This window comes from Emydura macquarii, unplaced genomic scaffold (assembly GCF_026122565.2).
Source record: "Emydura macquarii macquarii isolate MOO-44397 ecotype Brisbane River unplaced genomic scaffold, CSIRO-AGI_Emac_v2 contig_318, whole genome shotgun sequence".
Classification (NCBI taxonomy): domain Eukaryota; kingdom Metazoa; phylum Chordata; order Testudines; family Chelidae; genus Emydura; species Emydura macquarii.
In genome coordinates, this window is record NW_027130455.1 from 6403866 (window position 1) to 6530051 (window position 126186).

General features: G+C 43.1%; 2 protein-coding genes across 4 annotated transcripts; both read left to right on the top strand.

Moving 5' to 3' along the window:
- The first annotated feature begins 23045 nt into the window (after positions 1 to 23045).
- On the top strand, positions 23046 to 38688 carry CCDC82 (coiled-coil domain containing 82). 2 transcript variants are annotated; one of them, XM_067567970.1, is made up of 8 exons: positions 23046 to 23175; positions 24289 to 24850; positions 25567 to 25783; positions 26614 to 26706; positions 29876 to 30000; positions 31060 to 31230; positions 36751 to 36936; positions 38255 to 38688. In XM_067567970.1, exons 2-8 carry the CDS (start codon positions 24299 to 24301, stop codon positions 38318 to 38320), a joined length of 1410 nt encoding a protein of 469 aa, XP_067424071.1. In that variant the 5' UTR covers positions 23046 to 23175; positions 24289 to 24298; the 3' UTR covers positions 38321 to 38688. The 2 variants fall into 2 exon arrangements, with proteins under 2 accessions (XP_067424071.1, XP_067424061.1); XM_067567960.1 differs by lacking the exon at positions 23046 to 23175 and adding an exon at positions 23711 to 23802.
- A 5765-nt stretch (positions 38689 to 44453) lies between these two features.
- LOC137166321 (mastermind-like protein 2) lies at positions 44454 to 109906 on the top strand. 2 transcript variants are annotated; one of them, XR_010923654.1, is made up of 3 exons: positions 44454 to 44986; positions 106741 to 106885; positions 109870 to 109906. XR_010923654.1 is itself a non-coding variant. In XM_067567992.1 (2 exons), exons 1-2 carry the CDS (start codon positions 44537 to 44539, stop codon positions 64644 to 64646), a joined length of 552 nt encoding a protein of 183 aa, XP_067424093.1. In that variant the 5' UTR covers positions 44454 to 44536; the 3' UTR covers positions 64647 to 65591. The 2 variants fall into 2 exon arrangements, 1 of the variants encoding a protein (XP_067424093.1); XM_067567992.1 differs by lacking the exons at positions 106741 to 106885; positions 109870 to 109906 and adding an exon at positions 64545 to 65591.
- The last annotated feature ends 16280 nt before the right edge of the window (positions 109907 to 126186 follow it).

Sequence of the window (126186 nt, forward strand, 5' to 3'; positions counted from 1 at the left end):
TTGAAGCAGCTAAATCCCCAAATTAGGCCTCAGTGGGATTCACAAAACTCCCACTTAGCTGCCACCAAACCCTGCAGGCACTAAAACTCATTTTTGCCTGTATACATGCAAATTGCAGCCTCACACTAGGTGCCAGATGCCAAAGCCAGGCACGAACTGGGGGAAGAGAGGTGTTCCTCCACCTAACTCGCAGGCTCAGAGCTTGCCTACTGGATCGGGCCCCCGTAGGCAAGCTCACGCAAAGTGGCAAACGGGGTGGGAGGAAAGGAGAAGTGGAATCATTGGTCCAGGGAGGAAGCAAGAAGACACAAGCATGAGAATGACCAGCCTGCTGGCTTGAGCATTCACGTGGGAGGTGGAGACCCAGGGTCCACTCCCTCTGCTACTAACGAATTTTTAAATGATTGATTAACAGTAGAACAGCTTCCACAGGAGGGTCTGCGGGAACCCCATGACAGAATATCCCAGAGGCTAGTGCACTCATCTGAGAGATGGCTGATCCTTGTTCAAATCCCTGTTCAGAAGGTGGAGGGGGGACTTGAACCAAGGGTCTTATATATCCCAGGACAGTACGCTAATCAGAGGACTATATGGTATGAGGTTAGGCTGCCTCTTCCTACCTCCCCTGGCTTCTTGCAAAAACAGCATGGGGCACCCACCACCAAGAGAGGGTTTGTACCTGAGCATCCCCAGCAAAGGGAGGTGCCTCCCTGTAGCCTGGACTTAGGTGCTGAACTCCATGAGAGGGCTTATGATGACACACCCCTCACCTTGGCGTCTCCCATTGGCTAGTTTAGGCAAGGAGACACTGTCACAGCTCCTAGTGAGCGCCTCCTCCTGGCCACCAAATAGGACTGATCTGAGGGGAATCCAAGCCTCTGTGCCCTGGGATGTACCATGCTTCTGGAGCCTGAAAAGAGTCCAGCCACTGCCCCATTCTCAGGGTCCCTAGGCACAGTCTCATAGCACTGACCTTCTATCCAACAATCCTCTTCAAGTGTTGGAACCCACTGTCCAGTCACCTAGCCTCTCTGGGCACAAGACTGACCCCTCAGACTCCCCGCTACTTAGACACAACCCTCTCCCGTAACTCCACCCCAAAGATGTGAAGATTCTGGTTTGCAGTTTAACTCTTTTAGGGGCATGCAGCAATTAACGTACAGAGAGACACTTGGCTCAGAGTCTAACACATTCATGTTCTTTCATACTTAACTATACAAAGCACAGGAGACTACAAATCATTCAAATCCATAAACATTAACTATATGTCCCTGCCTCAGTTTCCTCACTACTCCAGGGCATTCTTTGGGCTAGTTTCTGAGTCCCTTGGGTTGTCCAGAATCCTTGGGGCCATCTGAATTCAGGAAAGGGCCCCTCAGGTAGGGATCCACCACCCCATCCTCTGTGGCCTCTGTCTTTTGGAGACCCTTTTATCCAGCTTCTGTAATATAGCTCTCTCTTGCCCCACACTTCCTCTCCCAATCTGGCCCCTGTTCCTGTGTATTTCTTTATTTAAACCCCTTCTGATCATCTGGTCTGTTTTGTTCTTCTCCTGGTAAATTTTCACTGCTTCTACCTTCTTCTTCCCTTCAGTTAAACTGCATTTCCAAGGCCTGAGCTGCTTTTCTATTTTGTGAAGTTTAAGCTATCGCTTACCATCGCTAGGTTACCATCGCTAACCTTAAGTATTTCCCAGTGTATCTGTCTGGGGTGTACATACAGGACTTGTCAGCAGTGGTGGATCCACAGACATATAGGCACAGCAGATTTTCTAATATAACTTCACAACATCAACCACGATGTGTACATTGTACAGATATAGCCCCATTCCATCACAGCCACCGAGAACGCTGGCTTCTGTGAATCCCATTCTAAGGCACCTCTCACTCCCCATTCATTGTATAGGGAGCCTAGGAACCTAGCTCCAGGCTTTGTGAATCCCTGTGATTTTGTAGGCATCTAAAAGGCAGACATGGTGATACTCAGCATTGCCACACCTAGTTCCTTTGTGAAGCTATCCTTAAGTGACTTGCCCAAGGTCACTCAAGAAGTTTGTGGCAGAGCAGCAAATTGAAGCCAGTTTTCCTAAGGCCTAGGCTAGAATTCTAACCACTAAACTATCCTTCATCATTACTGGGCTTTATCCTGACTATACCCCTGTGAGGCAGTATCAGTCAAAAGATTGGCTTCGTTAGAAATAAAAGAAAAGTCAAAAGGCTGAAATAGTAACTTCTGTGAATGGAAGATGCTTATAATTACTTCAGGATTTCTATTTTATCTTTTCATAGTGCCTTCAACTTTGGGGTCCCAAATCACTTTACAAAAGTATCCTGCTCAGCTTTACACCCCGTGCAAGGCTGAAGAAAAAGAATTTGGCTCAAAAGCCAAAGGAATCCCTTCACACATCACTGAAACGACTTACGGAAGTAGAAAAGAGTAGCTGCTCAACAGAGCATAGCATGACATGAGTATAAAGGAAGAAGTGAGGTGGTGAAATTTTTTAAACCAAAATGTCTGGCTGGCAATGGGGAGAAGGACAGTTTATATAACAGTCGAAGATGGTATGCACTGCAAAAGGTGAAGTTAGACAATGCGGTGCCTGTAAATGCCTCAGGAGATGGATTTAGACAGTGAGGCTTTTGCTATTCTATTTAGTGGTTTCATATGCAGGTCAATACTTCTATAGAGATTATCCTTGCAAACCAGTGTTGATTGACTTATACTCAAATCAGCTTACACAAAAGTGTAATGGTAATTGAAACTGCAGGGGGAACATTTGTAGGCATATAATCCCACTACAATTTGGCCACAACTTTAGATCCACGCTTTAGCAAACAATTCTAAAGGCTCTCTAGTGACCACATGCGGTCAAGAAAGACCTTGGTATTACAACATACTGAGAAGACAGCACTTCTAGCAGTGCAATGTCTGTTAACCTCCTACTGGAACATTGATTTATTACTGATTCAGGCTCTGATCTCCTGCAGTAGGACTCTCTATCACCAATCCCTGTACCCAGTGGGACTCCACACAGCACAGGGGACTGTGCTAGCAGACCCCAATGCAAGATTAGGGTTTCAGACAAGGGTGTGTTGACTCATATTTATCAGCAGCACTTCCTGCAGTTCCCTGGCTTTTCTCTGGAAGTCTAAGTAATGACTGAAGCCCCAGTCCAGCAAAGCACTGACACATGCATTTGACTTTAAGCACTTGAATAGTACCATTGATTTCAACAGGATTACAGCACGTGCTTACCTTTAAAACCATGAGAAGTGCTTTGCTGGATTAGGGCATAACTATGCTTCACTTGTGTGCTTTCACAAGCCGATAGCCAGAGGTGATACAGTCACGGAAATATTTTAGGGTGCACATCCTGGAGCAATCAAAAGCTTATTTTTTAGGTGTACTGTTAAAAATGTATTTCTTGTCTGCAACATTCAGCTCAGCAAATATTTGACTTTTATGAAATACTGTGGAAGATTCAACACACAAAACAGAAAAACAATTAGCAAGTTATTAAGAAGTTAGGCTATTTCTTACACAGTAACTGAAATTATGCATTAAACTCACACAAAAAATGGGATATGGAGATTTTGAGAAACATGTAAGGAAAAAAAGGTCAGGGTTCAACCTCTTCCTTCATTGTGTACAATTAGAAAATTGAGGATTACCTAAAAGAGAGTAAATCTCCAAGCACATTTTATAATTCTTTCCCCAAAGAACAAGGAGGACTAAGTGGACCTTGTTCTCATAGACAGGTGCATAATAGGGAGAGTATGCTGTCCTACACTATAGGGCAGGGGTGTCAAACATACGGCCCGTGGGCCAGAAATGGCCCGCCAGCCTTTTTGGTCTGGCCCGCGAGGTCCGTGTGCGTGGCGGTGAGATGTTGCGGCGTTGTGCTGGGCAGGCAGCCGCGAGATCTCGCTGCGTTGTGCTGGGCCGGCAGCCGCCAGAGCACAACGCCGCGAGATCTCGCGAGATGTCGCTGTGCTGGGGCCGGCAGCCGCGACATCTCGCGGCGTTGTGTTGGGGCCGGCAGCCGCGATATCTCGCGGCCTTGTGCTAATGATATCTTTAGATAATTTGGAATGGAAACTTTGGACAGATTAGGTGATAACTGAGAAGTATGATAAATATATTGGATGCAAAGCTGTGAGTCTGTTAAAGACGGAAAAAGCTGGATTGCTGCAAAGTTAAAGGAAAAATTGCTGCTCTGCAATCCGCTGAGAGAAAATCAGTTTTGTAATTTACATTGCATTTTACACTTGCAATTTTCATTCGTGGTGTTGATAAAAAAGCATAACTGTGCAGTAAAACAACAGGTGATGATACTTTAATAATTTGGTGGATAATGTTTTGGATGTGGTTATAAAAAAGTTAAAGGAAAAATTTTATCCGCAAAATCAGTTTTGAGCATTTTACACCAAGAGGTAAAACACCTTAAAAACAGTTAATTTTATACGAGCACAGACAGTTCAACTGCCTTCTGGAAGCAACTGAGAGACCCCATGGGTTACCATACCACACTGATGTTCGTTGGCTAAGTCGGGGGCTGTACTGAAATGCTTTTACGAATTGCGTGGTGAAATACAATTGTTTTTGAATCAGAAATGAAAGGTTATGCCTGAACTGCAGGATAATGAATGGCTTCAAGATCTTGCTTTTATGGTGGACATCATGGAACACCTGAACTGTCTCAACACAAAGATGCAGGGACGCAACAAATTGGTGACAGATGTTTTTGACAGCATTACTGCTTTCAAGTTTAAACTTCAGCTTTGGGAAAAGCAACTTTCAGATAATAATCCCGCACACTTTCCAACTTTAAAATCTCAACGCAACACAGCTAAGTTTCATTGTGATGCTCTCACAAAAAAGTACAGCAGCAAAATTTCCAACTTAAGAAATGAATTCCAGGCAAGGTTTTCTGACTTCAAATACCTTCAGAAAGACTTTGCAATTTTCCGTAACCCATTTTCTGTCAATGCGCATGAGCTCTCAGAGGAGCTTCAGATGGAAATAATCGAACTGCAGTGTGATTCTGTTCTGAGGGATAAGTTTTCCAGTGTTGATGTTGGAACATTTTATCAGCATGTAGGACCAAATTACCCCAGGCTGAAGTCTTTTGCTTCAAAAATTCTGTCCATGTTTGGGACAACGTATGTCTGTGAACAGCTCTTTTCTGTAATGAACGTCAACAAGTCAGGATTTCGTTCTCAACTTACTGATTCACACCTGAATGCAATACTGAAGCTTGCCACAGCCCAGTGCCTTGCTCCAGACTTTGATGCAGTGGTCCAAAGTAAGAGGTGTCAGGCATCAGGAAGCAGCAGTAGCAGTAAATAAAGTACTATAATTCTTAATCATTGATCGATTCTTTTAATCGTAAAATAGTAGTTGTAGCAGTGAATTTACTGAAGTTTTATATAGCTGATATCTAGCAAATAAAATATAATACTACATAAAAATGGTTGTGCCTTGTATTTCGATTTATGGTATGTATGGCCCACTTGAAGTACATTTACTTCAAATCTGGCCCGCCATAGCAAATGAGTTTGACACCCCTGCTATAGGGTATGACATTATTATTCCTCCACTGTATCCTTTCATAAGATCATCAAATATTAAATAAAATATTTGGGCCCAGCTTCACTGCTGGTGTAAATTGGTACTGCTCCATTGCCTCCATGGAGTGGCACCACTGTACAACAGCAGAGAATTTAGTCATATTTCTACAGTACTGGAGTTGCTGGTCTGAACACGTCATGTAGAAGATGGCACAGTAAGCACTGCACTCTGGAGGCCTGCCAGAGCCATTGCGCTGTAAAAAAATGACTTCTCAACCTGGACCTTACTTTCTGAAAATTTAAACTGAGAAGGCAAAAAGTCTACAAACTTGCTTGGAAACCTGCCAAAGCAGAGTGTACACTACTGAAAGGCATTTGATTAATGCCACATTTTGTGACAGCAATAACTTTCAGTATATTTACATTATTTATTCTCCTTGAAAAGTAATAAGAAAGGGCAAATTTGGCTTATTTTCTCATATCTCTAATGACATTTACAAATCATTTTCAGAGAGTGTAAATCACAAAAAAATTAAAAAACATGCATTGGAATGGAGCCCACATGATTTGCAATTTAGATTTTGTTTTATTGATTACAGGGAAAAAATATCACCACTTGGCAGGTCTCTGATTTTAAATATTTCCAAAATTATTACACGTTTTATTAATCAAGGTCAAAGTGACCCCATCTGGCCAGTGCTGATGAAAACAGAGGTATGCATTAATTAACAATCACTTCAGCAATGAAAACTAAGAGACAGTAAAATCATGGACAGTGGTTTACAGTGTGGGTTTCAGATGCCATCTACTGGGCAAATTGGGCTATGCAAGTATCAAATATATATTGTTTTTCCTCTGGTTTTCCAATTACGGCCCCAGTTTAGCAAGTTAGCAAGTGTAAAAAAATAGTTGCATATATAAGACAAAGCCCCTAATATCAGGACAGTCCCAATAATATCGAGACATCTGGTCATCATACCCCAGTTTGACAAAGCACGACATGCTTACCTTTAGCGTACACTTGTGAAATCAACAATAGGTACTGTTTAAAGGCTTTGCTGGATTGGAGGGGTGTTGCCGAGAACAAGTTTTAAAATTTTAATGTATAATAGTCAGACAGGTCATTTCTTTGTTGGTAAAATATTGGAAGGGTGTAAAACCCAAGAAGTGAAAGGAATTATTTAGTATGGCACAAGGGATATAATTCAGAATAAACGGTTACAGTTAAGGAAAGGAAAATTTAGGATGAATATCAGGAAAGAAATCCTGACATTGAAATATGTTCAATTGTGGAATAAGGTCTCAAAGGCAGTGGTGGAAGCCCCATTACTTGGGAAATATTAAACAAGCCTGGATAAAATAGTAAGAAATATATTGTTAGGGGCATTCCTGCTCTGAACTTGAATCAAAAGCCCACTGTAGTCAAACCTTCTTCTTCTTCTTGTGTGTGGTGTAGAGTTCCATTCGAACATTCACTCAGCAGTTGTATGTGGCAGACCTCACCCATTCCAGTGCTTTGTCGGTCAGGAGGTTGAGGGAAACCCATCCTCCTTCAAGGCGGTGGATGGGGCATTCCTCCACAAGATGGTCCGCTGTTTGTATTTCTCCATACTCCTAGGCTGCGGTAGCACAAAGGTTCTGGCTGTGCATGCAGGAGTTAAAGCGCCCAACACCAATCCTTAGGCGTATAAGCGGGTCCACTCCTTTCATGGCAGACTGCAGTCCCTAGGTGTAGTGGAGATGGAAGGCAGTTGTTGCTGTCTGCCAGGGCGTCGTTCCTTTCTCCATTGGCTCATGACCCACTCACTCCGGCTTTGGCCATTATCTGCCTGTACGAAGGCCTGAGCGGCTCTTATGAAAGGCCTGAAGCTTCTGAGACATTGAGCTGGCAGAGGCTGGAAGGTCTTTTCATGAAGGAGGTGGAGTAGGCCATTAGCAGCTTTGAATGCTGCCTGTCTAGTTGCAGCCAGCCATCTCAGGTGGAGGGGTGGAACACCAGACAGAATGGGCAATTCATAAGGTGGCGTGGGGCGTAGGCATCCGCTGATAATGCGAAGGGCAGCATTGGGATGTGTGTCCAGCTTAGGTGTATGTGTGCTCCTGCCCCAAGCAGACACGCGGTATTCTGCTGGAGCGTACACAAGTGCCTAGGCAGCAGAGTGCACAGTTGTGAAATCTGCACTCCAGTCATAACTGCACAACTTCTGCAGCAGGTTGATCCGGGTTGCCACTTTCACTACCACTCCATTGATATGATGGTGAAAAGAAAGGGTTCCGTCCAGCTTTACCCCTAAATAGGTTGGGGTGCTCGAGAATGGCAGGGACGATCCATTGAGTTGGATGATGAGTTCTTTGTTTGCCTCCCTGTTTTTCAGGTGGAAGGTGAGCAGGTGGTTTTTTGAACGTTAAGGCGAAGCCAACACTGATGATAATAGGTATGCGTTGCTTCGGTGTCCCTGTCTAAGATCTGCTGTGTGTCCTCAAAGGACTTGCTGGAGTAGAAAATGACCATGTCGTCAGCATATGCGAGTTTCATGCCTGAGGTGTGTGGAAGATCAGCAGTACAGAGATTGAAGAGCGCAAGAGCCAAGACTGACCCTTGTGGGACACCATCTTTGAGAAGCCTTGTCCAGCTGGACTGTCCATTGATTGTACCACAGAAGCAATGGTTGGTGATGATTTCATGTGTTACACGTGTCATATGACTGTCCTGAAGACAACTATATAGCTTGAGGAGAAGGCCACTGAGCCAGACAGTGTCGTGGGCTGAGGAGAGGTCGATGAACATGGCACCACACTTTTGGTTGGACTCAAAAGCTGCTTCAGTGTAGTCTGCTACAAGGACTTGCTCTTCTGTATTCCTGTTCTTCCTAGAGCTGGCCTGCTCTTTAGGTAAGGCCTGCTCAGTCTGTGGCTTACGTTTAAATGGAACTGACAGGAGGGAAATGGGACGGTAGCTCTTTGAATCATTGTTTGGTTTGTGTGGTTTCAGAATGGCAACAATGTTGGCTCTTTCCCACAGGCGGAGAAATTTTGCTCTGTCTAGGCAATGTGACATGAAGTCCTTCAGTCAGTCTAAGAGTAGGGGACCTTCATGGATGAGCTTCTCGGGGTGTGTGTTGTCAGGGCTTGGTGCCTTCCCAGGCTGAAGGGTGTCCGATGCAGATTTGAATTCAAATGAGAGGAAAATTCTTGTGACAGGCCGAGGTCAGCAGATGGTGAGGTGTCTTGCCTCCTTAAGCTTGTTTTTGACCAGGCGTGAGAAAGCTCAATCTGGATGGGTGTATTTCCTATTATAAATAAGAGTGTGTGCAATATCGTCCACTGAGATAGGGCAGAGTTCTCATGTCACCAACTTCCCTATGAGGCAGTTGATTGTCTGCCACACTTTCCGGCTTGAACGGGTGAAGTTGATTCCTTCAACTGTCTCTTTCCATCTTGTTTCCCTTGCTTTGTCCAGGCTAGCTTTTAAGTGGTGTGTGGCTTTGGTTGCTTCCTCTTTCTGAATCAGGCCCTAAACGAGTTCCACTTCCAATGACTATGATTCAGTTATAAATCTTTTTTCATGGCTTTTGGAGGATGTTTGTTCATTGTTTGTTTGTTTCAGGGGTGGGTCTGAGCCATGAAATTTAGATCCAGATCCAGAGTATTATTTCTAATTTACATACTGCCCAAAATGAGCTGCCTCGGATAAGTAGAAAGAGAGACACATAAAGCTCACAAACCACGGTCTTGATTCAAGAGAGCATCCTCATTCAGGACAATGCTTATGCATTTCAAGTTCTTTCTTGCTTCAGGGTCTATAGGGAGTCATATGTTCCCCAAGGTCAGGGATCATTTGAGCATTGGTGAGGCCACATTTGGAGTATTGTGTTCAATTTTGGGCCCCCCACTACAGGAAGGATGTGGACAAATTGGAGAGGGTCCAGCGGATGCCACCGAAAACGGTTAGGGACATGACTTATGAGAAGAGGATACAGAAACTAGGCATGTTTAGTCTGCAGAAGAGAAGAGTGAGGGGGGATTTGATAGTGGCCTTCAACTACCTGAAGGGGGTTTCCAGAGAGAATGGAGCTAGGCTGTTCTCAGTGGTGGCAGATGACAGAACAAGGAGCAATGGTCTCAAGTTGCAGTGGCGGACGTCTAGGTTGGATATTAGGAAAATCTTTTTCACTAGTAGGGTGGTGAAGCACTGGAACAGGTTACCTAGGGAGGTGGTGAAATCTCCATCCTGAGAGGTTTTTAAGGGGCGGCTTGACAAAGCCCTGGCTGGGAAGATTTAGTTGGGGTTGCACTAGATGACCTCCTGAGGTCCCTTCCAACCGTAACATTCTATGATTCTATGAGAGTTGGAGTCCTCTAGTTTATTTGAACTGTTTGCTCACACTATTTTAATGGTCTGATTCAGCAAAGCACTTAAGCATTTGCCTTAACTTTTTTCTTCAGTGGGACTAAAGGTGTGCTTAAAGTTCCTGAATAGAGATGAAATTATTCACATGCCTAAACAAACCCAGCACAATTTCCTAAGGTCAGGAAAGCTTATTGTCTAACAAATCTACAAACCTCACTCCTTCCCAAAGTAAGAATAGTATTAAATCATCTACATAGGAATAGAAAATAAAGCTAAATCAGCACCTCCCCAACTAACAGAGGAATGGTTATTATTAAGTTATCCAGTAATCATTGTTCTCTTCCTGGCCTCTAATAGACACTTTAGAAAGCCTACTTGAAATGTCTATTTTAAAGTGTTCTGGTTAAAATATAACTTTCTATACTAAATATTTTTAGAATTCTTTCTCTTATAAATTCTGTGACCACAGAAATCCAGTGTGATTGCAGAATATTATTTATTTAAAATAGAGATGAAGATGTCTTATATATAAAGTGACTGCTAGTACTTATGAAGGGTCCTCTGACTAATCACAGAAGAGATACAGCCTGGGCAAAAACCAGGAAACCTTTTTCCACATTGTCCTGCCAATGTGCCTCAATCCTGACCTCAAGTGCTTGCTAACAGAGGTGACAGGGCACCTCCTTCTTAATAGCTCCTACTCCTGATCACTGAAATCCATTAAGTTTTGGGCTCATTCAATGGGTCCTATGTTTACTCAATCCTGGGATTATCGACTAGCTTCATAGCACTTAATTCTCAGGTTCACCTCAAATTCTTGTCCCCTCTCAAATAGGAGAAATATACAGTGGACCAAACTTTGCCTTTGCTTAATCACTAAAGCTAGTGTGAACGACCTTGGTTTTTCCCTGTCCTTCTCCATTCTGTTTATGTACTGCACCTCAGTGAGCTCTCCACTGTATATTTTTCAAGACAGTGGTTTATGATTAAGAACTTATATTCTCCGCAGCCTGATGGTACCAAATTCTGCCACAAGCAAGCCTGCATTCTGTGGCAATGTTAGTTTACGGTATCTTCATGTAATACTCTTCATTCCTATCCCCCCAACTGGAATACATAGTGGGGCCATGCTGATGATGGTCTGTTCCCTTAACTTCCTGTTTTCCTTAATGTGTACAGACCCCCAACTTATCCATAAGTTTCATTTGGGAGAGTTTCCTGAGATATGGTTTCTACCATTTGGTTCTGCTTCCTCTCACATGCAAGCAGAGATTTCCACCTTAGTGGAAATTCCAGCTGCAAATTTTCAGTTGGTTCCAGCTGACCATTTAGGTTTTAGGAAAGAGCAATGGATGTGTTTGTGTTCTGGTCCCAAGGCCATCCTGAAATACAGAGAGGTAAGTAGGAAATAGGAAAGACCAGTCAAACTGACAATCCAACTGAATCTAACAGAATTTCCATAAGGTGTTAGAGCTACCCTTTAGATTTAGCTAGTTTCAAAATGGAGTCCTGCTATTCATCTCTTCTTAAGTTGTTTTAAAAAATAAACTATGCTGGCAGTTCCTGGTTAACAGTGTCAGTCTTTATGTGTTATTTACGAGAAACATTTTCGTCCTGGTGGCAGCTCCATAACTAATTGCTAGATTTTAGCAGGGATGTGTGTTTGCAAGATAAGATGCTACCTTGTGACTAAACTTGAGAATCACTGTTTTAGAAAATCTGAATAGCATAATGATCATTCTAAAGGCTGCTGGTGTCTATGTAACAAAGACAAATATAGAAATAGAGCAGAAGTAGAGGAAGATGTCTTGCTGTTATATGGCTCCCATCACCATAGTAGTACCTAAGATATTGCTTAAATCAAGTGCAAGGTTAATATAACACACTCAGGTATGGTATTGACACCAGCTTCAAGGAAAGTACTTTTTAAAGTATTTCTATTGAATTTTACTGGGTTTTTTTTATCCCAGCAAATCATAGTATTGACTAGAACTAGTTTAATTGGTCCTACTATAGTAATAAATATATCGTATATCTTCATTCCTCAGACTTTGACCTTCTCAGAAACTTTCTAAGAAAGAAAATTGCATAAATCTTTCAGAATCCTCATAAACCAGACAGAAAAGCACTGGACTTTAGGAGAAGTAAGTTTTTTCCTTACCTTTATTTTTCTAACCTAAAGGGTTCTTTGTCAACCAAGCACCACTGACTCTCACTAGGCTACATTCTGATACCCCCCTAGCTGTCCAAACAAGGGCAGGGACTGTGGCCAATGTAGAGGATAAATCACTCCAGCTGCAGGAAATATCAATACTAATTAATTACTCATATTGAATTTGCCTGAAAGACCTGCTGAATGTATCTATGGAGCAAGTTTGTTCTGGACAAAGTCTCCCCCTGCTATGAATTTTGTTTGAATTTGGGAATAACTTCTTACAGCTTCCCAACTACTAGCTCTGGCACTGTAAAATGTAAGTAGGATGGAATTAGTAAAGATACACTTAATAACCTAATACTAGAGAGAGTTTTTTTGGCCAGAATCGCACTCAAATACCAAACTCCCCTCAGATTTGATCTGCAACATTTACAGATTTAAGACAGCTGTCTATCACACTAATTCATAGATTCTAAAGCCAGATTAGAGAAATGTGATCATCATCTGACCTGTGTAACACAGGCCACAGAATTTCCCTGGATTAATTCCTGTTTGGAGTTCAGCATATCTTTTAGCAAAATATCCAATTTTCGTTTAGAAATTGCCAGTGATGGAGAATCCATCACAACCCTCAGTAGGCTGTTCCGGTGGTTAATTCTTGTCACTGTTAAAAACTTCTGCTTTATTTCTAGTCCAAACTTGTCTAGCTTCACATTCCAGCCATTGGCTCTTGCTACAGTTTTGTCTGCTAGACTGAAGAGCCCACTATCAAAGGTTTGTTCCCCACATAGGTGTTTATAGACAGTCTCACGGTTTCCTTGCTTCCCCCACCAGTTACATCTACACAGTCTCTGAAACTGAAATACTGCTGCTTTACTTCCTTATATTGCAGTACTACTCCTCAGAGTCCCAGTTAAGATCAGGTTATCATTGTGCTGTATAAAAATGTGGGAAAGCTACCTGTGTTACAACCCATTTAGTATTGTTCGGTCCATGTTTTTTAGTTACTAAACTACACATAAGTAATGATAGGATTCTCGGAACTTACCAACATATAACTTACACCATCACTTAGGTCACCTCTGAATTTGGCCTGCCAACTTTATTGATGAAATTATTGATAACATAATACTCTGTAAACCAATCCTAAAGCAGGCACCTTATGTGAGGGCAAGAATCAGTGCTACTGTATGATATTCACATTGAAGAAACTGAAATTTATTAACTTTAAATGACCAGTACCTTGCTACGTGCACTCATAAAAGTAGCAAATTTTATATTGTGGCAGGTTTGATTAAGTTAGTTCTTACATATGCAGTTGCATTTTCAACTTTCTTTTAATTTGCCATTTATTTTTGTGGCATCGGATTTAAGTAGAAATTGGATTAAATAGTTTTCATTCAAAAGTTTTTCAACAGTTTCTTCTGTAAACGTCTGGTGATTCCTGTAATTAAATGTCTTCAGTTTCTGGTACATGATCATAGTTCTAAACAAAATGTTGGGTTTTATTCCCTGTTTGTGTTTACTGGCAACAATGGACAATTCATGTCAACTTCCAGAAAAAACAGGCAATACGGGAATTTAACTGATCAAAACTGTAGTTATTGCTTGACTTGGAATCAGGCTCCTGGCAAATGTCCATGTTTAAGGAAAGCAAAAAAAAATTCTCCTTACCCTCAAAATATCCTCGCACACTGGCTACAGCAATCAACAGGCCCATTGTGTGGCTTATATATTAGTAATTAATGAACTATGTACCCCAAGATTAGAATGGAAAAATACACCACATGCTTAGATAACGTCAGAGATGGAAAAGTCCTGGGAACTGAACTTGGACTCTACATTGTTAACCTAAGAAATCTGAGATAAAATCTGGGCCAGGCCTCTGAGGGGCTCCTTATCTGTCATCTTCACACAAACAACATATTTCATCCTTCACAATGTTATTTGGGACTCTGGGGAAATGTATATAGCGCATGGCTGGCCATTTTTGAGTGGCATTTTTCAGAGCACATTCCTCTTCAGCTCCATGTTCTGTGCTAGCTTCCATTTCATTTCTGGGTATGATGTAAGGTATTGGTCCTAACCTGGACATAAGTAATTTTAAGTTTGATAGACTATCTCAAAACTGCTGCTCTTCATGCAGTGTGTGGCTAAGGTCATTGGAGGCCCTCAAACTACTGTCCTCTGGTTTGTGAGAAATCTGGAGGTGGGGGTTTCACTGATGGGCTCCCAACTAAGTCATCTGCTTTCCCATTGGCTTATCAGAGCTCAAGTGTTAACCTTCAGGGTATACAGCAAGGTGTGACTGATCTCCCAGACCTCTTCTGGAGGGATGGAATGAGGGGTGGAAAGTTTTAATCTGGGGATAGAGGGGTAAAAATTGAAGGCTCTGAAATTTGGACACTAATTCTGTTCAATCTGGGCGACTTTAAAGTCTGAGAGGAGTGAGTGAGCTGTTTATTAAAATAACTTCTGTTAATTTAGGAGGTACCAGCACATACCTTTTTTTATTGTTCATGGCTTTTGGATTCAGATTGGAGACTGCAACTTCTATAAGAATAGAATTATTATATTTAAATAGCCCCTATCATACAGAAGGATCACAAACCTCTTTAAAGCCACATACATACAGTATCACTGAAGTGCAGCCATCTTTGGAATGTGATGACAGCAACCAGCTGGAAAAGAACATATAAGTGAGGTAAGGAGATTTTTAGCCTAAGACACCTGAGCAAGCCCCTGAATTCAAGGGGATGGGGCAGAAATCAGTAGGAACTTTACAGGCAGATCTTGAGCTCTGATCCACCCTTTTTGAACTACTCTGACAATTAAAAGCAGCTAGGTCTGCCCAGGTGGGGATTCCTACAGCATGGTGGGAGTTCCACCTGGTATAGAGCAGTCATAGCTGTCTTCTACACCATCCCTCGCTCCACAGTACCCTGCTGTATGGAATGAGACAGGGTAGCTGAAGTGTACTGCACTCCAGCAATGCCCAGCTGCTAGAAGACCCCTCAGCTACCATTTCTAGCTGGTTTACTTGACCAGGCCCTAGACTGCTCTTCTTCTTCTAGCATTTGCAGTGCTTGCTGAGCAACCCAACAGCAGCTTCACTGGCACAATGAAGGGCCCTAAGGCCACCATGAAATATAGTCAATTGACACTCATCGACACATGCGCCATTGACTGACAGGCCACAGTGACAAAGTGAGTTGTTGCGCAAACCCCACATGTAGTGGTTGGCTGCACATATTCCTTCGCCACTTCAGAACCTGTTCAGCTGATGTGGCAAGTCAAATCCAGGCAGTCGAACAGTTGGATCAACGTCAAGGAAACCATTCCAAACATCTTTAGCCAGTCACTCACCGCACCTTAGGGTTGCTGTTGATAGATTCAGATCTGGCAATTGAGACCACAATGGACACCTCAACGTACGTTGTGCTCTGCGGGGGCTGAAAATGTCTCTGTACAGTGGAAGACCTGGATGGTTACATACAGGTGGAAAAACTCTGCAATGAATGTGTGGAGGGACTATGTTGCTCAAAACTGGTAACCATGGGATAGGAGTAGGGTTCAGGGTGCCTGTGATATACATGGTTGAGTTCAATTCAATGTCAACCAATTTAGGATGAGGTAAATGACACCACACAGGAGCACAGTATTCCGTTGAGGAATAGCACAGTGCCAGATCCAATGTGTGAAGTATCTGTGTGCCCGCACCCCATGTCAAACCAACTAATTAGCTGATTAGATTATTCCTGGTCCTGAATTTGGCAGCAGTCTTTTTTAGATGGTTGTGGAAAGTCAAAGAGCAGTCCACTGTGACACCAAGATAGACTGATTTTGCCTCGTGTTTCAGTTGTTTTCCATTGAGGAAGACATCTAACTCACATTTAACACTTGCATTGTGGAGGTGGAAGACACTCATAATTATCTTAGTCATACTTGGTTGAAGGCACTAACTACTATAGTAGGCTGCCATCTTGGTCAGGTTGGCATTCAAGATATTCTCCAATGTGGTAAAAGAGCATGACTGGGTACCACAGCAGATGTGATCTGCATAGATAAACTTGCATAACTGAGTCAGTGGCAGGCCATTTGTGTACAGATTGAACATGGTGGATGCAAGCACCGAGCCTTGGAGTAAGCCCCTGGATCGTCTTCTCCAAGCACATGTTCTATCTTTCATACGTATCCGAAAACACCTGTCACAAAGAAGTTCAACAATGTCCATCATCCATGCTGGGAGAACTCTTGACAGTTTTACAAGAAGACCAGTGTGCCAGACTGTATCGTAGGCTGCTGTCAGATTCAAGAAAACAGCTGCTGTCTTCAAGTTCTGTTGAAACCTGTTTTCTATATATGTAGAGAGTGCTAGTACTTGGTCATCTGGGCTTCAGCCTTTCCGGAACCCAGCTTGGTCAACACTGAGTGTTGTCTCCACCTCTGGAGATATATGCTGGAGGATAAGATGCTCCAGGACTTTGAAGATGACAGATAGCAGAGAAATTGGTTGATAGCTTGCCACATTGTGGGGTCCTTTTCGGGTTTTAAAAGGGTGATCACTTTTGACAGCCTCCAGATTCTTGGCAGGATACCCTCATTAACTTCCCGCATCAGGAATTTGGATAGTCACTGACAGGCAATGGTTCCAAGGTGTTTCAGGAACTCTAGGCTGCTCTAAAATACAGTTTACCAGAGTCTGTCAGAAAAAATCCACTAAGAACAGGGAGTACCTCTCTCAGTTACACCCAGCATCTACCCTTAAAGTCCATGGAACAAAGACAAGATCTTAATCTATGAAATGTAATTCAAAATACACCCGTACAGCAAATAGATAAGGAAGTCATCTTATCTATCTCTGAAGGATTAAGGAATCATTCAGATCTGCTGGAGATTCAGTGAAACTGGATGTTACATACCTAAGGATTAATCTGTCAGCTAACAGACCAATCGCATGCTGATATATATAGTCCTACGATCTATGTTGATAAGTCTGTTGTTCTAACAGAAAATTTAGGGAAATAACCTGAAGAGAATAATTAATTTCTTAATTTGAGTCATAGCCTAATGAGTTGTGAGTAAATTACACTTCATAGCTTGCGTGGATTTAGAAATAAAATTTAATCCTTCTTCACTTATATGCAGGCTGTTACTAAACGTTTTTGCTCTTTCCATTCCAACACTTTAAAAAGCCCAACTCTTCCTTTCCATCCTGAGTGTTCAAATACTTGCCTATGCTCATGCCACTTCCCTCTCAATTGCTGTAATCACCTCTCCTCTCTGATTCCTTTGTACCCCCCATCTGCCCAATACTGTAGCCAGAATGATCATTTTTTACCTATCAGTCACAATATATCACTCCCCTCTTTGGATTATTCTATTGGCTTCCCCTTTTCCACTGTATCCAGTTTAAAGTTGTTATCCTTGCCTTCATGACCAGGCACAACTCAGCCCAGTCCAACAGCTCAGCTGTCATCTCCTACTGCATTCTAGCTTCACTCCCTTCCCTGCACCAATAATAGCCTCTACTTCTGTCATTTTCTGCCTCCCCCATCATAAACGGCCTCCCGCTGCCATTCTGCTGGGCCATCACCTGCACCTCATTTAAGTCCCTCCTAAAGACTCACTTCCATGAGACCTACATGCACAAAACTAGACTAGATTAATTAAAGAATTTTATATATATATATATGCCTTTCTCCTCTGGATCTCCCAGTGATCTCTTCTTTCTATGCTGGGCTTCTAGGCTCAATCCTGTGCCTTTAAAGCCAAAAGGAGTTTTGTCATTGACTTCCAGGGGAGTAGGATCAGATTCCAACCTGTCTTGGCCAGGGACTGTGTGCCTAGTGTCAGATGGGACTATAAACAGGCACATTGTTCTTGCATATCCCATGCATAAGAGTGTAACAAAGAATAAAACAGGATAAGCAAATGAGTGGATACTACTACATATTTATTATACTATATTATTTCTTTAACATTCATAAAGTCTTTTAATTGAAATGTAATTCTTTTTAAATGAAGCAAAGCAAAAAGAATGTGATGCTCAACAGCTGTTTCCAAACCAAGCCAAAGAGAATTAAACTGTGAAGGTCAGGTCTAAACTTGGAAGGCTTTGCTGGCATAACTATACCAGCATACTATATTGGCACTCCTAGCACAGACACAGCTTATACCAGCAAAACTGCACTCTTTTCCAGTAGAGCTTATTCCTCCATGGCATGCTCCCTCTTCCCCACCAGAGTGAAAAGCTATACTGCCAAAAGTGCAGTCTTGCCTATATAACTGCACCTACACTAGTGCTTCTTGCCAGCACGCAATGCTGGTCACAAATTATATCTTACCCCTGACCGACGTATCTATGCCAGCAAAAGTTTGTAGTGTAGACCTGGTTGAAAAAATGTTGCTCATCAATTAAACTTGAGTACGAGACCTGGAGAAAACTTGACCCAGGTAAAAGTTTGCTGTAAACTGTCTAATGAATGTTAAAATGCAAGAGAAACACGAAAATAAGTGAGGTTCCATGTTTTTGTTTTGTTTTTAGGTTGTGACTCTGAAGCTTTCTTGTGTAGTCTTTGGGGATGTTTGTGGGCTAGGCCTAGGGTTCATTGGTTCAAAACTCACCACATCACAATTAGCATGGTGTGCCCATTGCTGCCCAGAACTTGACATCATCCAAATAGAACCATTCCATTTATGGATACAGATGCTTGGTGAGATGGACATATGTGATGGATGCTAAATGTCAATTCTAACCTGGGAAGGAAACACTCTGCTTTTCTTGCTTTCTTTTTTAAATGGGGGCAGAGTACAATCCAAACCCTGAGTCTGATTCACCACTGTATTATTCCAGTTTTATGCGTATGACTACAGCAAAATCAATGTCCATAAACTGTTCTTTAAACAAAATGGTGCTCAACCTTACCTATAGCAGGACTTGTTTTCTACTATAATTACACCCTATCTATTTAGGCTTAGATAAAAGATTTTAACTTCCCCATGAAAATGGGGAGTTATCAGCGATCATGACCTATGTCACATGAACAAGAATTCTGATAGGCATGACAGATGACTTTTCTAGTAAGAATGATCAATCTCACTAAGCACACCGAACTCTCATCCAGGGAATAGGATTCCAGAAACCTATGAGGACAGAGCCTTTAGAGAGGCTAGATATGAATTCTATTAAGCCACCTTAGTTTACGGGTTGCTCTCTGTGAAATTCACTGCTGAACAGAGAGCAAGAATAAGGATTATGAACCTCATACATCCCATTTAAAGCTTCAAAACAGGCCTTGTGCTGGGTTGTTGTATTGTAGTGTATTTCATTTTCTGTGACGAGTTGATGTTGTTCTGTGTATTAATGAAGCTATGACAAATTCTTTGCACTGTAGATAAGTATCAACATTTTAAAAGAATAAAATCTGTCAAGATTTTTTCCTTAGCTAGCTGTGTTCTGTGTTCTAATTTCTTTATTATTAAAAATGTAAACATTTCACTTTGATTTATATTTCTTGCCACTAGATGGGGATGTTATCAATTGTCTTTTTTCTATTTATGGTTTTGTTTGTTTCCAGTAACATTGAGCAGGCAGCATAGGGAGAAGTATACATAGAATAGTACTCCTGAAATGTAAGATGCCTCATTCTTTGGAGAAAATACTAAACTTTGGGTCAATTTCTACACAGTTTATTTACACAAGTATTTTATTATGTAATTTATACTTAAAATAATTTAAAATGCCTACCCAAGACTCTAGGCACCCTCACACACCATTGCTAATACAATAAAATTCCAGCAGTATTAAAATAATCATTTCAACAGGAATGCAGCCAACCATCTACAGAAACTCCTTTCCACCCTTTCTTCATTGTGAGAAGCATATGAAATCAATGGCATTATAGTGCAAATAATATGGACAAGATTTGGCCCTTCAGTTCATATTATTTCCTATCATTGTGATTTTATTACCATTTTTCCAAGAGGTCTGCATGTGAATAAGATCTTGCTGCAATATTAATGTCCATAGGAATAGGCTGAGCTCTACAACCAGTGTCTGTTGTGCTACTGCAGAACAAGTAGAAAACAAATCTGGGATGGGTAACATTTTTTAAAATAAATATTCAACCTCAACCAGAATCACCTGCAACTTGTGGGTAGTAAAGATAGACATGTTATCTACCACGTTGGATATCTTTTGATTTGAACTGTTTATAAGCTTTCTCAAAAGAATAATCTATCCAGAAAAAAGGATATCTAATGTATACACAGAGCAATTACACCTACAAATAAAATGGAGAACAAGATTCAATATTTATCAACACATCTTAGACCAGTGCAACTGTAATATTTATTCCAGTTAAAGAATGTTTTGCAAAGGTTATGAAGTCTCAATTCCTACCCAACAAACTACATGATGGCTTTCATACTATACAATGCTAATCTTAGTTTAAAAATATATATTATTCTATGTATGTGTCTACATAGACTATTCATATATAGTGTATATCTAAATACTGCACAGTTGTATTGACTTTTGGAGCAGGACTAGCAATAAATTTATAGTATGGCATGCATTCAGAATAACCAATTACTTACCAGCAGCAAAGCCATTATTTATGGAGATTATCCCAAAAGGAACATTTTTGTGGGAGGTTACAACTATTTTGAATAAATCCCAAGAAGGATAGAATGCTCAGCAGAGTGCAGCTTAAGTGGTCAAAAGTGCATGAAAAATGTAATTTATCACATGGATATCACCACCAGATGTGCAATGTTATGGAGAGGCTATAGCTACTCCACAGTTAGGACTGCAACTACCTTCCCCTGTAAAGGCTATATAATTTTGGGTTGGAAAACTAGAATTGTCAGGTTTGCTCTGAAGGCAAAGGAGACTGTTTGATTTTGATTTGTTTGTACAAAGGTTCAAGAAAATTCGAACTGTATTTAAACTAGAGGGAGACAAAAACAATAGGAAAAAAGGCCATCTCAAATCAGGAGTTTTATTTAATGAGCTTTAATTCAAACAGCTTGCTTCCCCTTCAAATTCTTCATGTAATTAAATCTACTTAGAAATGCACACACCAAATTCAGTTAATGTATTGTAAAACTAAACAAAGTAATTAATAAAAGTTCTGTTCCCAGTAGTTTGGGACCAAGCCTGCTCCTACAGAGTCAATAAGGATTTTTTGCCATTAGTTCAATAGGAACAGAATCAGGCACTACAGATGTGACTTTTTTGGGGTGCTGACCTTTGACATCAATGGGCACTGTGCATGCTCAGCACTTCTGAACATCAAGTCCATAGCTGACAGTGGTAACAATTAGAACAAACCACTCAGACATGTCATGGATTTTTCCATCTCTTCGTGTTTTCCAATCAAGACTGGATGTCTTTCTGAAAGATATGCTTTAATAAAACACAAGATATTGGGTTCAGTACTGGGTTAACTAGGTGAAATTTAATGTCTTGTGATATACAGATCACACTAGGGGATCTACCAGTATATTCTGGCTTTATTGCTGTGAATTTATGAATAGTTGAGATATGAAAATGGGTGCATATCCTCAAAAGCATTGACTTCGATAGGAGTTAGGCTCCTAAATACCTTTGAGGAACAGAGCTGTGGTCCTTTTACAAGACTGATTTTGATCCATCTTGTGACACAAAACTAAATAGCAAAAAATGGTGTAAGTGGAAGTTCAGATTTTGAGAATTAAGCATCATTGATGTCAACTTATTCTGAAAATATTAATAGACTCTACTGCCTGATACAGATAACATCATAACTCTCTTTTGAAATATTTGTAAAACGTTTAGTGATTCTTTCCATCCCTCTGTTATCCACTGATTGCACTGCACCACAAAATGTGAAATTGCAGTAGATTTTTACAGTGGCAAGTGCCAGGAGCAGTTTTACAGGGCAGGAATAGCAAAATCTTTACTATTTGAAAAATAAACAGAATTCTGTCAGTTAAGCCGACCGGGGGCAGGGGGGAGAAGGGGGAGGGAAGGGGAGTGGACAGCATACATGACAATACAGAATACTTGTCACCAGCCTCCAAAATGCCCAAAATACACTTTAAAGGGAAAAATAAAGTCCTCAATCCATGAAAAAAGTTCCTGCATTCCCTTGTAACTCCATTGCCCTTTGTGGATGGTGTAAAGTGGTTGCAAAACATTCCCCAAATACAAGAGCAGCACTTCCACCCACTTAGCACTGGTGTAAACAACTATACACAGTGCAGGGTAATGGCAAATCAGGCCTACACTTTCAAAATGATTTGTCAAAGTCCAAAGAAGACGTTTGTGGTACAGTCAGGGAAAGAACCTCAGGAGGCTAGCCTGTGCTATTTACACAGAGCCCCCAGTGAGAGGCATGGGGCTCTGATGCAGGAAGAACTGGAAGAATGCCACTGTTCTACTTTTCCATCCAGTGAAGCATGTTCTGCCTGCCGTTCTCTCCATACCACAAGAGCTATGTAGAGGGCCAAATGAGGGCTCGGGCAGCCCCCTGCCCACCGTCTCCTTTACATCACTATGCCTCTGCCAGGTCAGGCCTGCTCACACCCAGGCTCGTTAGCCCCGTGCCTGGTCCAGTCAAAGCTGTGCTGATCCCATGCCACCACTGGGCCAGGCTGGCTCCCATGGCCTGTCCCCCAGCTAGAGGTTAAGGGGCTGCAAGCTCTGGTCCTGGTCCCTCCCAGGGGCTCTCTTCCCGCGCCCAGCCTTGCTCAGCTCAGCCCAGCCAGTCCAGGATCCCCCCAGGCCAATAACACCTCGTCCTTGGCACCCTGAGACAGACAGACAGACTGGGGAGGAGGGGGAGGGGCCTACGCCGGAAGTGACCTCATCCTAACCCGATCCCCTTCCCCCCTCCCTCCCCCGCCCTCCTGAGGCAACTGGCGCGGGCAGGCAGCGTCAGATGACAGGTCACGCGAGCCCGTTCCAGCTGTGTCCCTCCCTCACCCCAGCGCTCCTTCCGCCCGCCCCGCCCCGCCCCGCCGGACTGAGCGAGCGAGCGAGCGAGTGACAGGCGGGACGCGCAGCCCGCGCGGCGGTTGAACTGAAGGCGGGCGCGAGAGACCTTGGAAATGTGCGTAACGGGGGGGAGGGGGCGCAGCCGGCGGCGAGCCGGGCAGGGCTGTGTCTGGGCAGCCGGCTCTGGCCGAGGCGAAGCGCCCGCCCCGCCCCGGGGCGCGGGGCTCTGACGGGTGGAGCCCGTGGCGGCTCCCAGAGTCCCGGCCGCGCCTGGGGAGAGGCAGCCCGGGGCGGGGCGGGGCAGGTCTGGGACTAGCGCCCGCCCGCAGCCGCTGAGCTTCGACTGGTGCCGGGCCGCCGTCGGCCGGCCCTGGGACGGAGGGAGACGTCAGGTGTCGGGCCTGGGGCTGGCCTGGGGCTGGGGACGCGAAGGAGCATCCTGGAGGGCGGGAGAGTGCGACCCGTCTGTCTCCGGCCAGCCGTGGGTAGAGCCCGGCGGGTCCGCCGATAGCGGCTGTAGCCAGGGGCCCTGTTCGCGGGTCAGCCGCGGGTCCGCAGTGTCGATCTAGAGCCCCGCAAAACGGCGGGTTCGTAACATCCTCGCGGCAGCCGCGCCTCCGCCTTCCCCCCTGTCTGCGGGTCTGTGCAGCGCTCTGGAGGTTGGGCGGGAAAGGCAGAAGGGCTGCGTCCTGTTCACCGCCATGCACCCCGCGCTGGTGGGCTCAGGTGATCAGCGGAGCTGGTGAGGCCACCTTTGCAGAAGTTGCTGCCCGCATTTACGGTGCAGTTTGCTGCAATGGTCGTTGCAGCCTCAGAGGGCTCCCGTCTTCTGGGCTCAGGTGGTTAAGGTTGATCAGACACCTTTAACCGTGCGTTTGAAAAACTTTCAATGTTTGTTTGTTTGTTTTGTGTTATTTGTGGCTTTGACTTTCCTTCGTTTCTAATGCCTGCTGCGTGGGGTGTTTGGGAGGGAGGGTGTGTGTATAATTCTTGATAACAATAACATTAGCGGAAGGTGTGTTTTACCATGAAATTATCACTGGGCACTCTCCGCCGTAATTCTAGCTCAATGAAACTTCTTGTTTTGAGAATTTCTCTAAGCAATAGACCATAAATCATAGATATATTAGGTTAATAATGCATACTTTCATACTGTTTTGAATATCTTAGCATCATAGCTACTCTGGTTTTTTTGGGTAAATACCACTATGTTTTTTTATTATTATAGTAGCTTCTCAATGGAAGCAAAATCAGTCATCAGAAGATATGAAACAAGGAGGAGCACAAGAATAGAAGAACCAGCATCCAAATCTCGGGTTGATTGGAGACGGACTAAAAGAGAGACCATATTGCTTGACAGTGATGAAGAATCCACATCTGCTTCAGAAGATGAAAAGCTCTCATCTACATCAGCAGAAGAAGTGACTGAAAAACATGAAACAATTGTTAAGAGAAATAGCCTTTCAGATCATGAGGAGAAAGGCCATGATGATGCAATTGTAGAGGATGTGGAGGATGAACGCATCACTCCAGGGAAGCGCAAGAGGCATAGCACATCTGTAGTGTATGACAGTGATGAGAGTGATGACAGTGATATCCTTGTTAGAAAAGTATTTGCTAAACGTTATTGCATAATAGATGAAGATGAGTGTTCTCAAGGACAGGAACACTGTAAAACCCCTGCTGCAGAAGAAGACTTGACTAATAAGAAACAGAAGCGGCTAATGAAATTGAAAGAACTCTCAAGACAAAGATCTACCCGGGCATCCAGTAATAGTAAATATTGTGAGGTATGTTTTTACCTCTGCAATTCAGTTACAGGATACTTTGTTTTTTCATAGATATCATATCACAGAATTTTTACTCACAAGATACATTAGAAGCTCCCCAAAAGCTGTAAGAGCTATATCCCCCACACTTCAGCGGACGCACATTGCCACCATGCAGTAGTAAGGTCTCTGATGCCTTTAGCTTTCATTTCTTTTTGTATTGCCAAGTGTTGAGGAGCTCCTTTTATTTGTTCTCACAGTTAACCAGAAGACTGACTATATAGCGTTAGAGCTCTTCTATCCATCTTCTCTAGATAGTTAAGGATATTTCCCTTTTTTTCTCCTCCCCATAATGTTTTCTTTTAAAAAAATTTTAAAAGAAAAGGATCTGACAGAGATATTGGAGGGGACTGCCAAACCTCCTCAGTGGAGGAACATGCTACCTGTTGAGATAGCTTAGACTTCGGAAGCTAAGAAAATTGCTACAGATAGATCCAGGAATAGAGATCTATATGAATTACAGGTGAAAGTAAAATTCCTCTTATCTGGAATGCTAGTCAATCTATTGAAATCTCTTTTCTTATTAATTGAACATGCAATATTCAAAGGTTGAGAGAGTGTGTGCGTGTGTGTTACACAAAAAGTTGTATATTTTACTAAGCAGTGCAAATGTTCAAATTTTCATAGGGGAAGTATTCAAATGATTGTTTGTTTTAAGATGTTTTTAATTTACTTAGGATTCTGATGATGTGGAAGTAGAAGAATCATCCTATCATTTACCCCTCACACCAACAGAAAGCAGTGACATTGAGGATGATGATGATAGTATGAAAGACTTTGTAGTTGAGGAGGATGAGGAAGAAGGTGCAGAATCTGCTGAGGATGAAAACCAACGACAAGAGAAAGAACTGGATACATCAAAATGCCAATTACTGGAGTATTATGTTCCACACTGTAAGGTTAAAATAAGCAACACATTGATATACTTGCATGTAAACCCATGATTTGATGTTTATTAGAATTTGTCTGTATTAGCTCAAAATAGTGTGAAAGTGCATGATAGTTTGAAAGTAGAAAATTAAAATTTGAAGAAGCTATAACTTATTTTGGAGGCATCCTAGTTTCAGAACAGTGCACTATCATTTTATTCCTTTATCTTACTGTTTTTGGGGGAAGGGTGTTATACATATTTTTCTAGTTAGATTGTTAGGTGTGAAGTAAATTATTCAGCCCCTGATGTTGGAGTATCAAATTCCCATTGAGACATGAAATGGAGGTGCTTGCTTCTTGTGGTTACTAAAACTCTTGTGCCATTCTTCAAAACCAGCCATGTTAACCCTAATGTTCTGGCTGAATTCTGTTGTGGGTAATTACTGTTCTTGGGTAGCTACCTAAGTTCCCCCTGCAATTTCTCATGGATACTGTATCCTTTGCTTTATGTCACTAACTATTCTGTGTTATTGCCACATGCTCTTCAAGAGAATTTGTTATTACACCTCTGTTCTCCCAGGTAGAATCAGCTAATGGAAGGAGATGTGTATATGTATGGCTTGTATGTTCTTAGAAAGGCACTTTAATTTAAAAAGTTTTTATACAGAAATAGAGGACTTTGTAAGATGCATTTAAAAATATTTTAAAATTTATATTTATAGTATTTGAGATTAGGAAGCTCTTTATCAAATTTTGCATGAAACTTGTATGGTTTGTATATGAAAAAGTGAATTTGTTCCTTGTGGGACTTCTTTGCACTATTAATTGCTTTATCTGGTTACATTTTTTTCTAGTGTCTCGCTGTGACCATTATGTCCACTTCCAAAGAGTTGTAAAAGCTTTCCTCATCAACACAATTGATGACACTTTTTTGAGTTCATTATATGGTAAGTAAAATTACGTGGCAGAAAATGTCATGCATTATGGTATTTATGTATAAAGAAGTCATGTTGGGTGGTTAGAGTAGGGGTCTGGGGATTAGAATCCCTGGTTCTGTTCCCAGTTCTGCCACTAACTTGCTTGTGTAACTTCAGGCAAATCACTTAACCTTTCTCTGCTTCAGTTACTTCCATCTGTGTAACAGGGAGAATAATTTAAGGGTTTGGCTATGTGGAGATTTAGGGTGGGATCCACAAAGGGACTTAGCCCTGATCTACATTACTGAATTACTTTGGTATAACTGTCGCTCAGTGGTGTGAATAATCCACACCTCTGAGAGACATAGTGATACCAAACTAAATGCTGGTGTAGATACTGCTGTGTCGGCAAGAGAGCGTCTCCCGCCAGTATAGCTACCTCCTCTGATAAAGGTGGCTTAAAGCGTCTTCATTAAAGTGCTAGGGTGGCACAGCTCATCGGCGCAGCTGTACTGACGCAGTGTTTTAAGTGTAGCCCTGTCCTTGGGCATTGCAATGATGAGCTTCATGGCATCTAACTTTTAAGGCCCCACACATGACTTAAGTGGATCAATGCCTATCTTCCATGGTGATTCACAAATGGGGCAGGGGGAGCTTACACTTGGGGATAGGTATCCGGATGCTTAAAGGGACACAGCAGTGCACATGTCCAGAGGCAGAAACAAAGGCACCTAGGGAAAACTTAGACATTGATTGAGTTTAGGTGCCTATAGGATTTGGTTGGAGTTTTGTGGATCATAGTGGAATTGGACATGAAAGTGTGCCTCAGGCTAGTGAACTGTACAAAGTTACCATGAGGACAGATTCTAAAAAGAGAGCTGTAGCATTTAAGTCTTAAAAAGTATCTTGAGAGCTGGATGAGTTCCTCTCTGTATGAGGGATTCATTCTTTGATATGATTGATACGAGGCTCCATTAATCAAGAATTAAAGGCAGGTAATATAATTAATGCCTATCAACATGGATTTGTGGAAAATATATCCTGTCAAACTAACTTGACATCTTTTTTGGATGAAATTAAAAGTTTGATCGTTATCTTTGTCAATGTTGTTGTAATATACTTGATGCTTGACTGCACGATATGTTGATCAAAAAATTAGAACAATATAAAATTACCATGACACACAACAAATGGATTAAAAACTGGCTTATTCTGATATGTCTCGAAATATAATTGTAAACAGGAGGAATCATCAAGTAGGTGTGTTTCTAGTGGGGTCCTGCAGGGATTGCTTCTTGGCCTTATGCTAGTTAAGAGCTTTATCAGTGACCTGGAAGAAAACATAAAATCACTAATCAGGTTTGCAAATGCCACCAAAATTGGAGAAGTGTTAAATAACAGAGGACTGATCACTGATACCAAGCAATCTGGATTGCTTGGTGAGCTGGGTACAAGCAAACAATATGTGTTTTTTAATATGGCTAAATGTGAATTTATATATCCAGGAACAAAGGAATGAAGGCCCTGCTTACAGGATGGGGGATTCTATCCTGGAAAGCAATGACTCTGAAAAGATTTGGGAATTGTACTGGATAACCGACTGAACATGAGCTCCCTTTACAATGCCATGGTCAAAAGGGCGAATGTAATCCTCAGATGCATAAACAGGAGACCCTTGAGTAGGAGTAGAGAAGTTACTTTTCCTCTGTATTTGACACTGGTGCAACTGCTGCTGGAATACTGTGTCCAGTTCTGGGATCCACAATTCAAGAAGGATGTTGATACATTGAAGAAGGTTCAGAGAAGTCATGAGAATAATGAAAGGATTAGAAATCATGTTTACAGTGATATAGACTTGGGAAAGTCAGTCTATTTATTTTAACAAAGAAAAAGTTAAAGGGTGACTCAATTACAATCGGTAAGTACCTGCATTGAGAACTCCCTTAATAATTGGATCTTCACTTTAGTAGAGAAAGGTATAACACGATCAAATTCAAACTGGAATGAAGGTGGAACTTTTAAATTAGAGTAATTAATCATTGGAACAATTTACATTACTGACCATTTTAAAATCAAGATAGGATTTTTTTTTTTTTTTTTTTTAATTTTTTTTTTTTTAATACAAGCTATGCTCAAGGAATTACTTTGGGGACGTTCTATGGCCTGTGTTACACAGGAGATCAGACTAGATGATCACAGTGGTCCCTTCTGGCCTTGAAATCTATAAATCTTTGAATTATTCTGTATTAATCACACACATCTTTCACAGAGGACTTGCAGCTAAATCTGTTAATTCGTTTTGAGTTAAAAATATTTTTTAAATGAACCGTTTGAGCACAGTGTCACACTTTTCTTTGTCCTGAATGATCTTAATAGACTAGTAGGCACTGGTGGGTTGTTTTTCAACTACGTGGAAATTTGAAAAAAAACGTATTGAAATGTTGCACATAGGCTACATTTGAGGAAGTTAGTTGTAATTAAGATAATTAGGCATAACAATCAGTCTGTGACCATGGATACAATAATGATTAGTTCATTTTAATATGACATCACTAATAGTGAAAAGTTCAGATTGTTTAGATGCCTACAGTGTACATTTCCAGTGTTCATTAACGTATTTGAACTTCTATTAAATGTATTATTAATTTCCTGGGTTTGTAATAAATGTTTTGGTTTAATTGCATCACTGTAATGTTACTGTTATGTACTCTCAACCTTAACTTCCTCTTCACATAGCTTTTTGTCTAAGAATTGAGTTAAAGGTTCTATGTAAATATATTTCATTAAGCAATTACATTATGTTCGTTGTACGGAAAAGGACATGAGCATCTGCTTTTTCCACGCTTTTGATAAAAGTTTGAGCGGTTATATTTTGAGGGTGGCTGTTCTCAGATTGAATGATCTTTGATTGGACAGTTCATTCATATTGGGTTTTTCTATTCCACTTTTTACTATTGTGCAGCACCTGCCATGGACAGATGGCTATATATTTTTTTTGTAAGTACATCAAAGTTCATTTTAATGATTTGTGTAACTTTCATGGACCACAGACTTTATTGTAAATATCCTTAATAATCAGTTATATGGATACTTTTCAGTGTGTGAATTCATCATGTCTCTGAAGATTTCGTGGCTGGAAGCAACACGTACAATATATGCTGTTCAGCGAATGTATTATAGTGACTCTTTCTTTGAACAGATGGAACAAGGCAAAAGAGATATGCACAAGAAATGCTAACCTCACTCCATTATTTGGATGATCGTTTTATTCAACCTCGTCTTGAAAACTTAATCTCTAGAAGTCGCTGGAAAGAACGATATAAGGTATCTGGCTTCTCTCTTGGTTGATAAAGTGGCTCCAGATGTCAAAAAATATTTCTATACACTCTATTATTAACTGAAAATACAAATCCTAATTATTTGTCTTCCCATATTTTGGGGCATGATGTTGCCCCTTAATATGCAGGCTGTAATAAATATTATTTATTAAATAATATATACATATTAAATACTAAAGCTGTACATGTCAATCAGCTGTGATTCTTGCATGTGTGTCCAGTAGCTAGTTGCACAAAGTACATGATCATACACATCTGAATTTGATGGGTAAGGTCAAGTACTTAGTGTATAAGTAAATCATGGCTACTTTCATGAATTTCTAGCTGGACTCTGCTCTAAAAGATGTGTGAACACTTGTCTCACTGGCTTCAGTGGATGCCCCACATGTGCACTTCAGAGAGCATCTTTTGGCAGTTATTTACACCGTCAATAATTTTTGCAGATTTCTTTTAAAGAAACAAACCAGTACAAAAATTGTATTTCCAACAAACTCATAATGAAGTTCCTACAACTTAAAATATGAAATCAGTGTGAAAAAATTCAGTCTCATGCATGTGAATGATGAGAATAATTGAAGCAAGATCAGATAAAGTGAAATAAATGGAAATATGAAATGTTTTTTTGATTCCTCAAAATGCTTATTGACTTTAGGTTTGATCCTATATGGTGGTTAGTGCCCTGAAGACACTGCAGTTAAGGGCGCTCAGCCCCTCACGTAGTCAAGACTTTTTGCCTTTGTTTTATGGCCTTGCTCTGCTCCCAGCCCCGTTCAGCCTCTAGGCCCAGCTCTGCCTCCAAGCCAGATTAGCTGCTAGTCCCATTCCCCTTCTATTTCCATTTCTAGCCCCAGTTCCACTCCCAGCTCTGCCTTCAGCCCAAGCTCCGCTGCTGAAGAAGTGCGGTAATGGAGGGGGGGCTGTGCGGTAATGGAGGTTGGGATGCAGACAGATTCTGTTATTGGTAAGGGGGAGGCACAACTGGAAAAGTTTGCGCACCACTGGTTATGGGGATATCCTATCAAAGAGTTGAAATGTATCTTTGCAGGAGCGAGTGGATTGTTACCCTGATGTCCGCATAGTAATGAGGAATCCAATGAAAATGCCCTGCCAGGCCTGTGAACTGCATCGGTACTGTAAGTTTGCCGTGTTGCTATCAGGAAAGCTGTACAACAATAGAACTTTGGAAACAGATGACTTTATGTTGCATGACAAACAGGTAACTTTTTTTTAATTCTTCTGAGCTCTTGGTGTATACAGTATTTTATAATGCTGTATAAAGTATTTTAGATGGGGCGAAACACTGAGAGGTTATCCCATCATCACAACTAATCCCTGTAGCTGGTTTCTTTTTTTTTTTTTTTGGGGGGCGGGGGGGTTAGTTGCCCTGCATTCACATATCTGAAATCTTTATTCACCATCAATCTTCACTTAACAACCTTGGAAGAAATGTCTGGGTAAAGGGAAGCAAATAATTATTGAATTAAATGCCTGGTGAGAACACTATACATATATTTCCACCATAAAGTGGAAAATTAATATTAAATTTCATGCATGCACTCAGATTTGTTTACAACTTACTCTATAAAGTCTACTCTAAATATATTGTTTTGCAGAATATCAATAATCCTTTCGTGAGCCAAGTTAGTAACTTCTCTCGTGGATTACCTGAATCTCATTTTATAGGAAACTACTTGAATTTTATTAATCCATAACAGTTTCTTGAACAAATTTTCAAGAACATTCTTAGTGTTATTTGCAAATGCAAAACTTGATTTCCCCCCCCCCCTTAAATGTAATTAGAAATTGCCTATTTTAAAGGTCTAGACACTTGCATAGATATTTAAACATAAAGAAATTAATGCCATTCAGCTAGTTAATTTATCCAGATTTACAAAATTAAAGAACCAGTTAGATTATAACTTGCAACTCACTGAAAACCTGAGAATGAGCCTTGTAGTGGGCCTGACAATTAAAAGATTTCGGCTGTTCTATACCAGGGTGATGGGAACAAATCCCTGAATCTAGTTTTCCTCATTTGCTTCATTTGTCACAGGACAGCGATAAACCCTAATGACCTGTGAGGATAAAGTCAGTGTAGAGTGTCTTAAGGTACAGCCATAAATCTTGTATTCCTGCCCTAGGAAAGCACATAGGTCTCTAAAGGCAGATCATCAAAACCAGTCCGTTGGCTATATAGGAAATCTGTGCCCCACCTATGTTGAAGGAGGTAATGAGTTATGCTGGACAAGGATGTAATCTCCACTCCTTGTTTAAACCCAGAAAAAAGTCAGTAAAAAGTGTCATAGGTCCAGGGTTAACTTCACTTGTGCTCCTTTCATCCTCTGCTCAAGGGTGCCTTGTTATGTCTTGGGACTCCAGCCATCATCCCTCGGTGGGTGGTGTCCTTTTACATCTGGGCCTCTAGACCAGGGATTTAGGCTTTCAGTCTTCCTGCAGTTCACTGATTGTCCCAGCAGGTCTGACCTGAATCTAGCACCTGCAGTTCACGCTCTTTCAAGGCCTGTGACAACATTTACTATTGACCAGTCAGCTATCACAGAGTACAGTATGCTTATTTTTAGGACAAAAGCATTACAGAGCTAACATACCATAAAACAATAAACTGTCTATGTGCATACTAAGCTTACATGGTGTTACCGATCTTCTTCCACATGGAGACCTTTGTAAGTTTTCCATTCTTCAAACCCTTCCAGCAGGGTTTTGCCCCCTTGGTTACAAATGCTTGTCAGTTTGAGGAATACTCCACCAGTTCAGGCTGACCCTTTGTATCCAAACTCTTTCTTTGTCTGCTGGGCATCTTGACCAGAGCCTGAACCAATATATGCAATTCCTTGGTTCTTCTCTTGAGCTATTTACATGTTACGGGATCGTTAGAAATTACCTGTACTGACTTTAGTTCCTGAATGAAGCTTGGTAGCCCTCCCCCATGGAGCTAGAATGCAATCCCTAGCTAACAAAGATACAGATACAAAAGTTTACGACTAATCCCTGGGCCCACAGCATATGATACATCTCAGTAGAATAACCTTTTGAAGTTTCCACACTTCCCAGGTCTTGCATTTGTCACAAACAGAATCTTCTTTATTGGGACACCTAGTGTGGATGGCCCGTTATCCCAGTTAAGAGCACAAACCATTTTAAAAATTGGAACAAAAATACAATGCCATACTGAATTTATAGAGTTATGTTCACTATAGTTCATCTTCTCAATCTGGGTTGGGCTACTTAATATCAAAAGACTAGAGTTTAGATTTTCGTCTTTTTTCACTTAACCATCATAGTGATTCTGACCTGCAGAATGCGTTCTCTGGGGAAATGAGGAGGAAGGACAGTTTGGTTCAGAGGCCTGAAACAGACCAAGTAGGGAGTGCTACATGATACTAGATTTGCCCCCATTTTGCTACTGTAAACAGCAGTGGCTACTTGGAAGCTGCCCACACTTCCTCATTGCTCATGTGGAGGGCCATAATCCATCCAGTATTGGGTGCTGCTCACCTGTACAGTGCTGGAGGTTTCATCTTCAACCTGCTGACCTAGTGTCCGGTCTTTGGTCCCGTGGCACTTAGCTTGATTTCAAGAGCACAGCACAGTGCTAAACTGTAACTTCAGGAAAATAACTGACTGAAAGAAAAGTCAGTGCAACCTCAGGAGATCAGAATGAATGTATTATGTAATGTGGAGTGGGAGGGGTGGGGGTTAAAACTATATAAAAGCACCCGAGAGAGAGAATGAAAACTTCACTTCAACCCTTTCTTCTGCACTTCAGCACACCCCCTTTAATTGTTCCTATGACTACAGTTTTCTTTTTCTCTGATCTCTGATTTTTTTTCTCTTCATACCTATTGGCAGTGGCTGTTGCTATTTTACTTAAGTTTCCAGTGACTATTTTTGGTTTTGTACATAGCCTTCTTTTCTTTCCTACCCTCTTCTTGGTTAGGCCAAGATGTCGTAGGTAGTTTAGCATTATAATGTCAGTGCTTTTGCTTTGTTGCCATGTACTTTATTATCTGGACCATGTCTTCTGCTTGCCAGCTTGGTAGAAAACTATTAATGTTAGGAGTAAACATGACAGTGGTGGTGTGCCTGCTCTCATTTTCTACTCTGTGGTCAAGCCACTCTGCTGTACTCCACATCAGCAGACATAACAAGCTTGGACACTAGAACCAGCTAACGTAGATAAATTAAGCATTAGGAAAGTTGGTGAGATCTCAGAAATTAAAATTAGAGTGAATACAACATAGACTTTTTTTTTCCAAGGCTGAGTTCTAAAGAAGCGTTTGGTAACTTTAACAAAATCTTTCGTGCTTAAAAAAGTGTTGGAAATATTTTCAGATGTTGACTGTTATATTAAAATTATGCAGTACTCAAGGTAAAATGAAGTTAAAGGATTTTTAATTAGTTAATACAAAAATAATATGCTGCTGCAGCAAGGTGGATAGTTAATGTGCATTGAATGTCCCTGTATTATTCTGTCCCATGAATCTCCCTCATCCAGTTCTTGATTGTTGGGCAGTCTGGGATGGTGGAGCAAGTATAGCTAGATTCCCAGGTTTTGTGATTTTTACAGCATTCTTTGAGGCATAATGGTTGAAGCCCTCAAACTTTACATCTGTTTCTGGTCTTAAAAGCAGTACCACCAGGACCCAAATCCCAGTCCTAATCTTGTAGTTTGTTGGTGGTGGGTGGATAGTGGGGTCTCCGTGCAAGTGTGACAATCTGCTCACATGGAGACAGTTGCAGACTAATAGCCATAGCAAATCCTGGACCTCAAACCAGTTTAGTTGCAGTCAGTGTGGGCCAGATCCTAAATTGTGTTTCCATTCACTTCACTGAAGCTATGCTCATTCACATCAGCTGAGGATCTGGCCTTGTATATTTAATGATAGGAATTGCAGAGAATTCCATTGAAAATTAATCCTAAATGTCTACTTTCTAGTAATTGCCAACAAAATAAATACAGCTTGTACCAAGCTCTGCTTTGGAGAATGAGGTCAGGTAGGTCCTATGTTTTCTGGGACCACTTGCAGAGGCATGCATACAGAAACACTTACAGAAAAGCTAGGATGTAGACTTTGATTAAAATCTAGCCTGCTTAAGGTTTAAAATACCATAAGCAACCTCCCAAGCCACAAAGAAAAAATGTTCAGAATATTAACAATAATGACAATGAAATGCATCACCGCATTATGACTCAGAAGAGAAAACCCTGCAGTTATGGTATGGCTAAGTAAAAATACATGCAATCTGAGATGTCATGAATGCCACAGCTTGACTTAAATACTTTAGAGGAGCAGTGGGCCGTAGCCAGTTAGCTACTTACTGCACACAAAAAACAGACAAATAATCTCAAGCTAAAACAATACTGTATTGCACTGGAAAGATATCACTCTTATTTGTGTACCATAAAGTGAAATCCATTTCTCTTGTATAAAGCCAATGTTACCCGACCTCTATGCAAGAGAAGTGCTACTGGGGTGGGAATATAAAATCCACCAATAACCCAGGCCAGACACAGCTGTGTTTGTTCTTTTGTTTCAAACCCCCCCCCCCCCCCGAGACTTTACTCCAACCTATAGGCTGAAGTAACTATTCCTGCCCTTCTGTGCCATTTATACTGGCAAAATCACTCTCCTGATTTGCCATGATAGCCACTCAAAACACCCACCTATGTGGAGCTAGCATGATGCTCCTTTCTGTGGAATACAAGGGGTGCATAAACACACACGAACTGCTACTCCACCCAAAACTCCCCCTCATGATCTCAACATGGATTTAAGGATGCAGAGGGTCTCAGTGAATTTCACTCATTCTTAATAACATCTCTGTGTTTTCCTGAATATAATCATTCTGCATCATATACCAGCATTGTATGAAGTTTCTGGTCCAACTACTTAATAGGTGTCTGTGTACTTAGCTGTAGTAATATTATATGCAGGCTAAACCTGCATAAATATCTGTATATATGCAACATCTTTACCTATGTATTCACAGCTAAACATTTGTGATGAGTAGGGAATGCAAGGATTCAGGTTCCCACAGTGCTGTTAACTTAGTCACCATACACACACTGAATATTTTGTCAAACTCTTCTATAGGTGTTAGTAAGGAGAAAAAGTTAACATGCGTGTATCTCTGGAGGTCCTGATTTTTTTTCCATTTCCTGAATGTCCAAAATGGTTGTGCATCCTTAGTGTGACCCGCATGGAAGTTTTTGCTTTTTAGCTTTTTATTCTGAATAAATCCAGACTTTATTTCATGCACTTTAATTCCATGGATGTTTAAGTGGATATGTGTTATGACTCCAGCAGGTAGTAAATATAAACCAGAAAGTATTTAATCAGTTCTCCTCCTCCAAACATCCGTGTAAGCATTGCTGAGGATTTTGTAACAGAGTTGTTCAGGTGAATCCACTGGCAGCATTTCACTTTTCCTGCACAGCTGTGCATAGTGGTTCTTGAGGAACAGAGGCAGATGGAACTGCAGTTGCACTGAATCTTCAGCCATTGCCCCTGCAGGGTTGGGGTACAAAGGGTGTGGGTGCCACATCACGTTTAAAAAAGAATAAATCATATAGTATGATGTATAGGATCATATAGGCTGTTTAGTTCATTATTTCAAAATACTAAACTGACTTAGCCATGCGTTATATTGTCGAGATGATCATTGCTGCATGTTAATTTTTCTTAAATAACCAAGTTTGTTCATTTTTATATAGGTTTTGAAGGTTGGCAGCGTGTGTGCCAATCGTACGAGGGTTTATCATAATTTGAAACATTTTAAATACAAGTTGTATGAGCGCTGCTGCTCCGTTACAGAGGTGGAGAGCATTCAGGATGAACCAGTTAAGGACACTGTTGACAGGCTTTTCAGTGAATTGGAAGAGAGTGGCTGGATTCAGGAGGTATGATGGAATCTGTCATTGGGTTAATTCCTTTGTATCAAAGTAGGTAAAATAAGACAGCAGTGCTAAATAAAATGTCTGTTTTAACTAAGCAATAGGTTGTAAGAAGTTGAATGAACTACAGTAGACCACAAACACACAAGATGGTAAAAAGTAGACTTCAGCCATGCAAGACATGTAATAACTTCCCATAAAGTGCAGTTCTGCTCTGAAAAGTGACTCAAAAATAGTATCTATTTACAGAACAAAGCTGCTCCCTGCAAATAATCAATCTTATTTTAGTGACTAAAATAAGCAAGTATTTTACTGATTTTTTTTTTTAACTTTTTTTAGCACTCTAGATCCAGGACAGGTAAGATGGGGGGAGCTGGATTCTATTCCACAGCACCAGCAAAATAGTTTATCTGGTTCCAGTCAGAAGTTAAAGATTTTGAGTTTTGCACAGGTGTAATTCAAAACATAATCTAAAGGCAGCGATGCTACACAATGTAACTGAGAGTGGAATTTGGCCTGTAGAACTTTTATTAATAATGACAATATGTGAGTTTGACTCTTGGGAAAAAGCCCAGTAACTTGACCCAAAGGAGGGAAATCCTTAAACTGAAAAAAGTTTAAATCAGAAACAAAGGAGGGCTTTGCTTGGGCCATTTAAAATACTTCAATCTGATATATTTGTCTGATGGACGTTCATCCACTGGATTTCAAATTCAAACTTCTAAGCAAATTCAGTTTCTTTTGCCTCCTCATTTAAAGATGTGTGACTTTCAAGCCACCTCTCTTTTGGAATGGACCTATTTTTGTCTGTAAATGGACAACTTCCAATGGAAAAAGTAGGGCCCATTTTTAAATGAGTTTTTAAAGCATGAATATTTTTAGCAAAATGAGCCCATACTGATGTCAAAACAAAATGCTCAAGGTTACATTGAGTAGTAACAATATACTAAATGCAAGAATAAGAACAAACATATGTCTGTGCTGCTGCAGCAGTCCATGTAGCAGTGCTACATGTTACAATACAGGGGTTTCAATTAAAAATCGCATAAGTGATGTGATTACACCTAGGTAATGAGATGTATTTCATTGCTAAGCCTCCACTGTTTCTGTATCAGATCAGCTTTTCTTAAAGCTTCATGAAACACTATAGGACAAATTACATGAATAGAGCCAGGCTTACCAAATAGGCTTTGGTTATCTCTGCTCCTATATCAGTGCCACTGCTCTTGTTTATGAACTAAGCTTGGTGCAAAAAGTAATTTATTTGCTTAATTCATTTGTTGAATTCTTTGATGAATTGACATGTTTTTTGTTTTATATGCAGAGCTATGATCATCTTGAAGAATATATGAATAATGCAGATTACTTCCAAGAAGAGAAAATAGACTGAATGGTCATACATCTCTTTGAAAGAAGCTTTGTAAAAATATCTAGCTATGAGATCCACCTATATACAAAAATATCTCTAAATGCTTTTCAAGATGTTTTCTTACACAGCCATAAAACCACCATTCCTCTAGTGAGAAGCAGGCATTCAAGAGGTTTTCTGTATCTCTAACATTTATCATGCTTAAGTTTACACTGTTCATGTCTGGAAGTCTTGAGCACAAATCATTGTTAAAAAGAACTGATGTGGAAAGTGGTTTTGAAACAGATGTAATTTTGTACTGTATAATGGAAGATATCTGTTGCCACCTATTCAGTTAAGCCACACAGACAAAATAGGGGATGCATTTTAATAAAAATGAATATGCTTTACACCTTTTTCACCATTACTTCTCATTCATGTAAGAAAAAGAATTAGTAATAGAGAAATGTAGAGAAAGTGGAGATTCCTCTTTTAGGTATTTGGCCCCCTTTTAGTTTGGGTAGGAAAAATATGAAGTACGTTAAACTAGTACAAGGTAGTCACTAAATGTATATAGTGTCTAGCCAACACAGGACTACCCAAACTTTTTTTGCCCCACAATAGGGGGAAATGTCACCTCCATTGAGAGGAAATAAGGGATAAATCATTCTGGCAAGAAAACCACCACATGGCAGGGAAGGCTGAAAATGTACCTGCAGGGGCGAACCTGCTGCACGAAGACTGACAGATCAGGTGACAAAACTGAGGCCTGGTCTACACTTACCTCAGAATTCGGCAGCAGTTGACAAGAGTTACGCAAACTACACAGCTTGCGTAAGTCCCATCGACTTCGTAACTTCTGTTGTGTGCGGCATCTTCACTGCACTGCGCCACTGCAGGGGGTGATTTTACTACGTCAACTTCCTGATCGAGTGAGTGGGTCTTTACTGACCGCTCAAATCAATCCGGAAAGAGTGATCTGACAGTGGCAACTTTGCTGCTGTCAGTGAAGACGTACACTGAAAGAGACATCTGAGTGTAATTACACTTTTCTGACTAGATTACAGCAGTTTAGATACACTCCCATTTACTGACTTGCACATTCCAACCCTTGTGGATGATTTCTGAATTTGGCCCTTCCCCATATATGAGCAAAACTAGGAAGCAGGGCAAGGCCTTAGGGTGAAGGCAGCTCAGTAGCTACAGGGACTTTAGTCATTCCTTGATACATGTGCACAGAGTAGTGGCACATTTTTCCTTACAGAACGCTGTTTAAGCAGTAGTGGGGGTGACAGGGATTTCTCTAATTTCCAAAAAGCCTGGACTTAAATTCCTAGGACTTAGACCAGGCTATCCTTGTCAAAGGTAGGACAATGCAATTAAAAGGCTGTGGATGAGTTTCTCTAGGAAGGTGGTATCTGGAAAGGAAGAAGCTGGGTGGAAGTGTGGCCAAAGCGGTATTTCAGAACCCTACATGTACTTGCTCCAAAGCATTACATGGGAGCAATGCCACATAGAACCAACAGCTCCTTCCCAGCTCTTCCTCTGGCTAGCTAGAATTCCCGGAGAGCCCCAGATACATTTGTCTGAAGCGGGTAAGATGAATGCTGCTTAGCAGCCTTTTCCAACTAGCCCCATATCCTATTATTACATATGTTATCTTTTGCCCAGTGGAGAGGAATTTGAGGTACCTCTTAAAATAATACAAAATCTTGATTCCACTACACCATTATTCCATCAAATAAAATTCTGGATTTCCAATTTAATATTACTTAAATTAAACTGATCACTACTAAATTCAAAAGACTACATTAATGTATCCTTAAGGAATAGAAGTGACGAAGTCACAAAATTTAAACATTCTCTGTAAAGTAATTAATTTGCATATATTGAGAATATATATTTTAAATCGTATTCTGACTGTTAAACATCTGAAAATAAATGTGTGCAATGTGGGAGAGTTAATAATAAGAGAAGCTTAACTTTTTCATTTCTTAAAATTTTTGCATTTAAATTTGTGACCTACATTTTGTTAATTTTTTTTTTACTTTTAATTTCCTTGTTTCTTAAGAAAATAAAGTACTTTATTTTCTTTAATTGTTTTATTTAATTGTATTTAATTGTTGTTATGGCAAGTCACCAGATAGAGCTGCCACACAGTCGTCTTACAAGTTATTTTCTTCATATGAGAGCACCTTTGAGTCTTTAAAGAAGTTCTGTGTTAGTTTTGTGATGCAAATTATTTTGAGGTGAGTTGCTGCAAGCATGTGCTCTCTGCCTCAGTCCCTCTAACTTGAGTCAGTTCTTGGGACAGAATAGCTTCCTGGGAACTGGGCAGTAGTGTTTTCGCTGACTTGTGAAAGAGGGAATTGTCTGTGTGCTCTTTGTGACCACCTCTGTTTAAGGACTGTTATATGCATAGTGTCAGTAGATTCATAGATTTTTAAGGTCAGAATGGACAATAAGCATCTGGTCTGAGAGAGTAAGTTTCTAGCATATCAGAAGGCAATTTACATGTATTCCCATATTTAATTTAATTTAGTTAGTTTAGTTTACTTTTATTTGACTAAATAAAGGCCTGCAGCTCTAACCATCTTTTAGTCATTCTGAGTAAACAGTATGGGTGTATTTGATAAATACATGTAAATATAGTAAATATCCTGCACACAGTAAACGGGTTCTATAAATTTGAATTACTGGTTACAGTTTGTTTTTTTAAATGAGAAATTTGAATCCAAAGTTCAGAATAAAAGAGCTTAAGAAAACATATGATATAGCAAACTGTTAGAATGATCATACTTTCTTTTTACCTCTCTTAAATAGCATTGCAGACAACTGATAAGACACCCATACCTTGTTGTTCATTTCCATTAACCTGGATGTTTTATATATTCAGTTTTTCTCTGGGCAATAAATGAACATGGTTTAAAATTTGATGGTTGTGAAATAATATGTACACAAGGCTGACTCCTGGATTTTTTTTTTTTTTACTTTTATATTTGAGGGTCCATTTTGTAATGTATGCATACCACTACATGAGCCTTGTCCATAATAAATAGGGGGGTGGTAGTTGTGACAGGAGAAAATAGACGCAGAATGAACATAGCACCCCTTGATCTTGTTAAGTGATCCACCACGAAGGCTAGATAATATGTTCAAACAGTATATTTAGATGGGGAAACTAAATGGGAGCCAAAATGTTTACAAACTGCATTCTAATTAGTCATAGAGCAAAGAAGCATCACTGAAAAATTAATCACTGAAATGTCTCAAAATCCAAGGCCTCAATTCAGTAAAGCACTTTAGCACATGGTTAACTTCAAGCATGTTCTTAAGTCCCTTTGCAGTCAATGCAACTCTTCAGCAAGTGAGGTTTTTCAAAATGGGTACTCTAGGCATATGTATGCTACTTTTAAATGTGCCAAATAATTTCTTCCACATTCATTCAACCATTCAGAGCTACACAAAAATCCTCTCTCCACCATACCCAGACTTCCCTCTTCTGAACTCAGATCCTTCAAATGCCTGGGACACTAGACAGGGCTTGCGGCATACCTTAAAATCAAAGACCTGGCTTCTGTTGGATCAAAAAGAATGGCCATAAGGTTCAGCCCTGCATGTTGACTGTGCTGTGGGTCCGGTCCTGCAGTTCTCACTCAAGCACAATAACCACTGAGAACTCCCTATGCATGGTTATTTGCATGCGCAGTTTCTTGGTTGATTGCGACTAGGTAGGATCACAGTGAAATAAGCACAGTTGGGTTTACTTGTATATATAGATAGTATGTACATTTTAAGCGATTTTTAAAAGCCTTTTGCTTCATTATTTGTAAATGTAAGTCAAAAGGATGTGTATGCATGTGGAAAGTGATAAGCACTTGAAAAAGAAGGCTCATAAATGAGAGTGCCTTTTCACCCTTAAGCATTTCCAGTGTCACTATAACATCTACATTGTTACTATTGGTATTCCAGTAGCACCAAATGAGAATGGGACCCCATTGTGCCAGACACTGTACAATCATAATCATGAGAAGCTGTCGCTGCCCCAAAGATCTTACAGCCTAATTGGAGAATGCAGACAAAAGAAGTATTACTATTATTTTACCAAGGGGGTTTAATCACAGGGATTAGAGCCTAGATCATCAAAGATATTTAGGCACCTAACTCCTATTTATTTGAATGGGAGTTAAGCATGTAAAGACCTTTGAAGATCTGGGCCTACAGGAGTTGCACAAGCACACACAGGAAGTCTATGCCGTGGCTGGGAACTGACCCCAGAACTCCTGAGTCCTAGCCATGACCCTAGGTCCTCTCAGATCTATACTCACTACACTGTACAAGAGACCTGTGCATTGAAATGCCTGCTTTTGTTCTTCCACTTTCTACTAGCGAGCAATCCAGCTGCTAAGAGAGTTTCTAGCTGTGATTTATCTGTGAAACTCCTAGTAATTGCACAAAGGTCCTGATGCTGGGGCAGTGTGCCCTAATATTGTCAGTGGATAATCCTGCAATACAAAGCTAAATACACAGAGAGAGGGAAATGCATTCCAACAATAAGGGACGCTATTGGACTTTCAGAGCCAGGGAAGAGATAGCATGTAGACCTGGGGATGGACCAGGGGATTTCCTTGGCTTCCATCCATGCGAACAAATCACTGGGATCATAGTTCATAAGTTGCTTCTCTCTTCATTCACCTCCTTTGCCGCTTGGAGGTTTCGTGTTTCTCTTTTGCCCATTCTCCGTGCCTATGACTCCTTCCTGCAGTGGCGCCGGCCTTCCGCTAGGGCTCCCCAAGACACTTTCTCCTCCGCCGCCGCTCTGCCTTAGCCTAGCACAATGAAAGCCTGTGTGTATCCGTAACCCCCGTGCAGAGAGCCAGTATCAGCAAACCAGCTAACAACAGCCAAGCAAGAGAAAGGGAAATTTACAAGTTACTTTTCACTTAGCAAGTGGGGGAATCCAGCGGAGTCATCGCTAACCATTGCACCAGAAACACCTAGCCCCACTGGTTGGGGGCATGGACTATACAAAACCACAAAGGAAAATCAGTGGACTGCTGTGGGTGCAAAAGGCTGGAAGTTTGTAAGTTTCACTCTCATTTGTAATGATTGCTCTGACGAGGGGGCTGTGTGTGTGTGTGTGTGTGCGCCTGTTTTCGCGTGCTTGTCTGGATTCTGTCCTCGCAACTGAACTATCCGGGAGTGGAAAGTGAAGTATAAGGGGAAATCTGCTGAAGGAGATCTTTGCGTACGTTTTGAGCTTGCGTTTCCTACGTGGGGGTCGGGGGATAGACACGCTTGAAGTAATACGGATTGTACACGGTGTCTGGATTAATTGAAAGGAACGCAGGCTCTGAACGCGTGACACTGTTACCAACTGGGGATCCATCTCTTTTCTTTTTAGAGGCGCTACCGTATAGCAGCCGCCGCCAGTTGGGGACTGTAATAAAACGAGAAGACAGGAGAGCAAAGAGAGAGAGAGACGAGAAAACACAAAGACTTAACCTCCTCCTCCTCCTCCCGCCCCTTGATTTGCACGTTTAGTGAAGCCTTATCCAAAAAAACAAACAACCCCTCTCGACCCAATTAAAAACAAAACAAAACAAAACAAAACAAAACAAGGGAAAGTCTGAAGAGTTCACTGCGATTTCTTCCTCTGGAGAAATGTCCCCTTAAAGAAGCTTCTCCCTCCCCCCCAAAAAATTAAACCAATAAAGCTGCCCAACTTCCACTCGTTCGGGAGGGAGGGTCCCTCCAGCTGGGGACTGATCTTTATGGCAGTGGGTTGGCGGCTTGGTTTTATCCCCCTTTAGAAAAGCTCCCCCCCCCGAGCGCTTTCTGCGGCGTGTATCTCTGAGCCCTTCACCCTCTGCCTTCTTCTCGCTGCTTTAATTTCCCTCCTTCCAGCGGGTCAGCTGAGCCCGTTCCCTGTAATTCTGTGTGGGCAAATACCTAGCGATCGCGGGCAATCAATCCATCCATCCGTCCGTCCGTCCGTCCGTCCATCCATCCCGTCCCACCCCCGCCCCAAACTCCTGCGGAGCTGTCAAGCCCCATTGCGTGGGAGAGGAGAGTTGGGGGCTGCCTGGGATCGGGACCCCTTCTCCTCCCTCCCCCCTCTCTCCCCCGCCAACCCATCCCTCCCGCTCCGTCCCCATCCATGTGGCAGTGAGAACCGAGCAGACAAGTCAGCGTTGCCCGGGGCCGCAGCGCGGGCGCTACCCAGCCGGAGCGGCGAGCAGCAGCCTGGCCGGCAGGATGGGGGACACGGCTCCCCCCCAGGCTCCGGATCTCGGGGCCGGTCTCCTGGGCGGCGGCACGGTGGCCCCCCGGGTGCACAGCGCCATCGTGGAGCGGCTGCGAGCCCGCATCGCCGTCTGCCGCCAGCACCACCAGAGCTGCGAGGGACGCTACGAGCGGGGCCGGGCGGAGAGCTCGGAGCGCGAGCGGGAGAGCACCCTGCAGCTGCTCCACCTGGTGCAGCACGGCCAGGGGGCCAGGAAAGGCGGCAAGCACGGCAAGGGGGCGGGCAGCGCCGGCCCGCCTCCACCTGCGGCGGCGCCGCCGGACTATCACCCGCAGCAGCCGCTGCTCAGCAACGGGGCAGCGGCGGGGGGCAGCGGCGGGATCCACGGGGAGCAGCCGCCGCCTCCGCCGGGCTCAGCCGCCGGCGGCGGGGGGGAGCAGAGGAACTCGGCCCTCATTGCGGTGAGTCAGATCCTGTCTCCTTCCAGCTCACAGCGCCGCCTGCAGGCTGTTGGTTGGCCCCTTTCCCCCCTCCCCCTCCTTCCTGTGGGCGCCTGGTGCCGAGAGGGCGGGGGCGGGGGGGCACACAGGCGTGGGGTGTGCGGGCACGGGGTGCTGCGAAGGCAGAGTGCATGAGCCTCACGTGCCGCTGCTGTCAGCAGCTGGGTGCTGGGCACCACCGGTATGGGGCACTGGGTGTCCCTGGTCTTGGATGTTGGGTTCTAGGTGCCACAGGTATGGGGCAGTGGGTGCCCCTTGTCTTGGATGTTGGGTTCTAGGTGCCACAGGTATGGGGCATTGGGTACTGGGTATCTCTGGTGTTGGATGTTCTGGGTACCACTGGTATGGGACATTGGGTCTGGGGTGCCTCTGGTTTAGGGCACTGGGTACAACTGGTGTGGGGCATATGGGGTGCCACCAATATGGGGTGTGGGTACTGAGTGCCACTGGGGTGGGGAATGAGGCCCAGGTGCTGTCGATGTAGAATGTGCGGAGACTGAGGGCCATTGGCACAGCTGTGTGGGCACCAGCTGCTGTCAGCCCAGGGGGCTCTGGTGCTACTACTGTGCAGAGTGTGAGTACATGTGGCGTGAGCACTGGATGCCACTAGTGCAGGGTGTGTGGCCACTTGTGTGACGTGTGGGAACCGGCTGTGCCTCCTGTGTTTACTGGCAGATGAAAAAAATGACGTCTGTCAGTGGAGAAGGCAGGGAAATCCTTCAGTCCTCCCATCACAACTCCTCGTTTCCTACAAAGAAATTGTATTTGGCACTACTGTGATGTATATTTCTGATGTCCCAGCCTGCTGGGTGTACTGTACATGTACCTCAGCTTTTCATGATTGCCTTAAAAATATCACCAGCCCAGACACAAAATTTATTCACCCACAATTTAGTTTTATCATCATGGGGGAGGGGCAAAATCTGGCCTTCGATAAATAGGCAGGTAGGATCTTCCAAAACTGATGTGTATGTATATATACACAGATCTATCTGAAAAGAAACAAGCCAGCATAGTCTCCTCCATACATACACATCTCCATTTCATTTCAATTAAATGAAGCTTTGTTGGCATGACAAGCTATACAGATGTTTCTAAAGTGAAAAAAAATACAGTGTAAAATATTAATATCTAGATAGAGTTCTGTATAGTGGGCATAGATACATTTGAATCTTCTTCTGAAGCCACTCATGGGACCAGCATGCCATATTAGACAGATCATCGTTTAGTTCCAATCTGGCAATTTTTCTCTTTTTACACATGCAGGCACACATAGGTCTTGATCCTGTGCTCACTGAAGTCAGTGGCAAAACTCCCATTGACTTTAATCAATGTAGGATCAGGCCTATAGACCTCAGTTCTTCAATCACTCGCACATGCTCTTAACTTTACAAAGATAAATAGTCTCCGACATGGACAAAGTTAAGCATGTTTGCAGATCTTTGCAGGATCAGGGCCATATGCACTATATAGATTGATTTATTAATTGTTTGGATTTTTGAACCATTGTAATCAGTTTACATGTATGCATTTGACCCAAAGTAACATGTGACTTTGGCCTTCAAACTAGCACTACTGGTCAGAATTCCACAGAGAGAAAACACCCCTGGTGCCATTATACCGCTGTTCTTATCACCAGTGCTTTGTCATGTTTCACCTTCCATCTCAAACCAGCTCTGAGAAAAATACATCATCAGTAAATGGTTAAAACAAAATCTAAAACGTAAAAGTGAGTTAGAGGACAAAAGTGGCATTAGAAATATTCCCGATGGGTTAAATGAGCTCTGGTGTATTTTAGCATATTGTCCAGGGCTTCAGACAATCACAGGAATGATTATAAATCTGGGCAATAGTTTGTTGCTATTGTTCTTGCACCCAGTCAATATTTATACGTTGTACAGATAGACAGTGAAAAAAGGTGTGTGTATGTTTAGGTTAGTTTTAAATTCTGATGATCAGCAAATACTTAATATGATGAAATCTTAACATTACATAATATTGTGTAGTTAAACAACTGCTTCTAGGACTTGATATTTAAAATATGAACTTGACTCATAAAGGGTTTATTTGCTGTTATCACAGGACATGTTTTATGGAGCAAAGTTACAAGGATTTTATAGATAATGCCACTTGTAAATGACATGATGAAAAGACATGCTGATCTTTTTAAGTTGGAAAGTGTAGGCCTGAGTGTTTTAAGTACAAAAGAGGAAAGTCTCACCTACTACTCTTTTTATGAGGAGTTTGTCTGCCTTGTTCTTGGAGCATCTACGGCACTGCTTTTTCTCTCTACCACGACTCCAGAAAAACACACAAAGAATGATAGTGATCGCTGTTATTTGAATGACTGAAAATAGATTAGTACACACACACACACATAACACATACACTAACATTTCTTAATGCTTAATTTATTCTAAAATGGGACCAGCATTGTTGTTTCTCTCATGTTACACTGGTATTCACAGCAATCTGTGGATCTAAATTTGGAGTCATGTTATTCAGCATCATACTGACGGCAATGATGTAAGCATTAATGTGATAACATTATGTCCAAAGGGAGTTTAGACACTCAGACCTGATTCAGTCTTCAGATTAAATCTCTGTATTTCCCATCACAATCAAGTAAGCCATTATCTTATTTTTTCAGTGCGTGTTAATCAAAGGCTTTGCATTTATCTTGAAAATGAAAAAAGGTTTTAGCTTGCCCATGCACTTTTCAAAAAGCCTCACTTTCTTCAGAGAGCAGGCTGCTGTGGCTTTTAACTAGTGGCGACGATTATTATGAAATAACTGGAGGCAGCTGTTGAAAAATTGCTACAAATACAAACAAAACAACTCTCAAGAAAATGCTTTGATTTTCTTCTTTTGAGTGAAGAAGACTTTGTCCTTGTTTGCCGAAAAGTGTTAAAGGTTGTCAGCATGCTTTTCGCTGTAAGATGCTCTACTTAGTTTCTATTTCTTATGCTCCCTAACCAGCTCAAAATTACCTCCAGGGTGGAGGTTTGTGCCCATGAGAAGAGACGAGTTGAAACGGTCACACTAGTTTTTGTCAACCTGCATTTCGAGGGGTTTTTGATCCTACTAATGTCGTGCCCTGATATGTTTGAATGCCCAAACCAAACTGTGGCTCTGCAGAAGTGCTGGCTCATGAAGCAGCATTGTTTTAGGGGTATCAGTGCACATTACTAATTCTCCGTCTTTGCGTCTGACACACTACACAAGCATTCTTTTCCATTCATTTGCTTCTTTGGGAGGACTAGCTAATTAAGGGACACAGAAAATCACCAGTTCTAAATCGCTCTTATGCATAACAGAAGTATTTGTTCTCCTTAACAATTGTTCCTTAGAACACTATCTCAGGTATTTAAACCCCCCTACAGGATATGGAAATGTAAAATTCAAATAGTCAAATATCACAACCCAAGCAGTATACTGAATTACTCTATTCCATTCTTGTGCTCTCAAAATACAGGGCAAAATTATGAGCCAGAGAATAACTGGGCCCTGCATGGGATCCAGCGATAGCATGGCTGAGGAGAACAAGCTCTGCTCCCCATTAGTCTTCAAGAGGGTGCTCACTGCTTGAAAGGGTGAGATCCTGGCCCTCTGACCCCTCTTCCTTGCACATCAGAATGTGACAGGTGATGATAGCGAATACCCTCCTCGCCTTCTCCAAGGGCAGTAGAGCTACTGCTGTGGGGTGCGTTCCCATGAACTCCCAAAGGAGCTCTAGCTAAGGCATTATCTGCAGAGAGGACTTCTTGCACTGATTCAACCACCTAGTGTAGACACACTGCACCCACACGAACTGAGAAGCTGCACTGGTGCAAATCACTGGGTGTTTGCAAGGGTGGACTTACATAGGTATAGCTACTCTGTAGTTACCCTCAATGTAGACAAGGCCTGAGACAGGCATAACTCCTTTTGGGTATTCAGGCTGCAGCATAGCACTTCTGCCTGCATGAGCCAGGGTCTAGAGCTATGGTTTATCTGCTGAAGAATGCTGGGTCATTTCATTTGTTTATAGATCCCATTAGAAGTTGTTACAAGTGAATTTGGGGCCAAATTCTGGTGCTGTCCAAGTCAGTGGCAAAACTCCCCTTGACTTCAGTGGGAGCAGGTGCTGGTCTTTGGTGAATAAAGATGAATTAACTCTGGGTGCATTAGGTCAGGTTTCATAAATGCAACAATGGTATGTCTACACTGCAGTGTAAGCCCAGGGTTTGAACTCAAACCCAACCCCCCTTCTGTCTACATACAAATCTCGCTAACCCTGGGATTGGATCCAAAGTTCCAAGATCTCATCAGGGTGGAAGGTCCAAACCTGAGTCAATCTGGGACCCAGGGTTCAAGCCCTACTGCTTTGCAGTGTAGACGTAGTCCCACTGGACTTGTGCTCTAGGAGTCTGCCAAAAGTATCCCACAATCCCACAGGCTGATTTTCTTTGTCCTCTAGACAGTTAAGTTTGGTGGACAGTCAAGTTTTCCCACCATGAACAAAGAACTAGAGCAGCCACATTTTGGGAGGACAACAGGAAGTCTTGGATATGAGTGGTTAGACTCAGGCCACATAATGCAGTATAGACACTGGAGCCCCAGGTTTGGACCCAGGGTTTAACAATTTCTCATCTGGGGTTACAAATGAATGTAGATGCTCAAGCCCTAGATTAACAAACCCAGAGTCTGCCAAGGCGAATTCTATCACTGGTCTTACATTGCAGTGTAGACATACCCAATGAGGTCTTAGTGAAAGACTGGGCATAGGCATATACTGTCAATTACATGATCCAAAATCTACCATGGTTAGGGATATCAGGTAGCTGGTACACAAAAGTCAATATTTGACACCCCATAAAGTTTGAAACATTAATTGTTAGCTTGAAGGTGTAAAACAATTTAAAGAATTGATACAACTGTGCTGGGTTTTGGATTTGATACTAGTCAGTTTCCAGTTGTCAGTTTAAAAGGTAAGTTCTTTTTTCCCCTAGTAAAGCATTTTTGTCAGCGTTTTTTTCTGACTGGAGAATAAAGACTGGACTTGTTGGCTGGACCCATGTGACTGTATCTGACAGAGCGACAAATCTCTCTAGGGGAGTGTTAGGAGACCTTATTTTACTGTCTTGAGTACGGCCACCTTTTCCTAAAGAACTGACCTTTTTTGGTTACTCTTCACGGCGCAAACTGTAATAGCCGGACTATTCTGGTTTTAATTACATGTCTGTTACAGTTATGTGCTGGAGGGCATTTTCCATTGGTCTGAACATTAGATTTGTAATACCTAGACTCTAGAACTGCAGGTTCTAATCCAAGCAGGGCTGATTCATCTCTTTATTTTTCCAGTGTAGATTGCGTACCATGCACTGGGGCTTGTAGGGATTTCCTTTCAAAGGCATGACTATTCTGTTCAGGTTCTTATAGGTTGACCTTCATTGTGGTAGCTGAGCTCCTTTCCACAAGTGCACTAAGTGATGAGACAATAACCTGTGATGTGTGATTCTTTCCTGCATTCACACTTCCTCCCCCCAGGGGAAAACAGCATGTGGATTTTTTTATTGTTGTTATTTTCTTTACTTTGAAAAACGACTGAGTGGAAATGGCATCTTGCTCCACGTGCCTTCTCCCTGTGTGCGTCCTGTCTGCTCATGTAAGTGAATAAAAAAAGAAAAAGAGAAAAGCGTTGCCTAGTTTGCAGCCCTATAGAGGCAACACAGCTAAGAGAGAGGGAGCTGGGTTCTATTCCTTCGCGTTCACTAAGTTCCAAAGAGTCACACCTGTGCGAGCCTATTGAAGGCAATGGGTTTGCCCAGTGTCGCTGAGGGCGTAATCTGAAGGTAATGGGATAGCACAGGTGCCATGGAGAGCCTAATTTGGCTTGTAGAATTTTTATTACAGGTGGTTATTCTGGAAATCACTGAAAGACAGTAAACATTGAGCCCTCACCGTGCCAATGCCTGTTTGAAAGTCACTCTTCAGCGTGGATTCACCCTTTACATATTGAGATTTGATTTGCTCATTAAAGACCTTCTGGCACTTTCTGTAAGAGTAGGATCTTCAACCTGGTATCCTCGGCCCCAAGTTTTCCCCTCTCTGCCACCTCTGTGTTACTTATTGTGAACTAGAGTTAGTTGACTGTCTCCACCCTGCAGAAGTGGTTGCACTTCACTGAGGCCTGGTCTACATTAGAATTTTACACCGATATAGCTACGTCTCTCGGGGTGTGAAAAATCCCCCCCCTCCCCCCAAGAGCTGTAGCTATACTGACCTCACCTCCGGTATAGACTGCACAAAGTCGACAGAAGAATTTGACCTAGCTACTGCCTTTTGGGGAGGGAGATTAACTGCGCTGACGGGGGAATCGCTCCTGTTGGCATAGGTAGCGTCTACACTGAAGCGCCACTGTAGCATGTTAAATGTAGACAAGCCCTGATTCTGGATGTATGTCACTTTTAAAGCTTATTGAGATGAAAAGTGGAATGTAAGTGTAAAGTACCAGTACTGTAAAGATCACTAGTGTACAAGAGCTAAGTGGTGGTGCAATTCTCTGCACAGGAGCGGGGATGAAGGCAGGATCCATTGATACAAGTGGAAGGGGGAGGTCTTTAAACCACAAAGTCTGGATTCAAGAAGGCTCTACTTTCTTTGTCTGTTCCATGTGTTTCTGCTGCGTGTTGCAGCTGAGTGCTGATCAAGAAAGTTTATGTATCTGAATCAGATCGAAATGCATGAACTCTGATCACTTTGTAGGTAGAAGGGGCTCTGAATCACTGTTGAGAGCCCTTTGGCCCGCAGATACTCATTGGGTTATATTGGATCCGGGTGCCCTTTAGTCTTAATCTGTTTTGGCTGTGCAACCATTCTCTGAACAAAAATGTAGAGGAATCCCTGGAAGCCATATAAAGAGTATTTTAATTCAAAGTTGAATAAGTTACACTTGCTAATTGCCTACTAAGAAGCTTGGCACGGCTTGTTCAGTTCTAGTTTCCCAGCCACAGCACCTCCTTCTTTGAAACCTTTATATCACTGGGTAACTTTCATGGAATTTCCCCCATTTTTCAGTAGTTTAACTTGCAGTTTTCACCTGCAGGGCTTCTGTAGCTACCAAGCAGCAAAACAGATTGCCCGTGTGACTGAACCTGACGAATCATCCAAACCAAAATAATTGGCTAGTTAGCCTCCATTGGCCCTGACTCTGTATTTCACAATACAGTTTACACATGTCCTTTTACTCATTTTCAGATCCCTGGTTTGTGGTAGCCAAGCAGAGGAGAATGGTAAAGTTTTCTATTTCCTCTGTGCTGAGAAGTGTGACTCCAGCAAAAATGTAAATCTCTCTCTGGGGAAGTCTGAACTCTTGAAAGGGTGACAGTGCTTCTGGGTCACATGAGCTGCTGAAACCTTGACTTAACTTGGTTTTATTATTTTTTTTAACAACCTTACGATTCCCCCCACCCACCCTGAAGGAAGGCTGCCTGCATAAGTGCAAAAAAAGGTGTACATGGTCTAAAGTTGAGTTTACAAGAGATCAGGACTGGAAAAATTTGCTAGACATCTACTAGCCAGAGGACTAAACCAACTAGCCAAAGGCATATAGGAAGGTCAGTTAAGTGCTATAGAAGGCCAGTTAAGTGCTATAGATTTCTATAGGACGTTTAAATAAACCTCTGTTCAGTACTATAGGTTTTTAACAGTAATTTCAGTAGAGCACATTACATTTACCCAGAGCTCATGAGTCTCTATCCATCTCCCAGCCTTGTGGCGTCTGCGAAGAGGGAGAAGGGAATGAGATCTTGGATCTTCTGCCTCTCTCCAGTCTCCAAATTTTGAGTCCCACTCCTTAGTGGTTGCCTCTCATAGTTTTGCCAACAGCAGCAGGATGAAGCTGACATGATTCTTCACAGCTCATTGCTTTCCACAGAGTTCAGATTAGGAGCAGTGAAATGACTGGGGTCTTACCCATTTCGCTGTGCTGCAGCTTAGAAGAGTTCTGACCAGTGAATGAGGCATCAGTATTAGCTGCAGACTCAGAATAACCACATTGTACCAGTTGATATTTGGATCACTTTTGCAACTTAGCAACAATAAAGACTGGATTTTATTTTAAATGAAAGCATATACTGGTGATTTATGTCCTCTCAGTTGCCAGAGGAAGGCTTCCCATTTGCCACTGAAGAGTTGGCAGGCGGATTTGCCGTGTAAAAGTTCTTTCAAAGTATTAATAATAATAATTATTTAAGTGCCAACACTATGCAAAACACAAAATGCAAATAGTTCCCAACCAAAGGTGCTTGTAGAAGTAGAGCTGGGGCAAAAAACTGCTTCACCTGACTCCCAATCTAGAGCTCTGTCCACTAGACCACACTTGGATAAGTCATGTCTGTTTTCTTTGCTTCAGTTTCCCCATCTGTAAAATGAGGCTAATGACACTGACCTTTCTTGTAAAGTGCTTTGAGATCTATTGATGATAAGTGCTATAGAAGAGCTCGGTATTTTTATTATTACAGTCTTGCTGTATTTTGTTTCATCAACCCCAAATGTTCAACTATCATAAGTCAGGCTCCCAAAATCATGAGAGTGGTGTAAAAATCATGGGATTTTTTCTAAATAATAAAATTTGGCTTCTTTTTACTTGCCTTCTGTTTTTCTGAGCCATCATGGTGCACTCAGGTCACATTTTTGAACTTTTCTCCATGGCCATGAGGGTTGTAAACGTACTTTAAAAAAAAAAAAAAAAAGACAGCTGAGAGTTTCACATGCTCCCATGACTCCAGGAGCTGAGGCTTTTCGTAAGGCATCAAATATTGCAAGACTAGCAATAAAATGGTAAGAATTGGCTTGTAATTCTCCATCCTTTTTAGAGAGGGGGCATTTTCATCTTAAAGCCTTTCATTTATAATTGTTTATATTGTGTGTATTTTGTTGCATGTTTATCGTCTTGCCTGCTGTTTTGCCTCTGATTATTTTCTTACCCAAGCTGGCTGCCTCTGCGCAGTGGTGGTGTTCAGCACTTGTGCTAACTAGTGACAGACAGTGGGAATGGAATGGTGAGCACATCCAAGTCAGTTGCTGTTTGGATAGGCAACAGGAGTGCCGCCCAGTGGCAGCTGGCATCGGTGTGTTGGCTGTTAAGCTGCATCATTCCACTCTGGTAACAGCCCGGGCAGATTCATGGCAGTGGCCCCTGGGCAGCCGGATTTGGAAAAATTATCTGAAAAGTAAACAATGAACAATAAAACATTTTAAAAAAGAATTATTTATTTGAGAAATAGATTTTTCAAATCCACAAAAATCACTGGAAGAACTTCGATGGATGGCCTGGGATGGTTCCATTTTTATTGAGCTCGCCCACTCCTACGCCTGTGGCCTTGGGTCTTTGTACTTGCATCCCTCTTGTCGGGTCAGCTCCTGAGCTTTGGATCCAGGCTGGGGCAATGTGTTGAGGAAACTGGCATAGATGAGGTACTGGCATGGAAGAGCTGGGACAAATGGAAATGCTCAGTGAGAAAGCTCAGTGGGATTACTGGCAACGCAGTCTGCCTGCTGTGGAAACAAAAAAATGTATACTTGCTGAAAATCAGAAATCTCACTGCCGTTTGCAAGAAATTAGTAAACTCCTGCACCATCAAATTAGAGAGGGCTTGTACTGTCTTCTCTCTGTTGTCACAAAACATGCTGACATGCTGCATGCCTTCATATGGAATCTCGGCCAATATTGTTGTTGTAATTATTATTTTATTTATTACTGGCTAGATGTCCCAACCAAATTTGAAGCCCCGTTGTGCCAGGCACTGTACAAACATAGTCAGAGACATTCCCTGCTCGGAAGATCTTAGAGTCTAAAAAGAAAAGATAGACACATTGTGGAGGAGAAACAGAAGCATAAAGGAGTGAAGTGCCTTGCTTGTGGTCAGACAGAGGACAGTTGGGAATAGAGCCCTGATTTCTTGACACCCGGTCTAGGTCCCGTTCACTGTTTGTTTTGTGTGCCGTGAACTATAGGTCTGTAGGGAATGTAAGGAAGACTTTGCAAAAGCTTCAGAGTCAATTTTTAGTTTTGGTAACTATTGATCACCGGCGTATCATTGAACAAAAGAGGCCGTAAGGGGTTTATTCTATTATACGGGATCTTTCAGCAATGTAGGAGACAGGGATTCAGATCTAACTGATGTTTTGGTTGGTTACATGCTAATCTCATTGTAGGACACTGGCAAGGTATTCTGCATAATTAAAAAAATACTGTTCTTTGTAATCTCTTGGAGTTTTCAAACTGAAATCTTTTCCAGTCTTGTTTCCTTCCATTGTTTGCACACCGCTTTGCTACTATAGGGATACTCATGACTGTTGAATATCTCACACTAGTGCTTTTGCCATAAATTATTCTTTGCTTGGAAGCATGTTACAACAGTTATTTTTCATGGAGTTAACCCAGCGTACTAATAAAACATGCAGAAAGTAAACAATCAACAGTAAGGAGACACTTGTGATTTGTATTTATTTTCATTCTTCGCTATGCAGTGCTTCAGAAGAAGCCTTAGAATTGGATTGTCTTGAACAGAAAGTTAATTGCATCATGGTTTCTTTCTTCGGAAATGTGACTGGAGGCAAAACTCTGGTTAGAGTGCTAATCACTTATCAGGCGTAAACAATAGTAGAATCACTTTCTTATAGTCATGGTAACAGCAGTAAAGAAGTGGGTTTACTGAACGCAGTGCTGAATAACTATCACCATGTTAAGCGTATACTGTTAATTTCTGCAGGTCTCCAGAATATAAATTATTCAAGAACAATAACCCTCATTTGAAAATATCTTTGAAATGGGCATGTTTTGTGCTGGCTACAGAAGGATGCTTGTCAGTTCCAATAAAGTTGTGTTTGACTGCTGCATTGCATTGGACAGTGTGCTCTTGGGACCTGGTCCAGCACCCACTGAAGTCAAAAAGAGTCTTTCTATCCGCTTCAGTGGGCTCTGGATGAGGAGCTTTCAAAGCAAACAAGACCGTGCTGCGTGTCAGCAGTGCCACAATTTGCTCCATTCCCACGATCGTGTTCGACTTAGTCTGAAAGTGCAAAAGGGGAGATAAATATAGGGTGGGAAAATTATTATATTAGACAGGGTGCGGAAGCAATACCTAGTGTAAGTGACTAAGGGGTTAAATCCAGCTCGGCTCACCCCACCTTGCATAGTTTAGTTGATGCATGTTAAATGGGGTGGGGAGAATGTCTTTGCAAATTCAGAGCTTCACACTAATTCACTGAGCTGAATCCCAAACTGGGGGAGTTTTCCGTGATTTTTCTGCTTGTGATAATTTTTTTTTTTTTTTTTTTTTTCTTTCTTTTAGAATAATTAGCTGTGAAGGAAAAGACCTTGTTGAAGGCAGCAGTTGTTTTCTGTCCAGCCAGTCCAACAGATTTCAGACATGTCACTGCAATGGCATTTGGCAAAAGAGCCATAAAGGTTGTTCAGTTTAGGCCAGTGGTTCCCAACCTGTGGCCCATGGGCCACTTTCAGAGTGGCTCTCCACTCTCCTCCCACTGGCTGCAGAAGGGAGCCACTGCCTAAGGACCCAAGGGGAGCGCAGGGGGCTACAGGACACGTGCAGTTTCCCTGCTGCAGCCAAGGGGATGGGAGATCAGCACTCCCCTCCTCCTAGATGTAGCAGGGAGCAGGGCAAAGCGCTCCACATGTGTCCATAGGCTCTGGGCTCCCTGCTGGAGCCAGAGGGAGAGGAGATCAGGCCTCCCCTTCCCCGGCTCCAGCAGAGAGCAAAGCGTTCTGCCTGTGTTCCTAGGTGCTGAGGTCCGTGCTGGAGCCGAAGGGAAGGAAGCATTGATCTCCCATTCCCTGGCTGCAGAAGGGAGCCACTGCATAGGGACCCAGGTGGAGCGCACAGGGCTACAGGATGTTTGCGGTTTCCCTGCTGCAGCCAGGGGGACGGGAGATCAGTGAGAACTCCTTCCCTCTGGCTGCAGTGGGGGGAGGAGGAGGAGAGGGTGACTGCTGGCGGAGACTTCAAGGCTTGTCAAAATGATATCTGTGGCCCTCGAGCCAAAAAAGGTTGAGAACCACTGATTTAGGCTTATCACTTTTAAAAATCAGACAACATATTTAGGTGCCTCACTACACTTTAGAAGCCTCACTTTAAGCACCTGACCTTTTCTTTTCTTTTCTTTTCTTTTCTTTTCTTTTCTTTTCTTTTCTAGATAGGTTCTTTTACTGCTCTCAACACTGTAGTATCTGAGCATTTGAGAATCTTGGCCCCAGTTTTTAAATGCACTAACAATCAGCAGCTCCCATTGCAATACTTCAGTGGGAGATGACAGGTATACAGCACCCTCGATAATCGTTCATCTATTTAAAATTTAGGATCCTAACTTCTATGTTTTTTAACTCATAGCCTTGAATCCCACTAACCAACGTGATCTAATTGCCAGGGATATAAAACTGACGTGCCTTGAATAGTGTCCTAATGTCAGAAAATGTGACATTGATGCATTCTGGGTAGGAAATTAGAGTAGAATATTAGAAAACAATAACAATATAAGGTTTGTGGGGGACTTGACAGTAATTGGGTGCTCCCCATCAAATATAATGTTGAATTTCTTGTCCCACATAACAAATGAATTAGCTACTGTTTGTAAAGTGCATTGTAAAGTATTTATGCCCATCACTATTAATACTAAACAATATCCCTCTCTACATTTTCTACATGTCACTTACTTTCAGCCTCCTGGACATCCAGTTTCTTTTTTGTCCATTCCACTCGACACTTTAATCGTTTCAACAGGTGTTTTAGTGCAATAAATATTCTTATAAGACCAGGGTCCCTAAGCCTCTGTCCTATTTGCTTGCAAGGAGAGGGGAGAAAGTACACAACTACATAGAGACTGGCAGGTGTTTGAGGCGCAAGGTAAAATACTATTGCTAGAGAGATTTTCTCGGGAATGTGTGTTTGATCCTGATCCCATTCAAGTCAATAGAAAAACTCCCATTCATTTTAATAAAGGGGCAAGCCCTATATCTCTGCTGATTATGTTAGTGTACAATCAGAGATGGTTGCAGAGAAATGTATTGATTTCAAGCCCATGAAAGGATTTGATTCTGTGGCATTCTAAGATAGATATATTTAGATCATATGATCTTCAAGACAGCAGCAGTCAATCTCTATGGCCCTGATCGTGCAAATACTTAACTTTACATGCCTGGGTAGTCGTACTGAAGTCAATAGGACTACTCTTGCGTAAAATTAAACATGTACATAAGCATTTGCAGGATTAGGTCTGAGTTTGTTCAATACCTAACGCAGTGGGCCCCAATCCTGATATAGGTCTTTGTGCATTTTAATAATACGAATCATTACAAGTAGCATCTTTTTTGGTGTTTGACATATTTTCTTAACGCAGTTCCTCACACACTTTTTCTCTTTCAAACCACTTTCTACTTTTACTGACAGTCCAATTGATCTTAACCTCATATTCATGCCTTCCCTTTTCCCTCTTACTGTTTAACCCCCAGTAGATTCCAGCAACTGACCTTGTGATCCATTTTCACAAGTTCACAAGTTCTTTCTTTAGATATTCCCTCCCTATAGTTTTTGGCCAGCTTTTTAGGAGAAAGAGGGTCAGGGTGTTTTGGACCTTAATTTTCAAGTAGAATATTAAATATAATCTTTATAATTATAGCAGTTCTACTTGGACTGCTGTAGTTCAAGCCGTGTCAATATGTCACCAAAAGCTCTCTTTCTCAAGAGCTGGAACTCAGTTGTGAACATTTCTGTAGACTGAGCTGACATTTGATGGCCAGCAGCTGGGAACACTTTCTTTTTTTTCTTTTTCTTTTTGCAAGTTGACTTTAAAATAATTATTTAGCTTTTAAAAAGTTATGAATGTACAAAACAGTCTCTGTGCTAAGTTGTACTATGTGACTGATTGACTTCAGTGCGGATGCAGGGATGTGAGTAACTCAGAACAGAAATTTGCACTAACTGATTAACACACATTTTTTTCCCACCAGTATAGTTGAAAAACAGGTTTGAGTTGCAAAATAAAATTTGGCATCCAATTACTCTGTGACATGGTCCAGTCACTTCTGGTAGTTAGAAAACCAACAACATTGTAACCGGAGGTATTTAGCTTTGAAAAGTCTATTTTGCACATACACAGTAACTACTTTTCATAAGGACTTTTAACACACATATTTGCAGGGTAGACCAGAATAGCTCAGAGGAAGTCAATCCAGTCTGTTGGGTAAATAGCATGTACTTTAAATTTTTTCTATATATACACACATATATAAAACCTTCAATGGGTATATTTACTATACATGATAAATTCTAGTTGCTTCATTAGTGCCATGATGGCATGTGAAGTCAATAACATTCCAACTGAAAACTCTCTATATTGGATGTGTGTTTATTCTGTTTGGCCCATAGTTCATAAATATGCATTTGGATGATGCATGTAGCTAAATGCCTATTTACAAAAAATACTCCATAACGTTGCTGTAAGATACATTACTCACAAGAGGTACTGTATGTATCTTGATCTCCAAGCACACAATCAAAGTATAATTCCTTTGGCACAAATTAGAAAGTGCCCTACCAAAAACCACCCTCAACCCCCTCCCTAGCGGTTGACTACTCCTCTTCCGCCCCTCAATTAGCTGTCCTTCCTTATCCACATTCACCCGCCTTTCACCTGTGGTCTCCCCCTCCTTTCCCATCTCTCATGCTCCTGACACTGCCTTGTAAAGTTGTTTTTCTTGTGAGCTAGAGACAGACTAACAGGGACATGCTGAACACATGGTTTCCACATGTTCTCCTCATCTCCCCAATGTTTCTTATAACCATGTTTCCCCATTCTTGCTCTTGCCATTTAACATTTCCCTTTCTGCCTCCTATTTCCTCTCTCTTTCTCTCTCTCTTTTCCCATTCCTTTCCTTCAACTGATAGTTTAATGACAGTATTGCAGCCCCTCCCCCTTGCTAAATGTTTCTATGGAACTAGTTCAGGAGAGTATTTTTTTCATTGTTATAAGAAATTCAGGGCAAAAATCGATATTAATGTACACTAAGATTGTGAGTTTTATGTGGCTGTAATTAAACTACATAACACTGAAGCACACACGACTGTGCATGCAAAGGTTTGCAGCCAGGAAAACACTTAAAGCACATGCTTAAATGCTTTTCTCATAGGGGGTTGCTTTCCTGAATCTGGGCCTAATTTCTGAGAATCTGCCCTTATTGTCCTGGTTCATCAACTTACTTAAGGATGTACCCGACTTTAACCACATGAATAGGCTCATTGCCCCAAACTGTCCAGGGTTTAAAAAAACCCAACCAACCAAAAATCTCTCCTAGATCTTCCACCCTCACTCATGCTCAAGATCCAAAAGCCCTCTGATGGTAAAACAAATATTGGTAATAAGCTTCAATAACATTGTCAGAGTTCTGCATCTGAGAAGTAACTGTGCTTCTGTTCATGTCGATGTACAGATTACTTTGGCAAATTAAAATTAAATAAAGACACATTAAAATTGAGAATTAAAATGTTCTTGCAAATTCAGTACAGGGTCCATGGCCCCATCAGTTTCTGAGATGTAGGCAAATAAAATAGTCAGGAGATGCCTGGCTGAGCATGTCTGATCACAAGTGCCTTTGGTTAATATGATGCATCCAGTCATGTGACCAAATGCCACAGACAATGATGCAGAAGAAAATGCACCAGGCCCTGAGGACCATCTGACTAAAGAGAGAAAGGGGAGAACTGCTATCGTCTCAGTTTGAAGATAATGAATAATATTTCAAAAGTGTCTAAGTGAATTAGGAGGTGATGTCCCATTTTCAAAAGTGATTTAGGGCCCAGATCCACAAAGGTATTTAGGCTCCTGGCAGCCATTGTAATCTGAAATAAAGACAAAGGAGGTGCACCCATGTAACTGAGAGCAGAAATGAGTCCATAGTCTTCATCTTAAGATTTCTTTCTTTCTTTTGTAGTTGGCACTCTTAGGGCAAAGGAAAGGTTGTAAACTGGGAAGAGGGTTTCCTTTAGAACCATTATACCAATGAATACCAATAAGTATTTATAATATATACATGATCTGGATGAGAGTATTGAAAAATGAGATCTCCATGCATATCATTTCTTGGTTTTTCAAGAGACCTTTAGTGCGTCAACCAAGCTATTCCCTGCACCATGACCAGGTTAATTTTATTATTCCTAAATCATCTTTTATTGAGGCATTTTCCTTCTAGGGTTGAACATCTTCAATGAGGGTGATTACACCTCTCTTGGCAGCTTGCAGATGATATGAACATTGGAGGAAGAGCATGTGAGAAATAATGTAACCAGATTCAAAAGGATTTGGATGGTTTAAGTGACTGGGTCAGTAGCAGTGTCACCAACTCTCATTATTTCATTCTGAGATTCACAGTATTTGGTGTTTTAAAGTCCCAGTTTCTGGATTCATGTGATTATGAGACAATCTCAGCTTTCAATAAAAAATTAAATTTCTGGTCCTTATGGTTATGGAGGAAAGCTTGAAAATGAGATCTGAGTGCACCCTAGGTGCTCAGAAACCAGATGACAAAATGAAACCAATATATATTTTTTTTAAATCTCATGATTTTTAAGCCAATCTCATGATTTTGGGGGGCCTGACTCATGATTTTTTTAATGCTGGGGCTTGGTAAACGCAATGTAGAGAACTGCACCATTAGTTCATTACTCATTTTACATTTGTTTTTAAAAGTGTCTGTCCAAGGTTTTAGATACTTATACAAAAAACTAAATATATGCAAAGAAGGATAACAATTACATTGGGAGCAAGAAGCCATGTTAGAGAATATATTCCAAATGGAACAGCACACTGATCAGAAAAATAATCTGTATGACTAGTACCAGAAAAATCATTCATACAATCCAGCCCAGTGCACAGCAGTGATAAAATAGGCAATCAAGGTACAAGGTTATATTAGCAGTGGTCTAGAATAGTGGTTCTCAACCAGGGGTATACGTACCCCTGCGGGTATGCAGAGGTCTTCCAGGGGGTACATCAACTCATCTTGATATTTACCTAGTTTTACAACAGCCTACATAAAAAGCTCTAGCAAAGTCAGTACAAACTAAAATTTCATACAGACAATGAACTTGTTTATACTGCTCTATATACTATACACTGAAATATAAGTACAATATTTAATATTCCAATTGATTTATAATTATTTGGTAAAAAACAGAAAGTAAGCAATTTTTCAATAATAGCGTGCTGTGACACTTTCGTATTTTTATGTGAGATTTTGTAAGCAAGTAGTTTTTAAGTGAGGTGAAACTTGGGGGTATGCAAGACAAATGAGGCTCCTGAAAGTCTGGAAAGGTTGAGAGCCACTCGTCTGCAGTACAAAACTAGAGAGATTATACTGTCGCTATATGAGGCACACGTTAGGCTCCATTCACAACTGGTAAAGAGAATTCACTTTGTAATCTATGTTATCTAATCTAAAGTATCAGCATTTCTAATGACAATCAATTACCTTGTTATCCAGGAATGATATTAGTGCCTTGGTAGAAATGCACTGTAGAGACACAGATATGAGAGCTGATGACCATAACCTAAATGACAAGGAAAAGTTAGAAGTCTTGGACTAGGAACCTGCAAAGTGCTCTACATGGCAAATCCTTGTGTCCTAGGAGTCCCATTGACTTCCTCCTGACTTGAACCTGGTCTAAACTGCCACTGACCGTCGATAGGAGATACACAAGCTACATAATGGCTACGGCTACACTGACGGCAGCAAAGTCGCTGCCGTCAGATCGATTGCTGTGGATCGACTGAGTGGTCAGTGAAGACCTGCTCAGTCGATCCAGAAATCGACGTACTAAGAACACCTTCGCAAGTGGCATAGTGCTGCATTGACAGGAACATGGTTCCCGTCGGTGCAGTGCAGTGAAGACGGTGCGCAGAAGAGGAGCCCAGAAGTCGACGGAAGTTATGTACGTTTTTTGCGTAGCTTGTGTAACTCCCGTCGACTGCCGCGGAGCCCCGGAGGTAAGTGTAGACAGGGTCAGTGTAACTTGCATATCTCCCATCGACTTACACTGCACTATGCTGTGTCGACGGGAAACACCCTCTGGTTGCTGCAGCCTTACTCTTTTTGGGGGAGGAGGGAAGATTTATTGCGTCAACTGGAGAGCACTTCTGGGATCGATTGAGCGGGTCTCCACAGCCCGCTCAATTGATCCTCCTGCATTGATCCATGCAGCCCCAGCAGTGTAGACATACCCTTGGCAGTGCTAAGAGACATCTTGCACAGACCGGTTCGAGGAATCACGGACTTGCACTTGTTCTCATTAAAAAGAGGAGACGGCAACATAATATATCAGTTATACTGGTTGTTTAGTGGGTTCAAATGACTTAATGTTCCTGCTCTTTAGAAAGAAAATCACATTGATACAAGCAAAATAGAAAATAAGTGCTTTCGCTGTGTTACTAATAATACATCTGATTATTCAAATTGAAATAATATTAATGAGATGTTTTTCCCCATTCATACTGTTTCTTCACTGTCTGGATTTCACTCAGTTTGGGCAATGGAAATGGGCTATAGTCAGTTTCACTTTTATTTCTAGTCAGTTTCACTTTCTGGTTCTCTGTAGATGTGTGGGGAAAAGAGCCTCCACCCCTTCCCACCCCACCTCCCACTTGTTTTCATTTATGTAAATGGTTTTTAAATTATGAAAATCTTCCCACTGATTCCTTTTACAAAGCATAAATATCAAGCCAAAAGGACTTGACGTTGTCCCGTAAGCAGAAGTTTTCAAACTTATTAAAATGGTGAGAGATGCACAAAATGTATATATCTGAAGGGTTCAAAACCTAGGATGTGACAGGCCAATGGACTTTGGGTGAATGTGCGCATCTCAGGGCACCTGTTATGGCCCTCCTTGGGCTCGATAAAACTGGGAGCTGTAGTCCTTGGGCACGTGATTAAAAATAAACATGTGATTTACAGGAAACCAGATACAGGTTTTTCTTGTCTCTCAGGCAGGGGCAGGAATGTTGTAGCGGCAGGTGTCCTCTGCCTTCCCAGTTTGCAGAAAGCAGGCAAGGTCTCTGTCACTCAGGCGTATTTTATACTCTGAGCCTTTTGCAGCTTGTGTTTATTTATGAAAACCCATCCTGAGGAAAGGGACATGGAACTAAACTTGAGTATTTAGGTTTTATTTAGACTGCCCCGGATAGTGGATACACCCTTTGGTTTACATAATGATTTTAATCTAACAGTAAATACTGCACTGAGAAAGTGATAGATGCAGAAGATATAAATAAATACAAGTGAAAAATGGGGCTGAGATCTTCATTTAATGGGCACTGAGCATCCACGTCCCCAAGGCACCTTTGATAGTCTAAGCCTAGATTTTGATTCTGGAGTGGGAAGAGATTGCAGCATAGAGCAGGAAGGTGGGATAAAGAACTCCTAATTAATTTTCCTATCATGGGTTAAATTATTTCTCTTCCTGTGTAGAAGAAATGCCGGAAGAATGGTAAGGAGCTCGTCCGCCAGTGCCACTGTGAAGGGAGCAGGAATAACCAGTCTTCTGGTACTGACGTGTGCAAGGGTACCTGAAATACTGACCAGCGCCAGATGGGCTGTTTCTGGGTAAACAGTGGATGGGGAAATGGTCCCTGTTACCCTGGTACAAAGGAGAGAGACAGTGCATACACAGCCTGATTAGCCTCTCCCCAGATTTACACCTGTGTAACCCCAATTGACTCTTAATTTACATCAGTGTAAGTGAAAGGAGAATCACATTCTACCTGTACATATGGAAAGAAGGCTGAAATTCCATCTCAGGTTAATAAACCATTTGATCTTTTGCTCTCTCATGGTTTATTATGTCATTGGAATCCTTCGGTGGAATTACATCCTTACTATGTCCAGATTGGTGAATGTTATTCCTTATAAGGTTACTCAAAACACAGTTGCTGTGATCATGTTGGAGGCCCAGTTCTTCCACTAGAGTCAGTGGGAATTTTGTCATTGAGTTAAATGGGAGCCGGATCAGGCCCTAAGTATATTGAAATGAAATTATGTTTTGAATCCTGAAGCTGGCTGTATATAATACTGGGATGGAATTTTCTTGGAGGAGCCATACTTTTACTTTGCTATTATTATTCAGGTCTGAAGTCAGCACTGAACCACTGTGTGATAGATCGATCTATCTATAAACATACACAAACACACACACTTTAAAAAAGCAACTCTGCCACCCTTACTCATGTTATCTTTACCTTAATATGCAAGTACTTACTTGAAAATCACCCTGGATCAAATTATGAGCCTCGGCAGCTTGAGCTAAAGAGCCAGCGTTTTAGAGGTAGAGCTGTAAGAGATTCATATCCTCTGGGGCTCAGACACAGCAGAGACTGTATAACACACACTGGCCAGTGGGCTACATTTGTAGTAAGGACGACAGAATCTGGCCCACGCGGGTGACTTGATCCCCCTGGCGATTAATAAAAGGGCAGCAGGAATCTATCTTTCACTCTAGGTTGCTGGTTAGAATCTAACATAAGGTACTGGCCAAGGGTTATTAGCATCTGACAGCTGTTCCTTTGCCTATGTGAAATATATTGGTGGTCTCACTTCAGTTCTTGGTGGACAAATGTCCATATAAAAAAAGACAAGCGCTGCTGTTGGCACTTACCAGCATCCTTTTTGCCAATATCAGCAGAGAGGCCATGAAGTGGGTAGACGTTTATGATGAACTGCCCCCAGCTATTGAATCTTTCCTCCAGGTTGGAGCTGAAGTACACTGGTGGGTCAGTGTAGACATGGCTGCTGCCCAGATTGTACTTGTATTGGAGAGATCGTGTGAGGGATTGAATCTCAGAACTTGGATTTTTAACACCTTTCACCAGCACTATTTCCTTGGGTTTTTTCAACGTACTTAAAAAATAGTTTCGGGTCAACCCTCTGATATGTGTGAATAGTGATAGTGGCACTAGAGGATGAAGCAGGAGGGATGTGATCCTGAATTTGGGGCTTGTCATTATGTTATAGTAACAAGGCTTTTTAGAAAACGCACCTTGAAGCAGATGTCATTGTAATTTAGCTAATTCACAGAACACTGTTTTCATTTGTGTATAATTTATTTATTCCCAGCTCCTTTTGTCAGCCTTAACCCAACATTTATTGGGCCTAATTCTTATTTACACTAAGGCCACTTTACAGCAGATGGGCACTGTAAAGGAAGCTTGAAGTGGGTATAAAACAACTTTACATTCATTTTAAGGCCCCACCCCATTACATTGCTGGAATGGTGTCAAGCAGGCTTGATGGGAATGAGAATTAGGCCAATTATTTAAGGAAACCAGATCTGATTCTCACTAAGACCCCTTTACCATTCTCCGATACATGTAATTTAAACCCACGCCAAGGCCTCCTAGGGTGCCAGAACAACATAAAGGGACCTTAGTGTAAATAAGAATCAGGCTCACCAAGTTTAATGCCAGATAGGAGTCTGAGTATTATTATATGCAGTTTGAATTTTTAACAATGAAGCCGTTTTCCAAACACAATAAAAGAAATGGGACAGTTTTGTGAAACATAAAATACACCCTCTTGTACAGGGAGATGACTCAAAAGTGGCCCAATAGAATTTTACCAAATTTACCCCCAAAAACTCATTTTGGGGGATGAGAAACTTCAGCGTAGTGAGTCTGATTTTCATGTAGAATAAGGGTGTTTCACACATCTTTAGGGGTGTAATGCACCCTTAATGTGGGTGTCAATATAATCCACTCCAACTTTAAGGCCCATTTACATGGCTGGAAGGATGTAAAGTGGTTTTAGATGAGACTAAGGGCCAGAAGGTAGTTTTTTCTGGAAAAAGTGTTTACCTGAATATAGTGGTTTAGAAAAAACGATGGGGCTGATTCTCATTTACACTAAGGATTTGTCTATTCTAGAAAAATGTGCTGTTTTAAATATGCCAGGATAGTTAAACCAGCAAAACCCTTCCAGACCATACTATCTGTATAAAAGTGCTTGTCCTGGTATAATTGCAGGCACACTAGGGTTTGTGCTGGTATGGCTAGATCTGCAAAAATCATTCCCCTAAATGACATAGCTAAAACGGAATAACATTACTAACATAGACCAGGCTTAAGGCCCCTTCAGTGTGAAGGAACCTTGAAGTGAGTGTAAAGGGACTCTAGTAGTGTAAAGGGGCTATAGTGTAAATGATATTTGGGGCCCTAAAGGTCTTATCTTCCATGGCCTTGCAGCTTGTGTAGTCATTTGTATCTGTGCAAAGTGGATGTAAAATGCTACTAGTGGCATTTTAACCCCGCTTTGCACAGGTGTAAATGACCATGTCAGGTGCAAGCAGTGGCAAGCCAGGTTCTTGCTTAAGCTCCCACACCTGTGTAAGTCAGGAATAGCAGGACTGAAATCAGTGGGTCAGAGGCAGAAATCAGCTGCACTGTCATGAATCTGGAGTAGATCCACTGAAGTCAGAATCTGGCCCAGTGAAGCAACATGTGGGAGAAGAATCAGGCCTTCTGTAGCAGGGTTCTGATGATGTAAGTAAATCACTCAACCTTGATGAACACAGTTATGCTTACATTTTTTTCAGTAGTTACATACCGTGCATACATCACCAGCCACGTCTTTTTAAGTAAAAGTACATTTAGAAGTGTTCAGTATTTCTGTGCCTTTTCCTTCCTTTGATCTCATGTGAAGCTTGGAGCAGAGGGTAACTTGATCTCAGACTCTCTCTCCTTTCATGGATGATAATTAGTACAGGTCCAGGAGCTGGGTGCAATGATATCCTTTTCTCTGTGCTAGAAGGGGAGAAGCAGAATGGACTGGAGCAATTGTTTGCTGTGTTGATGACTGTGATGTTGCCATGGAAAAGCTGGAGACTTCAGGGGAGTTTGTGTTTTGTTGGGCAGTGAGCCAAGCTGCTTTGACTTATTACAACTGTGTGAGTGAGCAAACCTTGCAGAACTCTATCCCTGTGTAGCAACTCAAAGGAGGAGGGGGAAAGAACAGGATTGCTTTAATGAGGGACAGATATAGCGCACGTTACTAAGCCTGTATTTCAATAAGTATGTGAGATGCAAACAAAAATTCTGTTATCTTCTTTGAAAAATTGTTCTACTTACTCCTAAGTACTGGATTCTGAGCAGTAAAAACAATAAGATCTCAAGTAATCCCTCTTGGAAGCCAACAGAGCTGTTTAATTGCCTGTATCTATACAGAAAGGAGCTCTTAGAATTTTGCTGAGCCCAAGTCCATTAAAGCCTGTGATCTATTCCAGAAACAAAAAGTGGAAACAGACTAGACTGTTTTCATTATCTAAAGGGAATGAAGTGCAAAAAGTAAATAAGCAGTGTAAATAGTGAAATGTAAATGAATGCTGTGATCCTCCAAAGACTTAACTTTACACACCATGAGTAGTCCCATTACTCACAGTGTGTAAAGTTAATAATAATTCCTAGTTCTGAGATAGTGCTTTTTCATCAGTAGAACTCAAATTGCTTTACAAAGGAGGTCAGTAGCATTATCCCCTTCTTATATAAGGGGAAACTGAGGCACAAAGAGGCAAAGTGATTGGCCCAAGGTTGCCCAGCACACCAGTGGAATAGAACCCACCTCTTTGGAGTCCCTGGTTAATGCACTGTCCACTTAGCAACACACCCTCCTAAATTAAGCACCAACATAAGTCTTTGCAGGACCTGGGCCTAGGTTTTAAAAATTCTATCCAAGAATTATTAACACAGCATTTTTAAAATATGTTATTTTTATGCTGACTACATTCCTTTAACATGATTTGCTGTGCCAGCTTTTCATGTAGTCTTCAAAATGATGCTAGAGATGGGTGGGTATTTTGTGAGTGCATTTGAACAGGATAGGAGCTAGAGGCATTCATCTTTCATCCTTGGTTCTTTGATTTCGGTGCATCTTGGGGCTCTGAAGATCCATTTGCTCCAGTTAAATACTTTTATATTTTAAATGCTTTTATATACTGTTTCGTTCCATACAGTGCTGAAAAAGATGCACCTAGGAATTATATTTTAAAATGCACATCCCAGAAGTTGGTGATTTAAATGAACTAATAAAATAGCAGTATAAACTTGCAAAAGTCATTTTCTAAAAGAAATTCTGATCTAAGCTTTTGAAGGCAAACCATTTCTGAGTGACTTTTGTTTAGGATTTGGTATAAGAAGGCCCCCTGCTAAGCCCTGTGGCCCTCCGAACTGCTATCCTCTGTTTCTGTAAGCAATATGAAATCCTGTTTCATTTCTGCACTCCCTGAAGAGGGCAGGAGGTATGCCTGAGGCCAGGCAGAGCATCCAGTGACCACCTTCACCACAGCAGCAGTACTGCAGCTTTGGTTCTCCCATATATCTCTCAAAGCTGTAGAGTTTGGCTCCTGCCTCAATGGCAACTAAACGTCCCCTCCGTAAGAGGAAAAACATAAAAACATAAGAGTGGCCAGACTGGGTCAGACCAATGGTCCATACAGCCCAGTATCCTGTCTTCCAATAGTGATCTTGCCAGATGCTTCAGAGGGAATAAACAGAACAGGTAATCATCAAGTGATCCATCCAATCGCCCATTCCCAGCTTCTGGCAAACAGCAATACCTGCCCATCCTGGTTAATAGTCATTGATGGACCTATCCTCCATGAATTTATCTATTTCTTATTTGATCCCCGTTATAGCCTTGGCCTTCACAACAACCTCTTGCAAGGAGTTCCACAGGTTGACCGTGCGTTGTGTGAAGAAATACTTCCTTTTGTTTGTTTTAAACCTGTTGCCTCTTAATTTCATTTGGTGACCCCCTAATTCTTGTGTTATGAGAAGGAGTAAATAACACTTCCTTTTTTATTTACTTTCTCCACACTAGTCACAATTTTATAGACCTCTATCATATGCCCCCTTAGTTGTCTCTTTTCCAAGCTGAAAAGTCCCATTTTATTAATCTCTTCTCATATGGAAGCTTTTCTATACCCCTAATCATTTTTTTTCCTTTTTTTCCTTTTCTGTACCTTTTCCAATTCCAAATGACCAGATTTGTATGCAGTACTCAAGATGTGGATAAACCATGGATTTATAAAGACGCAATATGATATTTTCCGTCTTATTATCTAACCATTTCCTAATGATTCATAATATTGTTAGGTTTTTTGCCTGCCGCTGCACACTGAGTGGATGTTTTCAGAGAACTATCCACAATGACTCCAAGATATCTTTCTTGAGTGGTAACAGCTAATTTAGACCCCATCATTTTCTATATATAGTTGGGATTATGTTTCCAATGTACAATACCTAGAATTTTATCAACACTGAATTTCATCTGCCATTTTGTTGCCTAGTCACCCAGTTTTGTGAGATCCCTTTGTAACTTTGCAGTCTGCTTTGGACATAGTTATCTTGAGTAGTTTTCTATCATCTGCCAATTTTGCCACCTCACTGTTTACCCCTTTTTCCAAATCATTTATGAATATGTTGAACAGGACTGGTCCCAGTACGGACCCCTGGTGGACACTGCTATTTACCTCTCTCCATTCTGAAAACTGACCATTTATTCCTACCCTTTGTTTCCTATCTTTTAACCAGTTACTGATCCATGAAAGGATCTTCCCGCTTATCCCATGATCGCTTACTCTGCAAACCAAAGGAACCCCTTTGTACTGGACCTTGTGCAGTCTCCTACATCCTCTGGTGCCCCTCTGTATTATACCCCAAGAGGGTAGGACTTTGTCCTAGCTGTCTAGCCACACTTGTAGACCAGCATTCCTTGGGGCTTGATGGAACACCCACCGAAGTCAATTCAGAGACCCACAACTCCTATTAAATTCAATGGACAAGCGATCAGGCCCCGATTGCCTTATATTGTCTTAATATAGCTCCCGGTTCAGGAAAGTGTTCCACTGACTACAGTGGGATCTAAAAATGTGCTTAAAGTTAAGCATGTGCTTCCTGAACAGGGATGCTTTCCCGAATCAGGGCCAGAGGGCTTTGCTCAAATGAGTGGTGGTTGCTATTTTTTAAATCAGGAAGAGATTAAAAAGAACAACACACTATGTGGAAACAACATTAAAATAATTATATTCTGTAAAATGAATCTTCAGTAGTTTGTAACTCCAAACATATTTCAAGGGCCCTGCAGTAGTTCCAACAGGTTATAGCTAATAATAAATCTATTTATTGCAGGGGTTGTTTGTTTCAGCCACAGAGCAGAAAGTTCACTTGCAGGTGCAGAAGGCCTGTGTATAGAAGCAGAATTCAGATTTACAGCTGTTGTGATTTATCCCAGTGCCTATTCCAACAAATCATTTTGTTAGGAAAAGAGAATCTGCTATTGGCTGACCCAGACACAGAGTCAGGAATCTGAAATGTAGCTTTGTTAGTTTAAAAAGAGAACATCGCCTCAGATGTTGCGTTGGGTTGTTTTATAAAGATTTAGAAAAAATCTGCCATAAATCAAATGCTAGTTTAAGCTGCACAAAACGTCTTGTTTTCCACCTTCAAAGAAGTCATTTATTATCTTCCTTCTTTTTAATCGCAAGTGTTGATCAAGCACAGGGTTGTAAAATTTCAGCAATATCCCTTTAAGGCCAGTTATTACTTCCTTCTGTGATCCTGTTTAATTTTCTAAAAATGAGTCAGTTACTTTCTTTAAAGCCTTGTAACAGTTTGGTGCATGTAAACTGCACTCTTAGCTTCACTCAGCTTCACTAGCTAAGCAAGTCTGCACAATAGAAGACTTCCTTACAGCCAGAGCTTGCCAAGTCTGCTCTCAGCACTGCGTGGAAGAGTCATGTTACTGTTCAGCAAGGTCATGCAGGCCTAAAATAATCCCTGATGTTTATCCTTCCCAGAGGGTAGTAAGCACTCCACAAACACCAACACAAGAAAACCCATTAACAAAAAGAAAGCCGTTTCAAAATAAAAACATCGCTCGTCGGTTTTCACATCAGCGATTAATGGAAAAGCAGGGGAAGCCCCCATTAATATGTTGTGATCTAATAAATAGTCGAAATTGAGTTACTTTGCTGGGAGGGATGGGAACACTTGGTCACCTTTTATTGCCAGGATGCCGAGTATAGTTTTAATATATTTAGTATATTTACCTTGAGTTTGTACAGGAAAGAAAAGACATGGGGAGGTGTTGCTATCCTTAGGCTGCCCCCATTTATAGGGAGAGCTGGCAGACAGGCTGGCCAAACTCGTTCTATTGGTATCTGAGAGGCTAGATAGCTGCCAAAGGTATGTACGTGGGGCTCCCATCCCCGTAATATCTGAGCACCTCACAATCTGTAATGCGTTCATCCTTACCTCCTCCCGGGGAAGTAGGGAAGTGCTTCCAGTCCCATTTTACAGATGGGGAACTGAAGCATACGGTAGCTTGCCCAGAGTCACATAAGAAGTCTGGCAGACCAGGAAACTGAACCCTTTTCTGATCTGTTGCCTGCTATTCCCCTAGCCAGTCAATTCCGCTTTGTAGGTGAGTCGCTTTGCTGTGACCCAGTCCTGTAGTGACACTGCTGGAGCAGCTGCAGAGAGGAGAGGTCGTGGAGGAGAAGGAGTCGATAGGAGAAAAGAAATGACACTTGCTGGGGAGTGGAAGAGATGTTCCTAATACTCCTCCGTCAGCAGGGAGATTAGGCAGGGGAAAACTGATCTCACAGGGGTTCTTTATTTTCCCAAGACTTTGCTAGCGTATTTAGAGCGCAATAGCTGTGACGTTAGCCAGTCGTTGTACTGGCAGATGCTATGTAAGCTTCCCACACAGCTCTGCTAGTGTGTCTCAGTCCTGACCTGCAACAATCCAGCTATTCCAGTCCGGGGTCTATCTTGAGCAGAGATTGCTATCTGTGCCAGATTGCGTGGTGGTTTTCTGATGTGAACAGATGGGACCAGGGGGCAGGCTACATCTGTTCATCGAATTCTTCCGCCTTCGCAGTTGTTTTGAATGGGTGAGAGTTCTTGGGGGATTATTGATGTGGGCTCAAATGCTCTTTTTTCTGGAATGCTCGTTGTGCTGGAGAGGGAACCTGCACTGCAGATCACAGAATCAGGAAAGTCAGAGGCCGAGGAGGAAAACACCTCTTAGTTCATCCAGCCCCTCTCCTTCGCAGGGAAGGATTGAGCCCGACAGGGCATTTGCTTGTGCTTTGTTCAGTCTAGCTGAAAAGTCCCAACCGCTGGAGCGTTATTCCTGGTTACAGCCCCCCTGCAGCAGCAGCCCAAGGGCCGGATTTTCAAAAGGACCCAGCACCCAAGTTTTGCAAAAGAGCTCAGCTCCCGGTGTGCCATCTCAGTGACAGGCCCAGATGGGGAACTCGGGAGTGCTGAGAAACTTTTGAAAATTTGGCTATAAATAAGTTTCCTTCCTGCTTGGTTTTTGCACCCTTTAATATTTGCAGTTTGTTATCATCCAGGCCCCCCCCCCCCCCCAGTTGTTCATAGCCAGACTATGCACAGTTTCCCTCATAAATCAATCCCTCCTGCCCCTGGGCTGAGGCCTCTTTTATGCCAAGAGGAAGTTGGGAGGGGTTGGAGGGAAGGGGGATCTCAGCCACGTTTCCACTCCCCTAATCCTGGGCCGGCCAGGGACAGAACAGCCCCCAGCATAATGTTAAAACCACCTCCGGGCTGCTCAGAGTGATGCTGTCTAAAGCCTGCAGGGCTGAGGATCTGGTGGAGCTCTGTGTGTTTCACCCTAGCGTGCTGCCTACAGAGAGGAGGGCTGAACGGGTGGTGTAGAGCTGGTTACGCTGGCTTGAGGATCCCTGTGTCTTTGTTCTCCTGCAGCACAGCCGGAGCCAGGGCCAAGGTTTGAGCCACCTGGGTAATTTTGTTGCTCCTCTCAGAATTCTCACCAGTTTGTCAGCATCTTTCTGGTCCAAAAGTGCATAGATCAGGACACCATATCCTAGAGGTGATTACACTGTATCGCCCCAGCCAGGGACTATGCCTCCCAGCTCCATGACAGGATGCCTTTGGAGTACGCCTCCCAGAACCATATCACATTGCAAACTCATGTTTAATTTGTGACTCGCTATCACCCCTGAGTCTCTGTTAGCATTAGTCCTTCCCAGGTTTCCCCATCTCGTATGTCAGGTGATCATTCTCCATATGTAGCAGCATGCACATGTCCATGTTACATCCCAGGTTGTTATCATTTCTGCCCATGTTTCTATCCTCTCAAGGTCCCTTTGCATTATTTCTCTGTCCTCGTGGTTTGCCTTAACGCTGATACGTGCATTACCGCATGAGGCACCCCCACGACTTGCTACATTGCCATCTATTAGCCTTTGGTTATGGTCTTTCAGGCAATTTTCAGTCCATCTGGTAGTGTCCCTATCGAAGCAAATTTGATTTCACTTCTCGCTAAGATTTTGTCTATTAATAATTTTGTAATTCTAATAAACAAACAAAAAAGCAATCAGGGTATGTCTCTTCAAAGCTCATCTTTTTAAACTCCTGCTGCCTCTTATTCATGGTTCCATTACCCTCTAGCTGTTTCGCAATTATTCTTTCTTAATATTAGTTCCATTATGTTATTCTGGAGAGTGACTGGAATTAAGAGATCATAATTATCAGGATCATTGTTCAGGTTGTATTTAGAAATTGCTGCTTTTTCTTTGATCTTTGGCTTTGGTTTGGTTTACCTTGATGTTTAAGGAGTAATTGTCAGTCATGTAGTAAGTTCATTACCTAATTCCTGTAATACCTTCTGATGATTCTCAGCAAGGCAAGAAGTATTGGGGTCTCATGGGTTAATCAAGGACTGAGAGCAATAGACACCTTCGTTTTAATCCTGTCTTGGAGATGGATCTCTGTATGGGCTTGGTCAAACCTTTTTACATCTGTAAAATTGGATGAGTAATACTTATCTTCATGGGGACAACCAATGAGGTACGATTTGAAAAGTCCCATATATGTGCTAAAATCCACCAGAATTTACACCAATCCCGCTTAGTGCATCCCGATGTCGGACTATTTGGATAACGCTCCCTTGAAAACCTGTGTACAACGTTGGCACCTATGAACAGCCCCAAGCACCTGGATTTTGCTTCTCTTCAGGCATGAACTTGGTGCCAGAAAGACCTGAGGTTCACTTTTTAGCTTAAATGAGTCAGTTAAGCTGCTGTTCAGCTCTAAGAATCATGGCATGAACCCTCCCGCAGATCTTCAGACTGTGCCCTGTGCATGCAGGTGTGATGAAAGGCTGGCTATGCTGTGATTTTCACATACCCACCCAAAACTACCGACACCAACCCTGGTTACTCATTCCGATAGATAGCTACTGCCACACAACAAAATACCCAGGGCTGGAAGAAAAAGAGAAGGAGGGTCAAAATGTCTCTGCCTTTTTAATGGGAGCAAAATGATATACATTTGTCATGCAGCTACAGTCAAACTCTAGCTGGCTCTAGTCAGCTCTTGTTAAATGCTGGCTGGAGACATCAGTTTTTACTGCTGTTCTGAAGCTTCCAAGAAAGGATACGTAAGTCTGTTCAATTAAGTTTCATTCACAGTGCAGTTTTCTAATGCGTATCTGCACTGGCAGTTTTGTTTCTGAGATGGATAGTTTGCAGGTATATTTGAGACTGTTTTGTGAGTCCATGCAACTTAAAAATTAAAAGTGTCTGTGGCTTTTAAAACTTTTGGAGTGGCTTTGCATATTAGAGCATCTTTTCCTGAGGCTCTTCTCTGTGTGTGAGAACCTGACGCTCTGATATCAAGCCCTTCTTGCATAGCAAGCATTGCTACCAGTTTCAGCCACAGACAAAAGAAGACACCAAGAGCACCAAAGAACTTCATTGAAGACAACTTCTTGGAAGGTGCTCGATGCCCTCATCTCCCACTGACATCAACAGGAGGTGAAGGCACCCAGCACCCGGCAAGATCAAGCCCTGAATCCAAGAAGCAAGGATGGTAATCTACCCTGTGGCCGTACTTCAGAGAAGGCAGCAGGATGGCTAGCTGATTTCAAAATGGGTCTGAAGAAGCGCTCTTGAGATGGCAGCTAGGGATGAAGTCCTGGAGATTTCTGAAATGCAGGGTCTCTCGTTTCAACAGCAGAACTTCAAGGAGGGTTTTGTTTTGTTTTGGCTTGTTTGTTTTTCTTCTACTATACTTTAAATGTGCCCAAGTGCCTCCTCCACTTCTAGAAGCACAGGGAATCTAGAGCAGGCATACCTGGGCTGTGGGGTGGATGGAAGGAGCAGAAATTTGCTGTGCAGCATGCTCTCTCCATCACAGGGATTGGGCTGTGGTTGTTATATCAAGCAGGGGCTAAGAGAAATGACACCTTTCTATGTCATCACCCCTACTTCAACCTAGGGTGACGAGATGTCCTCATTTTATAGGGACAGTCCCGATATCCCGATATTCAGGGCTTTGTCTTACATAGAAGCCTATTACCCCCCACCTCCTGTCCTGATTTTTCACACTTGCTATCTGGTCACCCGTCCCTACTTCGACCTCATAAGCATTCCCTAACCAAGAGAATGCACACCCTGATGGGGATCTGAGCAGGGACAACATAGGGGAATTGTACTGTCATAGAGGTTGGGAGGCGCTGAGTGAATACCATTAGCGTTTAAGGATTGAGGGGACCATTCTCCATGCACTAGAGGGAAGTAACTCAGAGGAAATTCAGGTTGAGACTGGCCTTGTTTCTTCCCATACAGAGGAGATAATACAGCTGAAAATGAGTCCAGTTATAATTGAAAGCACGTTGCCCATTGCTGTCTCTTCCTAAACCAGGGCCAATGTAGATTGTAAGCTCTTTGGAGGAGGGAATGTGCCCTTTATTCTTCTAAAAGATACCACATCCTCTTGTGCTGTCTACAAACAGACAACCAGAACATCAAAATATCCTCCCGGGCATCTCTTCTTAGTCATAACACAAGCCCTGTACCCCATGCTCTCCAAAGCAAAGCAAGCTGCAGAGGTGCAAGGCAACTAGAACCTGGTCTTCGCTGGAGCCTGTAAGAGCCCAGTGCCACCCTAAATGAGGAAGGTGCTGGCTGAGGCAACCTATTCCTCCTTCATCGTCTGTCCAGAGGCCTAGCAATAATTTAAGCTCCCCTCCTGTGGTGGAAACCCTGTACACTGTTGCCAACGCTCGTGATTCTGCTGTGAGTCTCACACTATCTGATGTTTTACTTAAAGTCCCAGCTCCTGGATACAAAGGATAATGTGAGGATCTCAGCTGTTCCTGAAAAAACAAAGTAAGTTTCTCGTCTTTTGGTTGCAGAGAAAAGCTTGAAAAGACTTGACTGCATCCTAACGACTCAGAAACCAGAATTGGAATGAATTACTTTGTTTAAACAAACTCATGAATATTAAGCCAATTTCATGTGATTTTGTTTGGTTGGTTTTTGTTTTTTTGAGAGAGGGCAGGTTTGACTCACGATTTTTTGAATGTTTGAGGATTCACAATAATAATACAACTGGTGTGAAATCCAGCTCTGCATGTGATCCATTCTTATTCAAAACATCTATATTACAGACTTTAAAAGATTTTTTTAAAATGTAAGAGAATTAAAAAATGGAACCATATGAAGACAGATCTTGCTGCAGGAATGTACAGTACACATTTTCCTCGCTGCCATTGACAATCAAAGGCATTAAATCCCAACTGGCCCCTTGTGACCCGTAAGGTGAAGTGTAATGGTGTCAGAATGCTCTTTACTATGCTGTAGAGATTATTTCCATTGGGTGGCAAAAACTAGAATGACAGACAATCTGGCATACAGTACAGATTGAAAAGTGTGGGTCTAATCTGAGTTTCTGAGCCCTTCCTGGATGGTGCTAGGAACCAATGGGAGAATCTCTCCTGCCGACATAGTGCTGTCTACATGGGGGGTTAGGTTGGTATAACTACATCACTCAGAGGTGTGGATTTTTCACACCCCTGAGTGATGTAGGTATACCGATATAGGTCTGTAATGTAGATCAGACCCCAGGTGAATGTCTATACTTAAAATGCTAGTGTCACAGCTGCGTTTCAGTGTAGACACTATCTATGTTGATGGGAGGAGTTCTCCCATTGCTGTGGTTAATCCACCTGCCCAAGAGGGGGTGCCTAGGTTGACGGATTATTGTTCCATTGGTCTAACGCTGTCTATACCTGGGGTTAGGTTGGTATAGCTACATCTCTCAGGGATGTGGACCATTCACACCGGAGGGGTGTAGCTATCCCAATGTAAGTTCCTAGTGTAAGACCAGCCCCTGAGGCGCCCAGTAGATACTCTGCACCTTCCAGAATTGGGTCATGCATTAAAGACAGCGTGCACTGTAATTAGGTAGCATAGTGCACTGTGGATTGTCTTAGATAGCTGCAGCGGGACTCTGAGGTAACAGGGTCCACAGAACACAGTGCGCCCATAACCAAATGCAGTGGGGACATTTAAAAAAGAGAGCGCGTGCTATGTAATTAATCTTCTTCTTTAGGGCGGGGCTTTTCAGCCTCTGAGTTAAAATGACAGTAGCCGATAAGAGCAGAGGGAATCATTAAGGGACCGAGTTCCTGCCCTCAACGGGTGCAGAATCGAGCGCCAGGCACCGTGTGAGCAGCTGGCAGATAGGGTTGTTCACATGCGAGAGTCACCACAAAGCTGGAGACTACAGGTGCCATTTGTCATTCCTCATAAACCATGCTTCAAATAACCAGTAAACAAAGGGCATGGGGTCAGGTCTAGGACCCAAACTCTGCCCTCTCTCCCTTGATTGCAATGGGGTTGTGTGAGGGCCAGATTTGGCCCCTTAATTAAATGGAATGGGGCAGACTCGGCTCTGTCAATTCCTTACAGTCCAGGGATCAATAAATCCTAGTGTGTTTGACCCAATATGTTCCCCAGCTCCCTTGTACTGTACTTTGTTTTACACCCAATGTGCTAAGGCCGGTGTGATTTAATCCCTAATCGCAATATTTTGGGATATTTAAATATTATGTGCTGTGGCCTCCGTTCAGACCCCTGTTGCTTAGCACAGAACAGCTGGAAAGCTCATTGTCCCCCGTGACAGAGGGGAACCTGGGGTGTTGTGGAGGAGCTTAGACGGCTCCTCGCCATTCACTCCTCCTTTTCCACATGGGGGCATGGCAAAGGCGGGAGGGATGGATGCCCAACCCTCTGCCTGACCTCGACCTATGCGGCAGTGCCTGTGGGCGTGATGCCACCTTCCTCCCCTCTCTCCTCAACTGCGCCAGGTGTAAACCAGCCCCACGAGTCCACGCAAAACGTCAAGTTAAAACACACGACCTCTGAGCAAAAGTGCTGGCATCTGGGCGTGGGGAGGAGCAGAATCTTAATGCGAGTTTGGATTGTGTTTGGGGATCCGAGATAGCGTGGCCATGCCTGGGGGCCTGGTCCTGGGAGGTGCTGAACGCCCGCCGTAGGTTGCCAGGTGTCAGGTTTACCTGTACAATGTCCGGTCAGATATACTGGCCGGACACCAAAAGTCCGGCTACCATGGGCAGAGGGGCGGGGTGCTGAGTTATCAACTCATTCCGACCCCTGCTTAGCTGGGGTCGCCTCCTACCTGCATGTCGTGGGCGGGCAGGCACCGCATCAGGGGCTGCAGCTCCCGTCCCAGCCTCAGAGCAGAGGGAACCTGGCTGATGGGGGGGAGGGAGGTGGAGCGGATTTAGCGACAAGGAATGGGGCGGTGGGAAGAGCAGCAAACGATGGAGGAAGGAGGGGAAGGAGCAAGAAGGAGGTGGGGGGAGGTTCCAGCGCTTCTGCTGTAGTGTCCAGTTTTCAGAAATTAGAAAGTTGGCAGCCACTATAATTAGACCGAGATGACAGCCAGCTCTTGGTTGCACGGCTAGGGTGAGATTCTCCTCTCGTTTACCCCCATGCGAGGCTGCCAGGCCCCATGGGCAATCCGGCCCAGGGTCAGTAATAGAAGCCAGGCCTCCTTGTTCCCCTTGCGTGCTGCAGCCTCCAGTGTGCTACTCTGAACCGTCTGTTTTAGCTTTAAAACCCTTTGTCCATATATCACATCAGACAGCTCCTTTTAATCAAAGTTACGTTCTCCAGAGTATCTCCCATCAGATTAATATCCCCAAATGGCCTGTTAACTGCCCTCAGCCCTTATAAATTTCAGCCTGGGGCGATTATCTGGAGTGAATTCCCCCAGATGTTATTGCTAAAGTACATGAAGCTACTGCTTTTCTCCCTTTGCTGATGGTGTGATGCCCTGTAATTGTTATAGCATCTCTTCTCTCTCACCAGCACCGATAACTCTACTCTGTACTGCCCATCGTGAGAACCAGCTGATGGCCTTTTCTTTTGTTTGATCACCTGATGCTGCAATCTTTTTCTTGATTTAGCTACGCTACTTAGGGGCTGATGGCAATGTTTTCACCTTTGTGGCCGATGATTGAGAATTTGCTACTATAATTTTTGTATACCATTGTATACTTGTCAGCATTTATTTTGATACCCCGGAGGGTAATTGTGCATAGGCTCATGAGTGCAGTAACGGCTTTGCAGGCACAGATACCTGGTGTATAGCCAGCAATGCTTTTGACAATTGCTCGATCTCTGCCAGAATTTAGGCCCACCCTTTGCAATGACTTACTGCTGCACCAGCTGCGTTCCTCAGTCTACACATTAAAGAGCATGAGTGCCAGAGTCTGAATGTCCCAGACCCTGTGTGTTTTCTACACTTGATTTCTGTCTCCTCTCTTTCAGAAGGAACACATAACTGCCTGTGTGTACTTGTAAATGGGGCTTTTGCAGGAACAGGCAGTTAAGGTAGCAGGTTGGAAACCCTATTTAAGCAAAACACTTAAGCCCTTCTTTAAAACCATCCTTATGCATCAAAACACGTAAGCATACTCTTAACATTAAGCACATGCTTAAGTACTTTGCTGAATCAAGATGGTATACTGAATCAGGGCCCTGGCCCTTAATGAAAACTATCCTTTTGTCTCTGCTGACAGATATTAATCACTGGTGTGAGAAGTATTTTCAAGAGTGTGATTATGGCTTGTTTTTCTTTTCTGAGAGATTCTGCCCCCACCCCTCACCTTTCACTGATTACCTGACAATTGCCAACTACTGCATTTATTTTTTTTATAGTTCTTGCATTTTAAATAACTGATCCAAAATTAAAGATGACGGATTACACCCCCTTTTGTTTGTCATTGCTGATGGAACAGTTTCTGCCTAGAATAGAAATGATTAAATTATAAGAAACAATCTTGTTTGCTTCTTATTCCCAGGCATCATATATGGAAAAATATTGCAGTTGGTTGAATTGTCTATTAGAAATTATCCTTTCAGGAAGACAAACAGAAAGGAGTTGTGCAAGTGGTTTCTTTAGGGCTGTATCAAAACAAGGAACGGGAGAGAGAAGATGACTGTATTTGTGTACTTGTGGATTAATTTATCAGTCTTTATGGGTACATGAAAAGAAAATTATGGCTACCTATAAAGGTCTAATTAATGCATCCAGTTTAAGTTCTGTGTAGCTAATCTGTTGCAGATCATAAAAAAAACAAACAATAAAAGCATTATCATGTGTGGCATTAAATTGACAGTTTTCAGCTAATGAGGCCAAATTAAAAGAAGATCTAGCTGGAAAGTAAGCTCATTGTAGGTCTTAAATTCAGGATAACTCTTGAAAAACCCAGTGTCTTTACTGTGTAGCCCAATAATGACTAACATATGCTGCCTCCACATTATTTGTCAAATTCTGCCCTTGAATATGCATTCACAGTTCCCATTGAAACCGATGCAAGTTGTGTGTCTGCATCTGTGAGCATTTGGCCAATTGTATTCATTTTACAGAGCTCAGTTATGCAACCCTAAGTAAAGCCCATTGATGGGCATCTATTCATGCAAGTGATCTGAACTGCACTACTCACTTAAGTAAGGGTACAAGTCAGACCCTTAGATAGGACAGCTGAGAATTCAGAAAACCTACAAGTGAAAAATCCTTGAGAAAACCGCAATTCTAACTGAAAATAGACATTCACTCCTGACACCTCCAAACGTGAAGACAGACAGAAACATACTAATTCAAAACACTGCTGCAAAGATAATCGTAGAATCATACAATGTTAGGGTTGGAAGGGACCTCAGAAGGTCATCTAGTCCAACCCCCTGCTCAAAGCAGGACCAACCCCAACTAAATCATCCCAGCCAGGGCTTTATCAAGCCAGGCCTTAAAAACCTCTAAGGAAGGAGATTCCACCAGCTCCCTAGGTAACCCATTCTAGTGCTTCACCACCCTCCTAGTGAAAAAGTTGTTCCTAATATCCAACCTAGACCTCCTGCACTGCAACTTGAGACCATTGCTCTAGTTCCGTCATCTGCCACCACCGAGAACAGCCTAGCTCCATCCTCCCTGGAACCCCCTTTCAGGTAGCTATCAAATCCCTGCTCATTCTTGTCTTCTGCAAACTAAACAAGCCTAGTTCCCTCAGCCTCTCCTCATAAGTCATGTGCTCCAGGCCATTTTTGTTGTCCTCCTCTGGACTCTTTCCAGTTTGTCCATATCCTTTCTGTAGTGGGGGGCCCAAAACTGGACACAATACTCCAGATGCGGCCTCACCAGCACCGAATAGAGGGGAATAATCACTTCCCTCGATCTGCTGGCAGTGCTCACACGAAAGCAGCCCAATATGCCATTAGCCTTCTTGGCAATAAGGGCACATTGCTGACTCATACCCAGCTTCTTATCCACTGTAACTGCCAGGTCCTTTTCTGCAGAACTGCTGCCTAGCCAGTCGGTCACCAGTCTGTAACACTGCATGGGATTCTTCCGCCCTAAGTGCAAGACTCTGCACTTATCTTTGTTGAACCTCATCAGATTTTTTTTTGACCCAGTCCTCCAATTTGTCTAGGTCACTCTGTATCCTATCCCTACCCTTTAGAGTATCTACCACTCCCCCCAGTTTAGTGTCATCTGCAAATTTGCTGAGGGTGCAATCTACCCCATCCTCCAGATCATTAATAATTTTCCTACCTGGTCACTCTGACCATGTCACCTTCATTTTGTGTCCCTTCCACTGGCTCTCCCGTCTCTGTCACATACATCTGATGTAAGCTACTTGGCTTCACTTTCAAAGTCCTTCGCAGCCTATCTTTTATACACTACTGAGAAATCGATTCGTCTCTGATCAGCCCGTGATGCCAGCCTTCATCTCCCACCTGTTAAAATTTCAAACAAGCACCTTCGTGCTGCCCTTCATGACTGGGAGGAGCTCCCCACAAACGTCCACAAAGCTACCTTATTATCCTCTTTCACGTCCCTCCTTCAAACTCTCCTTTGCCATGGTGCCTACACCAAACTTGATGCCAGTTAGGCAGCTGGTGCGCTGAGTTCACTGCCTGTCACGCTGATCAGTACTGTCTCTCTTCTTCCTTGTGCTCCTTTGTCAGCATATACCTGCCTGTTGTCTCTTGTCTTGTACTTAGATTGTTAACTGTTGGGGCACGGACCATATTTTTGTCCTGTTGGTACAGTCCCTAGCACAGTGAGGTCCTCGTCCATGACTGGTGCTCCGAGGTAACAACACCATACAAATAATAATAAAGAAGGAGAGGCAGGAGTTCAAAGGGAAGGGCGGGCATTTTGCAAATAAGAGGCCACTTCCTCTTTAAGAGTAGTCTTTTTCTGGGATGGGACTGGATGTATTTTCCAGAGATGAAAAAATCATGGTCTTATACCCGTTCTGCCCCCATCTGCAGAAAGGAAGACTCCCAGGAAGCACTTTCCACTCATGTGGTCCCTCCTTCACTAGCTGATATGGAGGGTGCACCAAGAAATCTGCCTCAGCCAAGGGACTTTGGGTGTGATACAGGCCAGCCACTGAGCCACAACTTCCCTAGCTCATCTCTGCATGCCAAAGATACTGTGGAGATCGATTATGGTATAAAAATAGAAGTAAACAGATTTTTAAAAAGGCAGAATTTAGTACATAAATGTTAACTAGATCGGATCCTTTTCTAGATATAGGAAGGAAATGTTCCTGGTAAGCCTATGTGTATCCATGTCTTAATGATCCGTTCTAGTAGGAGATTCCAGAATCTTTGTACCATGCGAATGCTGACTTGGAAGATTTGTAGGTCCAAATGATCAGTCCAGTTGGTTGGTGGAGGAGGGGAGCCTTTCAAAGACCTGACACTCTTTACATTAAGTTGGCTGCCTTTGACATAACCATTATGGTGTGTTTGTTGTTGGAGAAAAATTTTTACAGTGCCTGTGCAGAGAAGACTTGTTTTTAAACTTTAAAAAAATACTTGTGTGTGTGTGAAAGTATTTAAGCAGCAATAGTTCACACTACAGACTAATGTGCTGCACATTATCATTTTATTGAGTAAGATGTAGCTGCTTTTCAATTATTAAAGCACACGCAGAGGAAAAAGCTGCACAGCAAATTTCAGAGTGAATTTTTGTATCTGATTTATAAGCCCTTGTAAACAGGGGCGTATATTATGGAAGTGCTGATATGCTGGAATGGATCGAGCCAGAATCCCAGCAACTCTCATAGATCTGTCTCTGCCTTGTCACCAGAGGACCATGCTGTGTTTCAGAAATAATACCTGTGAAGTGCTCTGGAGCCCGAGTCTCCACTTGCTTATGCTGGGTTTACACCAGTGTTACTCAATTGATTTCAGTGGAGCTGCTCCCGATTCGAATGGGGGGGGGAGGGAGGGGGGAGAATCTGGCTGTGTAGGCTGTCAAGGAGAATGGGCTGGTTGGTCATGGGGTAAGGCAAGAGTTTTCTCTTTCCTTGTTCCCGTCTAGGAGCTGGGTCCAATCATAATCTTTGAACTCAGAGGAACACAAGTTATATGAGAGTCTAGTGCCACTGCCAGCACTAGATTCCTTCCAGGGGGAGAGAGGGATGTGGCTACGGTGCCACTCTCTGACCCCTGCTCCTTCCATAGAGTGGAGCACAGGGAGTGAACCATGCCATTGCCAAAGAGCAGTGAGGACAGCAGCCATAATGCCTGCCTGAAGTGCCATGTGTCTGGGGTCCTTGCTGGGGCGGTGCAGCTCCACACCGCTCCCTACCATCCGCCGTAGCTTACAGCTATGCTCGTGCCCTACGGGTGGGATTTTCAAAGGAGCTGACAGGGGTTAAGGCACCCAGACACTACTGATATTCATGGAGAGTTGGGTGCCCGGCTTCCTCTGCTGCAGGTGAAAATCCCAGTCTCGGTGGTGAAGAGGACTGATTTCACAGCCTGGAGTCAGCGTTGAGCACTTCCATAGGCCGGTGCAGCTGCAAAGCCCTGGACCAGCATTGATCCTTTTAACGTTAAGCACTGAATTGAACTAAACTATAGGCTGATGCTCGGAGTGCCGATGTGCCCCCTCGTATCAGCCACTCAGGTCTGAAACCTGCTGTCTTTAACCGAGTGCATTCAGACACGCTTTTACATATCTCCCCACTGGGCATCTCGCTGCATTTTTTTGTTTGTGGGAACTGAAATATGAAAGTGACCTCCTGCAGCTGTGGGTTGCCAGGGCCATGTGTGACTTGGCTGAATTAGGCAGCTATATCTGTAAATTTCCTTTCTTTCGTCAGTTTGTGTCACAACCTTCATGTTATTTAAACAAGTGGGAAGGGCAGTTTGTGTCTCACAGTCAGTCTTAGGCATTTTTTTTTTTTTTTTTTACTCTCGTCTTATCAATTATTTACAGAAATAAAGCATTTTAAAGTAAGGCCAGTCCTCCCAGGATAGTCAAATCCTCTGGCCCCATCCAATGGAGAAAGTAAACATTTCCATACCTTCTTGATCCAGTGCATCCCAGTTCCTCTGCCTCTCCCTACTCTCTGTGTATTTCCCGTGAAAGCATCGTTCAGTACGTAGAGAATGCTTCCCCAAGGATGTTTTCCAGCATTGATTTCAGGGCACATCCTGTCCTTTCAGCTGCTTAGGCATCCTTGGAAGCAGAGCCCTGGTGTACCATTGGCAGGATGCTCTGCTCCAGGAGTGGAGGCCCCCTGTATGCTGGGTGGTGGGTAGTCATGAGCAGGTTGAGGAAGGACCAGGGAGTCTCCTCCTGCCGTCTCGGGCTTGGGAGGCTTTGACATGAAGCTACCTGAGGGCTGCTGTAGAGTTTCACCACAGCCATTCTGCAAGATTGAGGGAGGATTCCTCTCGACTTTCTAGAGGCATCTGTCCAGCCCCAGTCTGGTTACTCAGCTGCTCAGAGGGTTGGCACCAATGTTAAAACAGCGTAAAACTGCTCCGAATTCATTATTTCAATTGGCTATGTTAGTATCATTCTTTCAGCAACTGCATACATTTGATCCTGCTCCTATTGAAGTCAGGGGTGCAGGTGGGGGCGGGGTTTGTGATGGATTTCAGCAGGGCCCAAGCATAATTTTTTTGGGCCCAGTACAAACTTGTAACACAGGCCTCCTCCCACACACATACCACAATCCCTCATCCCATACATACAATCTCATGAGCCATGACATTTTTTTTCTGCATGGTAGTGGGGGTTTCAGACTGGGCCGGGCCCCACAGGGCTTCCAGGCCCGGTAAAGTATACCCTTCCTTTCCCCCCATGTGGGGGCCCTGGATTTCAGCAGGAGTGGGCTCAGACCCACTGAAGCAAAGGCCTTTAACAATGAGAATGGCAGGCACAAAAATACAGAAGCTGAGAAGCCACTCACCTCTCTGAAAGGAAACTTTCACCTGCACCCTCCCCCTCTCAGAACTGAAAAAGATTTGGGGGTTGATGAAGGCCCATAAGGATGTGATGTACAAAAAGCCAGCAGGTTTTTTATCTGTGCTGAGTCACAGGTGGGTTTGCACCACATGCTTCTTTACTCTTGTGCAAGTGTTGTGTCATCTTCACCCAGCCCCATTCTTTCACATGCCGATAGCTATTCCATAAAGTGAGGTTTTATTGTCTCACTCTCACAGCTACACCATTTGTGGACAATTATTCAAAGGGAAAATAGGTCTCCTGTTTTCCCATCTCATTTCTACACCTACCAAACCTCCTCAACTTTTCCAGTGAATCCAAATGCCCATGAAGAGGCCATAACTAACATTTTTGTCCATTTCCTCTGCTAAAAAATACATTGGGATGAGCAGATCTATTCTGCCTGCCTGCTCTAACCTTGTCTATTATGTATATAGTGCATTACTCTTAAGTAATATAGGATCTATTTGTCTCCTGCATCCCTTTTTTGAAGTCAATGAAGTTACACCAGAAGTAGATTTCATCTATAGTGGTTGATTACCTTTTGTGTAAAAACTAAAGTAATTTGCATTCTCAACATGACCAACTCCTTCCAATCTTTGGTGTTTTTTGTAAAGCCCCAGCCTCTGGAAGCATGTGATTAGGGGAGAATCTCAGCTTTAAAAAAAAAAAAAAAAAGTACATTTCAAGTCCCCATGATTGCAGAGAAGTTTAAAAACATGAAGCAAATGCACTTAGAGGCTCAGAAACCAGAAAAAAAAAAAGTGTTGGATTCTTTGGCTTAAAAAATAATAATCAGATCTCATGATTTTTGAAGCCCAGCTTATGACTTTTAAAAGCTTGGAGTTGGGAATACTGCATTTTAATGAATTTTAAGGCTTATTTTAAAACTTCAGTGTTATAAACTAGGAAACTTAGGACATCTGCCAGACATTTAAAATATACAATTACTTCCTGATAAAAACCTACTGCCATTACAGAATATAGTGGATTTATGGCTGAAACAAGATACGAGACAGATCTGTGGTGTGTGTCTGAGGTTTTGAATCTAGCCCCTGTGGTAGGAAACTTTATGTGCAGTTTCCTCTTCTTTAATCGGTTTTTAGAATAAGAGTAAAATTTGTTTGTGCCGTGCAGCACCAAATCTTTCTCATGAAAGTAGTCTCACATGTGAAGTGTCCAGGCCTAGTTATGGGTCTCATCCACAAGTTGCCATTGAATCAGGCTCTAAGGTCCAGTCTTTCTATACTGTCTACTAATGTGCGTGCTACAGTTCCTGAGTGTCACAGGACTGGGACATGGGCACTCTGACCTAATGGTTGGATCGGGAGTGGTCAGGCCTAGTGGTCGGAGCCAGGCTAAGGAACCAAGCAAAAGTCTGGTCCAGTGCAGCAGCCAGTCACTGAAATGGTTGGGCCAATCAGTGGGGCTGGTCATCGTCTCCAATCAGGATCCTCATAGGCAGAGGTGAGGAGAGGTGAGATGTCTGCTAGCTGCTCCCGTCCAGTAGTTCTGGGTGGGTTGCCTAGTGGCAGCCAGCAGGGTGTGGGGGCTGCCTGGGAACCCGTGGGCCCCTTACATCCTGCCCATTATGGGGCCTGATGTTGAGAGGTGCTGATCACTCATAGCCCTCCATGACTTCAGCTGGAATTGTTCTGTGTTCAGCCCAGGAAGGGACTCAAAAATGCAGGCCCCCAAAATTAGAGGGCAATTTGGAAAATTAGGCCTCAGTGAGCAACAATGCAACTGGGAGTTAGCTTGTGATATTCAGGGCTTGTGGAACAGGTGGTTCGCTGGACAGGAGAAGGAGGTACAGCAAACACACGGCAGCGGATGGATGCTTTCTGCCAGCAGGGGTAAGGATGATGCAGATATGTCTCCAAGGGGTGCTGGAACATGGACAGCAGCCACAGAACCAGCTGCAGTACGTCCCCAGCTCCCACTGGCCCTTTAAATGGTCCCGTGTGTATGAAAATCGAATCAGCGGCCTTGTCAGAAAAGCTCTGTGCTCAAATATTACTGTTTATTTGTGTTGTGGTAGCAGCTGGTAGGTGCTGCGCACACAGAACAAAAAGCTCCGAAGAGCTTGTAGTCTGTTTAGAATTAGGCTTACATTAAAGCACTTCAAAGTCAGCATAGTGAACCTTGCAAAACAAACTGCTAGTTAATGGATATAAGCATTGTGCAGACTACAGCTCACAACATACTTACTTAGCAGCAGTTCTAGGTATTTCATTTTCCTCCAGTTTTCTAGGCAGAACATCCCCAGCTGTGCTTTGAGAAAAAGCCAAAAGAGCTCCCGAGGGACAGATAGAATTGACAGTCCCGTGTCCAGGGACAGCAACATGGGAAGAGCTGGGGACACTGCCCACTGAGTTTGGCCCAAGGAACAGATCTTGGTAGCATAAAATAAGCAAGGAATGATAAAGGGTAATAAACATATGGAGTAAATTACCAGGAAAGGCTATTGAAGCAAAGAGTCTGAGGGAATACAAGCAAAACCTCGATCGATTTGTGGAAGAGAGAAATGATGAGTATGGTGAAAAAGCCGGAAGTTGGGATTAAGATAAACCCCCCAAAAAAGAGTGGGGGTGCGAAGGCATGCTGGACCAGATGACCTTTCCCTTGTTTCTGAAATATCGTCTCCTTAGCCGGGTAGAGGGACAGGAGGAGAGAGGAGGAGTTTGAATGAAGGACAAGAGGCAGGAGTGATCTGAGGAAAAGAGAAAGGAGACCAGGGCCTCAATTCTCAGATGACCCCCAAGCTCTGTAGAGTGCAGGAGCCAAGGGAGGAAAAGCTGGCAAGTTTATTTTAGTTATTTATAATTAGTTATTTTGGTCCCTTCTGCAGGTCAGAGCACAGCAGGAGCTATCCTGGCACACTGACCACTCCTCCACACGCTTTAGCCTACCCTGGCCCCCCACCTTCCTGCCATTTCACTGGCTCTGCAGCAGGTGAGGACCCCTGATTTACGAGGAGGATTCCCAGTTGGCCTGTTTTGCCAGCTGTATGGTCCCTTTGTCTAAGGCCAGGAGGAAGCTGGAAAGGGGAGAACCGAGGGATTCTGAAGGTGCCAGGCAGGAGAGAGAACAGAGAGCAGTAGGGAAAAAAAAAAAAAGAGAGGAAAGCTGGAGCTTGGAAGGTGGGAGACGACCAAGGAAGCACAGCAGCGAAAAGGAATATTTTCTCTTTTGTAACATGCGGCTGTCCACATTTGCTCCAAACTAGAATATGAAATAGAGGAAATCTGCGAACAACGTTATAAACACCTCTCGAGGTCCTGCTTGTACAGCTACAGAAATGGCTCAGATTTCACTCTTGTGGATGATTATTGCCTCCCCAGAACTATATTTATAGCTTTGTAACCGGAATAGTGCAGGACCCATTCCTCGGTTTAGAACGGTTACAGGCACTGTGGCCTGGAGGAGTGATCACACCATTTAGAGACAGGAGATCTGCCACTGACTCGCTGTGTGTCCTTGAGGAAGTCACTTCACCTCCATGCCTCAGTTTCCCCTCATAATAACGATGTGGCAATAGTCATACCCACCAGGGTATGAGGATTAGTTAATGTTAATGCTGTAACAAACAAACAAAGAGCCTAGCACACTTTTGGTGCTAAACAAATAATGCTGCTGCTGATTATAATACTAGCTAGCTGCATAATAATTAACTAAGGAAACAGAAGCTGCTGGTTGGGTGCCACCAGTTAGTCTCAGGGGAATGGCAGTAGGGACCCTGCCTAGTTGTGTATTAGTACAGTATTTAGCTAGCAGAACAGTGGCTTATCCTGCCTGGGTTATCTCTGGTTGCTGCTGTCATACAGAAAGAAGAAACAAACTGGAAGGGAGCTGCAGGCCACTAGATCCATACATTTTAGTAAAAAAAATAAATAAATAAAAAGAAACCCAACCAAACACAACCACAATTCTGTCACAGTGAAATGTAACCTTAAATATTAGAAACTCTTGATTACATCAGGTTTTTTCAAACTGAAATTCTCATGGTTTTTAATATCATGAGGACCATTCAGTAACAAAAATCTAAGGCTATGTCTACACTGCAGTAAAACGCCAATGGCTTGCCCATGTCCGCTGACTCAGGCTCTGGATGGGGGGCTGTAAAACAGCAGTGTAGACGTTCAGGCTTAGGCTGGGGCTCAAGCTGTAGGACCCAGCAAGGGCAAAAGGGTCCCAGAGCCCAGGCTCCAATCCAAATATCTACACTGCAATTTTATAGCGCCCAAGCCAACTGAGAGGGGCCTGCCAGCAGTGTCTTAGTGCCATGTAGACATAGCCTAAGGTACTTACCTGACCCCTCACCTCCATTCCCACCGTATCCGAGCACATCACAGTCTTTAATGCTTATATCCTCCCAACATCCCTGGGAATGAGGAACTGAGGCCCAGGGACATATAGGAAGTATGTGGCAGGGCAGTGATATAAACCCAGGTCTCTCAGCTTGTGGACTGGTGCCCAAACTACTAGAACACACTTCCTCTATAGCACTACTTCCTTACTTTCCTGACTATCTCCTTTATGTTAACATCAAGCAAGCAGAAAAAAAAAGCTTCTCGTTACAGTGCTGTCCAGGTGATCATTTTACTGGAGTCATGCTTATGCAGTAGTATCAGATTTTGAAAGTCTCTTATCTCTAGTGAAAAAAGTGTTTTGCGAGATTAGATTACCACAAATGGCTCTGAGATGTAAAAATTGATGGCTTATTTTGACAGATTTTTGCATGAATGAAAAATCAAGTTGGTAACTTTAAGAGCTGCTCACAAGCAGTAACAGTACAAAAGGCTTTTCTCTTTTTCAGCACATTCCTCTCCTCAACCTGTACAAATCTGAGAGCCAGGAGATTATATCTTGGCAGAAGGGTTTTTATGTTGAAAATGTGCACTGTTCTAAAGCCCTCCCTCCCCCAGCACACTCTTTGTGCACTCCATGGCGTGATGAAACTGTTGATCTCAACTTGACAACAAATGATAACTCAGATAACACTTCACACTTGAAGTTTTGCCAGTTTTCATCATTTTATCATAAGTCTCCTGATAGTTGATGTTTTCCTTCAAGTGCCAGGCACCCTGAGTCTTGTGGTTATTACTAATTTGTGTTACCACAGCACCTGGAGCTCTAGTCATGGACAAGAAACCTACTGTACTAGCCAGTGTACAGAATTTAAAAACACATTTCTAGCCCTCCTGATTGTGCAGAAAAGCTTGAAAATATGAACACTAAAGAGTCCAACCCAGAAAACTGATATGAGAACCCTACATTTGTTGGTTTTTTACATATCTCAACATTTTTACTCCAATCTCATGGTTTTTTTGGTGGCCCTACTCATGATTTTTGACCACTTGGTGTTGGATTGCTGCACTGCTGTAGAGCCTTGTAACCAGTGATCTTCAAGTACTTTCCAGACGTTCATCCTCTCGCGTTTCACATCCCCCTTGCGGTGATAAAGGATAAATTGAGCCCATTTACAGATGGAGGCAGAGAGATGGTTAGGCCCAAGTTTTCAAACCTGGGTAACTAAAGTTACTAAATCTACATTTCGGCCTTTAAATATAATATGGATTTAGGGGGGTCTAATTTAAACCAGATCTAGCCTTCTGATCCAGTCTAACAATTCCTAGGTTCCTGTGTCAGCAAGTCAAAGGCCCATCTAGTTCAGTATGCTACCTTTGGCAGTGGCCATCACCAAATGCTTCAGAGGTAGGTGAAAGACACCCCACAGTAGGCAGATGTGGTTATCGCCTTCCCCAAATACGCCAGCGCTGGACACAGAGGAGCCAGTCTGGGCATACCCCATTCCGGGGTCTTTCAAAGTCTATACCAGCCACTTGACCACTGGAATGTTCCCTGCTTCTAAGGCTATTGTAAAGGAGAGTTGATGAATCCAGCTTTGCACCTGGTATGGGGAACCAACCCTTCTGCACCAGGGGTATTCCCCAGGAGTCTTATGCCCACCTTGTAGCTCTTTTACACTAGCCTAGCTGATATAAAAGGGGGAGCAGCCCACCCCATTTCAAAAACATTGGCCTAAGTCAAACAGTGACAGGGCAGAATGGGGAACCAATCCCAGGAGTCTTGTCTCCTGTTTCCCTGTGCTCTATATTAGCATATATGGCTGTCATGGCTCTGCCTGCAAGACTAGCAGCATTTGCACAAAGAGGAAATGAAGAGGTAGGCTGGGACAAATTCTGATGTCTCTTACGGTAGTGTGAATCCAGAGGGTTGAACTCCACTCATGCTACTTGAGTTATACTGGGACAAACCTGCTGTCAGTGAGATCAGAATCAGACTCCGTGACCTCCAGGCAGTTACTCTGGTTTTACCCTGATGTCATTGTGTGCTGAATTTGGCTAAATTGCTGTATCCTTTTTTAAAGTGAATCTCAAGGAGCCACTGTGGAAACAATTTTTGTAACAGTGGAACATGGCAAGCCCTGGTTAGTATTTCAGCTCTGATCCTCAGGGCTCTGATTTAGAAGTGGATTTTGCCAACAGTTTCCTAACTATCTGAGTAGAAAGTCGGGTTTGCTTGTAAATGAGACTTTGTAGAAACACGGCAAAAGGCAGAGATACTGTGAACCTGTAAATGTTTCCAGATGGGGGGATTTCTGGTGAACTTTTTACTCCTGCATCCAAATGAGGCACAATTAGCATTTTAAAAGATTTCAGTGATTTGAAAATTAGGATGAAGCATGTTAGGATCAGTTCCCACAGCTTCACATTGAATGAGGCAGCTTCACAGTAGGATGGGGGAGGAAACATTGTCACTGTCTTATAAAAAAAATATATCTTCATTTATTCCCAGAAGCACATAGCAGAAAAGGAGAGAGAGAGCGCATGCGCATGCCCAACATCTGACAGCAATAGGAACGACTCAGTGAAACATCTTGAAAGGAACTAGGCTTGTCTTAGGAAATTAAAGACACGTGGGTAGCCATTAAGAAGCCTGAGAGAAAAAAAAAAGGGGGGCTGGGTTTCTTGAGTAAAGCAATCCTGAAGAGGAAGTTTACAAGAGCTAGGAGCAGCAGCATCCGTGGCTTTAATCTGGTGTTGGCCATTATTGCTTTTGAGTAGGCTGGAAGAAATGAAGACTGAACAAGGTGTTCCAATTCTAGAAAACCAGACTTTGATGCTTTACGAAAGTAATCTGATTGCAACAAATGGGTCTCAGGGACAGGAACTTAGTCCATAAATATCACCGCTCCACATCATTTAAAGAAAAAACAAAAACACAATTTTTTTTCAGGGTTAATATTCTTCAACGTAAGAGGCCCCCAGCTGAGAGATTGATTTCTCTTCCCTTTAAGAGAAAGAAAGAAGGTCCCTTTGGGTCAAGGGTAAGGGCTTGAAAAGGACCTAATAGGAAAGTTCATCTCACAGCCACCAGTACTAGTGGATACCAACAGGATGTGGGTTTAAGCACTGTCAGCTCCTTCATGATGTATTTCTTTTTAATTTTCTTCTTTGAAAATACACCAGCAAAGAACATTCTTTATTATCATAACAAAAGCTCTGCTTGACTGACTTTAAGACATTCCTAATTGTTTTAAATCTGTCAGGAGCGCTTTTCAGTTTACATTTCTGCAGCCACTCAAGAGATTGCTGTAAAGAAAACAAACAAAAATGGATTGGCTGGCTCGGAGGCTGGGTAATGGGTTACAGTGTTTTCTCCTCTAGCTCAGTACTTCAGCTCACGGACCAGAACTGGGTGGTACCATTCAGTTCTCAGGGGACAAGTGTCAATTCTGGTGGTGGTTTCTGTGATGTTGACACTAGTTGGCATCCTTGGCATGTTAAAGAACTGAATGTACATAATAATCAGCAGATAAAAACTAGGTTTAACTGCAGTAGGACATACCCGTCCTCCCAAAAGCATGGAAATAAGATGTTAAGGGGAAGGAAGACGTGCATTCCTTTCCACTTTCATATTGCCCACAATGCTAATTGACAAACTGTGATGCTCTGTTGGCTTTCACTTCTATTTCCAACAGATACCTCAAAGTGATACGTATCCCAGCTCCATCAAACTGGCACTGCAGTGCAAAACTTTAACAATGACCCCAGCAACATTCTGATGGAATAGCTTCCCAAGTGCACGGCATGTGTGACATTCAGATGTCCTGACCTGTTGACAGAATTGATATAAAAGCATAGGATAGAAGCAGCTTTATACCATCATAACTGCATCCACACTAGGAAGATGTACTGTTTTTGGCATCTAAATCAATATAGTTAGAGCAGTACACAAGGTGCATGGAGGACAGCCCATGAGTACCCAGGTCTTCCCGCGCCATGGAAATATCTGCAGGGAGAATTTTGGGGCATAGAAACCATGGCAGGTTAACCATCGAATATCTCCAGAATCTTTTCTTTTGTGTGTTGCCTCCCATCCAACACAGAGCATTCTGGGGTTTGTATTTGTTTTAAAGCAGTGCTTCTAGACCCCTGGCAAGAGACGGGCCCCACCTGCACTGCAGCCTAACTAGACAAAGCATGGGGGGCAAGGGCTAAAACATGATACAAACAGACGCTCAGGGACTGAGTTGCAGCAAAATTAAGGGGCAGGCCTGACCCAACGAATGTTCAGGACTTCGGATCAAGCCCATCAAGATTCCTTAAGTTGACACAGGCAGCAGATGGAAGAGCTAGAACTTGAACCAAGCTATTCCGAGTCACAGCTGAGGGCTTTAACCACAAGACCATATGGCTCCATGGAAGCTATGCTGCCCCAGGTTTTTTTCCAGATGCCTCTGCCCCAGCTGTCTCTATTTACCAAGCCAGCGGGAACCATAGAAGAGCCAGTGCAGTCTTTGCCCATGTAAACAAAAAATAAAACTACATGAACTATCTGTCTATCTATCTATCTATCTATCTATCCGTGCATTTATATAACAGTCATCACCCTGGTATTTGTTGAACCAGGGTCAGCTCACAATAATACAGAAATCTGAAGCCACAAAAAAAAAAAAATTCAGAGATCCAACCACGCAGATCATACCCTCAGGAAAAGCCTGAGTAAGTAGCTAGTCCTTGCAACATGCCCTGTCAGTCAGTAAAATCTGGCTGTGTCAGAATAAGGAGCAAAGTTGAAAGCCTTTCCTTGAGAAGGGAGGAAGGAGGGGCCGGTGGCTGGGGCACTAGCTTGGAATGCAGGAGATTTGGCCTCAATTCCCTGTCCTGCCACAGACTCCTGTGTGACTTGGCTCAAGTCACCTAGGCCCCATCTATGCTTACAGCAGCCTGTAGGGTATGTGTAACAACACCACAGTGAAAAGCAGGCAGCATCCACACTGCGGTGTGTGGCTACACGTGGCAGCAAGAGCCTCTGGCAGGGGGGAAATGGCACAATACTGTACTGTTAAAAATAGCAATGTTGACGTGGGAGGCACTGCTGGAGCATGTAGAAGGCCTTGCAGGGTACACAACCTATAGTTCTGGCATGTCTGTACTCTGCTTGTGTAAGCACTGCTGTTTATATCTGGACTAGCCAGGTACGCAGCGTCTGTCCTCTACACACCATCATAAGTGACGGCCTAACCTAAGTCATTCTGTGCCTCAGTTCCTCAACTCTAAAATGGGGTAATACCTCTACCTCAGAGGGATGTTGCGAGGATTAAAGATAGCGAGATGCTCAGATATGACAGTAGTAGAGGCCATATAAAAGTACCTTAAATAGACAATGCTTTGTGCCCAGGTGAGCAAATCTAAGGACTGTCATCTCAATTGCCCTGGTTTATCTGCATAATTAGAGTGAAAAAACACAGAGAACCAGGTCCTGATCCTCCCTTGCCTTGCACAGGTCATTGACATCGTGCAAAATGGGTGTAAAACGCTACTGTTCGGATTGGGCCATGTTTTACACCCAACCTGTACAGGCCTAAATGGTTATGCAAGGTGCCAGGTGGTGAAGAACCAGGCCTCTCATTTCCACCGGAAGTATGGGACACTGAAGATTAGCTAACTTGGAGCAAATTGCAAACTGCCACAGTGACCAAAAAGGCAATGGGAAACTTTGAAAAACAGTTAAAAAGCCATTCTGCTGATGTGTAATATTTTCTGAACTTCTTACCCCTCCCACCTCATTACTAAGAACATTTTCATGGAAAAGAGGGCCAGATCCCCAGCTGGTGATTTGTACCAGCTGAGGATCCGGCCTCGGGGAGGGATCTTTGTTTCTTTTGCAATCCTCTACTTCTGCTGCTGATTTCTCCTCACCCTGCCTCCTCTCAAAGTCATATATGCCTCCTTGTGATGACATAATTTCTTCTTCAACTTGGTGCGATACCAGAGGTGGAACAGCATGACTCCAGGTGGAATAGGAGCCGAAAGATTTTATCGCCTCATCAGTGATGAGGAATGAGTGAAGAAAAAATGCAAAATATAAATATTTGTCTCTATTTATCATTTGGGTGCCTGCTTCTCTTACAGCTGTGTACACCAGGATTCACTTCACTGAACTCACAGGAGTTCTACCAGGGAAAGGAGAGTCAGCCCTAATACTTCACAGGTTGTGAGAGTAACCTTTTAAATACTGCCAGCAGCACTGTTAAAACAAAACAAACAAAAAAACCACCCTGATAAATTACGACTTCTATCACCTCTTAACTTCAGTAAAACTCTGCGTTTTCTTATAACTTCTCCACTTGCTGGTTGTCTTCGGAGGAGAATTCAAATTTCTGTTAAAACGATACAAGGTTTTTTCAAGTTCAAGCAAATGTGGGCTTTGTAACACAGCTCAGCACATAAGCGCCTTCTGGAGACAGTGCTTCCAGCAGTAATTGTGCCTCAGCAGGTAGTTAATTATTTTAGGCTACTGGGCTGAGGGTCAGTACTGAAGCAATTAGATGTTTTGAAGGTGCAATGTATACAGCATGTAGGTACAGGCAGAAAGCTTGTATTACTATGCCTATGAATCTTTGCAACAACCACAGTTGGCTTCCAGTCCAGGAGTTTTTTCTGTTTTGTGCTAGTCATTAATCTCAGAAATGCATACTAAATTGATTTCCTTTTCACGACATTGTTTTCAAATGACTCTTCTACTTTCTTTGGCTCATTTTGGCAGTCTCTGTAGCTCTGGAACTGTATAGAATCTAACTCAGAGCTCCACCGGATTCATCAGCATAGCAGTCGTTTAGGGCCTGAGCTCTTACGTATTTCAGTGCATGTTACTGGGCTTAAAGTAAAGAGTCCAAGCTCTGGAACCCCAGATGGTTCTCTTTGGCTGTGCACATCAAACTTGCATGCAAGGAGGGGGAAAAAAAATAAATGCAGTAGCATTCCTTTCACACTCCTACTCGCCTCTGAGGTTCCTCCACTTCCTTCCTATGGCTTTTTTTAGAAGCTAGTCGTGTTTTTCTCATGTCCGGCAACAAAGCATGTTTTGTGCTGCTGCTGAGTTTGTTGGGTTGTCTTTTTTTTTTTTTTTCCAACTTAAGTTGATAACTATCTTGCTTGAAAGGGAAGCTCTTGTTTGTGTAGGAGCCCTGAAGCTTTTTACTCCGTGGTACCTTAAGGCAGATCAAATGGAAGGGGTTGTTTGTTTTTTTGCCTTCCATCCATCAGCGGCTTACATTTGTATTTTCCTGAAACTGTCTCATTTTCATGTACAAGTTACTTTCTCACAAACCCAAACATAGGGTCAAATTTGGCAGTCATCACAACTGGTGGAAGCCTGGAGTGCCTCCATTGTTCTCAGTTACACAAGGGGATTAGGTCTAGGTTGGATATTAGGAAGAGCTTTTTCTCTAGTAGGTGGTAAACACTGGAATGGGTTACTTAGGGAGGTGATGGAATCTCCATCCTTAGAGGTTTTTAAGTTGAGGCTTGACAAAGCCCTGGCTGGGATGATTTAGTTGGGGTTGGTCCTGCTTTGAGCAGGGGATTGCACTAGATGACCTCCTGAGGTCCCTTCCAACCCTAATCTGCTATGATTCTATGATGGAATTAAGAACAGAATTTGGCCTGTGAACTTTGCAGTGCTTTGTTAATCTTTTGCACAAAATCTAGAAAAAGTTGATCCATTTAATATATCCTGCACCTTATAAAACGAATGTCCATTCTACCCATGCAATGGTCCTAATTTACCACTGTGTTACTCCAATTATATGCTGTGTAACCTCATTTACACCAGTTTTAATGCACCTGATTTCAAACTGGAGTAATGCTGTGGTAGCTCAAGCCTTTTATTTTGAATATATTTTTTAAATCTTATTGCCTCCTTCTATCATAGTTGTATCACCGCCACCCTGGTAAATTAACTGTGGTCACATAGGGTGGCATTACATGTTTCAGGGAGAGAAACTCCAAAGGAAAACCTCGGGGCACAAGCAGCCACAGTGTCAAGGGCTGTGGATATTGGATACTTTGGCATTAAGTGTTTCCAATTTATTGTTATTTGTGGGCAGCTAGACAAGTTGAGGGGAAAATACCCATAGACCGCCTGGAATTGTAGCATAAATCTCAGAAAGCACTTACAATTTTTAAGTCTGTTCTTGGATCCTTAGATAGAAAGCATGAGTTATAACTTGGACTTGATACACAGGTGCGATTCCATTGGTTTTGCTGGAGTTCACTCCTGATTTACAACACTGCAAATGAGATCAGAATTGGATACTGCCTGCTGTCATCTCTTTCCTTTTACCCCATGCATATAATTTGTTTGCAGGAACATGTTATTGGGGATACACACTGCCAGCTAACATACTAGCTGCTTTCAGAGTCCCTGGTGCAGGTTTCAGAGCAATACAAATAATTGCAATTTTGTAATATCATCAGTAATATCCACTAGCAGCATGTTCTGTTATCAAGGGGATTTTGGCCAGGGTGGATAAAAAAATTGGATTTTTAAACATTTAAATTAAGTATACTTTTGTTCTTAAAAATAGACCCATTTGAAATTAGTACAACCCCTCAGGCCTGAATTTACCATAATCTATTACAATCATTTACATGAAATAAAAATACTAGCGAGCTTTGAACTGGTGGAAGTTATTGCCTAAGGACCCGGGCACCAGATTTTGTTGAAGTGCTAAACCAGCTTTTGACAACAAAAGCCTCTTCTTCAACTGCAGAGAGAATATTTTCTCCATGGCAATTTTTCAACTCGAATTCCATGACTGGTTCATTCAAAGTGAAGAAGCTGACTGGGAATTGAAAAAAAACCAGGAAAGTTTGTTTTCCTCTTCCATTGGACATTGAGCATCTTGACAGATGAAAGGAGACGTGACAAAGTCAGTCCGTCAGTGGTGCTTAGCAATGGTATGGGAAAAGAGCCCGATGCGCGAAAGGTGAACCTTCCCGCAATGGCTGCAGGTCCACTCGCCAGATGGAGGTTGCAGCACACTCTGCTGCCTGGCTTGTCTGTGGGCCTCAGCCTGATCTCGCTGCAGTGACTGCAGCAGCCTGGCTTCTCCAAACTGAGCGATTGTGTCAGCATTTTCCCAGGAGTCAGCGAGAATGCTGAATTTCTTGAGACCTTGCTTGACCTTGTCACTGTATTGGAGCTTTGGCCTTCCTCTGCGTCACAGGGGGTCATCAAGTTGGCCATAGAGCACAACCTACAGCAGACAGATCTTGAGACGTGCTCCACGCATCCCGACCAGCAAAGGCTGCAAACATTCAGCATAGCTGCATAGATTGTAGGCCAGTTCTCTGAAGTATCTCGTTATTGGTGATATGTTGGCCCCAAGCAATTCCAAGGATTTTTCTAAGTCCTTTGCTACACTAGCATTTATGCCAGCAAAACTTTTGTCACTAAGGGGTGTGGAAAAAAAAAACCACCACACCCCTGAACGACATAAATTTTGCCAGCGTAAGTGCTAGTGTGGGCAGCACTAGGTCAGTGGGAGACACTCTCCCATCAATATAGTTACCACCACTCGTTTAGGTGGTTTATTATATCAGCAGGAGAGCCCTCTCCCGTTGACATAACACAAGCACTGTTACAGCAGCACAGCTGTACCTATACAGCTGTGCCACTGTAAGTTGTAAATGTAGACTAGCCCTAAGACAGCAAAGGTAGAAAACTGTTCAGTCTTCGCTCCTGCTTGGATTATGTAACCCAGCTTTCACGACTATACAGGAGGGTACTAAAGGACACAAACCTGGTAGACAGACACTTTTGTGTTCAAGGTTAGCAACTTGTTGTTCCAAATACGTGAGGTAAGTTTGCCAAAAGTGACAGAAGCTTTGCCAATTCTAGCATCAAGTTTCCTATCAAGGTTAAGTGAGCTGGTAAGAATTGAGCCGGATAGCAGAAGTGATTCACGTTATCCAGAGCTTAAATATTGATATAGATTTTAGGTGGAATGTTGCAACCTTGTGACATGACAACTATTTTCTTCCAAGCTATGGATAAAAAGTAGGTGTGAGGATAAAATCTACTACTTCTAAAATCTTGAAGGACATTGTGACCAGAAACAGTCAGTTCAATTGACTAACTACAGATTAAACATCCTTTATTAATTAAATTACTACATTTAAAATGCAAAACATGATTTGATAGGCATTTTTCTTGTGCATCAAGCTCATTTAAGATAGTTTTACATAACTGATAAAAAACATGTGCATTTTTAATTGAATCCCAATTTCCATTTGAATAGCACGTGACACAAATCCCAAGTAAAACAAACAATTCAATCATAAGAAATGCATCATTTACCATTTTTAGCATAATTGAAAAAATGTGAAAATTAAGAATCTGAATAAATGTATGTTAATATATATAATTGATTAAATTAATATGTACAGATCGAGGGTATTGTCCTGGGTAGCAAAAAGAAGTACCAAATTTAGCGTAAAGACTATATTTATTTGCCAATCAGCCAATGAAAACCAACTTTTTTTTTTTTTTGGACTATAACTAAGTACAAATACAAAACAAGATTAAAATTGATTATTTAAATCAAGGTTCCCTGCTTGTTGATTTAGATTGTCATTATAATTGTTGATTTAAAAAAAAAAAATCAAGCCACCCTGGCCTTGACGAGAAAATATGGTCAAGGCAGCCTAGAACTGGTTTACTTTACAAGTAGCTGGGCTCAAACCATTTCCACCCAGGCTCTGCAGAAGGGACAGACAAGTTCTCCCATAATATAGAACAAATGCATTTATATAGATTGGCATGGTTTACTGACGTGCTATGAACCATGGTATGTGCTCCCAGAAACCTTAGCTCTACACATATATGAGTAGAGCTCCAGTGTCGGTGCACACTGAAATCCCAGTCCCAGAAAAGCAAAGTGCTGCTCTGCAAAGTTATCCCTGTTGCAACCTTTGTGGTGCATATTTTGAGTACTAGTTTATTGGCACAGTAGATTGTGATGGACTGTTCTTTCACTGAGCTGGTCTCAGGGAAAACGTAATCTTTAGATCTATGGTAGGAGTTCTACAGTCTTGCTGCAGATCCCTACGGCATTTCTGAGGACAACACGCTAATATACATGTGCAATAACAACTCTTGTCGGATATGTAGCTGCCATTTCATATTTTTAAAAAGCCAAAAACATTAACTATGGTGCTCAAAGTGCATACAGCTGGCAGAATGGCATCTGTAGTGATACTTATTATCAGGTCACATGGTACTGCCAATATGACCACCGTACTCCACCCACAAGACAGATCCCCACAAGCCTGATTCTCCTCTTATTTGTGCTGGTGAGAACGAGGAGTAACCCTACTGAAATCAATGGAGCATCACTGGTGTAAGACTAACAAATAAGCAGTATCACATCTGACCTGAACTGCAACCGCTGGAGGTTTGAGGCTATCCAGCTAGGTCAAAAGATAGAAGAAAAAAAAAAGGTAAAACAGAAGTAAAAGTGAATGCTAAGGGTCTGTGGACTCTCAAAGACATCAAATGAGCACCTGCTGCTTTGCCACTTCAGATCAAACTCAAACAGAATGCAGAATTTGAGTGTGTTCAAGCTTAACCTACATGGCTTTAATTTCCTCCTCACAGTGGTTGTGTGCACCAAGTCTTCTGGGCTGCAGAGTGAGAATCAAGTCTTGGTTTCCTGTATAGTGGTACACAACACAAACCGCAAGGTTGCTAGGCTAGACCCAACATCTGGTGCTTTTATTGTATTCCCTCCTCCTCCCCTTCCCCCAGAATTAAACCCATACATTCCAGTGTTCATCCCATGGATGAAAATCAGCATATGAAAGCCAGGCTCATCTTTATCTATATTAATAGATATGATAACGTGGATGCAGTTAGTCGTGTTATTGGCTAGCTTTTCAAAGGCTCTGGGCAGCCACTGGGTCTTGTTTTTCACAATGGGAGTTGAGCAGCATTGAAACGGCAGCACTGGGAACGTGAACACTCCCAAAAGAAACTCTTGTTCCTTCAGAAGAGTCCAGCCTTAAGAATTACAGTATTTTCTGGCAATCAGCTGTCAATTGCACAAGAATTACCGTGAATGGCATTTGAATGTGGTATCTGTAACATTTCAGCAGTAGCCTATGCAAGGATGTAGGTATAGCAAATTTTAACTTAGCCAGGCCCACATTAAAGAATTTTGAGACCCTGTGCACTATGGAAATTGCCCCATCCCCCTTAAACTAGACAGAGCATGGGATACACAAGACAACCATCCCCCTGGGCAAAATTTCAGCCTGCCTTTCCACTGTTGACCCCCTCCCCCCAGAAAAGAGGGTCTCAACATTCTGGGGGAGCACGGCAAGCCCTCTGATGGTTCAGCGGGTATGGTAGAAGTGAGGTGGATTAAGCAGTAGATCACAGTGCCTCTCACTCACATTTGCCCCAGATATCCCTTTGTCATGATGGAAGGGCAGCAGGGCCAAATCTGAGCCAGAGATATTGTGACCTGGCACAGGAGGTTGCAGCATCACTCAGATTTTGATTTTTCCCTAATGGTCAACGACTGCTCCCTGAGATAGAGGCCCCCGTGCAAGTGCACTGAGCGCCCAGTGTTTCATCTGGGCTCGCTGATATCCAGAAAGGAGTCAAACAATTCGCTGTTTAATCTACATAGATATTGCATGCCACAGAATGCCTCCTCCGCATGCTGAAGGATGCCAAAGTGTTTCACACACTCTGGCTCAGATTCTGGGCAGGTGCCGGTCCAGAAACCACCTTTGGGCCCTCTAGATTGTGTGTCACTCCCGGGGCTGAAACAGCCCTGCACATAATTAGATCAGCCGTAGGGGTGTGTTAATGGTCAGCTGCTCATAGGTTGCACACCCGTTACACTGAGGCTTATGAGGGGCCCAGCATCGGCCTATGCTGTAGCCGCCATTGGGGGAGATTCTGCTCCAGCCCATTGTGGCACAGTTCTAGCCTCTGTGCACCGTTGGAGCAGCATACAGAGACTACAGCTGGAGAAAAGAGTCTGTCCCTCGGCATATGTATATGCCCATACACACATTTGTCATAAACATACAGCACCACAGTGGAATAAGCTAGTTGGAAAATTTCAACAAAAACATTGAAAAAACAAACAAAAAACCAGAAAGGAGTTCTCCCCTTCCCTCCAACTTCCCGACCAGCTCTACAGTGAGATTCTGGTAAACTGAGGCACTGCCCTCTTTTAACAAGATGTACTGCAGCACTGTAACAAGGTCATCCACATCCAAGCATCCCACGGCAAGAGGTCCCTCTGCAGCACCCTGCCTCTATTTTCCCTTCTTCAGGGCCCCTTAATAATTCAGTCCAAAGGGAATTAATTTTTTCCCTTCTGGGGGTCAGATTTATTTAGTCTTTAAACACTGGCCCTCCAGGCCCAACCTCCCCTTCATGGTTCTCTCCCCTTCTTATCAGAGCTGGGTCCCAATTCACCATCACTCCCAGGCTTTACCTGGCTTCAGCTCAGCTTTCAGACTCTGACTTCCAAACTCCCCCAGTATTAGGGTCTCCCGCCATGAAAATTTCCTTGGCCCTACCACAGCTTTCCCCCATTATGCCACTCTTCTGCTCTTCTTTATAGGATAATAATCACCTGATCCATTTCCCAGGTGCAGCTCCTTAGTAATCAGAGTTGGCTGACCCCAGGCCTTCCAGCCCTGAGGACCAGCAACCCAGTTACAGGCACCTTTTAAAGTCCAACTTTAAAAATGCTGTTTGCCCTACTCCCAGAAAACTCACTTGCCCTTGATTTTAAGGTCTCGTCTAATAGACCCACACACAGCAAGCTATGTGGTACTTACTCAGTTTGTCTAAAGCAGAAGGTTGAAGGGCTCAGTCCAATCTGCTAGGATTTCTCCTTCCCCACTATTCCTGTGCTGTATGTCATACCGTTGAGAGAGGCAATATGGTCTAGTGGATTGAGCATGAGTGTGGGAGCATGGTATTCCTGGTACTTTATTGCCAGCCTTACTACTGACTTGCTTTGGGCAGTTCATGCAAATCTCTTTGTATCTCAGTTTTCGCATTTGTAAAATGGGGATAATAATATTTGCCTACCTACTTCAAAGAGCTGGTATGGAGATTAATTAATTAATATTTGTAGAAGAGTTTGGAAATATTAAGGGGCAAATTCTCATTGACGCTAAGTCTCCTTTACAGTGCAATGCTAGTATCAATGAGAATCTGGCTGTTTGCACCAAATATAATTACTTTAGTTTGTGGTTCTTGGGAACCTGGCCATTCCAGATCAGACCTCTAAATTATCCCCCTCCAGCCTCCTTACTGAGCACACATTTATATTTAGTTTCACTGATTGTTAAATGCCAGAAACTAATTTCATTTTAAATTAACTTTAATATTTCACATTTTATAAAAGGCTACAAAGCTCCTAAGCCTCAGAATAGCAACTAGACATCCAGTTCCCATCTGTCTCCTATTAACAAAAACAGCCCAGATAATATAAGGCTATATGTAGAGTGGAATATGAAAAATTAACAAGAGGTGATATGGTATAGACCACCGAGTAGATTCAGTCAATAGTCATCTTAGCACTACAGATCTTATTCAGTGTCAAGTTTAAGGAATGAGCAGCTGAAAATGAGGAGATAGAATTAATGTACAATGGGAATGCAGATCTAGTGAAACTCCATTTATAGATAAATCCTATATTGTCTCAGTGCACGGCCATGTGCAAACAGCTACTCCATTTATAATGAATCTCTGGTTAGAAGGTCAAGACCTCAGCCCAAGGAACCTGGCTGAGGATTGGGGGAAACATGAGTCATCCTTACCCTGTGTTGCTCCACTGCGGTTACTTGAAGCCCTGAACTGAAGTAGACCTTTGCACTCTGAAGAACCACACAGTGGGGTTGGTGGGAGGATGTGCACAGACTCGTCTGATGTAGACTCATGAAGATGTTGGGTTGGAAGGGACCTTGAGTCGTCATCTAGTCCAGCCCCCAGCTCCACTTGTCCTGGCATGTTGTCCCCACAAAGTTGGGCTCTGCAGTGCCCTGGTGCCATGCATCCCTTGTATGGTGACACCACAGTAGTTCTGCTGCCTGGGGTGGGGAGGGGCTCCACAGCTGAAGAGGTTGGGGGCTGGATTTGACCCAGAGTGAAGCTCTATAGGGGAAAAAAAGACTCCTCTACTGTGTGTCTGAGGAGATGGGGCAGACCAGGAGAGAAGATTAAGGAAATGCTCTCTGTTGCAGGACCAACCTCCCCCCAGCAATCCTTTTCATAACAAACTCCGAGAGCCCATTTTCCTGTTTACAGGGCATCGGGTAGTCGTTACTGCCTCTCCTATAAAGAAACAGTTTTGTTTCAGTGCGCTGAACAGGCAATGGCTATCTTTGAGTGAAGTCCCCCCACGTAACTAACAAACAGAAAAAGGAGGACTCCCCACTCCCACCCCCGCTTTGCAGTCTGAACCCAAGCGTAATCGAAAAGACTGCTGAATTTGCTTGGGTGGACTGCAGTGGAAGATCTCAGTGAAGGCAGGCTGCTCCCTGACTGTAAGCAGAGTCTGCCTGTCTGCAGAACCAATGGGAGGGTTCGCAGACACACAGCGAGTTCTTTATGTTAGGAGGATCACACGCAATTTTTTGTCCTTGCAGAATTCCACTCTGTGTAATTATCCTTTTGATCACGTTCAACATGAAAAGAGAAGCAACTGCGTGTGAATCATGGCCTTGTTCTGTGGTGAATTAACAGTTTGGACAAACGGAGGCTGTGAGAAAGAACCGCTGGGCCGAGGGACAGGTCTCTGACAAGTTCCTCATTTTTCAATTTGTAAATATTTCAGGAAACCGTGTTGCTGTCAGGACAAGCAGGACATTCCCGGAACTGTTTTCATGGTCGTTAGCAAAGTGGAAGTCCTGTGCAGTGTTTGCTTTAGGCCTATGCAGCTGCACAGGGCCCCAGCACTTCAAAGGCTTCTTACGGCACTCACCCCAGAGTACCACCCCTGATTTCCTAACCACAGTCTCCTCTGACTTGGGGCCTGGTTCTCCTCTCCTTTCGTTTTTATTAAGGTGCTCCAACTTCACTGGATGTACACCAGGGCGAGGCAGAGGAAAATAAGGCCCTTTGGTTTCCATGAGGCACAGAAAACCCTGAAGTGCTTAATCCCCACCCTTCCTTCTTAGAAAGACGCACTTCATCTCCTGCTTCTTCCTCTGTTTGAGGGAAGTAGGTCTTAGACTGAAGGGAAGACAACTGTTGTTCAGGGGGTGGGGATAACAGGCGGACAGGAAGTGGGCAGTGATGTCTCTAGATAGTGAGAACCTGGAGGTGGGGGACCTGATTGTAGGAATGGAAGAAGGGGACCCTCAGAGTCTCATTGATAGAGCTGATTGGCAGGGCTTGAAAACCCAAGCGCTATCCCAAAATCTTAATTTGGCAAAACAGCCACACCAAATTACTGGGCTTTTTGCCTTATGGGTGATAATGGGATTAAGGAGATATTTTTCTTCCCTTCAGCCTTTTCCTCCTTGAACACAGGCTTGAACCAAACCCCCCACCCCCAAATCGGAACAACCAGAACGCAAGAAAAATTTGAATCTGGATCAGAACTTTGCATCTGGCCCCTCTTCTTATGCTGTGCTGAACCAAAGCCCTAGATCTGGAATTCTTCTGCCCTGCGCTTAGGAACCACTCAGAGCTGACTCTCAAAAGAGCTCTTGAAAATGCATTGCAAATTATATTGAAAAAGGAGTAAGGGCCAGGTTCTTGTCTGCGTCAGGTTGTGACTCCCTGACCCCCAGTTTCCTGGTCGATGCAGGTTAGAGTTGCAAAGGAGAAGCTCAAACTAATGGCACTGTCATCAGGTCCTTCAGGTTCCTCATGCCAAAGCGGGGGTGGGCATAGCAGAGCTCTGCTACACCACACCCCTTCCTGACTACCAGTGGGTGCCTCCAAGATACCCCCATCCTCCCCTTCCGCTGTGGGCTAGGGTGGTATCTGCTGCCAATGGTAGCTGTGCTGGCAGAGTTCCCTTAAAGAGAGACTTCTTTCTGTACTGGCCATCTCTTAAGTCCATTCTGTGCAGCGGACAGTCAGAGACTCCCTGGAATAGGAATATTTGCTACTTGTGGGTTTCACAGATCTTACAAAGACTGTCTAAGGCAATTGGAGAGGCAAAGGAGATTATTACCCTTTAGGGCCCTTAGCCTACCTGAGTTTACTGTGAGTCTATTCCTGTGTATAAAGTTAAACACATGCTAGGGCTTTACAGAATCAGGGCTTTATTGTTCTGTCCTGCTCCCGCTGAACACCAATGATCAATTTCCATTGACATCATTGGAAGCAAAGTTGGGCCCAAAATCAAAGTGTGTGTATACCAGCAGCAACAGATACAATGCAAAAGCCTCCTGTAATGCACTATGGAGCAACTACTGTATGTTGCTGTAAAATTGTTTATTCATATAACTACATACATACAAGGTAGGAGAAGTCTCCGTGCAATTTCAGCTGAATTCCTAGATAAACAAGTTTGATTAAGCTAGAGTTTAAGTTGTGAAGACAAACAAATTTCTGGAGAACACAAAAACTCAAAGGGCCTGACCCACCACTGAGTTACTCCAGTTTTATCCTAGTGCAACTCCATTCGTTTCACTGGAGTTAACACTAGCCAAAAAGAGGAATAAAGCTGTGCTGAATGAGGCCTGAAGTGAGGTTCTTCTGATGAAAGTGATCTACTCTTTAACAGAGCAGTTTCACTTAAAAAAACCCCCACATGCTGGAAAGCCAGTTTCTACTTTGAGATCTACTGATGAAAAGTGCTACATAAGAGCTGGGCATTTTTATTTTTATTAAGTACCAGTTCTTAAAAGGATAAGATTTAATTCAAAGTACAAAGTATGTATTTTTAAGTTTCACTGGAATGAAGTAATTTTCTTAGATGCCTAGGAAGAAATTTGGAGCCACCTGAAAGTGCAAAATGTGTAGATTAAAAAAAAAAGTTGTGATTTCACTTTTGCTAGAAAGTGGAGCACAGAACATTTAAGGACAGTGGGGGCGGGGGAGGTTTAAAGAATCGGACAGCTGAGGTCCATCACTTGCATAAATAAATAAATAGCATAGACCAGGAAATCGAGAGACTAGAGAAAGAGGCTTAAATGCATTCTTTGCTTTATCTGCTACTGTAAATTGAATATATATATATTCATTATATATATATAAAGGATGTATTCAGCTTTTCTCACAGACTGAACATCTGGGCCTTCTGATTTGGGCTCAGCTGCGCTCAGCCACTCAAAGGCTGATGACAAAGGACTGGCGACACTTCTGCTAGCTTGGCCCAGCTGCTGTTTCACAGTCCTGGAGAGCTAAACTTTGAGCAACACCTCCTGCTTCTCTCTGTGGCCTTATATGCTGGATTTATGTTTGGCTAGCGTGGGCCTCCTCCAACAGGAAGCGGCTGCCATTTAAGGCGTGCAAGTGATTCTTGGCAAGGCTTCCAGCAAAACAGCCCAAACACTTGTTCCTGATTGGCCGAAAGGCAAGGGGCCGTTTAAGCTTGTGAATGTGTTAGCAGTTTCAAAAATGTCTTCTTTTGTCAGTTAGAGATTTTCCAGAATTTAGAAGCGGAAAGCAAGAGAGGGGTACAAGGAAGCTATTAAAAATATATAAAATAAACTTGAAGGGGGGAAAAGCGTGTTTCATTGAGAAACTGCATGCTATATTCAAGGGAAGTATTGGTGAAGGCTTATTATTTTAACAAAGACTTTTTCTGTTGTGAACAGGAGAAGCAGATGTTTAAAAGACGGACAGGAAGTGGCTGTGACAAATGAAAGGATTTTTGATTGAATTCATGAGCTGTACTTCCTGCCAGTAATTCATTCAACTCTAGGCTACATAAAAAAACATAATATTTATGGTTTAATCATTTCTCTTTTTAACATGAAGCCAGAATATACAAATTCTTGGTGCTAAAGGTAAAAAATCATTAGTATTGTCAGCTGGTGTTTTAGCTCATGATTCATTTTTTTTATTTAATCAAATAATCTGTCTGTGAGCAAACACCTGAGAACTTCCTACAGCAATGTTTTGGAAGTTTGTTTAAGCAGGTGTAGAAAGGCCTTAGCATTTTCTGAGCTTGGCAAATGGAAATATGCTGTTTAAAGGTGCAATCCAACGGCCATTAATGTCACTGAAAGACTTAAAACCATACTGGCACAAGGATTTTGTTTTTCTCAGCACGATTCTGCTGAAAAGCAGTTTTTGTGTGTGTCTGGTAATTGCGGTGTTTTCTGCATCTATTCCTTTCTCCGTGATGAATTCTGTTTGTTTACAGCCTCAAGGAAAACTTGTCACTAGAAATTTCCTTTTGAATTTTCAGCTTGAGGATTTCACAACAGCAGAACCATTGCAACACAGCGATAAACAAGCCTATGAAAGTCTCTGGGGAACTGAAGCTTTGCTTTTTCACAATTTGGTTAAGTAAATAGTTACAGAATGTGTCAGGAGATGGAAAACGTGGGCTATCCATAAAACTATTCTGAAAAGTTGATTTTGCTAGCCAAATTCTTAGACTGTGGAATCTAACAGTTGCAAAGGAACAGTTATTATGCTGACCAGCTGATGTTTGCTTCTTCTGCATAATGGATCAGGTCTTTGAGTCTGGCTCACAGCACAGTAGGGGGTGACATAAAGTTCACTCTCACAGTCCTGAAGTTACTGGGTGCAGGCCCAGTCCCCAAGCACAAGACAGAGCAGACTGATGCATGGAAATAACCACAGGGGATCAGTGCAGCATTTAGGCAACCCAACCATCTCCTGTCCTGTACCCTTACACTGGCAGGAGGGGAGCACAGTGTTGGGGAAGCTTCTATGCCAGATCTGCACCTCCAGAGGGGCATTGCAAAGGTCTGATCCTCCTGCAGCCAGATTAACTGGCCTCTGGTCCAAAGGCACTGGCACTGAGGTGCTAAGCATCACGCTGCAGCAGAAGAACTTACCCAGTGACATTTGCGAAAAACAACAAGAATGGCATTACAGTTCTCTCTGGTCACTTAACGCATGAGCTTTCAACAGCCACCTGATTCTTTTTGGCCCTGGATTGTATTGGAGAGATTAGCAGCACAATCTAGTGGCTACGATGGAGGTCTGCTGTTCTGAACTTGCAAAGTGTGGCGGGCCAGCAGTTTACCTGTGAATTGAGGGTGCTCAGTATCTCCTAAGAGACATTCAGCACCTTGTAGGATCAACGTCTAGGGGTAAGGTCTCTGCCACCCAGTCGCTGTGTAAACTGGAGAACCTTTATTTGCTTTAGTTTAGCCATCCTAAAGTGTATGTAAATACATCCTGCATTATAAGGGCATTTGGGGGTTTAATAAATCGATGCTTCTAACGTGCTTTGGGATCCTCTGATGAAAGGCATTTACATAGGCGTGAGGCATTATTTCTGATACTAGGGAATGTATCAGATCTCCATGAGAATCAGGTGCCTCCTTTATAGAGGGGACACGGACCTTTTATTGCATGGTATGTTTAAAGAACTGATAGAGGAGGCCACATCCAGCAAAGGGACAGCGGCCATGGGACAAAACGTATCCTTGCTTTGCTCCATAGGTAGTGATGGGGCGGGGCAGAGGTGTGCTGAGGACTCCTGGCAGCTGATTTTGAAAGAAGCAGCGTGCATTCCTCAGAGTGCGTGCCAGCTGCGAAGGACTTGGGGCTGAGTGTCACGGGGCGGGGTTCCCTCACCCTGAATTCCTTCCCGCAAACAGTCCTCACACATTGCTGCTTTACTCACAGTGTGCTCTACAAGTCCTTGTCCCCCCACCACATCAGGCTTTTACCTTCTCACAGAGCAAGTGGGGGGAGAGCGGGAGGCTCTGTGCTCCTGGGCTTCTCTGGCCCTTCCTTCTGGCCTTTAACTCCTCTACTTTAACTGTCCTCCGCTGACAAGCTGAATCCACCTTGTTTGTTCAGTGGCGTACCGAGGGTCTCCGGCGCCTGGGGGCCAAGCCTATATTTGCATCCCCTCCCCCCCCCCAGGCCTCATGCTGCCCCACACACACACACAGGGCAGGAGGGGTCCCAGTGCCACCCCCCAGCTGCTCTGGGGAGGAGGGCTCTGTACTTGCGGGGTGTGAGGCCTGGGGGCCACAAATGCAAGCTTGACTCCGCCGCCCCCCTCCCTGAGCTTACCCGTTGCACGGCGCCCACCTCTCCCGCTGCAGCCCTGCAGCCTGGCGCCGGCTTGGACAGGGCAGCCACACCTCCCGGCCTGGGGATGGGGGCTGGGCCGGCCCTTCACGATGCACGAGGGGAAAGGCCCCTCAGAGCCTCCTGCATCCCTCGCCTCCTGCGCGTCATGAGGGGCTGGCCCAGTGCCCCACTGCAGGCCGGACCTGGGGGCCTGGCCCCGCTGCCGCCCCTTTGGTACGCCACTGTGTTCATTGTTAATTGGCTAGTCAGTTATCTCCTCAGTTTGGCCCATGGACACTTGCAAAGAGTGATGAGTCAGGGCCTGTCTACACTTGAAACGCTGCCGTGTAGACACTACCTATGCCGATCGGAGAGGTTCTTCCATGGCAATAGATAATTCACCCCCCTGAGAGGCGGTGGCTAGGTCGACCTAGCACAGTCTACATAGTGGGGGACAGGTTGCCTTAACTACATCTCTCAGAGGTGTACATTGAGCAATGTAGCAGGGTCAATCTGACCTTTTAGTGTCAACCAGCCTTAGACTACTCACATTCTGTCACACATCTTCTCCCCCCACGCCTGTTTTTTTCCCTGCCAGGGCCTTTCCCTCCTCCCCTTGGCTCAGACTTTCTTCTGGGAGCTACTGTTCCCTCTTGTGAATAAGGTTTCTTTCAACTGGCTCTCCAGTATCGCTATGGAAGCCTCCATCTTCCACCTGCAAAAGGTGCATTCAGATGGGTCACATCTCTGTCTCTGCCCTCCTGTCCTCTCACCAGAGGCAGCCCTCTACCCCATTGGACTCTTCCTCTGCTTGTAAGGTCTCCCTTTCTCTTACCTCACCTTCTGTCCTCATCCTTTTTATATCCCCTTGAGCCATCTTTCTGCACTAAATCCTGTTCTATTTTTGCCCCCTTTTCAGTCCCCTTTACCTTGGGGTGTTCTCCCCGGCCTTTGTGTTTTTGGCTTGACTCCTGTCTAGTACATCCCATTTCTTCTTTTTCTAGCCCCCCTCTGGCTTCCTGACCTATTCCTCGATACCTTGCTCACCCTGCCCGTGCCTTTTCCAGATCTCCCATTTCGATCTCCGTGAATTCCTTCCCTTCCCTAAAACAAAAGGGCTCCGCTCTGTTGTGATTAATACCAGTCGGGGCAAGGTCCTGATCACTCCAGCCCGCTGCCATCTAAATGTTCCCCATATGTCCAGAGGTACTCTGGCCACTGGACAGATTTTCTCCTCCCCATGAATACATGTCAGTTTTAAACTGTCTCCCAACATCATCTAATAGGGCTTGACCCAGACTCTCCTGACTGGGGTAACAGTGGATAAAAAGCTGGATATGAGTCAGCAGTGTGTCCTGGTTGTCAAGAAGGCTAATAGCATATTGGGCTGCATTAGGAGGAGCATTGCCAGCAGGTCACGGGAAGTGATTATTCCCCTCTATTTGGCATTGGTGAGGCCGCATTTAGAATATTGTGTCCAGTTTTGGGCTCCCCACTACAAAAAGGATGTGGACAAGTTGTAGAGAGTCCAGCGGAGGACAACAAAAATGATTAGGGGGCTGGAGCACAGGACTTATGAGGAGAGGCTGAGGGAACTGGGCTTGTTTAGTTTGCAAAAGAGAAGAATGAGGGGGATTTGATAGCGGCCTTTAACTACCTGAAAGGGGGTTCCAGGGAGGATGGGGCTAGGCTGTTCTCGATGGTGGCAGATGACAGAACAAGGAGCAACGGTCTCAAGTTGCAGGGTGGGAGGTCTAGGTTGGACATTAGGAAAAAGTTTTTCACTAGGAGGGTGGTGAAGCACTGGAATGGGTTACCTAGGGAGGTGGTGGAATCTCCATCCTTAGAGGTTTTTAAGCTGCGGCTTGACAAAGCCCTGGCTGGGATGATATAGCTGAGGTTAGTCCTGCTTTGAGCATGGGGTTGGACTAGATGACCTCCTGAGGTCCCTTCCAACTCTAATATTCTATGATTCTATGACCAACAAGCACCCTGCGACAGAGTCTGTCACCCTTGTCGGTGCCCCTGTCTCGCAGAGATGGTGGGTGTCCATTTTGATTGCCTCCCAAGGCTTTCTGTCCACCCCAGCACTCAGTGAAATTACAACCCATGTAGGGACATTTCCTTTTCAAAGATCCTGAACCCCCATGCTGCACAATTTGATGGGGTGTGGATGGGGTCTCCTTGTCCACCCTCTTCTTTACCAGGGTCTTTTTCATCAGTGGTTCCCCACCTTTCCTCCTTGCATTGTGTCCTCTAAATGGGCAGGCTCGTTTATTAGGGATGCTCACCTCCACAGACTCCTCAGTGAGTTTTATGGCAGCTTCTAGTGCAGCGGGCTGGTGTCTCTGCAACCAAGTCCTAGTGACCGCAGGGAGACTCTGTAGTAGTTGCTCCAGAGGAGTAATAGTAATAATAATACTAAACCCCAACTCCTCAGTTATCCAGTCTCAGCCTCCTAGTGGCTCAATCAGATCATTTTTGGGCAAAGGCCCTACATCATGTCCCCTCTGACCAGCATGCTGACCATAACATCTGCCTGTACCATTCAGCAGATACGCCCATTAGATCTAGAAAGGCTGCTTCAATTATATCAGAGTCAGCTGCATGGAGATCACTCACCGCCATATCCGCAGTTTGTGCCTCTCCCGAGAGGGAGGAAGCTGATTGGAAGGCCAAACCTTCTTCTCCCAGTCCACTCCTGATGCCTCCCTTTGGAATATTAACAAAAAGATATCAGTGTCATCTGTCGGGCCCATTTTGCGCAGTACCATGCCCATCGCCTGGGGAAACTTCCATGCCAGGGGACTTACCAGCTTCTCTGTGAGCTGTTGCTGCACCTGGCTCCCCATTGCTCAAGGCCTGGCTGTTGTTCTGTCTGCCAGGATAACAAGGGCTGTCTCTCTTGTCACTGGGTCCGCTGACACTCTTGGAGGGTTTCCTGCAACTCCTTTTGCTGTTCTGCTACCTGGCACAGGGGCTCCTCCATGCTGCCTGGTCTGCCAGGCCTTCTTGTTGGCATACCAGAGAGTGGAGGATCCTGGACAAGCTCCCAGGATGGATGCACATTGTAACCAGCCAGCTATGCTGTTTGGAGCTGTGGAGTGTCACTAGGTATGCCAGTCAGGCCTAGAGTTCAAGGGAGCACTGGATGGCAATTGTTTCTGTCTCTGATGGGGACAAAGAAGAGGTTCCCTGTGCTTATTTTTTGCTCCCTCTGCATTTCCACAGGGACAGCCAGAATTTTGCCCAGTGAACAGCTGCTTTTTGATAAAGACTTTAGTAATTAGTTGTCAGTTACTGTTTAGGGTTTAACTGCTCTTGAACGTTAGTGAGCCGCTCTATATTTACAGCAAATTGGCATTTCGCACATTTGGGATTGTGCTGTTAACTGCACAATAGAGAGTCCAGTTTTCTGTAAATATTGAGATTTGGTCATTATACAGTCATTAAAATTCAAAAGCAGATAAATGACTCTGCTGCTGAATCTGCTGGGGGCAACCCTCCTTCCAGTAAAGGGGACGTTATCCCTGTGATGTGCAGGGCTTGAGCTGCTATATTTTATTAACAGTGCGTTAATGAGCTGAGCCCCCACACACCACAATGAAAATGTACCCTGAAGTGTAACAGATGGGCTCAGCAGCTAAAGACATACAATAGAGAACCTAGGAAATAGATCCAGATTAAATACGAACCTGGAAGGCCAGTATTTGCTGACTATGCCTCATTATGGTATGGATCCCAGAATAATGGGCAATCTTGGACATTGTGGGGGAAATACTGGCCCCACTGAAGTCAGTGGGAGTTCTGTATAGTTTGTGCTTTGATGCCAGAAAACACTGTCCATCGACTTAGAACCGTATTTGCAGCTCCTCTGAAACTCATATTAAGTTCATGGATCACTTGCAATTCAAGGTTTGCAATAATTGCATCTGTGAGTGTCTCCACCCTAGTCGCACCCAATGGTTCCTCTCCAGCAACAGCCTTGCCTAGTGGGCGCAGCTCTCAAGCAGCAGCTCTGCCTGATGGGTACAGTCCTGGACAACAATCCCGCTTCATGGGTGCAGTTCACGGGCAGCCGCTCCGCCCAAAGGGTGTAGTTCACAGGCGGGGTATGGGAAACTGGGCCCTCCCACTCCACTGGATTCCAACCCAGGGCCCTGGGAGGCTGGTTTGCTATCACTCACTTGGTGGTGCCTCATGTCAGCCTCAAGTCAGCTTCCCTGGGTCACTTCCTCTACCTCCCTCTGCATCCAATCTGATCGCAGTCTGTCCCTGGAGAGCTCTGCCTTCTGGGCTTCCAGCCCTGATCCCAGTCTTCGCATGCTGCACTTCCCCCATTCTCTGGCTCACATCCTTCCCTGGAGCTCCCAGGGCAGGTCCTTCTCCCTGGTCTGCCGTGTGTCTGCCTTTTAAATCCTGCCTGTAACCTAAGCATGCTCGGCATGGGCAGAGCGGCAGGGCCTCCTTAGCCCAGAGTTTCTCCTTAACCCCCTCCCATCCAGTGAGGGTTTTATACACCCTGTCACAGCGTCGATAACGTGTTTTGAATGTCAATGAAATTTTGCGACAAGATTTTATTGATTCTATTTTCAATGTTGATGACAAGGATATAAAAATCACCTGATTTGCAGTGACGGGGTGACCCCGTGCAGGTCACCAACATCAGCAAAACCAGCGAACAAACACTATTAAAAAAAAAAAAGCACAAAATGTCTTTGAGCTGTATGTTATTAACGATACCTCACAGGGTACTGGTAAACGTACCACAGAATGCTTTGCAACAGTAATGAAATCTTAGTACCAAGAGACGACACTAGTGCTCCTTAATGTTAAATCTTTGCTGAGAAAAAGCATATAATCACAGGGTTTTTTTTTTTTAAGAATGACCTATTTTGCAGACTATCAAAGCATCTTTAGTGAGGGTTTGTGGTACATATAACACGCAAAATTAAAACCAAGCCAGCTTATAATTAGAAATGCTAGTAATAGCAACCTTGCCCGCCCTGATCCCTGGTAACACTGTAAGCTGTGCCGCTAACAGTAGGCAGAAAGTGATATTATTATCATGAACATTCTTGAATTTGAGCCAAGGTAGCATTTCTCCTAATTCTGCGTGTGAATGAAAATGAAATGAAAAGGCTCCAGTAACTGCATGTTTTGGAGAATATTTGACAGTCCTTTGCTAAGAACTAAGCACACGGGACAGTATCAAATCTGTATGCAGTTTTCCTTCTCGTTATCTCTCACACACACACACACCTGCATTGTGTAGCAGCCTTCCCTGTTTCATGGCTCTCTGTCGAAGGCAGAGGTAGTTCAGGATGGCATATCTGGAGAGACCTGGGCAGGATAATGGGCTCATCCTCATGGCATGGCGGATGATTGTGCTGGAGAGGGTGAAGGCAAACACCTTTTTCACAGTATGGCAAGGAGTGCCCCTAACTGCTTAGCCCGCAGGTGGCATTATGCCAGTGGTTCTCAAACTTTTTGTAATGGTGACCCCTTTCAGCTAAAGGGAAATTACGAAGTCGACGAACTCCCGTCGACTGCCACCGAATTTCTGGGTAAGTGTAGACTAGGCCTTAACTAGTGTAATTTAGATCGACTTTCAGCATTAGTATAGACCAGGGCATAATCTGGCCCCAGGCATGTAGCTGCTTCCAGCAGCTGTCAATGGAGTCTGCATTATTTTCCATTTACAGAATGCAGCTCACTGGCTGAATCTAATCTGAATCTGAATTGGGCTTCTTCTCTGGAACAGAGTGAGTACAGAGGGGCTGGACTAACATGAAAAGACAGCCTAATAAGGAAGGAGGTGGGCAAAAACCTAAGGACTGCAGGCATCACCTCACGTTCAGCACCTGGATTGATTAGATCTCTAGTCAGGAAGGTGAGAGTCCCCTCAGTATAAGATCATTGCTAGAGTTCATGATGCCAAAGTCCATGAGACAGGAAAGTATCCTTCAAGCAGATGCTCATAGTTGTCCCCCATGGTCAAAAAGAGAGAGCAGAGAGTAAAGCAACCAAATGCACTGATTAAACATAGAGAGTGATCATTTTTATGCTCTGATATTTCAGGAGTGCAGACATTCTAATGTGCATATGCTCTACATAGCTGAAGTGGGATTTTTATTAGTGGCATTTTCTGATTAGCGAGGACTTTTGTTTCCTCCTAATACTAGGCACTTCTTCTCCTCAGCTGTTTTCATGGTAGAGGAAAACCAGTTTGTACATCTGGGCATTATTTGGAACAATAAGCTTGGCCACGGCTGTAATTTGGTAATTGTAGTCTCCGCTGAGCCCTGCCAATACATTGTAAATACATGTGCAGCTGAGTATGCGATATTGACACATGGCAGTTCACAGACATTTTTGGGACAGTGTGAGAAACTGACCATGTCTGGAATGTCCTTCTGTGTTTGTGCGGTAAGCCTCTGCAAAATAAAAACTTCACCATCACAGCAAAAAAAAAAAAAAAAACAAACCAACAGTGTGCCAACCCCGTGTAAAACTTAACAACAGCTTTTTTCCAAATGGTTTGTTTTCCTGGGGATTCAATTATCTCCTGTACAAAAACTTGCTTCTCGTCTTTTGCAACCAAGACACCCAACCAAAATAGTCAATTTTCACTCTTTGTTGGTACTGTCTGCTAAACAACAACACATGACATCTGGTACACCACAGAACCCAGTACCCTAATGCAGAACATGACAACATGCTTCTGGCAGAATCCTGTACCTTCTAAAGCAAAAGGGAAAGTTAGTGGAGGGACCAGTAGAGATATAATGGGTTTTGTGGGAAGGGCAGGGTATATGACTGTGAGGCCTCGCTCTCATCATCTTGACCAATCAGAGGCAACTTTAACATTTTTGGGTAGAACCAGTGAACCAATATTCCACCCTCCCAATTTATATCCAATTCTATCACACTTTGTGTACAGTTGAGCTGGCCTGAGGATCTGGAGGAGGCGGAGTGAGAGGACTCTTCGGGGTACACCCCCCACTCTCAATTGACTCATTTGATATAAAGAAGTGGTGTGGAGGTAAGAATGGAAGGGTGGGAGAGAGATGGATCTCTAGGGTCTCCCGGCATCTTGCTGTAGAAGTTTAAGAAAAGGAAAGTGGAGACTCTCTTTTTCATTTCTAAACCCCACCACCAGTCAGGGGATGCCAGCCATGGCTTTTGAAAGACCCAAAGGCTGACTTCTGTGACAAAGAGTTTAAGTTTAGGCGCAAGTGCTGGAGATAGCAGGTCATTCCAACTGGGGTCCTCAAAATTCCACCCGCCCCGGGATTCTGTGGCGCTCATTTCCCCACATCGTATTCAAGATCCCTCTTCTTTCAAGTAGATGCACCCGCAGCGGGCTCCAGCAGACACTGAGCATGTAAGCACATGCCTAACTTTAACCCTACTGTCATGCCCATCTTTATTCAGTACAACACTTAAGCATGTTACAACAAACATGTGACAAATGTGTACTCATGTTGCTTAATGCATTACTGGAAGGGTGCTAATGAATTGGAGCAGCACATGGGAATTTGCGAGGGAGTTCTCCAGCTAGAGAAGAGACTATGTGTTTTTTGGGGTCTGTGTGTTTGTTTGTCCATCAGTTTGCTGTGCGTTTGCTTGCCTGCTGTGTATTCGCTTGATTGAAGATTATAATGAGGTCTGTTTTGGGGGCTGTGTGCTGAGCCAAGTGGCCTGCCAGGCTAGGCTGAGGGCTTCCTAACGACCCTTTGATTCATAACCCCATTAGGAGCCCTTGACACGGGGGTGAGGCTAACTCAGGGAGAACAGGGGTTTAAAAAGCTAGCCCGTATGCAACCAAAGGAGCTAGCAAATGGAGGGAGTTTTGTGGGGGAGTTTAGATGGGGAGTGTGACAGGCAGAGATACCTAGGCCAAGAGCTCCCTTCTTCCCCAAAATATAAAAACCAAAACCCTCCAAGAGTAAAAATAACACAGGCAGCGTCTGCGCAGCGTGATCCAGTTTATTGCACTGAACGCAGCATGAACAATGACTTGCCTCGTGGGCAGGTGGTATATGTTTGCATTTGGTGCAAGCACCTCATAGCCCTCAGAGAGATAGTGCAGGCTCTTGAGACCCAGAGTGGATGAACTGCAGGAGCTAAGGGTGACAGAGAGGTACAGAGAGGAGACTCTCAGGGACAGGTAGAGTGGTCCCATTCCAGTCTGACAGCCCCTGGGCTGTTAAGGAGGATGAAAGTCTCAGGGAAGAAGAACATCAAGCTGGAGAGAAGGGAAACAATCCCATCATTGGGACCCTCCTTCCAGATGATGTCATGGTATCCTCTCACATTGAGGATACCCCGCCTGGGGAGGAACCCTCAGTTACTAAGAAGAGCCAGATAATAGTCACAGGGGATTTGATATGTGATGAGTGGGAGAATCGCATTGTAAATTGCCGACTGGGTGTGAAGGTTGCTGATCTCATGAGATATCTAGACAGACTTATGGGCAGTACTGGGGAGAAGCTGGTGGTTGTGGTACATCTAGGTACCAGTGACAGGGAAAGGTAGGAGAGAGGTCCTAGAGGCCAAATTTAGGCTGCAAGGTAAGAGATTAAAGTCCAGGACCTACATGGTAGCATTCTCTGAAATGCTTCCAGTTCCACGTGCAGGGCCAGAAGGACAATCAGAACTGCAGGGTCTCAATGCATGGAAGAGACAATAGTGTTTGGAGGAAGGATTTAGATTTATTAGGAACTAGGGAACATTTTGGGAAAGGAGGAGCCTGACCAGGAAGGATGGGCTCCTAAACCAAAAGAGAACGAGACTGCTGGCATGTGAAATTAAAAGATTGTAGAGGAGTTTTTAAATTAAGCGCTGCAGCAAAGCCGACAGGTGCGGAGGAGCACACTGTTTGGCCAGAGGAAAATAGAATGGATCATAAACTGGCAAGTCAAGTGTAAAAGCATAATAAGGCAGGCCAAGAAAGCATTTGAAGAGCAACTAGCTAAAAACAAAAACTAACAGCATATTATATTAAGGACATCAGAAGCAGGGATCCTGCCAAACAGTGAAAGGGGCCACTGGACAAACGGAGGCACTAAAGGAGCACTCCAAGAAGACAAGGCCATTGCGGAGAAGCTAACTGAATTATTTGCATTGGTCTTCACTGAAGAGGATATGGTGGAGAGTCCCACACCTGAGCCAGTCTTTTTAGGTGACAAATCTGAGTAACAGGAGATTTTGATAAATTAAACAGTAATAAATCACCAGGGCCAGATGATATTCACTCAAGAGTACTGATCTGATCTGAAGGAGATCAGATATGAAATTGCAGAACTACTAAGTGGTATGTAACCTATTGTTTAAATCAGTCTCTGTACCAGATGATTAGAGGGTAGCTATTATAATCCTGATTTTAAAAAATGGCTCCTGAGGCAATTGGAGCAATTACAGCCCAGTAAATCTAACTTCAGTTCCAGGAAATTGGTTGAAATTATAGTAAAGAGCAAAATTATCAGACACATAGATGAACACAGTATGTTGGAGAAGAGTCACATGGCTTTTGTAAAGGGAAATCATGACTCACCAATCTATTAGAATTTTTAAGAGGGTCAACAAACATGTTGTGACCCGTCTGTGCCGAAGGTAGTCCACCTGAAAATGCCAAGGTCAGGGCAGGCTTCAAAAGGAGAGCAGATTCTCCCATCACTGGTGGGTGACACTGAAGTCAGACTTCCCAACCAGCTACAAACAATGCATCTGATTCCCCTAACTGGTTATCAAGAAGCTAAAACAAAAATATACACAGTCCCTTTTACTGCATTTCAGTCTCTGGCTCCCAGTCAGCCACTAGGTCTAGTAAAGGGATAAGTTATTTAAAACTCTATGCTCTTTATCAAACAGGTTCTCCTGACCCCAAAGGGTCAGTCACAGTACCAGATCAATATGTTTGGATCTTATCCAAAATACCATGCTGCCAGCCAATCCTTTAGTAACTAAAACTAAAGGTTTATTATAAAAGGAAAGAAACAAACTATAAGAGAAATGTTAAAGGATTAAAGCAATCAGATACATACAAATGATTTGAAAGTCCATATATATCAGGTTTCTAGAAGAATTGTGGAGTTTGCAGGCTTGTATAGTCCCTCTGGTATACATCCAGTACCTGGATGGGTCTCAGTCCTTTGTTTCACAGCTTCAGTTGTAGATGAGTTGATCCAGAGGTAGGTGAAGACTGAAGACTCAATGAAAACAAAATGGATGTGGTGCAGCTGCCTTTTATGTCCCTTGGCTTGTGCCATGCTGCTTGTGGAAATTTACAGAAATAAGATGGAGTCCAGGGTCACATGAGTAAGTCTTAGTGACTCATCAGGTGTATCCCTGGCTTCTCCCCCTGGACCCATTGTACCTGTGAGTTTTCTTAATGGGCCATTAAGTAGGCTAGTGCTGCAGCCATCCTGTCTGGAGTGTCACCCGGAAACACAGCACTAGTTGAAATACAGATACATCAAACATATCCATAACTTCCAACACAAATATGTCATATACACATAATATCATCATCCTTAGCAAACTATAACCTTTCTAACACTACCTGACATGGCACATCTCCTATGAATTATTGTAATTTTGAAATATTGGTGTTAAATAGTATCATAAATGGTTCTCCTAATCCAGCCAGCTTCACACCTGTTGCCATGGGTAATCCAGTGAATAGGGTACTTGGACTTTCAGAAAGCTTTTGACAAGGTCCCTCACCAAAGGCTCTTAAGCAAAATAAGCAGTCATGGGCTAAATGGGAAGGTTCTGTCATGGATCAGTAACTGGTTAAAAGATAGGAAACAAAGATTAAGAATAAATGGTCAGTTTTCACAATGGAGAGAGATAAATAGCAGGGTGCCCCAAGGATCAGTCTGGAGACCAGTGCTGTTCAACATATATAGATTATCTGAAAAATGGGTTGAACAATGAGGTGGCAAATCTTGCAGATGATACAAAATTACTCAATATAGTTAAGTCCAAAGCTGATTGTGACAAGCTGCAAAGGAATCTCACCAAACTGCGTGACTGGGCAGCAAAATGGCAGATGAAATTCAATGTCGGTAAGTGGTAAGTAATGCACGTTGTAAATAATAATCCCAATTATACACACAAAATAATGGGTTCTAAATTAGCTGTTACCACTCAAGAAAGAGATCTGCGAGTCATTGTGGATAGTTCACTGAAAACATTCACTCACGGTGCAATGGCAGTCAAAAAGGCTCACAGAATATTAGGAACCATTAGTTAAGGGATAAAAATATAATGGTACTATATAAATCCACATCTTGAATACTGCTTGTTGGTCTCAAAAACGATATAGTAGAATTGGAAAAGATGCAGAGAAAAACAAAGAAAATGATTAGGGGTATGAAACAGCTTCCACACAAGGAGGGATGAAAAAGATTGGAACTGTTCAGCTTAGAAAAGAGTTGACGAAGGGGGATATGGTAGAGGTCTATAAAATCAGGAATGGTATGGAGAAAATGAATATGGAAAAGTTATTTACCCCTTCACATAACATAAGAACTAGGGAGTCACCTGATGAAATTAATAGGCAGCAAGTGCCAAACAAAAGGAAGCATTTTTTCACACAACACATAGTCAGCCTGTGGAACGTGCTGTCATGGGATGTTGTGAGGATTCAATAATTTTATGGAGGATTAGTCCATCAATGGCTATTGGTCAAAATGGAATGCAACCTCATGCTCCGAATGTCCCTAAATCTCCAACTGCCAGAAGCTGGGACTGGACGACAGGGGATGGATCACTTTGAATGATCCTATTCTGTTCATTCCCTCTGAAGCATCTGGCACTGGTCACTGTTAGAGGCAGGATACTGGGCTAGAAGTGGACCAGTGTGGCTGTTCTTATGTAAAATGCTCCAATACTATGATGATGAGTGTAGCATAAGAAATTATATAAATAGAACTTTAAGTTTGACTGAAAATACAGCACTTGCTGAATCGGGGGCCTTAATGTCACAGCGGATCAAGCACAGTCCCAGCTCCCCAAGGTGTAGGTATTTCTGGGTCTGGTGTGGCAATAGTGTACTGCATCTTTCTGATATTTTATTTCACATATTTGTGGCTTGGGGAAGCATTGATGGTATTTGTAGTAGAGAGAGTTTCATGACATACAATTTGGACTTAGATCTGGATGTCACTGATACAAGAGATGCTCGAATCTGATGTTTAGAGTGTATATGGCCCACTGCCTAGCCTTATTTGTCCTCGCAAGGAAGTGTGCAAGATATTGAAGATGTAATCGAGCCAGCCCTAGAGCGCCAGCCCTGTGAAAAACAAAGAGGTGCGGCGTTACGGGGGCATTGCAAGCCTTTTATCTCTGATCTCATCTCACTGTAATGGTACATTGGGACACAGGCACTGTAGTGATGCATATGTCAGCCCAACCAATGGCATTTCAAGATTCAGAATATAGGGGGGAAAAAAAAAACTTTAAGACTTACGATGTTCATTGGAGTGCTCTGGCCCTAAAAACAAAATACATCTCCACACAAAGATTCCCCGTTGACTTCAGAGGAAGTTACATTAAGGGAAGGAGTGCAGGACTGGACTCAGAATAAAAGAAAAGGCACTGGGCACATGGTGGGATCAGACCCTGAACGCATACACACCACAGAAGGGACAGAAATTTCTATTACATGCATGGCACATGGAAACGTAAAGCCTGCGTCCCTTCTTTGATTCTCAGTAAATTTCCCAGTCTATTTTCAGACCGTATAGGCCAGGTTCTCCAGGTAATGTAAATCAGTGTAATTGCAGTGATGGAGCTTCAGCAACATAACATCAGTAGGATCTGGCCCTACTTCTGTAACCAAAAGATACCAAATATGTATTGTGAGCAGGGAATAATACACCTTTTTTGTTTGACTAAAATGGAATAAACCATTCAGTAGCCGCTGAAAAGGAAAATTCATGTCACTTTTATCCTTATGCTTTATTGGTACAAATATTGCGGGTCTATCATCCATTCCACATAAAACCCCATACAACCTACTCTTTTAATTGGCTAGCTAATTGTTTGCCCTCCGAGCTGGCTATTTCCGATTGTCTAATTCTCATTAGAATGACAGCTAACTCGGAGTCCTCAAAAGCTCCTTTTAGCTGCTTTTAACCACTTACGTTCTAATTTGGAAGTGTCAAAAACACTTACAGAAAGGCAATCAACAGTAAGAAACTCAGTGTAAGTGTTCCTCTTTTATAATACATTTCAACATTTTAAATCCGTCCTAAAGGCGTTTTGGTGCTGGTTTAAATTAGTATGTCCCTACAAATTGACACCATGTTTATTAGTGTTCAGAAAGGTGTAAAACCCGTAGATTGAAGATCTAGGGACAAATCCTGAAGTTGTCATTCAAGGAAAGCTCTTCATGAAGTCAGTGGAATTTTCTTCCTGATAATGATGGCAGGGTTTGGGCCTTAGTCTAGAGCAGTCATGCATAGTTATAGCACAGAACTCTCAACATGTTGTGTTGTTTCCGAGGAAGCTTATACAGATCCTGTAAGAAGCAAAATCTTGTGTTCATGTTTTAAACCAAATCAGACAAATTCTTCCCACACAGCTCTCCATTCACTTCAAGTGTGGGGGCAGAATTTGGACCACTGGGTAGGATTAACTGGCATATTTCTCTGTTGTCTACTCCTTCACTTTTTTTCTTTGTACCCCTTTTCACAAAGTGGTGTAATGTCTCAGGCTGAAGCAACATGTTATTGGAAAGCTATCCCACATTGCCAGCAAAAAGAACAAGCATGGTCATGAACAAGACTCTCTTGTTCAAACCTATTTGAAGTTCATATGGAGATCATTATAGCTCTGCTCGATATTAACTAGAGTTGGACTGAGGAGGATGGGGTTGGGCTTAGAGACTACTC

Coding starts and splice junctions, on each gene's coding strand:
- CCDC82 (XM_067567960.1), top strand. CDS start 23,762: ATGCACCCCGCGCTGGTGGGCTCAGGTGATCAGCGGAGCTG. Junction 26,707..29,875: donor TTTTTTGAGTTCATTATATG/GTAAGTAAAATT, acceptor TTCTTTGAACAG/ATGGAACAAGGCAAAAGAGA. Junction 30,001..31,059: donor GCTGGAAAGAACGATATAAG/GTATCTGGCTTC, acceptor GTATCTTTGCAG/GAGCGAGTGGATTGTTACCC.
- LOC137166321 (XM_067567992.1), top strand. CDS start 44,537: ATGGGGGACACGGCTCCCCCCCAGGCTCCGGATCTCGGGGCCGGTCTC. Junction 44,987..64,544: donor GGAACTCGGCCCTCATTGCG/GTGAGTCAGATC, acceptor CTTCCTGTGTAG/AAGAAATGCCGGAAGAATGG.